Consider the following 122,729-nt stretch of genomic DNA (forward strand, 5'->3'; position numbering starts at 1 on the left):
GAGTGCATATTCATGGCTGCCAGATGGGAGAGGCGTGGGAAGAGGTGAGGGGATTAAGAAGCACAAATAGGTAGTTACAGAATAGCCGTGGGGATGTAAAGTACAGAACAGGAATGGAGTACCCAAAGAACTTGTATGCCTGACCTATATTTTGGACAATGGTGGGGGGATTTGCCTGAGGGAGTAGGGTGGATGCTGGGTGGAGGAGGGCAAAGGGGGAAATATTGGGACCACTGTAATAGCATAATCAATCAAATATGATTTTTGAAAGAGAAATGAAAGTTATTTCCTTTTGGCAGGAAGTCACGGAAGGCTTCCCAGAGGGGGTGGATTTGCAGCAGGGCTCTACAGATTGGGCGGAATTTGGATTTGGATACGGATACACAGAGAAGGGCAATGGGCATTCCAGATGCAGTGAACTGTGTGAGCGAAGGCAGGAAGGGGCAGAGGGGGGACTACCTGGCTGGATTTCAGCATGTGTGCAAGGGGCCAGGCTGGATAAGTAAGTCGTGGAAGGACTTCTAAGGGCGTTGACGACTCATCCCAAATAGGCTAAGTCAGAGATTCCTAAAACACCTCTCTCATGACTCCCTCTGAAACATTTAATGAGAACAAACACTTTTAATTATAGCGACACTCTTTCCCCTCTCCCCCCGTACAAAACCGTCAAGGCCTATGGCTCTGCCTCTAGGAAGAAGAGCACGGCGATGGGTTGGAGGTACAATCATGCACAAAAGATATTTTGTCCCGATCCTCCCAGCACGCACACAAAGGGTCCTTGAAGGCCATCTTTATATAGATGGGAAATTGAGGCTCTAGAAAGAGAGAGTATTCCCAAGGGCATCGGTGAATAGGGTCCCAATCACCTGACTTCTAGTTTCCCATCACACTCTATTGTCTCTGGGATCTCTGACTGGTCCACGTTCTTCCATCCCAAGACCACCTCTGGGCCTCTGGGGCCTCTACTCTGGGCTCTGGGCCTCTACTACTTTGTTCTCCGGCTGCGGCTGTCTCTTCCACTCTCCAGCGTTTCCCAAAGAGCAGTTGCACAGCTTGGCTTTAATGGGAAAGGTGGTCAAACTCTTCTGAGCAGCAGAAGGGCATGCGTGTTCAAGCACGCGTTGCCCTGTCTCAGCCCGTCCATCCTACATTAAACATTTATTAGCCTGCACTTGGGGAAACACCTTTAGTCTGAGAAGGCTAGGGCATCCAGTCCAGTCTCTGGAGGGGAAGGTACAGGCTTAAAAAGGGCTACTCACAAACGTGGACCGAAAGACAAGACCAAGCACACTGAGGCCCTGACTAAAGCAGGGAGGTCATGTCACCTAGATATTTCTGAGAGCAGTGGGGTAAACTGACTGGCTGTGGGGGTGAGGGTGTGGATAGAGCCTGGGATGAGCAGCCCAGGTGCGAGGGCCAATCACGTGTTCAGGTCTGCTCCCTCTCCCTCATGAGGGACTCCCCTGCCCCCCAAGCCCATGCTGTGCTGGAGCTGGGTCTGGTTGGTCTTCAGATGAAGATGTTGCGGAGCAGGAACATAGGGGTCCCTGAAGGATGCTTCACAGGAGCCTTAGAGCTCACTCAGGGATCTCCTGGGAGGATGGCAGAGGCATTCCCAGACAGAATGCCTCCTCCTTCCTGTCAGCCCCCGACGACCACCCGACCAGTGAGCTCTAGAAGTCCCAGTCGCTGGCTCTTCAAACACTCTCAGATGCACAAGACTCCTGAAAAAGTTGCCCTCCATCTGTGTTTTACGTTCCAGTAAAAGCGTTGGGTTCTTGTCCGGAGAAGCTTACCGAACACCAAGGAAGGTGCTTGTCTCCTGAAACTTTCCATCCACACATCCATAACATAGCTCAGCGCTCTGAACTTCTGGCCTGTACGTCTACCTGCCTGCTGCACGTCATCTGGATGTCCCAGAGCCATCTTAGGCTCCATGTGTCCCAAACGAATTCGTTTTCTTCCCTCCAACCCCAACTTCCAGGTCTTCTGTGTCCTCTTTGCAGAAAACGACAAAACTATCCATCCATTTACTCAAGCCAGACACTCAAGAGTTACCTGGGACGCCCTCTTTTCTCCTGTCTCTCATATCCAACTTCCATGCTGCCTAATCCAGGGGCAAATTCAGTGCTCCCGTCTCACGCAGCAGCTCAGCAGCATCCAAATCAAGTGTCCGCTCCTTCTGGAACACTCTCCTCTCTTCGTCTCCATAGCAACACACTCTGCCAATTTTCCTCCTGCCTCATCTGCCCCTTCTCCACTGCTCAGCCGCTAATTGTCACAGTACTCCAAGTCACGGTCTTGTCCCCCTACGTTCTCGTATTACTTATCCTTCTCCAGTTCCATGACTTGGAAGTGTAAATGCCTGAGACTACCAAATCTGGATCTCTCCTATCTCTCCTCTACAGCTTATAGGCTCAGAGCCCCAGGCAGTGTGGCTCCACTGGTCGGCGTGTCACCCCGTCCACCCGAAGGTTGCGGGGCCGTTCCCGGCCCTTGGGTATGGGTTTGATCCCTGGTCGGGGCAAGTAAGGGAGGCAACCAGTCGATGTTTCTCTCTCACGTCGATGTTTTCTTCTCTCTAAAATCAATAAAGATAGTTTGAAAACTTGTTTTCAATTTAAAGCTTAGGCTCATAAACACACCTGCCAACTGACATACCTCTTCAGTTTGCTTTGGCATGACTCAAACTCCTGAAGCCACATGTGTTCAGTCCTGCTCTTGATCTTCTTCGTCCCAGTATGAGTCATCTATCCACCAAACTGTTCAACACCCACATCCCGCAAACCATGCTTGATTCTACCGTTTCTCCCATCCCTCTATTCACACCAACAAAGCCTATGTCTAGATCTACCTCCAAAATATCTTCCCAATCGTCCACTTCTCTTCCCCTTTGCCCACCATCAGCCTGGTCCACGTCACCATCGTCTCGTGCCTGGACAACTGCACTAGCTCATCTCCCTCCTTCTATTCTTCCCCTCCTCCGGTTCACTCTCAACACGGCAGCCAGGCAGGCAGCTCATAAATACAAATTTTGATTATATGGCTCCCCGGCCTATAACCCTCCAAAGGGCTTCCATTATACTTCAAATTCCGAGTCAAATAAAATTCATGGCTATTGATCTAATCTGGCCTCTGTTCACGTCTCTAAAACCATATCCAACCACTCTCCCCCTTGCTCACTACATCCCTGCCATACCGCAATTCCCTTGTCTTTAGAGCATGCTAAACCTTTCCCGCTTTACGCATTGGTGTTCCCTCTACCTAGAACTCTAGTCCACTTCCGGAACACTCTCCTCTCTTCGCCTCCATAACAACACTCAGCCTAAATGTCACTTTCTCAACGACAAGTAACAGAAACACCAACTAAAAATCGCTTGACCAACGATGGGATTTATTAACTTATATAGCCAGAATCCTAAATGAGGGCATTTCTGGAACCTGTAAAAATAAGGGGCCCAGCAATATCATCAAGGATCCAGGTCTTTTCTATGTTGCTATCTACCAGTCTCAGCTGGTGGACTAGCTCTCCTCTCAATCCATTCCTCACATGCTAACATCAGAGGTAGAGACTTACTGGGTCCTTTTTTAGAAAAAATAGCCAAGAACCTTTCCCAAGTCTCTAACGGGCTTCCTGGATCTGCTCATTGTCAAGAACTGGGCCACGTGCTCACCCGCAAACCCACGGATGGCAGGGCAAAAGGGACAGTCACATGACCAAGCTAGTAGAGAAGGGTGTATCCCAGAATATAGTGATGGTTCTGCAAAGACGCAGGCGTGAAGTGGGCAGTTAGGTAGGTAACCAACAGTGCTTACCCACATCTTCCCTCGATCATGCAACCTAAAGTTGTCCCCACTTTTCATAATGTTTAAATACATTAAACTTTTTTTTCCTGGTACTTATCGCCAATTGAGACAATATAGTGTACGCCAAAGAGACTGTGAGGTCAAACTGCCTGAATTTGAAGCCTGGCTATCACTTCCCTAGCTGTTCAGTTAAATTACTCCCTGCCTCAGTTCCTTATGGGTAAAACGGAAACGAGGATGATGAAGATGATGATCGCATTACCTACTGATGGAAGGAGTAAATATGTTAAATGCTTAAAACAGCTACCGCGGTGTCACTTCCGTGGTGCCCAGCTGCATTCTGGAGACACTCTCGTAGCCTTATAATGCATTGCCCTTTCTTGCTTAAACCCTCCATTTCCGGCGTTTTCCACGGAGCGCCCGCCCCTTTCCCCGCCTCGTCATTTCGCTTTGGCGCCAACTGGCGCCTGTAAGTGAAGTGACGCGCCTGCGCTCTCCTCGACCTCTGCCCTTTGTCTCCTCCCCTGGTGGTATCGGGTGCAGTACAGACTCCTTTAAGATGCTTGGCCAAGGCCGAACAAATTTCAGACAGACGCCTAGGAGCGCACGCTTGGAACTTGCTCAAACTGGTCCAGGCCGCCTGAGGGGCGGACTATAGGAAACTCCAGAGAACTGATGGGCCTTTCCTGCGGCTCCGCCCCGGGAAGCAACGCTAACGCCCGTGATTGGTCAGAGGTTCTTGGAGGCGGGCTCCGGCGGTGGGCGGGCTTCTCCCGTGCAGGCGAGGCTGCCGCGCGGGTGGCGACATGTCCTCTGTGGGTAGTGAGCAGCGTGGGGACAGCGGGGGACAGGGCACTGGTGCTGCCGGCCTCTTCAGCTTCAGCCCGGAGCCCACGCTCGAAGACATGTAAGCCGACTCTGTCCAGTCTGGGCTGGGGAACTCGCCCCGCTTCTCCCTTTTTATCGGGGAGGTTCCCTCCGCTTGGTCGGGAAGGGCTGCAGCTGTCCCAGCTCTGCTGTCCGGCCCCGGGCGAACCTTCCAACCTCCTATACAAAACGGGGTTAGCAGTGCACACCTGAGGCAGGGGGAATGGTGACGCCCGGTGAATAATATTACAACTAGCCCTGAGAGGGAATACTGGGTCCATGCTGCTTCTGCCTCTGCCCTCCAGGAGTGGGAGGTAGAACGTGGCAAATGCAGCGAGAGGTGAGAGGCTCTTAATTTCTTGCTGGAGGAAACCAAGAAAGGCTTCTTAGGGACAGTGCCCGTGGACCTGCAAGGTCTCTGTAAGGCCATAGCACGTGGGTAGGCAGAGATAGGGGTATGTCTGGTGGAGGAAACTGCAGAAGCAGCCGCGGGAGATGGAATGGAAAGAGAGGGTGGTGTGAGGTTCCCATGCCGTTTAGGGTCTGCGTAGGCGCTTGGCTCTTTTAATAGTCGCATAGAAAGACATGACTTGTTTAAGGGCATCCAAGGAGTTAGTTACAGATTCCCGTTGGAAACTTATGTCCCTATTACATATCACTGAGGTGCGTGCATGGGCCTACACCTCTTCCCCCATCCCCTAACCCTGGGACCTTGCTCCCTCTCCCTCTCTCTCTTTCTAAAATCAACCAATCTATCCCCAGGTGAGAGTTAACAAAGGAATTTATTTATTTATTTATTTATTTGAGAGAGAGAGAGAGAATGAATTAGGGCAGGATAAGACCAGTGAGGAGGCTCGTGTAGATCAAGGGAGAGGTGGCGAGGCCTAAGCCAGTGAAGTCACCGTGGGGATGGAGAAATGAGGGCACGGAGATGTGTGTGTGGGAAGGCCGTTCATTTATTAAATTTATGAGCATCATCTGTATACTTGGTCTTCTAAAGTCTAGCGATGTGGCCTTCCAAAAGATACACATCATTCCCACCTTAGCAGTGCAAGATGGGCAGCAGACAAGCAAACTAACGCTAAAATCTCAGGCATTGTGATAGGTTCTCTGAGGAAAATAACCCGAGGTGGAGAGAAGGAAGGAAACGGAGTTGGCTTTTCTGAGGAGGAGAGATGTGAGCTGATACCCGAGTAACAATAGGGAGGAGCCCGCCACTGGGGAATTGGGGGTGGAGGGGGACCACGAGAAGTTCATTCAGGGAAAGAAGTACAAAGGCCCTGTGGCAGTTTGACCTGTTTGTGAGACAGAAAAAGCCAGAGTGACTTGTAGGTGGGGAGCTGGGGAAAGTAGTGGATAATGACAGTGGAAGAGGCAGGAGTCAGCTCATGCCGGACCTGGAGGGCACGGTCAGGAGTTCGGGTTTTATTCCAAGCACAGCTAGGGGATTTTAAGCAGAGGAGGGACAAAATGTAATTTGCACTTTTAAAAGCTGACGCTGGGCAAGGCTAGAAGATGGGTTAGCAGGCTTCCCCAGTGGTCCGGGTCTGAGGTTTAGGCTGGGGTGGCAGTAGCTTGGGCTGGAGAGAAGTAGAATTGGGTCTTTACGAGTGAAATGATGTGTTGGCAGCCCTTTGGCTTCGGTGAGGACACAGGTCTGGGTGAATCATATGTGGGTGTGTCTTCCCCACCCTGGCCCTACTCTGGCCCCCAGTGGGTTGAGTTGTCCTTGAAGGAAGTTTCTGGAGGTGGGAGTTCATTGCTGCGAGGACCGGGGTGCTCTGAGAGGCAGAGCCCTTCGTCCTAGTTAGCATGTGCGTGTCTGTGTGTTCCACCCCCAGTCAGTGGAAGCCTGATGAGGAGCCTGGCCCCCCAAGGAACAGGCAGCCTTTCAGGAGGAGCTGAGCGATGTCCTCATCTACCTGGTAGCACTAGCAGCCCGCTGCCGTGTGGGTCTGCCCCAAGTAGTGCTCTCCAAGATGGACACCAACCGGCGACGCTACCCGCCACATCTCTCCCGTGGCTCCTCCCGCAAATATACGGACTTGCCCCATGGGGCCACCTCTGAAGACCAGACTGTGGGGGCTACAGACCTTGCCTGTGAATCCTCAGGCCAGGCCTCAGCCTAGAACCATGGACCCAGGATCTGCAACTCAGCATGGCACCTGAGGAGCAGATGATGGCCTGGCCATGGAACCTCATTCTAGTCCTTTTCTAACGGATCGCTGGCCTGGGAGCCTGACTCCCTGAAGTCTGAGGCTCAGGAACCTCTGGAAGACAGACTCTTGGTACTCTTCTCTCTCAATAAAAGTTTTGTCTAGCAACTTCTGGATTCCTCCTGGGAAGGCTCTGTCTCAGCAGGTACTACAGGGGCACCAGGGTTGCCTCTGAGCCCACCTCCCATGTTCTCTACCATGCCTCCCACCTGCCGGGCAGAGATCTCATTTCTAGCAGGTCCCCTGTGGGATCTCCTGCACGTTTGTTCCCCTTTGGAGCCCCTAACAGAAGACTGGAGGCTGTAGGTAGCGGTAAGAGCCCAGATTTGGGAGCCAGGACGTCAGGGTTCAACACCATACTTGATACTTATCAGCTGGATGATGTTCATCGGCCTCTTCATCTAAAGTGAAAATAACAGTACCTACCTGACAGGGCTCTAAAGTTTAAGTCAGTTATTATTGCAAGTAGAGTGCTTAGGCCAGTGCCTGGCACACAGCAGGTACTTTGTAAGTTTGCAGTTTTCTGTCTCTTAGCTCAAAAACTCGGATGCCCACCGCAGGAAATGTCAACAGTTAAGGGAGGCCTAGGTCCAGGACTGAGTCTCAGGACCCAGCACAAAACAGGGTCAGGTCTTAGATGTGGAACAGAACAGGGCTTCCACTGCTCTTGGGCTTGGGCCTCTTGCCCCCACCCCTGCCCTCCCAGGACCAATTTCTCATTCCACCTCTACACAGAAAGATAGTGTTAGCTACGTGTATAATTCACGCGTTGTGTGACCTCAGGCACGCCACTTTCTTTTCTGAGATGCCCGCTTCCCTCAGGGTGGGGTAATGCTGGGGGAAAAGACCTTCACATTTTTCTTGCTGCCCTTATGAGCCTATTTCCACATTATTAAAATGAGGGATTCCCTTTAACGGCCTCATTCCTGTAGTGACTTCACCCTCTTAACCAGTGACATCTTTCTTACCACCTAAAACAGTCCAGATGGAACTGCTTCAGCTTTGTTTCAAACCCACCCTGCTTCTCCCTACTAGTGATAGCTGGAGCCTTATCCTTACTGGTTTTTCATTCCCTCTCCTTGGTCAATTATCTCCTCCCTCTCTATATACTCAACTTTTCTTCCTTTCCATTAGCATTCCCACCAGCAAGACTGGCATGCAGTTTCAGGAGCTGTATGAAATTCCCTCTGTCAGCCTTCATGACAAGCTTAATCTTGTCTCTTCACTACACAGAGCTCCATGACGTTCACTGGGAGCTCACCAAAGCTCTGCAAATGCGGTACCTGTTTGAACACAAAGCTGCTATATTTATAGGCATTTCCAGATTTTACATTATGAGAAGATACCCAAGGGAGGTGTGTGGGATGAGTATAGACACACAATTTCAGGAATTCTTTTTAGGCTTATAGCTACACTTTGTTCCGGGACAATCCACCTAAGTCATCTAAGCCTTAGGAAAACACCAACTTTCCTCTCCCCATCCACCTCATTCACTGGCACTGATAGATTGAGGATATAATACTTTATTTACTTACACGGGCTGAGAATTTGTAATGACAAGGACTGGGCAACGTTTCCAGGGGTCTGACAGCAGATTCACCAGTGTCACAGGCCCAAGCCCGCCTGCCATCACGCCCTTTCCTAGACCAGAGACTTGGAGTCATTGCCCATGTCAATTCAACACCTAGGAGTTGGGCCCTGGCCCCTCCCTAGCTGCAACCCATACCAACAAGATCTGCACTCAGCTACCCTCACACTCTGGGCAGCGTTCCGAGGCAGTGGTGGCTGTAGCTCCCGGGGGTAGCTTGAAGTCTCGGCCACAGCCAGCACAGATGTAGAGGCGGCGCCGCATGTGCGCGCGACGGTGCCGGATAAAGTGTGAACTGAGGCGGAAGCGCTGGCCGCATTCACCACAGGGGTAGGGCCGCTCGCCTGTGTGCGTGCGAGCATGCTCCGCCAGGTTAGAGCGGTGGCCAAAACGGCGTCCGCACACGGCACAACGGTGCGGCTTCTCTCCAGTGTGCACACGCCGGTGCTTGGCCAGCGCAGAGCTCTGCGCGAAGCGCGTACCACAGTCAGCACATGCGTATGGCCGCTCGCCTGTGTGCGTGCGTCGGTGGCGCGCCAGGCACGAACTGCCACCGAAAGCACGTCCGCAGTCCGGGCAAGCGTACGGCTTCTCGCCTGTGTGCACGCGCAGGTGCTGTGCGTAGTTGGAGCTCTGCGCGAAACGGCGACCGCAGTGCGTGCACAAATAAGGCTTCTCGCCTGTGTGGCGACGCCGGTGCTGCTGCAGGTTCGAGGCAGCCGAGAAGCGCTTGTCGCACTCGGGGCACTTGTAGGGCCGCTCGCCGGTGTGCGTGCGTATGTGTTTAGTCAGTGCTGACTTCTGTGAGAAGCGCTGGCCGCATTCAGTGCATGTGAACGGCCGCTCGCCTGTGTGTGTGCGGCCGTGTTTGGTCAGAGCCGACTTCTGAGAAAATCCCCGGCCACACTCGGTGCATGCGAAGGGTCGCTCGCCCGTGTGTGTGCGCGAATGCTTGGCTAACGTGGAGCGGCGTGCAAAAGCACGGCCGCAGTCTGGACAAGCATGTGGGCGCCCTGGGTCAGCAGACGGTGCTGGCGCCTCGATTGGTACCTGTGGAGAAAGGGCAGACAGCTCAGTCCTGACCCATAGGACTGAAAGCCAGGGCCCTGGGTATCTACAATGTCACCATGTGTAAAACAGGAAAACAAAGGTGTCTGTCCCATAAGATGGCTGTGCACATTAAATTACAGTCTGCATTAATGCACGTTATAATGTTCGGAATCATTCTAGCTATTCTTTATCAATTCAACAAATATTTACTAAAGGCATACAATCTGCCAAACTCCATTCTAGGCACTGGAGATTCAGTATTAAATTTTTTTATATTCCTCCTTTCAGGAAGAATGGATAAAGAGTACCGGTATTGGGAAATGCTTCAAATTTAAGTAAGGTTATGAACTACTGATGTAACATGAGCAAAGATCTAAAGGAGATGAGAAAGCAGGCTACAGAGGGAACAGCAAGACCCTGAGGTAGGAGTATTGCAAGTTAAGTTCCAGCGATGGCAAGAAAAAGTGCCTAGGGCGCAATGCATGAGGGGGAGAGAAATTCATGGGGTGCTCCTGGAGGGCATCTCTTAAGGCCTTGCAATAGGAATGAGATGGGGAACCATTAGAGGAGGTGTTAGAAGGTTTTGAGCAGGGACATAACCAGATCAGACTCATTTTAAAAGCTTCCACCAGGTTGCTGGGGTTGCAGAAAGGCAAGAAGGCAGAAGCAGGAGCCAGAGAGGAGGCTGCCGTCCTGCAGTCATCTGGCAAAAGAAAACAGTGGCTCCGACCCAGCTGACAGGTGAAAAGTGAAGGTGGTAAGAAGTGGTCTGCTTCTGAACATGTTCTTGCCATTTGAGAAAACAGATTTGAAAAACAGATTAGAGATGAGACATAAAGAAAAAGGGAGTCAAAATTACGCCAAGGATCTGAGTTCGGCAGACGCCAGGGTGGCTGAGGAAGAGCGAGTTGAAAGGTGAGACCCGTTTCAGATCACATCTGCAATTCTTGACAATCTGGAGCTCAGGAGAGGGGCCCAGGCTGGAGGTGTTGATTGGGAAGCCATCAGCCTATAGACGGTTTTGAAAGCCTTCAAACTGAATGAGATTACCCAGGGAATGGGCAGAGAGAACCTGGGGCAGTAAGATTAGCAGCAGCCAAAGAGGTGGGAGAGGATGGCGTCTTAGAAGCCAGGCCAGGAGCAAATCCAGGCTTTTAAATAAACTTTGAAGATCCAGCACCTACCATTTCTTAAGCTGTGAAGACAAGGGTGAAGCCCAAATACAATTCTGAGGCCTGAACTGAAAATGAGCCCCTTTCATGAAGTCTGGGCTTCTAGAGATAAAATCAGAAAAAGGAAAGAAGTGTTTCGTAAAAGGCAGGTGAAGGGAAAACGTAGTAACCATATTAACATTGTATTATGTTAACGTTTTGTGTTAGCAGCAGAAAGAACAGGAATACTGAGGGCATATTGCTCCCTCCCTAGGAAAGAGGGGGCTCATCCCTGCCAAGATGATGCTGAGTATCTTCCGTGGGCCAAGCAGTTAGGTACATTAATTCATGAACGAATAAATGCCTGGCACATATGAAGGACAAGACACTGTCAGCTTCTCCTCAGAGTAGTTATCACATTCTTATTTTATAGATAAGGAAACAGGTTGACAGAGGATGACAGCTGGGGAGCAGTTAACACCTCCACCCACCCTTAAGTTGTGAGGAGGGCAACTTCAGTCTTGAAGATCCTGCATAAAAAGGCTGTTGCTTTTTGGTAGCCAACTCAGAAGCTGGAACACCAGCTTTGGGAAATCAGTGACCAGCCAAGGGAACTCTACTTTAAACAGTACATATAATGATAGTAGTGATCCCGACATTACAGTGTAAGCTTCAACAATGCCATTTGATGTTTATTATTGTATTAAGTCTTCCTGTCACCCCCTTGAGTCAGGTGTTATCCTTTGATAATTAAGAAAACTGAGGCGTGCCCTGACTGGAGCAGCTCAGTTGCTTGGGCATCATGCTGCAAAGCGAAAGGCGGCCGGGTCAATTCCTGGTCGGGGCGCATGCCTGGGTTGCGGGCTGGTCTCCCGTAGCGGAATGTGCAACAGGCAACCGACAGGTGTTTCTCTCACACATCGATGTTTCTCTCCCTCTCTTACCCTTCCCCTTCCCCTCTAAGAATATATAAATAAAAATCCTTTAAAAAAAAAGAGAGAGAGAGAGAGGAAGGAAGGAAGGAAAAGGAAAGAAAGAAAACTGAGGCGCAGGGAGATTAAATCCCCAGAGCCAGTGGGAGTCAGGACGCTTAACTAGTAGTCTACCTTGTACTTCCCTGCACTTGCGCAGCCAAGATGTGACAGAAGGGCGGGCTCCAAGTCCCTGCTATCTCCAAGGAGGATTCAAAGTTAAAACTACAATTGATACTTTAAATCGAGACACCCTCCATAGCAGATTTGGCACAGTCCGAATTCAAGGTCACTCTTTCCTGTCATGCCAGGGTTGTGACACCTATTGGTTTTATTTCAACACGTCAGCACTTGTGGAGAGAACTTTCCTTATTATATCTACATTTGTTCTGGCCCCTTTTTCTTTGGCACCCTTCTCTGACATGACCTTGACCAGCCTGAGGACTTCCTCATGCTGGGTTCACTGGCTTAGGAAGAACTTCTTCACGCAAGTGTTCTTGGTACCTGCAGCTCCAGGAGGAGGGGCTTGGGGGCCCCAGGAAAAATCTTGGTAAGAGGGGCTGAGACTGGCTCATTTAGACGCCAGGCAAGGTGCTCCCTTCTCAGGCCTTGGTGAACCAAGGAAGGTGAGGTAGGCTAGGTGAGATACAATTACTGAACTTGAGCTATGCACACATCACAGGATGCAAGAGGGTCCCAAGCCTTCTGCAGGCACACTTTTCTCTCATTATAATCATTATGCACTTCTTTTCACAGATATCAGACAAACAACGGATCACAGGAAACCCACAGGTCCACCAGCATTATTGTTTGGATGAAGGTGGAGTTAACAAAAACAATGTGAATCTACCTGAAGAAGAGCAGTAAATAAATGAGCCCAGCGGGCAAGCGATTTACATGGCAACTGGCAACCACCAGACTAGGTGGTCATTAAAGGACTTCGCTTGTCTTAAATTCTACAAGTATTAGACTTAAAAATGAGAATAAGAGGTATCTGCACTACAACAAGAGGTTATCATGGGCGTACAACGTCGTCTAGTAATATGATAATCCAAGTATTTGAAGATAGTGATCTTCTCTTCCTGTGTAAGTTTGTTTTTTCCAACCAGAGCAAAGCTCCCAGCTTCCTCCTCAGCCACTGCTTTCCTGATTAATAGTTATAATTATAACTACCATTTATTGAGCACTCTACGTGCCAGGGAGTGTGCTACGTGCTTTTCACCCGTGTTCTCATTTTAAACTCTCACAATCCTTTGGGTTAGGTATCATTAGCTCCATTTTATAAATAAGTAACTACGGCGACCCCTGGCCCTACAGCTAATTGATGGCAGAAGCAGGGTCGGAACTGGAAGTCTGCCATTGTCCGAACACCTGTTCTTCCTCATGACGCAATTCTCTCACTTACAAGTTAGACGTCACCTACACAGCTTGTCTCCCTCACCTGGACTCTTTTCAGAATCCCCCTTCTGCTTAGTACAAAGTGTAAAATATGGTCCCTATCCTCTAGCTCCTTGCTACAGGAAGTGTGGTCCACAGACCAGCCTTATCAGCATCACTGGGAAATTTTTAGAATCTCAAGTCCCACCCCAGACCTGCTGAATCGAAATCTTCACTTTATGAGATTCCCAGGTGATTTCTATGCACGTTAACATTAAGACACAACCTAGAAGACAGTAGAGAAACTCCTGGAGAAAGCAGCTGCAAAAGGTGAAGAGGGTTTTACAGGCTGAAGGACCACACATGCCAAGTCTGAGCCTGGGACCAGAAACCTTTCTCAGCCATAGTTGTTCTCCAGCCGTCTGAAGCTGGGGCATGGGAAGGGTGTTGGGTGATGAAGTCAGTACATGAGGACAGGTGGCGTAGATCTTTGAATGCCAGGCTTAGGAGCCAGGACTTTATCCTGAGGGAAACAGAAAACCTAAGGTTTAAGGAGCTGGAGGGAGGGAGGCAGGGAGGGAGGGAGGACTGGATGTGCAGAGAGCCCTTTGAGAAAATCTTTGTATTCGTTAAAGAGATTGGCTTTCGATAGGCAATGAAAGAATGCTTCAGCCTCTGCGTAGAGCATAATTAAGGCCTGTCCTGGACAATGACTGGCCTTAGGACTGAGTGATAGCTAAGAGCTATAGGATGTCAGCACTGGGAGAAGCTTTTGGGATCAATGTTTTCAAAGAAACAGACTCAGGGAGACCACGCCGCAAGTTAGTCAGTTATCTTGTGGGCACAGTGCTGAGCTAAATGTTTATGGGGTGTGTGAGTAATCCTCATTTCCACCCTCCTCCTCCTCCAAATACAGTCACCCAGATGATACTTAGACTGGCTTTCAAAAATCTCACTTCCATTATCTCATTTTACAGAGAAAGCAAAGGCAAAGCTGATAAATGGTGTAGTTAGAATCTGAACCAATGCTTCTAACTGCTACATGTACCATTCACAGTCTGTCCCCACTTACATCTCATGACTAGCCATGCCCACCCTCCACCTTCTCATCCTTGGCTCCAGCCAGTGCGATCAAGGTTCCCAAATATCCCCTGCTTTCTGTCTTGTCTCCACTGCTGTCACTACCTCAGAGCAGCCTACCAGCCTTACATGGCCTGTTCTTCCCACAACAGACAATGAATCTTCAAAATAGAAAATCCAATGTCTTTCTTCAGTGTGTCAAGTTCCTACACTGGCTCTCAATGCCTTTAACTCTCGAGCCCCATCTCCTCTGAGCCTTTGCTTTTGTTGTTTCCTCCTCCTGGGAAGCCCTTCCCCTGCCTCCATTTGCCAAATCTCCGCTAAGCTTTCTCTGTAAAGCCTGCTGGGCTGCCTTGAGTTGGTTGCCCTCAGTCCTGTCTAGGCCTCCATGTTGGTTTTCCCTCGCATCCCCAGCCCCAGGATTCGGCCTAAAACGGCCTTTGATAAAAGCGAGTTGAAAAATCTCCAGAAGGATGACCTAGACCCAGGTCCTGAACTTTAGGGAGAAAATAGCAGCAAATATTTACAGTGTTTATTATTCGCCACACCCAGTTCTAACTCTTTACATGTATTAACTCATTTAATCCTCACAAACCCAAGAAGTGATGCTGTTATGGTTTTGCTTTTACAAATGAGGAAAGTGAGGCACAAAGAGGTTAAGAGACTTGCCCAAGGTCTTACAGCTGATAAATGATGGAGGTGGAAGTCCACCGTAAACTCTCGATTCTCAGTTCTTAACTTACAGGTAGAAGAAGGAAATGTGGAGATCCAATGGGCTAGAAGAGGCAGACTAAGCTAGGATGATGGGCCAAAGAGGCTTTAGGAAAACAGAACTAAACAGTTATTTTGACTGACTGCAAGAGGCCAAAGCAACTAGCCTCCTCCCTCTAGGGTCCACCACACCCACTATAAGGCAGCAGTACTTCCATCCCTGGAAACAGGCTCCTGTGCAGGAACTCATAGCCTGGGCTGCCAACCCTAACCCAGCCAGAGTTCTCCAGCTATAAGCAGGGCTGGGCTGGCTAAGCCTGAGAGTTCTGCAGGGTTCTTGGAATTGGTGGCAGTTAGTATATTGAATGGGGAAATCTCACTCATATTCTTATATTAAAACTCCTCTTGTAATTTTTTTTAAAAAACTCCTCTTTAGTCCTTTATCACCCTCAGTATAAAACCCAAATGTCCTACCTGACCTGCCACACACCCTAACCTCATCCATGCTACAGCATGACCCAACCACCTGCACTCACTTCTCCCAGTGCCCCACTCACTCCCTCAGCCACTGAAGGGCCCGTTTCTTCCACATGGAGTAGTCACCCATTTCACCGCTCACTCTCTCAGAGTAGCTATCTCTTCACTAACTTTGAGACCCTGGGCCCGTCACCCAGCTGTCTGGTTTCCTGGGCCTCAGTTTCCTCAAATGTAAAATAGAACAAATACTACCTGTGTTATAGAATTGGGTTGCTCAAAACAGTGTCTGGAGGAGACTTCCAGTCAAGATGGTGGCATAGGTAAACACGGTTTGCCTCCTTGCCCAAACACAACAAAATTACAACTAACCTATAGAGTAACCATCATCCAGAACCATCAGAAATCGACCTGTATGGAAGTCCTACCACTACAGAATTAAAGAAACAACATCAAGACTGGTAGGAAGGGTAGAGAAAAGGAATGGGCTGGTCTCACACCCATGTGTAGCAGATAAAAACTGGGAGCGAAATCTCAGAAAGGAGGAGTCCCAGCCCCACACCAAGCCACCCATCCCAGGGTTCTAGTGTCAGGAAAAGAAGTCTCCATATCTACTGACTGTAAAAACCAGCAGAGATTGAGGCTGTGGAAGTCAGAAACTTTTGGAGTCCCAGGCAGTTCCTCTTAAAGGGCCCACATAATACGGAGTTACTTGAACTCGCTCCATCTGAGCTCCCCAGTGGAACAGCAGGTTGAAAGGCATTGGACATATGGGGAGGAACTGAATTGTCCAGCACCCTCACGGAGCCCAGAAGTGGGAGCTATATCTGACACTCCATCAACCTGGTTCACACTGTTTGCCCCACCCTGGTGATTCCCTGCAACCTGGCCCCACCCAACTTTCAGGCCCACCCAAGCTGTCCAGGAGCTTCCCATATATAAACGGCTTGTCTTATACCATGTTTCAGATATTTTAAATTCTCTCAAACAAGTAGCATCTGGCTTTAGGGTGCCTGGCACATCCTGCTAACTTGCGCCAGTCCCAACACTAGCAGCAGGCAGGCTTGGTTCACACCATGGCCTCGCATGGGCACCTCGAAGGCCTGCACAAGTAGCAGCCATCTGCAGATCGCTCTGTAGCTTATGGCGTGTGATCCCAGAGAGAACATAGGCAATGGCTGACCTTGGACGTGACAATAATCAAGGCTCAACTACAAAAGGAAGATGTACACAGCCCACCTGGTGAGCACATCTTGAGTACCCAGCTTGAATAACAGGAGGGGCTGAGCCACTGAACCCTACAGGACACCTACTACATTAGGCTACACTATTAAGCAGCTCTACCTAATACACAGAAACAAACACAAGGAGGCTGCTAAAATGAGGACAAAAAAACATGACCCAAATGAAACAACAGAATAAAAATCCAGAAAAAGAGCTAAACAAAACAGAGACAAGCAAACTACTAGATGCAGAGTTCAAAACACTGATTATACAGATGCTCAAGGAACTTAGTAAGAACCTCTACAGTGTAAAAAAGATCCATCAGAAACAAAGTATACACTAACTGAAACAAAGAACAATTTAGAAGCTATCAACAATAGAATGGATAAAGCTGATAATAAAATCAGTGATTTGGAATATAAGGAAGCAAAAAACAACCTATTAGAACAGCAAGAAGAAAAAAAGAATCCAAAAAAATGAAGATAGTGTAAGGAGCCACTGGGACAACTTCAAGCATACCAATCTTTGCATCATGGGGATGCTGTAAGGAGAAGAGACAGGCAAGAAATTGGAAACCTATTTGAAAAAGTAATGACTGAAAACTTCCTAACTTAGTGAAGAAAATAGACATACAAGTCCAGGAAGAGCAGAGTCCCAAACAAGATGAACCCAAAGAGGCCCGCTCCAAGACACATCATAATTAAAATGCCAAAGGCTAAATAAGAGATCTTAAAAGCAGCAAGAGAAACACAGTTAGTTACCTACAAGGGTGCTCCCATAAGACTGCCAGCATATTTCTCAAAAGAAACTTTGCACCCTGGCTGGTGTGGTTCAGTGGATTGAGCACTGGCCTGCAAACCAAAGGGTCGCTGGTTCAATTCCCAGTCAGGGCACATGTCTGGGTTGTAGGTCAAGTCCCCAGTAAGGGGCGTGTGAGAGGCAATCACACATTGATGTTTCTCTCCCTCTCTTTCTCCATCCCTTCCCCTCTGTCTAAAAATCAAATCAATCAATAAATAAAATCTTAAAAAAAAAAGGAAGGAATCCCTACCAAGAAAGAAAGAAACAAACAAACAAACAAACAAACTTTGCAGGCTGCCCTGACCATCATGGCTCAGTTGGTCGAACTTTGTACTGCAAAGTGAAAAGTCACCATTTCAATTCCTGGTCATGGCACATGCCTGGATCAAGGCACATGCCTGGGTTGCAAGCCTGTTCCCCAGTGTAAGAGGCAACCAATGTTTCATCCATCAGTGTTTTTCTCCCTGTCTCTCTCGCTTCCCCTCTCTCTAAATATAAATGAAGGAAAAAAGAGAAACTTTGCAAGCTAGAAGACATTGGCAAGAAATATTAAAAGTGATGAAAAGCAAAGATTTACAACCCAGGCTACCCATTAAAGCTATCATTTAGAATTGAAGGACAGATAAAGAGCTTCCGAGACAAGAAATAGCTAAAGGAGTTCATCCCCACCAACCAGTATTATATAAAATGTTAAAGGGTCTTCTTTAAGAAGATGAAAAGTATGAACAATAAAATGGCAATAAATACATACCTACCAATAATTGACTCTAAAAAACAAAATAAAGAAACAACAGAAACAATCATAGATACAGAAAACGTTTTGATGGTTGCTCGATGGGAGGGGGTCAGGGAGGTGGGTGACACAATGAAGGGATTAAGAAGTACAAACTGCATCCTGGCTGGTTTGGCTCTGTGGACTGAGCGCTGACCTGGGAACTGAAAGGTCACAGGGTTCGATTCCCAGCCAGGGCACATGAATGAGTTGAGTCGTGGTTCAGGTTCCCAGTTAAAGGCATGCCAGAGGCAATCAATGCATGTTTCTCTGGCACATTGATGTTCCTCTTCCTCTCTCCCTTCCCCTCTCTCTAAAAATAAATAAAATCTAAAAAGAGAAAATTACTTAAAATATAAAAAATAAATATTTTTTAAAAAAGAAGTACAAATTGCTAGTTACAGAACAGTCATGGGGATGTAAAGTACAGCATAGGAAATAGAACAGCCAAAAAACATATATGTATGACCAAATGGACTTGGGCAATGAACCCGCGTGATGATTGCCTGAGGGAGTGAGGTGGGGGGGAGGGGAGTAACGGGGGAAAAATTGTAATAGCATAAACAATAAAATTTAATTTTTAAAAACATGGCAAAGACTTTTTAAAAAAACAGTGGAGAATAGTAAATGCTACTGTACCAAGAGTCAGAGGTTACTCTTGCCTAATCTGGCCCATCCCCCACCCCACACTACATTAAGTTCGCAGCTCCGGGGTTCCACCCTGGTGCCTGCACTCATCACACAGAACTGTAGCTGCGTGGTTACTTAGCAGTCTATCCCTGCTACACATCAGGCTCCATGGGGAACCAAGGATAACATTTACTCTCCAGCACCCAGCACAGAGCTTGGCACGGTAGGTGTGACATCTGCTTGATTGTCAGCATGGGCAGTGGGGCAGAAGGATGGGTTGCCAACCCTCAGATTCTAAATCTGAGATCTATGGAAAAATAGGGACAGGATCCCTGGTTTCTGTAGGTTGTAGACTGGAACCGAACCAGGTTAGGGGGAAACAGTGCCCCAGGGTTTGTGACACGTACCTCCTTGTTGTCCATAGGGATCTTGAGTTTCACCACTTCATACTTCTCCTCACCCTCATCCTCCTCACCCTTCACCAGCAGCACCATTTCCTCTTGCATCTCTTCCTTCTCCTCCGTCTGTGGTTCGCCAGGCATCTTGGTGTCCTGCGGGGGGGGCCGCTGGGTCAGCAGCTCAGGACCCGCCTCCCACCATGGCCCTGGCTAAGGCAAGGTGGTGAAGCCCTGCCTTCTTTAGCCCGACCCTGGTCTCTGGGTCTGGCCTTCTCCCCTCCCACCCCAGCTCGGCCCTAGGCACAAGCACTTCCCCAGGACCAGCTCTGAAGACACTGGTTCACCCCAGTCATCTCCGCATTTTAGACTCTGAGCAGTTCGAATCTTCAGTATCAGCGAGTCGCCACCCTCCCCGCGCTGAGTCACTCCCTGGCGCCTCGGTCGGCGGCCGAGAGCTCTAGGGTACCGGCTGGAGGCGGGATCGAGTGAGGAGCGCGTACTCGCCAGCCCAAGGCTCCGCGTTCGCGCAGCCCAAGGCTAGGGTTCCCAGTGGTTGGCCACTCGGTGAGACGGTGGTTCCGGGGGCGGGTCAGGGCCTCGGGAGCGGTCGGTCATTGGTCAGAAAAACTAGCCCCTCCCCTAGGGGAGGGATCCAGAGGACCCAGGCGTCCGTGCCGCATTGCCCATGGAGGGTGGAGGTCTCAGGCCCTGCGCCCTTCGTTGTACCCCAACTCCTAGGACCCCAGCCTGTTCCACCCCGACTTTCACGGTCCCCGTAGCCCGGTTGGAACCTACCTTCAAGGCTTGTCTCCGTGGCCGACTCGGAGGTCTCGGTCTCGGCCAAGCGCGTCCGCTCCGCCCAATCTAGGCCACGTGCGCTCCCGCCCTGGCCTGGGCCTCTCGCTGGCGCCCCGCCTGGAGGGCGGACCCTGTTGCCTCCTCACCTCTTCTCTTTCCTCCTTTGCCGTCTTTTCTCTTTTATTGGAGTCGCTTTTCTGGTTTCCTAGTCTCAGAGATAACTTGCTCTATGAATACATACTTACCAAATCAACAGCCACAAAAAGCCACCGTCTTGCGGTGGGCCTAGTAGGTGCAAGCGTTATGCAAAACGTTTCCACACTGTTGTCTTTAAATTTAAAACGTATTGGGGTAAAAGTATCACCACCCAAAATCTAGTCTCCTTCAGACACCATAGATTTGACCACGGTTATCCTCATCCTCTCACCCCTCTCCCATCTGTTGTCTGTATCTGAGTTTGCTGACCTTTTACGATCTGCACAGAGGTGGGTCCATTTTACAGATGGGCTCATTGAAGTTCTGTGAAGTAACGGATTTGCCTAAATTATACAGCATCCCTGACAAGCCAGCAGCCAGTGTGGAAAATTGGTAGCTCACAGACCAAATCCGGACCGCAGAAGTATCTTGTCTGACCCTCAAGGTGTTTTTACATTTAAAAATCAGCTTTAAAAAAGAGAGGTCTTTTACACATTTTTATTGCCAACATTCTAAAATTGGGATACTTCATGTAAAAACTTTATTTCCCGTTTCTTTTGAAAAAATACCTAGTTCTTCCATTTTATGAATGGGGAATTAAGAATCAGAGATGATGAGAGAAAAGAGAACTAACATTCAGTAAATGCTTAAAATCCCTACGTTGCCTCTTTACAACAACTCTGTGGGGATCAGTAATAGCATCTCCCTTTGATAACTGAGGGAAGTAAAGCTTGGAGACCTTAAGTAATTTGTCCTAAGTCAAATAGCTGGTAAGTAACAGGTTCCAAAGCTGGTGTTCTTTCTATTGCATCAAACTTTCTCTCACAAAGGAGGTTACGCAAGGAGTTTGGTAGCAGCACTGGGACTCAAGCCGGGGCTGCGGTCCTGAGAGTCTGGGACATAATTTGAATGTCGGGATTACACCTGGTCAAACTTCTGTTTTTTCCCCACAGCTGGGAAAAGGTGGCAAATGCCTGGATACTCAACACTCAAGATCCCCAAAGCCACTTGGACTGTGTTCATTCTCTCATCAAGTATTTATTGAGCCCTACTAAGTGCCCGGCCCCAGTCTAGGTACTGGAGATGCAGTAGTGAACAAAACAGACACAAATCTTCACTACTGTGGCCCTTCTAAGGTGTACAAAATGTGAGCTATATCCCTGGCCATATGGCTCAGTCGGTTGTGGTGTCATTCCATACACCAAAAAGGTTGTGGTTGTGGGTTTGGTCCCGGTCTGGGCGCCAATGGGAGGCAGCTGATCAATGCTTACATTGATGTTTCTTTCTCTCCCTTCCTTTCTCTCTAAAATCAACATATCCTGGGGGGAGGATTAAAAACATCCCCAAAATGTGAACAATAAGGAGGACAATTTCAGATACTGACAGGAATAAGAAGGAAACAGAGCAAGAAGATGCACTAGGGAGTGGTGTAATTGGGGACTTCTTTAACGTGGGCAGGGACGGCACCTCTGAGGAAATGATATCTGAGATGCTTTCAATGATGAGAAAACGTTAGCCATTTGCAACTTGGGAGGAAGTGTGTAGTTCTAAACAGAATTACGGAGTCCTTAAGGTAAGCATAAGCTTGGCATATTTGAGAAAAAGAAAAGGCTTGTGTGGCTGGAGTCAAGTAAGTTAGCGAGGGAAAATGTAGTGTAGGAGATGGAAGAGAGGTAGGCGGGGACCAAGTAATGGCTGGAACCCCACCTCTAACAAAAGGCAAGGCTTGCTTGCCCTGATTCAGAGAGTCAGGAGTCTCGGCTGAGAGGAGTGAAAGTTCCTAAAGGAAGCATGTTCTACTGTGGAAGGACTTGGGAACAGATTTTTTGAAAAGGAGGATGAGAACTCTACATCCATTTGCTTTACAAACATGTACAAATATCTACCTAGAACTGGAGCTAGTTCCCATTCTTGAGAATCGTAGAGTCTAGTAAAGAAGGTTGTGATAAAAATACATATGAATGTATATAAATAACTTTTATATATACATGCAAAGGATACCATAGATGTTCTGGCAGAATAGTGGGAAATGTGAATAAATCCCTTAAAGGGAGTTATATGAGGAGATAAATATGAAGGCTCTTCAAAGATGAATGGGAGTTTGCCAGATTGACAAGGAAGTAACAGCTCGTGAGATTACAAAGCTTTGTGAGGAGCACATCACGGTCCAAGGATATTTCATCATAGTACAGGGTCCAGCAGAAGTAACGCCACTGAGTGTGGTTGGTAGGGTACATGAATATCTCACATGAGATGGACAGAATTTGAACATTTCACCTAAAATGTCACATAATGTATTTGAGTGTGATATTGTTGTTACAGAATTAGATGCTTATGATTTTATAATAAAAGATTTAGTATAGAGTACCAGCTCATAAATAAGGGGCGTTATTTGTGCCAGACCTCTATATATTGAGGTTTATTGTGCGCCAGGCCCCTTTTATGATTGAGAGGTGAAAGTTGAATTTAGAAAAATCTATCTTATTCATTACGCTGCACCTGACTATTTGCCTTCAGCCTCACTAGAACTTCAATTCTTGGATCCACAGGGACTTGGTACATACCCTTCACTCTGCTTAGAACACTCCACCTCCCATCCTATCCCCATCTTCCTCCTTTCTTGCTTATTCCAAGTCACTCTCTACCACTTCTTTGGAGAGGCCTTTGCATCATGTAGGATTTTCTCCTGCATGTATGCTTCCTGCATAGTCCTTACGACACTTGAAATCACTTCTTCAGTGTCAATCTCCTGCGTAGAAACTGAGGGCAGACTTTGTCTTATTCCTCCTTCTATCCCCAGTAACCAGCACATACTGGGTACCCCTGTTGAGTGACTAATTATTCTCAAGGAAGTCTTGATGTGTTAAGTGCTCAGACAAAGGGAATTTCCAACTCAGGATGGAAGTTTGGGGAAGGTTTCTGGGATTAAGTAACGCTCTAGGTTTTTGACTGGAGAGATTAATGAAATAGTATGTATGGCAGGAGAGCATTGAAGGAAACCATGCAAGTGGAAGGCCTTGAATGCCAATCAAAGTGTTCCATTTTACAGAAGACATGCGAAGATACTGCAGGGTTTTTAATTGGGGTAGTGACATAGTCAGATATAATTTTGCAAAGTTCACTGCAGGCTTGCTTCAAGGCCAATTTGGTAAATAGGAAGATAAGGAAAACCAACAGAGAGGATGTTCCAAAGCCCCAGGCGGCCTCTATTTAGGCCTGTGAATGTGTGCGCCAGAACCTCCAAGAATCCCAGGCCTCAATGCAAAACTCTAAGCTTTTGAGTGTGTATAACAACTTGGCAGGGGGTCGGAAGACCACTAAGAAACTCACTGTTATTAGTTTCTAGGCAAGCCTGGCCAAAGGTCAAGGTCTCACCAGAGAGCTTCTGTCTAGGTACCATCCCCACAGGCAGGTTAGCTGAGATGCCCCACAAGAGAAGTTGCAAAGAAGTCTTGTAATTCATTTCTAGATGGGTGAACCGCCCTATTGTATTTTCCCCACCCCCGGCCAGTCATATCAAATCCTCTCACCCCTCTCTCCCTATGGGTGCCCTCCCTGGAAAAAGCTAGGAATTGGAGTTATGCCTCTAATGACACATGGTTCACTGGTAAAAGCATTTGCCTTTTCTAGGGGATAAAGAGGTATCCCTTTTGCCTTCTCTTTGCAATGTGCAGCCAAATGACCTGTTCTTTAACAAATAAAAAAGGGTCTCAGAGAGGTGGGGTTTCCTAGTAGGCAGAGCATCATTGTTGGGGCCTTCTGTGCCTATGCCAGAGCAGTTGGCCACACTTCTCCCCTGCTTGTATTGAACTTTATGTAAATGGCATCTTAGTTTATGTTATTCTGTAGCTTGCTTCTTAGTACAAACATTATTTTGATAGTATCCATATTGATTCTTAGACTTTTAATTCATTTTCATAAATAGTTTACTTATGTATACCCCATTATAGTTATTTTTTAAAGGAAGATAAATGGATTTATTTTTATAAAAATCTTTCCAAGATGTTATGTTTTGTGAATTTAAATTCCAGTTCCTATACCACATTAACAGTAAGGAGTGATAATAGGGTCCTCCATTTATTTTGAGTTTACCATCAGCCAGGAAATATGTTAGGTGCTTTACACACATTTTAAAATGAATTTTCATAATATTCCTATCTGGTATGTGTTATCTTCAGGCGACAGGATTTTTTATAGGCAATAGAAACTGAGGTTTCTAAAGGTTAGACAATTCGCCTAAGGTCAATTCTCCCACACCAACATTACATCTCAGTCTAATTCTAATGTACAAGTTCTTCCAATTCACTCCATGTCTTAATACTGTGTTGTGCATTAATAAAAACCAAGTATAATGATGTATTGGACTGGTAAAAAAGTTTGTTTGATTTTTTTCCATAAGATGGCTCTAGTAGTGCTTGGATGTCTTTAACTTCATTTGAAACAACTTTGTTAGATTGTAGTGTGACAGCTGTCATGTCAGTGTGCATTAAAAAAAACTTATTAATCCTGGCTGGTGTGTTTCAGTGGACTGGGTGCCAGCCTGTGAACCAAAGAGTCACTGGTTAGATTCCCAGTCAGGGCACATGCCTGAGTTCCTGGCCAGGTCCCCAGTGGGAGGCACTCAAGAAGCAACCACACATTGATGTTTCTCTCCCTCTTTTTCTTTTTTTAAAAAAGATTTTATTTATTTATTTTGAGAGAGAGGAAGGGAGGAAGAAAGAGAGGGAGAGAAATATTAATGTGTGGTTGCTTCTTGTGTGTCCCTTGCTGGGGAGCTGGCCCACAACCTAGGCATGTGCTCTGACTGGGAATCAAACCTGCAACTTTTTGGTTTGTGGGCTGGCATTCAATCCACTGAGCCATGCTAGCTAGGGCTATCCCTCTTTTTCTCTCCCTCTTCCCCTCTCTAAAAAACAAAATAAATAAAATTTTTTTTAAATAAAATATAAAAAGACATCATCAAAATTGGTGAATTTTTGTGTAGCCATTTTAATATTAAAGATGGAAGAAAATATACATTTGTGGCATATTATACTTTATTATTTTAAGAAAGGTAAAAATGCAACTGAAACAAAAAAAAAAAGATTTGTGCAGTATATGGAGAAGGTGCTGTGACTGATGGAACGTGTCTGTAGCACAGGAGCTCCAAGCCCAAACCGGGGAGCTGCTTAAGCATTCATGATATTCTGAAAAACAACCCACTTGCTGGACTAGCTGATGTGGACATGCCGCTCATTACTGATATTACAGGGGAGTGCACCTACAGCGGTGGATCGGTGCAAGAGAGACCACACCTCCTCTAGTCTGAGGCTAGTTATAAGGGATCCCACACAAAGGAGGCACATGTCCTATGCGTGACTCTCAACTATATTACCTAAGTGCGTGAAAGGTCGAGAAGCAGCCACAGGACAAGAAACTGTTTCCAAAAAGGGATGAGGAGGGAGTTACAATCCATTCCCAAAATAATACACATTTCTTCTGGTCAGTGGCCACCTGACCCGCCCTCAGTTATGGGAGGGGGAAGGGCCATGTCCATTGACCCCACAGTATCAAAAGTGGTTTGTGAAGTTTCATGCTGGAGATTTCTTGCTGGATGATGCTTCATGGTCAGGTAGACCAGCCGAAGTTGATAGTGATCAAATTGAGATATTAACTGATAACAATCAACGTTATACCACGTGGGAGAAAACCAACACACTCAGAATGTCCAAATAAATAAAGCTATTGGTGAAAATGAAAAATGTGTCTTTTATTTTACAGAAAAAACCATTTGGACTATTTGACCAACCCAATACTATAAGATTTATAAATAGCTCCTGTATTTTTTATATTTTTAATTATGTTAAAATACACATGGCATATACCATGGCTGGTGTGGCTCAGTGGTTAGATTTGGTCAGGACACGTGCCTGGTTTGCTGGCCAGGTCCCTGGTTGGGAGTGTATGAGAGGCAATTCGATCGATGGTTCTCTCCCTCTTTTTCTCCCTCCCTTCCAAAAAAAAAAAGTCTTTAAAAAAATGCATGACATAAAACTTACCATCTTAACCATTTTTAACTATACAGTTCAGTAGTGTTAAGAACATTCCCATTGTTGTGCAATCCATCTCCAGCGCTCTTACATTCTTGTACATAGGTCTTGGGACACATGCGCCAGATTTCCTCTAGGGTATGTCCTATAGGTAGAACTGGTGAATCATTCCACCTATGGGAACCTTTATCAGTTAAGGCCAAACTCTTTTCCAAGATGGTTGCATCAATTTATACTCACATAAGCAGCTCCTTTTTTAAAAAAGTATGTAATACCTTCAAATGTTTTAAAATGTTCTTATTCAAGTACCAAATGTCTAAGGAACAAAAAGGCAACACAATGAAAAATCTCCCATCCCCTAACCACTTCACTCTGTTCTCAGAAGCAATCAATATTACCAGTTTCTGGTGATTACCTTTCCAGAAACATATTGTTGCATACAGTCCCCCTTTTACAACAAATACCATCTTTCTATACATACTGTTCTGAAGCTTCCTTATTTTTCCTAACACACACCACAGACAGTATAACCTGGTGGTTGCTGGAGCAGATTGAATTCATAATGATTATACTGCCTCACAATAAACTGCCCATAAACTTGAAGGTGATTTAATCACTCTGTGCCTTATATACCTTATTTCTAAGGAATGGAAAGAATCCTAACTCAAAAGGTTTTATGAGAATTAAATTAGCTAATATATGTGACGCATTAGAACTGTGCCTATTAGAACTGTAACTATTATCAATATAACTCCATCAATGTTTTCTACCATTGCTTGGTAGCTTACTATGTCAATGTATCACAATTTATTTTAGTCATAATGGATAAACATTTAAGTTGTTTCCAGTATGTGGACATTACAAACAGCACAGCAATAATAATATATCATTTCCCACTCAATCTGTAGGATAAAGTCCTAGAATTGGAACGGCTGGATCAAATATATTAAATGCAGTTATACTTTTTATTAAGATTTTATTTATTTCTAGAAAGAAGGGAAGGAAGGGAGAAAGAGAGGGAGAGAAACATGGATGTGAGAGAGATACATTGATTTGTTGCCTCTTGCATGCCCCGACTGGGGACCGGACCAGCAACCAAGCCATGTCCACTAACTGGGAATGGTATCAGCAACCTTTGGATCCCGAGGTCATTCAATCCACTGAGCCATATGAGCCAGGGCAAAATGCGTTTATAATTTCAATAGATATTGGCAAGCTACCCTTCATGGATACATCATAGATTCTCAAATATATTAAATTATAGAGATACAAACTTCAGAATTGAAGAGACTTGATGAGCTACTTTGTTGACCCAATGAGTCAGCCGATATCAGGAGAAGGAAAGTGACTTACACAAACACTTAGTGGTGGGAACAGCACCAGAACATGTGCAGGTGTCTGGAGTTCTAAAATTCGTTAAAGCCCTTTTAAACATTTCTTATTTTGATGCTACAGTTTCCTTATCTAATTCCTTATTATACTTTCCGATTTTTTCCAGTGGCTATCTTCTTACCCTGGATTGATCATGTGCGCTGTCAAGTGACCCTTGGACACTTCTCGCCGGCTAGAGGTTCGGCAGGCTATCGATCTTCCCTCATCCTTCAAAATGCTGTACTTGGTAGACCGCCTCTAGGGGAGCCGAGCTCCGTCAGCCACACACGCACCCGCCCGCCCGCCTACCCCGCCAGGAGGTCATTCAAATCACAACACGCGGAGCAAACCAAAACACTCGCTCGGTAATCCAGCGGGGACCAACCTTCGCAAATTGGTGGGCGGTTGGTCTGGAATACGTTAAGTCTTTTAGACCAAAGGAAGCCCGCCTCGCTGTGGCAAAGTTGTTATTGGATGAAACGGCTGTCAATCACCAGGGGACTAAACTCGGGAGGCTGTCGGTTGCTCACCCGGGAAGACCCGGACGGGCTGGCGCGCCCTCAGTTCCGCGAAGCGCGTGGGTTGCAAGCTCTGCGGTAACATCTGCTACTCGGTACTAACTGGAGTAGAAAATAGAAGGGACCTCTCCTCCTCTCCCCTCCTTGCCCGGCAGGCGTAATGGCAGAAACCGCAGCGACGGGTGCCAGCGGGGAGACGATGGCGGCGGCGGCGGCGGCGGCGGCGGCAGGCTCCGCGGGATCCGCGAGCCTGTCTTTGGGTCGCGGCTTCGCGAGCTACCGGCCCTTCGAGCCCCAGGCGTTGGGCCTCAGCCCGAGCTGGCGGCTGACCGGCTTCTCCGGCATGAAGGGCTGAGGCTGCAAGGTCCCCCAGGAGACGCTGCTCAAACTCCTGGCGGGACTGACGCGGCCGGACGTGCGGTCCCCGCTGGGCGGCGGACTGGTGGGAGGCCATGAAGAGGCGGCGCAGGAAGCCGGCCTGCCGGTCATGGCGGAGTCCAGCCCAACTTCTCCAGCCCTGGGCATTGGGATGGACTCCTGCGTCATACCCCTGAGGCACGGAGGCCTGTCACTGGTGCAGACCACGGACTTCTTTTACCCCTTGGTGGAAGATCCCTACATGATGGGACGCATAGCTTGTGCCAATGTGCTGAGTGACCTCTATGCCATGGGCATTACTGAATGTGACAACATGTTAATGTTACTCAGCGTCAGCCAGAATATGACTGAGGAGGAACGAGAAAAGATAACCCCACTCATGATCCAAGGCTTTCGTGATGCCGCCGAGGAAGGAGGGACTGCAGTGACCGGTGGACAAACTGTGGTAAACCCTTGGATTATCGTGGGTGGGGTTGCCACTGTGGTGTGTCAGCCAAATGAATTCATAATGCCTGACAGTGCAGTTGTTGGCGATGTGCTCGTGTTAACCAAACCCTTAGGAACCCAAGTAGCTGTGAATGCCCACCAGTGGCTGGATAATCCTGAGAGATGGAGTAAGATAAAGATGGTGGTCTCCAAGGAAGAGGTAGAGCTGGCCTATCAGGAAGCCATGTTCAATATGGCTACCCTGAACAGGACTGCTGCTGGGTTAATGCACACGTTTAATGCCCATGCAGCCACGGATATCACAGGCTTTGGCATTCTGGGACACTCTCAGAACCTTGCGAAACAACAAAGAAATGAGGTTTCTTTTGTCATTCATAATCTGCCAATCATTGCCAAGATGGCTGCCATCAGCAAGGCCAGCGGGCGCTTTGGGCTCCTTCAAGGAACCTCAGCAGAAACTTCTGGGGGATTACTGATTTGCTTGCCGCGGGAACAGGCTGCTCGCTTTTGCTCTGAAATCAAATCTTCCAAGTATGGGGAGGGTCACCAAGCATGGATCGTCGGCATTGTGGAAAAGGGAAGCCGGACGGCCCGGATCATTGACAAACCTCGAGTTATTGAGGTCCTGCCTCGTGGGACCACTGCTGCGGCTCTTGCTCCCGACAGCTCCGGTGCCTCTTCTGAGCCCAGCTTGTGAGGTGGAATAGCAGAAGTGGTTTGGACCTTGGAACCTTTGTGCGCAATCATGGATGATTCTCAAGAGCTGATTTTAGGAACAAATATCCAAAGAAGGCCGCCGGCGTGTCAGTTCCGCAGTTGCCCTTTCCAGGTGATTTGAATCAGCGCATCGTCAACTGCACGTCCCAAGGCCGGAAGTAGCGTTTTGGACTTCCGGGGGAGGTTTGTTCAATTTTTGCTTGGAAGAGGAGCAGAAAGACCTGTCTCCTCTTTCCAAGGGCAAAGTGAGGTTATTCCAGTTTGAGGGAATTGCAAGGGGAAAAGAAAAATCGGAAGCAAATAAATTTGGATTAATGCTGTTGATAAATATAAATTGTAAAGAAAGATCTTATCATGCAGTGTCAAATTCTTAATTAGGTATTTCTGAAGTACTGTCTCTTTCCTGCTCCGGACAAGAATTGAGCAGCTTGTCCGATGACTGGGAAAGGAGGACCTGCAGCCATCTGACTTGGGCTCTGTTAATGACGTCTCTCCCTCTAAACCCCTTTAAGGACTGGGAGAGGCAGAGGTAGCCCCAGAGCCCAGGCCTTGGTGGTCATTAAGATGTTAAGTTTTGTGCTGAAAATTCCTGGTGATTTAACTAATAAAGTGATTTCTAGTGAAATAAATAAAAAGGACTTTGTTGAGAATTCTTCTGGCTAATGTTTGGATCCTTGGAATTCTGAATCTTTTACAGTCTTACAAAACTGAATCAATTGGTACATTTAGAGTCTGGCAAAATAGGGAGTTTTCTCATGTTTTCTCCAATCCTGGACGAGGGGATTTGACACCCAGATCTAGGTTTGCATCTTCCCCCTGAGTTGACAGCAAGGGACTCAACAGGCCTAAGAAACCCCAAGACTAGAAGGTGGGAGGGGAAATGGCAAAAGTGTCAGTAGTTCATGGAAAATGAAAAGTAGGTGGAAGAGGGGTAAGTGACTTAGCAGAAGAGAGGAAGCCAAAGCATTGGTGTATTTGCGCTGAGGAATACTAACAGGAAATGAGGAGATATGCCCCAGAGGTACTAAGCGAGGTGGGATCAAGGGTAGGGGTAAAAAGATACTGGTTGAAAGTTTAAACAGGGTAATTAGATCTTTCAAGTTCTCAAGCTTCTCATGCATTCAGACAGCCAGAAGACTGCTCCTCACCTTGGCAAATAAAGGGGAGGTTTCTTTCCTGGAAAAATGTGAATTAAAAAAAAAAAACACTGCAAAATCAGGGATACCAGGCACAGCAGAGGACAGGGGGCCTGACCAAAAACGATAAAAACTGGAAAATGAGGACACAAAGCCCTTCCTCAGCTCTTAAAAACACACACTACTCCTGGAGAAAACGAGCGTGCCCCCCACCCCCGCCGAAAGACCTATAAATAAAAACATTTAAGGAGCACCCAGTCAGAATCCCAGTATGCGGAACCTCCCAGTTGAAAAGCTTCACTCAACCACATTCTTCTTCATGCCTAGTTCTAAAAACGAGCAGTCATTTGAGGCAAGCTCCAACTTGAAGGAAGACAAAGCTAACAGAAAAATTCAGGAAAGGGACAATAAGGGAGTGGGGGGAAAATAGAAGCCAAAGAGAAAGTATTTATAAAAAGAAAATAACAAAGCGCTTAGAATGTCAAAATATAGCTAAGATTTTAAAATTCATTAGGAGACTGAGAAGATAAAGTTGAGGAAATATACCAGGAAGTACAACCAAAAAAAAAAAAAAAAAAAGATACACAATAGAAGAAGAAGAAATATGAAAATCAGAGGTGAGCCAGGATGTTCAACATCTAAGAGGAATTCCAGGAAGAAGTAATAAAGCAGATGGAAGAAAGAAAATTATCAAAGACCAATACAAGAAAGTTCTATAAAATTCAAAAGCTGTGTCACATACCTCTTGATTCCCAGATGATGAGCAAAAAAGACACTAATTTTATTATTAAATTTAAAATGCTAGGAATAAAGAGACTGTAGTAATAATAATAATAATAATAATACAAGGTTTTATATAGTGCATGCTCTTTGCCAGGCACCGTCCTAAGTATTTAATATGCATCAACTCATTTAAAGTTCCAACAACCGGCATTTGCCGGGTAGCCCAGTTGGTTCCAGCATCGTCTCCGAATCGCCAAGTCTGCAGGTTCAATCCCCGGCCTGGCCACATACAAAAATCAACCAATGAGTGCATAAATAAGTGGAACAACAAATCAATGTCTCCCTCTGTCTCTCTCCCCCGGTCCCTCTTTCTCTCTTTCTACAGATCAATGAAAAAAGTTCCAACAACCCCACTTTGAAAATAAGGAAGCTGAGGTGCAGAGAGATTAAGAAATTTGCCCAAGGTCACACAGGCAGTCTTCTAGGCAGTCCGACTCCAGGGTCCATGCTTCTAATCACCGTGCTCTCCTAAAGTCTTCTGGGGAGAGGGCAAGATCACATACAAAGGCCTGCAGATAAAAATGGTATCAGACTTCTCAACAGCAAATTGTAAGCTAAAAGCCAATGAAGGAATGCCTTCAAAATTCTGAGAGTAATTTATTTTCTATGTATAGTTCTATACCTACCCACGTTTTTAAAAAGTGTAAAATAAAGATATTTATAGACATGTTAGGAATAAAGGTGGTTTCATCCCATGCACTCTTTCTCAAGAAGCCACTGGACGATGTACTCCAGCAAAACAAGGGGGCAAACCAGGAAAGCAAAAAACATGGGGTTCAGGAAATCCAACTCGGCAGAGAAAGGTAAAGCAGGTATCAAGGTACCGCAGGCCTGGAGGACAACAGTCCACACTGGAACAGGAGCCTGGGAGGCTTCCGTAAAAGGAAAGTGGCGCAGATACAATACTGATGCATTTAATTTTGTGAAAAGTTGTATTGGATGGTGAATGGAAGATTTAAACAGAATTAGTGGTAATTATGCAGAAAACAAGTGAGTCCTAGAGCAAATTAAGCCTGTAACATCAGTGGAGGCAAAAATGACAAAATCGAATCTGTCCTACTGCGGGCACATCGTGAGAAGGCAGGGTTCTTTGGAAAAGGCAATAATGCTGGGAAAAATAGAAGGCAGCAGAAAGAGAGATGCTGGACTGACTCAGTAAAAGACGCCATGGCATGAGTCTACAGGACCTGAGCAGGGCTGCTGGGGGCAGGACATTACGGACATCCCTCATGCAAGTCAGGAGTTGGAGCTGAACCAATGGCATCTAACAACAGTATAGAAAACTAGCCAATGACAGAAAGAAAAAAAAAAAAAAGAATGAGGCAGATTGACTCCACCCAAAAAGCAACCTTGTACAACAAATTAAACATAATCACAGACACCTAGAACAGTGTCTGGTCCATAGTTTGTGTTCAGAATGTACTGAATGAATGAATGACTAAGGGAGGTACACATTTGGGGATCCTAGCACCCCCTCTTTCCACTTTCTCCTTGCTCTCGTTGTCTCCTGGCAGTAGGGGCTGATACCACCAATCTCTTAAGACAAGGCTTTGGAGAAGAAATTTGGACCTTGGTTCTGGTTGTCCACTTACACAGCTCTCTAACTGGTTCATTCTCTAGCTTGGGGTGGGTAGTAGAAAGGGGAGGAAAATGATTGAGACTTCCCTGGCCTGGACTCTCTTAGTAAACTTGGAAAGGGTGAGGGGTTGGAGTCCTGACTGGTGTCGCTCAGTGGATTGAGTGCCGGCCTGCAACCTAAAGGGTGGCCAGTTCAGTTCCCGGTCGGGGTGCACGCCTGGGTTGCTGGCCAGGTCCCCAGTAGGGGGCGCGTGGGAGGCAACCACACATTGAAGTTGTTCTCCCTCCCTTCCCCTCTCTCTAAAAGTCAATCAATCACCAATGAATGAAAGGGTGAGGGGTTGAGAGCAAGGAAGGCATCCAACTTTTCCTTGGGGAGGGGCTGGGCATCAAAATCAAGGCAGCAGCACGGTGGGTGGAAATTAGGAAGGAATCACAGGTACAAACAGAGGTGAGGAAGGCGATGAAGGAAAAGGAAGTGGAGGAAAAGAAAAGGGAGCCAAAGGAACAAAAGAAAAAGGGGAGTTGGAGCTTGAGGAAGACGAAGAGAAGGGACAGAAAGGCAGAAGAAATGGCAGTGAGTAGGTAACCTCAGCACAGAGCAAGCATGTGTGGGTGGTGATGAGCTGCAGCCTATGCCTTTCTACCGAATCTCGACAAGTCTCTGAGTCTCGGCCTTCCCGTCCATAAACGCAGGCACAGCCATACCCGCCTATGGCAGGGAAGTCAGGGAGTAGATCCCATGGGACATGCTTCTACAATTAGTATTTATTTGATCTGGTCAAGTACCAGGCTCTGGGGAAACAAAAGCCTGACAGAGCTTCTGTCCTCCGGGAGACACACTGTAGGGGAAGATCTAGAAGAGGGACACGAGTCACCCCCAAAGTAAGGTGAAAAGTGGTAGAGTCATGAGAGGAGAGTGGATGAAGTGCTATAGAAAACTAAATTGGTGGTCAGTGGTCCCAGCCAGTCCTTGCAGCTGACTGGCCTGGGTAAATCCCTCCCATTGACCTGGCAACAGCAACCAAGGCCCAACCAGAAGAGGGGAGTGTACTCAGCCCACATGAAAGGCGATCCTCAAGTACCCCGCTTAGGTCATAAGGGGAGGCTGTGCCACTGGATTGCTCTACCCCACACTGAAGGGCAGATGAGGAGCTTGCCAGACAAGAAAAAGACGAAAGGGGTTCATCATCTCCAAACCATTATTATTTGAAACTTTCAAAGGACTTACTTAAGAAAAAGGAGATCAAAACTACAAACAATAAAATGACAACAAATACACATCTATCAACAACTGAATCTGAAATACAGACTAAGTTAACAAGAAGAACGGAGACAGAATCATGGATACAGAGTGCATATTCATGGCTGCCAGATGGGAGAGGCGTGGGAAGAGGTGAGGGGATTAAGAAGCACAAATAGGTAGTTACAGAATAGCCGTGGGGATGTAAAGTACAGAACAGGAATGGAGTACCCAAAGAACTTGTATGCCTGACCTATATTTTGGACAATGGTGGGGGGATTTGCCTGAGGGAGTAGGGTGGATGCTGGGTGGAGGAGGGCAAAGGGGGGAAATATTGGGACCACTGTAATAGCATAATCAATCAAATATGATTTTTGAAAGAGAAATGAAAGTTATTTCCTTTTGGCAGGAAGTCACGGAAGGCTTCCCAGAGGGGGTGGATTTGCAGCAGGGCTCTACAGATTGGGCGGAATTTGGATTTGGATACGGATACACAGAGAAGGGCAATGGGCATTCCAGATGCAGTGAACTGTGTGAGCTAAGGCAGGAAGGGGCAGAGGGGGGCACTACCTGGCTGGATTTCAGCATGTGTGCAAGGGGCCAGGCTGGATAAGTAAGTCGTGGAAGGACTTCTAAGGGCGTTGACGACTCATCCCAAATAGGCTAAGTCAGAGATTCCTAAAACACCTCTCTCATGACTCCCTCTGAAACATTTAATGAGAACAAACACTTTTAATTATAGCGACACTCTTTCCCCCCTGCCCCCGTACAAAACCGTCAAGGCCTATGGCTCTGCCTCCAGGAAGAAGAGCACGGCGATGGGTTGGAGGTACAATCATGCACAAAATATATTTTGTCCCGATCCTCCCAGCACGCACACAAAGGGTCCTTGAAGGCCATCTTTATATAGATGGGAAATTGAGGCTCTAGAAAGAGAGAGTATTCCCAAGGGCATCGGTGAATAGGGTCCCAATCACCTGACTTCTAGTTTCCCATCACACTCTATTGTCTCTGGGATCTCTGACTGGTCCACGTTCTTCCATCCCAAGACCACCTCTGGGCCTCTGGGGCCTCTACTCTGGGCTCTGGGCCTCTACTACTTTGTTCTCCAGCTGCGGCTGTCTCTTCCACTCTCCAGCGTTTCCCAAAGAGCAGTTGCACAGCTTGGCTTTAATGGGAAAGGTGGTCAAACTCTTCTGAGCAGCAGAAGGGCATGCGTGTTCAAGCACGCGTTGCCCTGTCTCAGCCCGTCCATCCTACATTAAACATTTATTAGCCTGCACTTGGGGAAACACCTTTAGTCTGAGAAGGCTAGGGCATCCAGTCCAGTCTCTGGAGGGGAAGGTACAGGCTTAAAAAGGGCTACTCACAAACGTGGACCGGAAGACAAGACCAAGCACACTGAGGCCCTGACTAAAGCAGGGAGGTCATGTCACCTAGATATTTCTGAGAGCAGTGGGGTAAACTGACTGGCTGTGGGGGTGAGGGTGTGGATAGAGCCTGGGATGAGCAGCCCAGGTGCAAGGGCCAATCACGTGTTCAGGTCTGCTCCCTCTCCCTCATGAGGGACTCCCCTGCCCCCCAAGCCCATGCTGTGCTGGAGCTGGGTCTGGTTGGTCTTCAGATGAAGATGTTGCGGAGCAGGAACATAGGGGTCCCTGAAGGATGCTTCACAGGAGCCTTAGAGCTCACTCAGGGATCTCCTGGGAGGATGGCAGAGGCATTCCCAGACAGAATGCCTCCTCCTTCCTGTCAGCCCCCGACGACCACCCGACCAGTGAGCTCTAGAAGTCCCAGTCGCTGGCTCTTCAAACACTCTCAGATGCACAAGACTCCTGAAAAAGTTGCCCTCCATCTGTGTTTTATGTTCCAGTAAAAGCGTTGGGTTCTTGTCCGGAGAAGCTTACCGAACACCAAGGAAGGTGCTTGTCTCCTGAAACTTTCCATCCACACATCCATAACATAGCTCAGCGCTCTGAACTTCTGGCCTGTACGTCTACCTGCCTGCTGCACGTCATCTGGATGTCCCAGAGCCATCTTAGGCTCCATGTGTCCCAAACGAATTCGTTTTCTTCCCTCCAACCCCAACTTCCAGGTCTTCTGTGTCCTCTTTGCAGAAAACGACAAAACTATCCATCCATTTACTCAAGCCAGACACTCAAGAGTTACCTGGGACGCCCTCTTTTCTCCTGTCTCTCATATCCAACTTCCATGCTGCCTAATCCAGGGGCAAATTCAGTGCTCCCGTCTCACGCAGCAGCTCAGCAGCAGCCAAATCAAGTGTCCGCTCCTCCCGGAACACTCTCCTCTCTTCGTCTCCATAGCAACACACTCTGCCAATTTTCTTCCTGCCTCATCTGCCCCTTCTCCACTGCTCAGCCGCTAATTGTCGCAGTACTCCAAGTCATGGTCTTGTCCCCCTACGTTCTCGTATTACTTATCCTTCTCCAGTTCCATGACTTGGAAGTGTAAATGCCTGAGACTACCAAATCTGGATCTCTCCTATCTCTCCTCTACAGCTTATAGGCTCAGAGCCCCAGGCAGTGTGGCTCCACTGGTCGGCGTGTCACCCCGTCCACCCGAAGGTTGCGGGGCCGTTCCCGGCCCTTGGGTATGGGTTTGATCCCTGGTCGGGGCAAGTAAGGGAGGCAACCAGTCGATGTTTCTCTCTCACGTCGATGTTTTCTTCTCTCTAAAATCAATAAAGATAGTTTGAAAACTTGTTTTCAATTTAAAGCTTAGGCTCATAAACACACCTGCCAACTGACATACCTCTTCAGTTTGCTTTGGCATGACTCAAACTCCTGAAGCCACATGTGTTCAGTCCTGCTCTTGATCTTCTTCGTCCCAGTATGAGTCATCTATCCACCAAACTGTTCAACACCCACATCCCGCAAACCATGCTTGATTCTACCGTTTCTCCCATCCCTCTATTCACACCAACAAAGCCTATGTCTAGATCTACCTCCAAAATATCTTCCCAATCGTCCACTTCTCTTCCCCTTTGCCCACCATCAGCCTGGTCCACGTCACCATCGTCTCGTGCCTGGACAACTGCACTAGCTCATCTCCCTCCTTCTATTCTTCCCCTCCTCCGGTTCACTCTCAACACGGCAGCCAGGCAGGCAGCTCATAAATACAAATTTTGATTATATGGCTCCCTGGCCTATAACCCTCCAAAGGGCTTCCATTATACTTCAAATTCCGAGTCAAATAAAATTCATGGCTATTGATCTAATCTGGCCTCTGTTCACGTCTCTAAAACCATATCCAACCACTCTCCCCCTTGCTCACTACATCCCTGCCATACCGCAATTCCCTTGTCTTTAGAGCATGCTAAACCTTTCCCGCTTTACGCATTGGTGTTCCCTCTACCTAGAACTCTAGTCCACTTCCGGAACACTCTCCTCTCTTCGCCTCCATAACAACACTCAGCCTAAATGTCACTTTCTCAACGACAAGTAACAGAAATACCAACTAAAAATCGCTTGACCAACGATGGGATTTATTAACTTATATAGCCAGAATCCTAAATGAGGGCATTTCTGGAACCTGTAAAAATAAGGGGCCCAGCAATATCATCAAGGATCCAGGTCTTTTCTATGTTGCTATCTACCAGTCTCAGCTGGTGGACTAGCTCTCCTCTCAATCCATTCCTCACATGCTAACATCAGAGGTAGAGACTTACTGGGTCCTTTTTTTAGAAAAAATAGCCAAGAACCTTTCCCAAGTCTCTAACGGGCTTCCTGGATCTGCTCATTGTCAAGAACTGGGCCACGTGCTCACCCGCAAACCCACGGATGGCAGGGCAAAAGGGACAGTCACATGACCAAGCTAGTAGAGAAGGGTGTATCCCAGAATATAGTGATGGTTCTGCAAAGACGCAGGCGTGAAGTGGGCAGTTAGGTAGGTAACCAACAGTGCTTACCCACATCTTCCCTCGATCATGCAACCTAAAGTTGTCCCCACTTTTCATAATGTTTAAATACATTAAACTTTTTTTCCCTGGTACTTATCGCCAGTTGAGACAATATAGTGTACGCCAAAGAGACTGTGAGGTCAAACTGCCTGAATTTGAAGCCTGGCTATCACTTCACTAGCTGTTCAGTTAAATTACTCCCTGCCTCAGTTCCTTATGGGTAAAACGGAAACGAGGATGATGAAGATGATGATCGCATTACCTACTGATGGAAGGAGTAAATATGTTAAATGCTTAAAACAGCTACCGCGGTGTCACTTCCGTGGTGCCCAGCTGCATTCTGGAGACACTCTCGTAGCCTTATAATGCATTGCCCTTTCTTGCTTAAACCCTCCATTTCCGGCGTTTTCCACGGAGCGCCCGCCCCTTTCCCCGCCTCGTCATTTCGCTTTGGCGCCAACTGGCGCCTGTAAGTGAAGTGACGCGCCTGCGCTCTCCTCGACCTCTGCCCTTTGTCTCCTCCCCTGGTGGTATCGGGTGCAGTACAGACTCCTTTAAGATGCTTGGCCAAGGCCGAACAAATTTCAGACAGACGCCTAGGAGCGCACGCTTGGAACTTGCTCAAACTGGTCCAGGCCGCCTGAGGGGCGGACTATAGGAAACTCCAGAGAACTGATGGGCCTTTCCTGCGGCTCCGCCCCGGGAAGCAACGCTAACGCCCGTGATTGGTCAGAGGTTCTTGGAGGCGGGCTCGGCGGTGGGCGGGCTTCTCCCGTGCAGGCGAGGCTGCCGCGCGGGTGGCGACATGTCGTCTGTGGGTAGTGAGCAGCGTGGGGACAGCGGGGGACAGGGCACTGGTGCTGCCGGCCTCTTCAGCTTCAGCCCGGAGCCCACGCTCGAGGACATGTAAGCCGACTTTGTCCAGTCTGGGCTGGGGAACTCGCCCCGCTTCTCCCTTTTTATCGGGGAGGTTCCCTCCGCTTGGTCGGGAAGGGCTGCAGCTGTCCCAGCTCTGCTGTCCGGCCCCGGGCGAACCTTCTAACCTCCTATACAGAACGGGGTTAGCAGTGCACACCTGAGGCAGGGGAAATGGTGACGCCCGGTGAATAATATTACAACTAGCCCTGAGAGGGAATACTGGATCCATGCTGCTTCTGCCTCTGCCCTCCAGGAGTGGGAGGTAGAACGTGGCAAATGCAGCGAGAGGTGAGAGGCTCTTAATTTCTTGCTGGAGGAAACCAACAAAGGCTTCTTAGGGACAGTGCCCGTGGGCCTGCAAGGTCTCTGTAAGGCATAGCACGTGGGTAGGCAGAGATAGGGGTATGTCTGGTGGAGGAAACTGCAGAAGCAGCCGCGGGAGATGGAATGGAAAGAGGGTGTTGTGAGGTTCCCATGCCGTTTAGGGTCTGCGTAGGCGCTTGGCTCTTTTAATAGTCGCATAGAAAAGACATGACTTGTTTAAGGGCATCCAAGGAGTTAGTTACAGATTCCCGTTGGAAACTTATGTCCCTATTACATATCACTGAGATGCGTGCACGGGCCTGCACCTCTTCGCCCCTCTCCTAACCTTGGGACCTGTGCTTCCACCCTTTTTTCCTACACCAGCCGCCGCCTCCATGCGGAATTTGCTGCTGAAAGAGACTGGGACCAGTTCCACAAGCCTCGGAACCTCCTCCTGGCCTTGGTTGGGGAAGTAGGGGAGTTGGCAGAGCTCTTGTGAGTAAATGAAAGTGTTCCTGGAAGAGTCTTGATGTTGTGCGGGTGGGGAGATTTATTTGACCGTCAAATATCCATGTATTCAATTCCCCTTCTCACTGCAAGGGTCTCATCTTGCTGCTGGGGATACAGAGATGTTCCCTGCCCTCTAGGGGGCACCCAGCCTCCTAGGAGAGAAAACAGCAAGGCAGATCCAGGTCTAAGAAGGGGCTAGTGGCAACCTCCTGTTACCCTGCCTCTAGGGTGGAATGGGAGGTATTCTATAGAATAGGGGTCCCAAACGCCAGGGTCGTGGGCGGGTTCGGAACTGGGCTGGTGCGGCGGGCAAAGAAGCGAACCGGTCGTTGGTGCCAAAAAAGTTGAGGTCGCTGGTGCCAAAAACGTTGGGGACCGTTGCTACAGAAGACCTGCCTGTCGCCTTCCCGGCAGGAGGGGGCTACATGTGCACAGGTAATGAAGTGGGAAAGGGCAAGTTAAATTCAGGAAGAACCTGAGCCTCTATTAGTGTAAGCTCCTCAAGGAAGAGCAAGGAGTTTATACCTTGTTTCATTCTCTGGTGTCTTCCAAGTGCCCGGCACACACAACAGACATAGATGATAGATATCTGTTGAATAATTGATAGGGCTCTGGAGGAGGTGGGATAGGAACCGAGAACTATAAAATTGGGGTTAGGAATTGATGGAGTTTGGATGGAAGACCTAAACAGATTTGAGTGGTAGAAAGATCACTGTGCCTGCACGGTGGATCAGGTGCCCAGAAGAATGAGGGCAGGGGAAGCCCTGGCCAGGTTGCTCAGTTGGTTGGAACGTGGTCCTGTGAACCAAAAGATTGAGGGTTTTATTCCCTGTCAGGGCATGTGCAGGGGTGGGTTGATGTTTCTCCCTCTCCCTCTCTCTTTTTCTAAAATCAATCACTGTATCCCCAGGTGAGAATTAACAAAGGAATTTATTTATTTATTTATTTATTTATTTATTTATTTATTTAAGAGAGAGAGAGAATTAGGGCAGGATAAGACCAGTGAGGAGGCTCGTGTAGATCAAGGCAGAGGTGGCGAGGCCTAAGCCAGTGAAGTCACCGTGGGGATGGAGAAATGAGGGCACGGAGATGTGTGTGAGGGAAGGCCGTTCATTTATTAGATTTATGAGCATCATCTGTATACTTGGTCTTCTAAAGTCTAGCGATATGGCCTTCCAAAAGATACACATCATTCCCACCTTAGCAGTGCAAGATGGGCAGCAGACAAGCAAACTAACGCTAAAATCTCAGGCATTGTGATAGGTTCTCTGAGGAAAATAACCCGAGGTGGAGAGAAGGAAGGAAACGGAGTTGGCTTTTCTGAGGAGGAGAGATGTGAGCTGAGACCTGAGTAACAATAGGGAGGAGCCCGCCACTGGGAAATTGGGGGTGGAGGGGGACCACGGGAAGTTCATTCAGGGAAAGAAGTACAAAGGCCCTGTGGCAGTTTGACCTGTTTGTGAGACAGAAAAAGCCAGAGTGACTTGTAGGTGGGGAGCTGGGGAAAGTAGTGGATAATGACAGTGGAAGAGGCAGGAGTCAGCTCATGCCAGACCTGGAGGGCACGGTCAGGAGTTCAGGTTTTATTCCAAGCACAGCTAGGGGATTTTAAGCAGAGGAGGGACAAAATGTAATTTGCACTTTTAAAAGCTGACGCTGGGCAAGGCTAGAAGATGGGTTAGCAGGCTTCCCCAGTGGTCCGGGTCTGAGGTTTAGGCTGGGGTGGCAGTGGCTTGGGCTGGAGAGAAGTAGAATTGGGTCTTTACGAGTGAAATGATGTGTTGGCAGCCCTTTGGCTTCGGTGAGGACACAGGTCTGGGTGAATCATATGTGGGTGTGTCTTCCCCACCCTGGCCCTACTCTGGCCCCCAGTGGGTTGAGTTGTCCTTGAAGGAAGTTTCTGGAGGTGGGAGTTCATTGCTGCGAGGACCGGGGTGCTCTGAGAGGCAGAGCCCTTCGTCCTAGTTAGCATGTGCGTGTCTGTGTGTTCCACCCCCAGTCAGTGGAAGCCTGATGAGGAGCCTGGCCCGCAAGCCTGGCCCCCCAAGGAACGGGCAGCCCTTCAGGAGGAGCTGAGCGATGTCCTCATCTACCTGGTAGCACTAGCAGCCCGCTGCCGTGTGGATCTGCCCCAAGCAGTGCTCTCCAAGATGGACACCAACCGGCGACGCTACCCGCCACATCTCTCCCGTGGCTCCTCCCGCAAATATACGGACTTGCCCCATGGGGCCACCTCTGAAGACCAGACTGTGGGGGCTACAGACCTTGCCTGTGAATCCTCAGGCCAGGCCTCAGCCTAGAACCATGGACCCAGGATCTGCAACTCAGCATGGCACCTGAGGAGCAGATGATGGCCTGGCCATGGAACCTCATTCTAGTCCTTTTCTAACGATCGCTGGCCTGGGAGCCTGACTCCCTGAAGTCTGAGGCTCAGGAACCTCTGGAAGACAGACTCTTGGTACTCTTCTCTCTCAATAAAAGTTTTGTCTAGCAACTTCTGGATTCCTCCTGGGAAGGCTCTGTCTCAGCAGGTACTACAGGGGCACCAGGGTTGCCTCTGAGCCCAGCTCCCATGTTCTCTACCATGCCTCCCACCTGCCGGGCAGAGATCTCATTTCTAGCAGGTCCCCTGTGGGATCTCCTGCACGTTTGTTCCCCTTTGGAGCCCCTAACAGAAGACTGGAGGCTGTAGGTAGCGGTAAGAGCCCAGATTTGGGAGCCAGGACGTCAGGGTTCAACGCCATACTTGATACTTATCAGCTGGATGATGTTCATCGGCCTCTTCATCTAAAGTGAAAATAACAGTACCTACCTGACAGGGCTCTAAAGTTTAAGTCAGTTATTATTGCAAGTAGAGTGCTTAGGCCAGTGCCTGGCACACAGCAGGTACTTTGTAAGTTTGCAGTTTTCTATCTCTTAGCTCAAAACACTCAGAGGCCCGCCGCAGGAAATGTCAACAGTTAAGGGAGGCCTAGGTCCAGGACTGAGTCTCAGGACCCAGCACAAAACAGGGTCAGGTCTTAGATGTGGAACAGAACAGGGCTTCCACTGCTCTTGGGCTTGGGCCTCTTGCCCCCACCCCTGCCCTCCCAGGACCAATTTCTCATTCCACCTCTACACGGAAATAGTGTTAGCTACGTGTATAATTCACCTGTTGTGTGACCTCAGGCACGCCACTTTCTTTTCTGAGATGCCCGCTTCCCTCAGGGTGGGGTAATGCTGGGGGAAAAGACCTTCACATTTTTCTTGCTGCCCTTATGAGCCTATTTCCACATTATTAAAATGAGGGATTCCCTTTAACGGCCTCATTCCTGTAGTGACTTCACCCTCTTAACCAGTGACCTCTTTCTTACCACCTAAAACAGTCCAGATGGAACTGCTTCAGCTTTGTTTCCAAACCCACCCTGCTTCTCCCTACTAGTGATAGCTGGAGCCTTATCCTTACTGGTTTGATTTCATTCCCTCTCCTTGATCAATTATCTCCTCCCCCCTCTATATACTCAACTTCCTTTCCGTTAGCCTTCCCACCAGCACAAAAATTGAGTCTCCTCCCTAAAACTTTCACCAGCTATTTCCCTCATACTTTTCACAGCCAAGGTTCATGAAAAGGGTTGTCTACACCCACACACTTTGCTTCCTCATCCTCCCATTTATACTCTAACCCACTCAAGGCTGGCTTTTCTCCCTATCCTTCCAGTGAACTGCTCCTGACTTCGGCAAACTCCTACAAACAATTGGCACCCAAGTAGAGCCTGAGTGTGCTGAATATTCCCGGTGAAACACTTTCCTCTAGATTTTCCTAATGAGACACTTCTGGTTTCCTTTCTACTTCTGGCTGGTCATGTTTTTCTTAGGTACCCTCTTCTTAATGAGACATGTTGTCCAGACCTGATATTCCCAAGCTGTTATTTCCAGTCACCTCCCTTCCACATTTACCTCACATCCAACATGTCCTGACTGGGTGTGACAATTCCTCCACTTCAACCATCCTCATCTTGTACCATCTCAGTGACACTACCTGCCGTCATCCAAGCTAAGAAATGAAGTCAGCCCCATGTCTGTCCTGTCCAAAATTCTACCTCAGTATGTCCACTCCATCGCTCCCCTCTCATTCTTCATGGCTTCTTTGCTGCCTTCAATCCTTTCACCCAGTTTATAAGATCCCTAGTGGTTTATCTCCTGCCAGTCTCCTTGGTTTTTGTCCCTGTGTTCCACCAGTAGCTGTCTACAAGCTGTAGGAAGTCCGGCATGCAATTTTAGGGACTCTCTAGTTCCTCAACCCCATCTCTTTATTGGCCTTTAACACCACTTAAAATTACCTGTGAGAAGAACCTCTCTAAAGTTCAGGACTGCATTAAAGACCTAACCAATAACTAACCTTCCCCAGGAAAGCTCCAGTAAGAATGGACTGCAAATGCCTCTTGTCCCTGTCTGTCCACTGGCTGTCAGGTATTTACTCATAAGCAGAAAAGGAGGTAAGATTTACTTTGGGATGTTGAGCATGAAAATTAGCTAATAATAATGAAGCACTTGAAACTGTAAACATACTGCTGTAAAGTACTATTGTCTGTCCACTACACACAGAGTTCCATGATGTCATGGTATTTCACCAACACTCTGAGTGTAGTGCCTGTTTGATCACAACTGTGCTATATTTGTGGACCATTCCATATATGACCACACACACAAAAGCGGTACTGGAACCCTTTTGGGTTTATAGCCCCGCTTGGTTCCATGACAATTCACCTAAGTCGGCCAGCCTGGGGAAATCCCCAACTTTGCTCCTTCCCCCACCCACCTCATTCACAGGCATGGGTTGGGTGAGGATATAATACTTCATTTACTAACATGGGCTGAGGATTTGTAGTGAGAAGAAGTGGGCACGGTTTGCAGGGATCCGCATGTCTCCAACGTCCAGCAAGGCCTGCCATTCCACCCTCTCCAAGACCAGAGTGGCGGGGAGTAGTCACCCAGGTTAACTGCCCCTAAGGGTTGCAACCCTCGGAGTCGGAACAGGAACACGGGCACGCTGGGCACTGGCACCCCATGGGAACAGGACCTCAAAGGCGCTCAGCTACTCTCGCACTCTGGGCAGCGTTCCGTGGCAGTGCCGGCTGTAGCTCCCGGGGGTAGCTTGAAGTCTCGGCCACAGCCAGCACAGATGTAGAGGCGGCGCCGCATGTGCGCGCGACGGTGCCGGATAAAGTGTGAACTGAGGCGGAATCGCCGGCCGCATTCACCACAGGGGTAGGGCCGCTCGCCTGTGTGCGTGCGGGCATGCTCCGCCAGGTTAGAGCGGTGGCCAAAACGGCGTCCGCACACGGCACAACGGTGCGGCTTCTCTCCAGTGTGCACACGCCGGTGCTTGGCCAGCGCAGAGCTCTGCGCGAAGCGCGTACCACAGTCAGCGCATGCGTATGGCCGCTCGCCCGTGTGCGTGCGTCGGTGGCGCGCCAGGCACGAACTGCCACCAAAAGCACGTCCGCAGTCTGGGCAAGCGTACGGCTTCTCGCCTGTGTGCACGCGCAGGTGCTGTGCGTAGTTGGAGCTCTGCGCGAAACGGCGACCGCAGTGAGTGCATAAGTAAGGCTTCTCGCCAGTGTGGCGCCGCCGGTGTTGCCGCAGGTTCGAGGCAGCCGAGAAGCGCTTGTCGCACTCGGGGCACTTGTAGGGCCGTTCGCCGGTGTGCGTGCGGCGGTGTTTTGTCAGAGCCGATTTCTGAGAAAATCCCCGGCCACACTCGGTGCATGCGAAGGGTCGCTCGCCCGTGTGTGTGCGCGAATGCTTGGCTAACGTGGAGCGGCGTGCAAAAGCACGGCCGCAGTCTGGGCACGCGTGTGGGCGTGCTGGATCGGCAGATGGCGCTGGGGCCTCGATCGGGACCTATAGGGAGAGGGGGGGATAGATTAGTTCTGACCCATACGCTTGAGAGCCAGGGACCTGATTATCTGCAAGCTGTAATGTTCCTTCGCCATGTATAAAAGGAAAGCAAGGGTGTCTCCCTCATAGGACGGCTGTGCGCATTAAATTACATTTTGTATTAACGCACATGTCACAGTGCTCGGCGTCATTATAGCTATTCTTTATTAATTCAACAAATATTTACTAAAGGCATACAATGTGCCAGACTCCATTCTAGGCACTGGAGATTCACTATTAAATTTTTTTATATTCCTCCTTTCGGGAAGAATGGATAAAGAGCACCGGTATTGGGAAATGCTTCAAATTTAAGTAAGGTTATGAACTACTGATGTAACATGAGCAAAGATCTAAAGGAGATGAGAAAGCAGGCTACAGAGGGAACAGCAAGACCCTGAGGTAGGAGTATTGCAAGTTAAGTTCCAGCGATGGCAAGAAAAAGTGCCTAGGGCGCAATGCATGAGGGGGAGAGAAATTCATGGGGTGCTCCTGGAGGGCATCTCTTAAGGCCTTGCAATAGGAATGAGATGGGGAACCATTAGAGGAGGTGTTAGAAGGTTTTGAGCAGGGACATAACCAGATCAGACTCATTTTAAAAGCTTCCACCAGGTTGCTGGGGTTGCAGAAAGGCAAGAAGGCAGAAGCAGGAGCCAGAGAGGAGGCTGCCGTCCTGCAGTCATCTGGCAAAAGAAAACAGTGGCTCAGACCCAGGTGACAGGTGAAAAGTGAAGGTGGTAAGAAGTGGTCTGCTTCTGAACATGTTCTTGCCATTTGAGAAAACAGATTTGAAAAACAGATTAGAGATGAGACATAAAGAAAAAGGGAGTCAAAATTACGCCAAGGATCTGAGTTCGGCAGACGCCAGGGTGGCTGAGGAAGAGCGAGTTGAAAGGTGAGACCCGTTTCAGATCACATCTGCAATTCTTGACAATCTGGAGCTCAGGAGAGGGGCCCAGGCTGGAGGTATTGATTGGGAAGCCATCAGCCTATAGACGGTTTTGAAAGCCTTCAAACTGAATGAGATTACCCAGGGAATGAGCAGAGAGAACATGGGGCAGTAAGATTAGCAGCAGCCAAAGAGGTGGGAGAGGATGGCGTCTTAGAAGCCAGGCCAGGAGCAAATCCAGGCTTTTAAATAAACTTTGAAGATCCAGCACCTACCATTTCTTAAGCTGTGAAGAAGACAAGGGTGAAGCCCAAATACAATTCTGAGGCCTGAACTAAAAATGAGCCCCTTTCATGACGTCTGGGCTTCTACAGATAAAATCAGAAAAAGGAAAGAAGTGTTTCGTAAAAGGCAGGTGAAGGGAAAACGTAGTAACCATATTAACATTGTATTATGTTAACGTTTTGTGTTAGCAGCAGAAAGAACAGGAATACTGAGGGCATATTGCTCCCTCCCTAGGAAAGAGGGGGCTCATCCCTGCCAAGATGATGCTGAGTATCTTCCGTGGGCCAAGCAGTTAGGTACATTAATTCATGAACGAATAAATGCCTGGCACATATGAAGGACAAGACACTGTCAGCTTCTCCTCAGAGTAGTTATCACATTCTTATTTTATAGATAAGGAAACAGGTTGACAGAGGATGACAGCTGGGGAGCAGTTAACACCTCCCCCGCCCCTTAAGTTGCGAGGAGGGCTACTTCAGCCTTGAAGATCCTGCATAAAAAGGCTGTTGCTTTTTGGTAGCCAACTCAGAAGCTGGAACACCAGCTTTGGGAAATCAGTGACCAGCCAAGGGAACTCTACTTTAAACAGTACATATAATGATAGTAGTGATCCCGACATTACAGTGTAAGCTTCAACAATGCCATTTGATGTTTATTATTGTATTAAGTCTTCCTGTCACCCCCTTGAGTCAGGTGTTATCCTTTGATAATTAAGAAAACTGAGGCGTGCCCTGACTGGAGCAGCTCAGTTGCTTGGGCATCATGCTGCAAAGCGAAAGGCGGCCGGGTCAATTCCTGGTCGGGGAGCATGCCTGGGTTGCGGGCCCGGTCTCCCGTAGCGGAATGTGCAACAGGCAACCGACAGGTGTTTCTCTCACACATCGATGTTTCTCTCCCTCTCTTTCCCTTCCCCTTCCCCTCTAAGAATATATAAATAAAAATCCTTTAAAAAAAAAAAGAGAGAGAGAGAGAGGAAGGAAGGAAGGAAAAGGAAAGAAAGAAAACTGAGGCGCAGGGAGATTAAATCCCCAGAGCCAGTGGGAGTCAGGACGCTTAACTAGTAGTCTACCTTGTACTTCCCTGCACTTGCGCAGCCAAGATGTGACAGAAGGGCGGGCTCCAAGTCCCTGCTACTCTCCAAGGAGGATTCAAAGTTAAAACTACAATTGATACTTTAAATCGAGACACCCTCCATAGCAGATTTGGCACAGTCCGAATTCAAGGTCACTCTTTCCTGTCATGCTGGGTTTTGACACCTATTGGTTTTATTTCAACACGTCAGCCCTTGTGGAGAGAACTTTCCTTATTATATCTACATTTGTTCTGGCCCCTTTTTCTTTGGCACCCTTCTCTGACATGACCTTGACCAGCCTGAGGACTTCCTCATGCTGGGTTCACTGGCTTAGGAAGAACTTCTTCACGCAAGTGTTCTTGGTACCTGCAGCTCCAGGAGGAGGGGCTTGGGGGCCCCAGGAAAAATCTTGGTAAGAGGGGCTGAGACTGGCTCATTTAGACGCCAGGCAAGGTGCTCCCTTCTCAGGCCTTGGTGAACCACGGAAGGTGAGGTAGGCTAGGTGAGATACAATTACTGAACTTGAGCTATGCACACATCACAGGATGCAAGAGGGTCCCAAGCCTTCTGCAGGCACACTTTTCTCTCATTATAATCATTATGCACTTCTTTTCACAGATATCAGGCAAACAACGGATCACAGGAAACCCACAGGTCCACCAGCATTATTGTTTGGATGAAGCTGGAGTTAAGAAAAACAATGTGAATCTACCTGAAGAAGAGCAGTAAATAAATGAGCCCAGCGGGCAAGCGATTTACATGGCAACTGGCAACCACCAGACTAGGTGGTCATTAAAGGACTTCGCTTGTCTTAAATTCTACAAGTATTAGACTTAAAAATGAGAATAAGAGGTATCTGCACTACAACAAGAGGTTATCATGGGCGTACAACGTCGTCTAGTAATATGATAATCCAAGTATTTGAAGATAGTGATCTTCTCTTCCTGTGTAAGTTTGTTTTTTCCAACCAGAGCAAAGCTCCCAGCTTCCTCCTCAGCCACTGCTTTCCTGATTAATAGTTATAATTATAACTACCATTTATTGAGCACTCTACGTGCCAGGGAGTGTGCTACGTGCTTTTCACCCGTGTTCTCATTTTAAACTCTCACAATCCTTTGGGTTAGGTATCATTAGCTCCATTTTATAAATAAGTAACTACGGCGACCCCCGGCCCTACAGCTAATTGATGGCAGAAGCAGGGTCGGAACTGGAAGTCTGCCATTGTCCGAACACCTGTTCTTCCTCATGACGCAATTCTCTCACTTACAAGTTAGACGTCACCTACACAGCTTGTCTCCCTCACCTGGACTCTTTTCAGAATCCCCCTTCTGCTTAGTACAAAGTGTAAAATATGGTCCCTATCCTCTAGCTCCTTGCTACAGGAAGTGTGGTCCACAGACCAGCCTTATCAGCATCACTGGGAAATTTTTAGAATCTCAAGTCCCACCCCAGACCTGCTGAATCGAAATCTTCACTTTATGAGATTCCCAGGTGATTTCTATGCACGTTAACATTAAGACACAACCTAGAAGACAGTAGAGAAACTCCTGGAGAAAGCAGCTGCAAAAGGTGAAGAGGGTTTTACAGGCTGAAGGACCACACATGCCAAGTCTGAGCCTGGGACCAGAAACCTTTCTCAGCCATAGTTGTTCTCCAGCCGTCTGAAGCTGGGGCATGGGAAGGGTGTTGGGTGATGAAGTCAGTACATGAGGACAGGTGGCGTAGATCTTTGAATGCCAGGCTTAGGAGCCAGGACTTTATCCTGAGGGAAACAGAAAACCTAAGGTTTAAGGAGCTGGAGGGAGGGAGGCAGGGAGGGAGGGAGGACTGGGTGTGCAGAGAGCCCTTTGAGAAAATCTTTGTATTCGTTAAAGAGATTGGCTTTCGATAGGCAATGAAAGAATGCTTCAGCCTCTGCGTAGAGCATAATTAAGGCCTGTCCTGGACAATGACTGGCCTTAGGACTGAGTGATAGCTAAGAGCTATAGGATGTCAGCACTGGGAGAAGCTTTTGGGATCAATGTTTTCATAGAAACAGACTCAGGGAGACCACGCCGCAAGTTAGTGAGTTATCTTGTGGGCACAGTGCTGAGCTAAATGTTTATGGGGTGTGTGAGTAATCCTCATTTCCACCCTCCTCCTCCAAATACAGTCACCCAGATGATACTTAGACTGGCTTTCAAAAATCTCACTTCCATTATCTCATTTTACAGAGAAAGCAAAGGCAAAGCTGATAAATGGTGTAGTTAGAATCTGAACCAATGCTTCTAACTGCTACATGTACCATTCACAGTCTGTCCCCACTTACATCTCATGACTAGCCATGCCCACCCTCCACCTTCTCATCCTTGGCTCCAGCCAGTGCGATCAAGGTTCCCAAATATCCCCTGCTTTCTGTCTTGTCTCCACTGCTGTCACTACCTCAGAGCAGCCTACCAGCCTTACATGGCCTGTTCTTCCCACAACAGACAATGAATCTTCTAAATAGAAAATCCAATGTCTTTCTTCAGTGTGTCAAGTTCCTACACTGGCTCTCAATGCCTTTAACTCTCGAGCCCCATCTCCTCTGAGCCTTTGCTTTTGTTGTTTCCTCCTCCTGGGAAGCCCTTCCCCTGCCTCCATTTGCCAAATCTCCGCTAAGCTTTCTCTGTAAAGCCTGCTGGGCTGCCTTGAGTTGGTTGCCCTCAGTCCTGTCTAGGCCTCCATGTTGGTTTTCCCTCGCATCCCCAGCCCCAGGATTCGGCCTAAAACGGCCTTTGATAAAAGCGAGTTGAAAAATCTCCAGAAGGATGACCTAGACCCAGGTCCTGAACTTTAGGGAGAAAATAGCAGCAAATATTTACAGTGTTTATTATTCGCCACACCCAGTTCTAACTCTTTACACGTATTAACTCATTTAATCCTCACAAACCCAAGAAGTGATGCTGTTATGGTTTTGCTTTTACAAATGAGGAAAGTGAGGCACAAAGAGGTTAAGAGACTTGCCCAAGGTCATATAGCTGATAAGTGATAGAGGCAGAAGTCCACTGTAAGCTTTGGAGTCTGAGAGGTTTTTTATTTTTTAAGATTTATTTATTTTTATAGTAAGGCGAAGGGAGGGCGAAAGAGAGGGGGAGACACATTAATCGGTTGCCTCCACAGAGAGGACTCAACCCACAACCCAGGCACTGCCCGACATGGATTCTATCCCTGGAATGTTTGTTTGGTAGGAGGATGCCCAACCGATCCACACTGGTAAAGATGGTGTCTGAGTTCTTATAGGAGGAAGGGGGAAATCAGGAGATCCACAAGATCAGAAAAGTCAGACTAAGCGAGGATGATGGGCCAATCAGGCCTAAGGAAAACAGAACTAGATAGATCTGTTTTATTGGAAGCAGCCAAAGCAGCAAAGCACCTCCGCCTAGTGTCAATCCCACCCACTAGGGGGCAGAAGAACTTTCTTTCCCCGAGATCTGGCTCCTCTGCAGGAAGAAATCAAAGCCCAGCCCCAGACACCTGGCCCAGCTAGAGTTCTCCAACTATAAGCAGAGTTGCACTGGCTGGGGTTGGGAATTCCGGAAGATTCTGGGAAGTGGTGGCAGTTCGGGTCTTTTTCATGTTTTTTATCCTCACCCAAGAACATTTCCCTATCCCGCCCCCCACCCGCCCCCATTGCTTTTAGAGAGTGTAAGAGAGAAAGAGAAACATGGATGCAGCCTTCTTGCACACGCCCCCGACCAGGGATGGAACCTGGCAACCTGGATGTGTACCTTGGCAGGGAATCGAATGTGCAACCTTTGATCCAGAGGACTATGCTCCAACCAACTGAACCACAAGGGCCGGGGCAGCAGTTAGGGTCTTGAATGGGGAAACCTAACTCATATTCTGATGCTTAATTTTTTTTTTTAAACTCCTCTCTTTAAACCTTTGTCACCCTCAGGATAAAGCTCAAATATCCTACCTAAATGGCCACACACCCTAACCTCATCCATGCTACAGCATGACCCAATCACCTGCTCTCACTTCTCCCAGTGCCCCACTCACCCCCTCAGCCACTCAAGGGCCCATTTCTTCCGCCTGGAGTAGTCACCCATTTCACTCCTCACTCTCACTGGTCTCAGATAAGTCATCTCTTCACTAACTTTGAGACCCTGGGCTAGTCACCAAACTGTTCAGTTTCCTGGTCCTCAGTTTCCTCACCTGTAAAATGGAACAAATACTACCTATGTTATAGAACTAAAGTGCTTAAAATAGTGCCTGGAAAATAGTAAATGCTACCAAAGGTCGGAAGTCACTGTTGCCTAACCTGCCCCCGTACCTACCCAAGTCTGCATTAAGTTCCCAGCTCTAAGCATCCACCAGGTGCCTGCACCCATCACACAGAATTGTAGCTGTGTGGCTACTTAGTAGTGTATCCCTGCTACACATCAGGCTCCATGGGGAACTAAGGATAACATTTACTCTCCAGCACCCAGCACAGAGCCTAGGGCAGTTAGTGTGACATCTGTTTGATGTCAGTATCGGCTGTGCTGCAGAAAGACTAGATCTCAGATTCTAGATCTGAGATTCATAGAAAAGTAAGGACAGGATGCCTGGCTTCTGTAGGCTGGAGACCGGACCTAAACCAGGTTAGAGACAACGGGCCCCAGAATGGCACGTACCTCCTTGTTGTCCATGGGGATCTTGAGTTTCACCACTTCATACTTCTCCTCACCCTCATCTTCCTCACCCTTCACCAGCAGGACCATCTCCTCTTGCATCTCTTCTTCCTCTTCCTCTGTCTGTTGTTCTCCTGGCATCTTGGTGTCCTGGGGCGGACAGCTGAGTCAGAAGCTCAGGACCCGCCCCCCATCCTGGCCCTGGCCCAGGCAAGGCAGCGCGGCCCTGGCTTCTCTAGCCCGACCCTGGTCTCTGGGTCTGGCCTTCTCCCCTCCCACCGCAGCTTGGCCCTAGGAACCAGCATTTCCCTGGGACCAGCTCTGAGGACACTCCTTCACCCTACTTATCCCGGCATTTAAGACCGTGACCAGTTCGAATCTCTAGTCCCGGGGATTCACCACCCTCCCCGCTCTCAGTCACTCCCCCGCGCCCGGGTCAGCGGCTCTGAACTCTAGGGTACCGGCTGGAGGCGGGATCGGGGCGGAGACCCAGGGGACTGCGCACTCACCAGCCACAAATTCCGCGCTCGCGCTCGCGCTCGCGCTCGCGCAGCCCCAGGCCAGGTTCAGGGCGGTAAGGGTATCCAGTAAGACCCCAGTTCTGGGGGCGGGGCGGCCTCGAGAGCGCCCGGTCATTGGTCAGAACACCTAACCCCGCCCCTAAGGGAGGGACCCAGAGGATCCAGTTGTCCAGCCCGACTGCCCCTGGAGGATGGGAAACTGAGAGCCAGGGATTCCCGCTGTCCCTCAATGCACAGGACACATGGCCGCTCCACCCCGTTTTCAAGGTCCTCGCAGTCCAGTTGTAACCTATCTTCAAGGCTTGTCTCCTGAGGCCCGGTGGGAGGTCTCGGCTGCAGCCAAGCGCGTCCGCTCCGCCCAAACTAGGCCATGTGCGCTCCAGCCCTGGCCTGGGCCTCTCACTGGCGCCCCGCCTGGAGGGCGGACCCGGTTGCCTCCTCACTTCTTCGCTTTCCTCCAGTGCTGTCTTTCCTCCTTTACCGGCGTCGCTTTTCTGGTCTTCTGGTCTCTGGGATATCTTGCTTCTTGAATACATACTTACCAAATCTACAGCCACAGAAAAGCTGCCGCTAACCTGTCGTGTATTGTGCCTACTATGCGCCAGCTAAGCCCTTCAGAGACTTCACTTTTTTTTTTATGATTTTATTATTTATTTTTATCCCTGGCTGGTGTGACTCGTGGATTAAGTGCCAGCCTGTGAGCCAAAGGGTCGCAGGTTTGATTCCCACTCACAGCACAAACGTGGGATGCGGGCCAGGTCCCGGTGCGGGGCGCGCCAGAGGCAACCAATGTATCCCGTATTTCGATGTTTCTCTCCCTGTCCTTCGTCTCTCTAAAAATTATTTTTTAAAAAGATTTTATTTATTTTTAGAGAGAGAGAGAGAACTTAGATGTGTGGTTCGGTCTCACATATGCTCCTGTTGGGACTGTGGACAGGCCCCAGAACAGGCATGTGTGATGAGCAGAACCGAATTGGTGACCTTTTTCTCTCCTGGATGACGCTCAACAAACTGAACAATAACGATTGTGACCCACCTAATGTCTTTTTAAAATTAAATGTATTGGTCGTTGGCTGGTGTGGCTCAGTGGATTGACTGCTGACCTGCGAACAAGGAGATCTCCCGCTTTGTTCCCAGTGAGTGCACATGCTGGGTTATAGGCTAGGTCCCCACGTGTGAGAGGCAATGGATCCATTAATCTCTCACACATGGATGTTTCTGTCCCTCTTTCCCTCCCTTCCCCTCTCTCTAAAAATAAATAAATAAAATCTTTTAGCTCCTGGCTGGTGTGGCTCAGTGGATTGAGTGCCGGCCTGCAAACCAAAGGGTCACTGGTTTGATCCCCAGTCAGGGCACATGCCTGGGTTGCAGGCCAGCTCCCCAGTACGGGGCTTGTGAGAGGCAACCACACATTGATTTTTCTCTCCCTCTCTCCCTTACTCTGTCTAAAAATAAATAAATAAAATCTTTTTAAAAAAAATAATGTATTGGGGTAAAAGTATCACCACCCAAAATCTAGTCTCCTTCAGACACCATAGATTTGACCACGGTTATCCTCGTCCTTCCACCCCATTCCCATCTGTTGTCTGTATCTGAGTTTGCTGATCTCTTATGATCTGCACAGAGGTGGGTCCATTTTACAGATGGGCTCATTGAAGTTCTGGGAAGTAACGGATTTGCCTAAATTATACAGCATCCCTGACAAGCCAGCAGCCAGTGTGGAAAATTGGTAGCTCACAGACCAAATCCGGACCGCAGAAGTATCTTGTCTGACCCTCAGGGTGTTTTTACATTTAAAAATCAGCTTTAAAAAAGAGAGGTCTTTTACACATTTTTATTGCCAACATTCTAAAATTGGGATACTTCATGTAAAAACTTTATTTCCCGTTTCTTTTGAAAAAAATACCTAATTCTTCCATTTTATGAATGGGGAATTAAGAATCAGAGATGATGAGAGAAAAGAGGACTAACATTCAGTAAATGCTTAAAATCCCTACGTTGCCTCTTTACAACAACTCTGTGGGGATCAGTAATAGCATCTCCCTTTGATAACTGAGGGAAGTAAAGCTTGGAGACCTTAAGTAATTTGTCCTAAGTCAAATAGCTGGTAAGTAACAGGTTCCAAAGCTGGTGTTCTTTCTATTGCATCAAACTTTCTCTCACAAAGGAGGTTACGCAAGGAGTTTGGTAGCAGCACTGGGACTCAAGCCGGAGCTGCGGTCCTGAGAGTCTGGGACATAATTTGAATGTCGGGATTACACCTGGTCAAACTTCTGTTTTTTCCCCACAGCTGGGAAAAGGTGGCAAATGCCTGGATACTCAACACTCAAGATCCCCAAAGCCACTTGGACTGTGTTCATTCTCTCAAGTATTTATTGAGCCCTACTAAGTGCCCGGCCCCAGTCTAGGTACTGGAGATGCAGTAGTGAACAAAACAGACACAAATCTTCACTACTGTGGCCCTTCTAAGGTGTACAAAATGTGAGCTACATCCCTGGCCATATGGCTCAGTCGGTTGTGGTGTCATTCCATACACCAAAAAGGTTGTGGTTGTGGGTTTGGTCCCGGTCTGGGCGCCAATGGGAGGCAGCTGATCAATGCTTACATTGATGTTTCTTTCTCTCCCTTCCTTTCTCTCTAAAATCAACATATCCTGGGGGGAGGATTAAAAACATCCCCAAAATGTGAACAATAAGGAGGACAATTTCAGATACTGACAGGAATAAGAAGGAAACAGAGCAAGAAGATGCACTAGGGAGTGGTGTAATTGGGGACTTCTTTAACGTGGGCAGGGACAGCACCTCTGAGGAAATGATATCTGAGATGCTTTCAATGATGAGAAAACGTTAGCCATTTGCAACTTGGGAGGAAGTGTGTAGTTCTAAACAGAACTACGGAGTCCTTAAGGTAAGGATAAGCTTGGCATATTTGAGAAAAAGAAAAGGCCTGTGTGGCTGGAGTCAAGTAAGTTAGCAGGGGAAAATGTGTAGGAGATGGAAGAGAGGTAGGCGGGGACCAAGTAATGGCTGGAACCCCACCTCTAACAAAAGGCAAGGCTTGCTTGCCCTGATTCAGAGAGTCAGTGAGGAGTCTCGGCTGAGAGGAGTGAAAGTTCCTAAAGGAAGCATGTTCTACTGTGGAAGGACTTGGGAACAGATTTTTTGAAAAGGAGGATGAGAACTCTACATCCATTTGCTTTACAAACATGTACAAATATCTACCTAGAACTGGAGCTAGTTCCCATTCTTGAGAATCTTAGATTCTAGTAAAGAAGATTGTGATAAAAAAATACATATGAGTATCCCAGCCAAGATAGAGGAATAGGTAGGTACACTTTGCCTCCTTGCACTACCAAAAGAAGGACAACAGCAAATTTAAAAACAAAAAACAACCAGAAATGCAAGAAAATGGAACTGTGTGGAAGCCCAACAGCCAAGGAGTGAAAGAAGAAATATTCATCCAGACCAGTAGGAGGGGTGGAGACAGGCAGCTGGGGTGGAGAGGACACATGGTAAGGCAGCAGCTGGAGGACTGGGTGGGCAACTCGGTGGCTGGCAGACTGGGCGGTCCCACATTTGTATGGAGGAACCACTGGGGAGCAAGACACACCTGGCAACCCAGGGTTCCTGAGCCATAAAAGAAAGCCTCAGAACCTCTGGCTGTAAAAATCTGTGGGCATTGCGGCAGTAGCAAAAAGTCCCAGCCTCACAGCAGAGTTCATTGGAGAGATCCACAGGGTCCCAGAACATACACAAACCCATCCATATGGGAATCAGCAAGAGAGAGGCCCAATTTGCTTGTAGGTAGTGGGGGAAGTGACTGAAAGTGGGGCAAGAGCTGAGCAAGCGGTATTGTTCCCTCTCAGACCCCTACCCCACATACAGCACCACAATGCAGCAATGTAGGTTGCCCGGTCCTGGCAAATACCTAAGGCTCTGCCCCTTTCAACATAATACGAGTGCCGAAACAAAGAAATATGGCCCAAATGAAAGAACAGATCAAATCTCCAGAAAAAATACAGCTAAGCGATGAAAAGATAGCCAACCTACCACATGCAGAGTTCAAAATACTGGTAATCAAGATGCTCACAGAAATGGTTGAGTATGGGAGCAAAATAGAGGAAAAAGTGAAGGCTATGCAAAGTGAAATAAACAAAAATATACAGGGAACCAATAGTGAAGGGAAGGAAACCGGGACTCAAATCAATGATTTGAAGCAAAAGGAAGACATAAACATTCAACCAGAACAGAATGAAGAAAGAACTCAAAAAAATAAGGAGAGGCTTAGGAACCTCTGGGACAACTTTAAACGTCCCAACATCCTAATCATAGGGGTGCCATAAGGAGAAGAGGAAGAGCAAGAAATTGAAAACTTACTTGAAAAAATAATGAAGGAAACTTCCCCAATCTGGCAAAGGCAATAGACATTCAGGAGATCCAGGAATCTCAGAGAGCCCCAAAGGAGTAGGACTCAAGGAAGCACACACCAAGGCACATCCTAATTAAGTTATCCAAAGCAGCAATCTTCAAAACAAGAGAAAAGGAGACAGTTACCTACAAAGGAGTTCCCATAAGACTATCAGCTGATTTCTCAAAAGAAACCTTGCAGGCAAGAAGGGGCAGGCAAGAAGTTTTCAAAGTCACGAAAAGCAAGGACCTACATCAAAGATTTCTCTGTCCAGAAAAGCTATCATTTAGAATGGAAGGGTAGATAAAGTGCTTTCCAGATAAGGTCACATTAAAGGAGTTTACCATCACCAAGCCCTTATTATATGAAATGTTAAAGGGATTTACCTAAGAAAATGAAGATCAAAACTGTGAACAATAAAATGACAACAAACTCACAACTATCAACAACTGAACCTAAAAAAACAAAAACAAAAGTAAGCAAACAACTAGAACAGGAACAAAATCACAGAAATCACATGCGGTCACATGTAGGGTTATGAGTGAGGAGGGGCTGGGGCAAGAATAGGGGAAAGGTACAGGGAATAAGAAGCATAAATGGTAGGTGTAAAATAGACAGGAGGAGGTTAAGAATATTGTAGGAAATGGAGAAACCAAAGAACTTATATGTATGACCCATGGACATGAACTAATGGAGGGCGCAGAATGCTGGTGGGAAGGGTGTTGCAGGGCGGAGAGGGACAAAGGGTAGGAAAAAAATGAAACAACTGTAATAGCATAATCAATAAAATACACTTTAAAAATACATATGAGTATATATAATTATATATACATGCAGAAGAAACCATAGGTATTCTGACTGAATAGTGGGGAAAGTGAGTAACTCCCTTGAAGGGAGTGGATATTGGGTATAGGCTTCACTGAGGAGATAAATGTGAAGGACCTTCAAAGGTGGGTGGGAATTTGCTAGATTGACAAGGAGGTAGCAGCTTGTGAGATTATAATATTTTGTGAGGAGCACATTATGGTCCAAGGACATTTCACCAAAGTATTTAGTGAGGCCTACTGTGTGCCAGGCCCCTTTTAGCACTGGGAGGTGAAAGTCGAATTTAGAAAAATCTATCTTACTCATTACTCTGCACTTGACTATTTGCCTTCAGCCTCACTAGAACTTCAATTCTTGAACCCACAGGGATTTGGTACATACCCTTCACTCTGCTTAGAACACTCCACCTCCCATCCTATCCCCATCTTCCTCCTTTCTTGCTTATTCCAAGTCACTCTCTACCACTTCTTTGGAGAGGCCTTTGCATCATGTAGGATTTTCTCCTGCATGTGTGCTTCCTGCATAGTCCTTACGACACTTGAAATCACTTCTTCAGTGTCAATCTCCTGCATAGAAACTGAGGGCAGACTTTGTCTTATTCCTCCTTCTATCCCCAGTAACCAGCACATACTGGGTACCCCTGTTGAGTGACTAATTATTCTCCAGGAAGTCTTGATGTGTTAAGTGCTCAGACAAAGGGGATTCCAACTCAGGATGGAAGTTCGGGGAAGGCTTCTGGGAGGAGGTAATGCTCTAGGTTTTTGGAATGGAGAGGTTAATCAAGTAGTGTGTGAGGTGGGGGAACATTCACTTAAAGGAAAGAGCATTTAAGAGGCACAGGGCCGAAACCACACTAGCGAAAGGCCTTGAATGCCAACTAAGGAGTTTTCATTTTACAGAAAATATCACTGGCTGGTGTGGCTCAGTGGTTTGAGCATTGGCCTGAGAGCTGGAAGGCCAAAAGGCCGCCTGTTGGATTCCCAGTAAGGGCACACACCTCACACATGAATGTTTTTCTCTTTCTCCTGGCTCTTCTCCTCTCTGTAAAAACAAATAAATAAAATATTTTTTTTAATTTATTTTTAGAGAGAGGGGAAAGGAGGGAGAAAGAAAGGGAGAGAAACATCAATGTGTGGTTGCCTCTCCTGTGGCCCCTACTGGGGTCCTGGCCCACAACACAGGCATGTGAACTGGGAATTGAACCCGTACCCTTTGGTTCACAGGCTGGCCCTCAATCCACTGAGCCACACCAGCCAGGGCTACGTAAATAAAATCTTTAAAAAAAAAAAAAAAAGTGAAGTTATGGCAGGGGTTTTAATTAGGGTAGTGGCATAGTCAGATGTAATTTCGCAAAGTTCGCTGCAGGCTTGCTTCAAGGCCAATCTGGTAAGGAGGGGAGACAAGGAGAATGAACCAGCAGAGAGGATGTTCCAAAGCCCTGAATGGCCTCCATTAGGCCTATGGTTGTTTGTGCCAAAGCCTCCAAGAACCACAGGCCTGAATGCAAAACTCTAAGCTTTTGAGTGTGTATAACAACGTGGCAGGGGGTGGGAGGACCACTAGGAAACTCACTGTTACTGGTTTCTAGGCAAGCCTGGCCAAAGGTCAAGGTCTCACCAGAGAGCTTCTGTCTCGGTACCATTCCCTCAGGCAGGTTAGCTGAGACGCCCCACCAGACAAGTTGCAAAGAAGTCTTGTACTTTTTCATTTCTAGATGGGTGAACCGTCCTATTCTATTTCCCCCCCGGCCAGTCATATCAGATCCTCTCACCCCTCTCTCCCTATGGGTGCCCTCTCTGGAAAAAGCTAGGAATTGGAGTTATGCCTCTAATGACACATGGTTCACTGGTAAGTGCATTTGTCTTTTCCAGGGAAAAAAGAGGTATCCCCTTTGCCTTTCCTTTGCCTTCCCTTTGTGATGTGCTGCCAAATGACCTGTTTCTTGACAAATAAAAAAGGGTCTCAGAGAGGTGGGGTTTTCCAGTAGTCAGAGCATCATTGTCAGGGCCTGCTTGTACCAGAGAGGCTTGTTGCCATAGCAATGGTACTCACTGAACACCCCCACCCCCTGGTGTCTGTGGATTTTCCTTTTAAGGGTGGCACTGGATGGTGTGGTGTGTGTGGCGCATGTAGGCATGAAAAACTCAGGTCTGTGGGACATGCTAACAGAGCTGGTGGATGTTTAACCACATGTAGGAGACAAAAATCAGCTGACTAAGCCAAATTGTTTGACTAGTGCAAAGAGGGCAAGGGACCCACACAAGTTTACAGGGGGCTGGGTGATTTCATCTTGGTGACTATTCTATTGGCGTTGGAAGTGGGGCTGTTTTACAGATGGAGAGAAAAGCATTTTACCAGCCCACATGGGAGAAAGTTTATTTGAGCGGAAGGCTGCCCCTGTGTCCCATCTCTGTGGTTTTACCATGGGAAAATTCTAACTGTGCCTTCAGCAAGGTCAACACAAAGACCATTGTCTATAGTACCTATTTCATGTTAAAACTTAGTCCTTTGGAGCCTGCAGGCAGCTGCTAAACGATCTCAGTTTACATCCAGGTAGCTTAGTACTGTTCTGGGCTGTGCTGCTGAACCCAGGGTCCCACCTGGAGCCTGCATTTAATTAATTAATTGATTGATTGATTATTTTTCATTATTCTCACCCAAAGGCATTTCTTCATTGCTTTTAGAGAGAGAGGGAGAGAAACAGCAATTCAAGAGAGAAACATAGATTGGCCGCTTCCTGCACACTCTCGGACTAGGGATCATATACCCCCAGACTGACAACCAGGGATTGAACCTGCAGCCTAGGTATGTGTCCTGACCAGGAATCAAACCCGCAAACTTTTTGTTACAGGGCAATGCTCCAACCAACTGAGCCACACCAGCCAGGGCTGGAGCCTGAGTTTAGAGGCCCCTAGGGCCACATGGTTATGGACAGAGAAGGCAAGGAAGTACAGGACAAGTATAGGTTTGGGGTGGGGTGCGGGGGTGCACAGTGCTTCTTTGTTCCCCTGGGATTATATCATTGCAATGTCTTGGAATGATCAGGAGTGTTTTTATTTAAAGTCTCACCTGAGGATATTTTTACTGATTTTAGAGGGAGAGGGAGAGAGTGAGAGAGAAGCTTTGATGCGCAAGAGAAACATTGATCAGTTGGCTCCTGTATGCGCCCTGACCGGGGATAAAACCTGCAACCTAGGTACATGCCCTGGCTAGGGATCAAACCCACAAACTTTCGGTGTATGGGACAACACTCCAACAATCTGAGCCAAACCGCCAGGGCACCAGTGTTTTTTTGTTTTTTTTAAATAGCCAATTGGCCCTGGCTGGTGTGGCTCAGTGGATGGAGAGCCAGCCTGTGAACCAAAGGGTCATTGGTTCAGTTGCCAGTGTAGGGCACAAGCCTGGGTTGTGGGCCAGGTCCCCATCAGGGAGACATGTGAAATGCAACCACACCTTGATGTTTCTTTCCATATCTTTCTCCCTCTTTCCCCCCTCTAAAAAGAAATCTTTTAAAAAAACAAATAAAATAAAATAACCAGTCAACTTCCCAAGTTTTTGCTGGCTTATAATGGGCCCACCCTCTACTTTTTCCTGGCTTATAATGGGCCCACCCTCTACTTAGACTGACAGGCTACTATGGTCAAGCACTTCCCATTGCACCATTTTGACTTCTATTGTGTGCTCACCTTCCCCTGCTTCCCCCTCCCAAAACCAGGTGCTGGAGGTATGAATAGAGGGGTGTTAATCCTCAGGGGCAGGCAATGCTGTGACCCCCTGCAGTGTGGGAAACTGTAGCTTTCTGGTGAGGCCAGCAAGCTTATGTTCCCTGGTTAATGATTAAGCTCAATGTCTAATTCCCATTGTTCCCTTTCTTATGTTACCTACAGTAACACTTCAACACCTTTTTCACCCTTCACCATGTATATATATATATACACAGAGACAGGAGCCCAAGCCTCAGACAAGAAGCAGTTTATTGGCAAGGAGACACATGGTGTGGCTGTCTAGCCTTGGAGCTTCCTTGGCTTCTCCTTACTTCAGCCCTGCTCTCCCACTTTATCTCTGCTGATGTCCACCGGAAGGACCTGGGCTTGGCATGCAGAGCAGAGTGCCTTCTACTGTCTCTGGTCTATTCTGCCAGTGTCCACATGTCAGGGTGGGTTGGGGTCCTCCAAGGCAGGTAGGTTTAGCCTCTGACCAAGAGTTCCCTTCCTGGCTAAGACCATGTCCAATGGCCTGAGGCTGGGTACTGCCTGCAGTACATCAACACGCTCATCAGAAGGATCGCGATACCCCTGCCTAATTCTGCCACCCTAAATTCCAAGTTTTGTTGCAGCTCATAAGGGTCAAGCAAACCATGGTTCAGGATGCTGGTCTTCCAGGGCAAGGTTGGAAGGGATCAATTCTTAACAGGTTAAGAGGCAGCAGGAACTTAGGGTTCTTTAAAGGGCCTCAGGCTAAGGCCAGTTTATTAAACCAACAAGTATTTATCGAGTGCCTAGTGTGTACTAGGCAGTGTTCTAGAAGCTGGGGGTATAGACCACACTGGCAAGGCTCTTACTGAGTCCAGCTGAACAGTTTCCTGAGCTTCAAGGTCATTGTCTCCAATCTCCATCTATTCACTCCTTTCTCCCATTTCTTCCCCTCCCACCTGCTTTCCTTCTCCCTCCCACCACCTCCCAGGCCCTTTCTTCTCTGCTTAGGCAAGAAACCATCCCTTTGATTTCCTGGGCCTCCACCCTCCCTCTATCCCATCATTCCAGTCCTGCTGGTGGCTCCTCCTTGAGGGACCTTGCCAGAACATCCCCCGTTCCAAAGGGCCTCAGGACCAGGTGCCCACGCTGGTGCTTGATACGGGCAGAGCTGTCACCAAAACCTTTGCCACACTCTGCACACTTGTATGGCTTCTCCCCAGTGTGTGTACGCCTGTGTTTGACTAGATCTGAGCTGCGGGGGAACTCCTTCCCACAGAAACTACACACATGGGGCTGGCTGAGTCCAGAGGGCTGGGCCCGGACTCGGGGTCGAGGGGCCATGGGTGCTAGACCTGGGGAGTTATGTGGCCTCAGGAGAGTGGATGGTGGTAGTGGCCGAACCTGTTCACCACGGTGGGTGCGGAGGTGTTTGACTCGGGCTGAGCTATCAGCAAAACCTTTGCCGCATTCAGGGCAGAGGTAGGGTTTCTCCCCCGTGTGCACACGATGGTGTTTTACCAGGTCCGAGCTTCGGCGGAAGCCCTTGCCACACTCAGGGCACTTGTGGGGCTTGTCACCTGTTAGTGGTGGGGGTGGCTCCCCAGCCTGTGGCTCCAAGCCAGCCAGGCCAAAAGGCCCATCACCTGAGTGTGAAGGGCTTCGAGGTGTTAGTGGGGGGCTGGTACCAAGAGGAGGTGGGGGTGGGCTTGAGCGTGGGGGTGGGCTGGGGATCAGGGGAGCCAGGGGGTAGCCTGGGAAGCTGAAGTCCTGGGGTTCCATGTGAGTCAGGCGGTGGCGGAGAAGGGTGGAGCTGAGGCTGAAGGTGCAGTCACATTCCGGGCAGGCATGTGGCCTCTCGCCACTGTGGGTACGGAGGTGCTTGACTCTGGCAGAGCTGTCAGCAAAGCCCTTGCCACACTCAGGGCAGAGATAGGGCTTCTCTCCTGTGTGTACCCGCAGGTGCTTCACCAGGTCTGAGCCCCGGGCAAATTCCTTTCCACACACATCACAGCCAAAAGGTTTGGGCCCCAGGTGACTACGCTGGTGGCTCAGAAGGCTGCAGCTGAGCACAAATCTTTTACCACAATCAGTGCAAATATATGGTTTGTCCTGGGCTTTTGGACCCTGTGCAGCTGCTGTGGCTGCTTGAGATGGCTGCCGCCCAGGCACCATGGGCCGAGGGGGCTGCTCCCCACGGTGTGTCCGCTGGTGCTTTATGCGGGCAGAACTATCACCAAAGCCCTTGCCACAGATGCCACACTTGTAGGGCTTCTCACCCGTGTGTGTCCGCTGGTGTTTCACCAAGTCAGAACTCTGCCGGAAGCTCTTGCCACATTCACCGCAGATAGTGGGGCGCTCACCAGCAGGGATCCTGGACCGAGGAATCTTTGGGGGGCCCTGGGCCGTCAGTCGAGCTCTGTAGGGCTTTTCACCACTATGAGTTCGCTGATGTTTGATACGGGCAGAGCTATCCCCAAAGCCCTTGCCGCAGACCCCACACTTGTAGGGTTTCTCCCCTGTGTGTGTCCGCTGATGTTTCACCAGATCCGACATCTGCCGAAAGCTCTTGCCACATTCGCCACACACAGCAGCCCGATCACTAGCCTGGCCCCAGCGTGATTCTCCCAGGAGCCTGGGGCCTCTGTCTCGAGCCTGAGGTTTTCCTGGTCCCTCTCTCTGGACCCACAAGTCATCCCATGTCTGGATGCCTTGGGGTTTGAGGGAGGCATTTCCTATTTCATGACCTGAGGCCAAATCTTCCTCTTCCTTGAATGCCAAGTCATCCTCCTGTGGGGTATGTTCAAACTCATCCGTCTGAGACATCTCCACCTGCTCACCTTCTAGACCTGGGAAAAGAAAAGGGAGTTGTAGACCTGCCCTTTGACTCAGCTTGTCTTCCACTGCAACCTCCCCAGAGGCTTCCTTGACAATTTGTGGTTACAAGGATCTCTCTCTTCCCTGAACTTCTAAAGAACTTACTATTGTCTGAACCTCTCATTAACGACAGTAATTTCCTTTTACCCTGCCCCTAATATGTGCCAATCACTGAACTAAGAATTACTGAACACTTATAAACTATCCTATGAGGTAACACCATTACTATCCCCATTTGGAGACTCAAAGAACTTAAGTCATTTGTTCAAGGTTATAAAGTAGCAAAGCCAGGTTTCTAACTCAGGTCTGTCTGATCCCCAAGTCCCTGTTAACTACTACATTATATTATCTCTATTAGAAAAACCTGGTATTTGCTAATATAAACCTGGTATTTTTATATTAGCCTATGCTGAATTTATTACTTCAGTCATCCTGTGTTTACTTGAGAGGCCTCGGATACACACCTATCTCCCAAGATGCTTAGGGTTGGTAGGAGAGATAAGGTAAAGCAAAAATAATGGTACACGTGGGCTCAGAATAACTGTGCTGTCGCACAAGAGAGAGAAAATGAGGATATAGGAACGGGCTTTCACAGCAAGGAAAAAAGTAAACCATGGAGAGGACTGCAGTATAAAGCTGGAAAGGGATGTTGGGACTAGGGGCTGAACTGAACGCTAGGCTAAGCCTCTTAATTACAGGGCAGAAGGGAGCTAGGGAGGGGAGACCAGATTAGATCTAGACTAGGATCAATGTGGCTGCAGAGTGCATTACTGGAAAGAAGAGGGATGAGGGAAGGCTGTTGCAACTGGCTGATGAGGCATAATGAGGCCTGAAGTAGGGCAGAGGCAGTGAGGACGTTGTTGGGGAGGAGGACAGAGTCCTTGAGATGATTCCCCTCCTGGCCTGGTGCAGAGAAACGGACTCCCCGCTCGATTATTGTTCTCCTCCCCCCTCCTGGAAGTACAGTTCATTACCGATTTTTCTAGGGCCCAGCATCGCAGTCCTCACCCCGCTATTACCTGCGCAAGGCAGTGCATCGCCGCGGATCTCACCTATTCGGGCGCCTCTCAGCTGCTCCCTTTCCTCCCGGCCATGGAGATCTGGATCCCAGGGCTCCACCGCGCGCTCCATTGCCGGCACGCCGCCCTGAGTAAAGGGACGGACACACAATCCCCCGGTCACACAGCCAGATGCGGCCCGCGCCCTGCCCCCTCTGCGGGCTGGCGTGAGCACCGGGCAGCATCTGGATCCAAGGTGCAGGGCGCGGCTCCCAGTGCCCCCACCCCCTCGGCTCGCGCCCCTGCACCTGCTGCTCCTTCCGGCACGCAGCCACCCCTCACCTCCCGGCCGCCTCCGGCTCCGCCACCCCGGTGCTCTCCGGGGCTCCTCGGCGAGGCTTGGGTGCCCGAGCCACCGACGGCTCTAGGAGGCGATCTCCGCGTTCAGCCCGGGGTAGGAGGGGGGCTCTGCCCCAGGCGTCCCGAGGGCTGCCGCCGTGGGCGGGGACGGGAAGCGGAAGAGCTGGGCCGCACCGAGCCGCTCTAGGACCTGGTGGAGCTGCACGCCTTTAGGAGCCGACCCGTCCGCCTCAGCTCGGTGGCTGGCGGGTGGCCGCTTGCCACGGAGAGGGCTACTCTAAGCCGAGGATGGTGGCGCGAACTCAGTGGTATTAACCGTGTGCCTCCTGGGCTGGAGCGGGGTGATGAGGTCCGAAAACTGTTCCTAGTTGTCGCTGTGTCGGGCCACCCGCGCCGACCTGTGGGCTCAGCTGACAACGCCAACCCGACCCGGAGAGACAAAGAGACCTAAAGATGGTCCCAGGGAAGGGGTGGGGGGAAAGACCGAGGCAGACAAAGGGCGGCGGAGACCTCAGACGGGGCGGAGGCGGGGCTCTGAGACGCAGGAAACAAAGCAGGGCCAGACTGAGACTCTTGAAACAAAGCGGAGCTGGTCAGAGAAGCTGAGGGCCGGGGTAGAGGATGGGGGATGGGCTTGGGGTGTAGGATAGACCGAGGTAGGAGAAAAGGTTACAGATGGATGCTAATAGGACGTCCCTGGGGAGAGGCGGGCAGATGGATTCAGACCTGGAGCCCAGAACGGAGACCCTGAGCCATAGACTCAAAATCTTAACCTTAGAGCATTGAGTCAGAGAAGACGCAAAGGCTGAGAGAGACCAAGAGACAGTGGCAAACCAAAATAACCCGAGCTACCAGAGACAGAGATGTAGAAACGGGCAAGAGATAGATAAAAAGTCATTGAAGCCGAGTCAGAGGGCTGCAAGAAAAGGCCAGCAGCCTGGAGAGAAACAGGGCTAGAGGCTGAGGAACAAAGACAGTGAAACAAGCAGAGGCACAAAGAGGCCACGGGGAGACTAGGGAACGAGTTGACAGCCCTGCAGCAACCAAGCCGGGAAAGGCTGGAACATGAATCCCTGTTTCCCAGCTTGGTGGGGCCCTGGCTGGAGCTGTGTTCCAGGGGACCAGGGGCATGATCCCCAGTATCTGTACTCTGGGCCAGCTTGCCTTTGGGAAAGAGGAACGTCTTGATGTTTCTGCAGTCCAAATGATGATGGGGAAAGGTAACTAAATATTAATTCACATTTATTAGCAGTTCCGTGCTAAGCCAAGAGTTTGGGATAAAGAGATGAAACACACGTAAGATTTGCCCTTGGGTGCTACCAGTTTAACAGGACAAATACAAATCGTGAAAAAGAACTGTAAGGTGTGAGTTACTGGCACCCGTAGTGGGAGAGCAGGAAGAGTTCTAATCTATGGAAATGAGTCTGCTTGATTCTGTGTGCCTGGTATGCACGGATGTTAGAAACAAGGACCACAAATCAATCAACACATACTTACGGATCACAAACTAATGTCTAGACACTGTCCAGGCCTTGGAAATACAAAGAAACTCCTCAGGGAGTTCTCAGCCTATTAGAGTATGGAAATGTGCATATGATCTTACAGATCCTATTCTCAAAGGAGTGTACTTGAGAGAGAGAGAGAGAGAGAGAGAGAGAGATACGTAAAGTTTAGTGTCTGTGGATGTATCTTTAAGGTCATTTGTTTATGTTTCATTCCTGGCCGTGTCATTTACTACTGTTTGACCTTGGGGAGGTTACTTCTGTTTCCTGAACAATAAAATGGGAATAATAATGCCTAATTTGATTATTTGTTAATCTTTTTAAAAATTGATTTTAGAGGAAGGGAGAGAGAGTGAAACATCAATTTGTTGTTCCATCTATTTATGTATTCATTGGTTCATTCTTGTTATGTGCCCTGACCAGGGATCAAACCTGCAATCTCGGCATATGGGGTCAATGCTCTACCCAACTAAGCTACCCAGCCAGGGTCCATAATACCTAACTTGAATGGTTGAGGATTCATATGTGTAAAACACTTTGTAAAAAATATCAGCTATTTCTCTTTCGGCTGGAATAACCAAGGAATATGTGGCATATTTGAGGTGATACTTCAAGGACAGCTAAGATTTCAAAGTCCAGAGTCTAGCAGAAGTGAGGGCTGAATGAAGAACCCCAGACAGAGGAAATAAAGAGAACAGTGGCCCACGTACTAACTGAAAACTATGTGCTTCTTAGAAGCTTGAGATCCATAGACCATTAAGACCTAGACTCAAAGAGGGAAGTAGAGAATAGTCTTATTGTAATGTGTCATGAATTTACATAATAGGAAAACACTGGAGGCTAAAGATAGTATGGTAACTTTATTCATTTGCACAACAAACATTTTTCCGGAGGTCCAACATGTGCCAGGCACCTGTGCTGGCAAAAAGGTAAGGAGGTACAAAATGGCAAATAGCCAGCCCTTTGTGGAGAAATCTTCCCCCCAAAGCTGACTAGCCCACATGCCATACTCACTTGCAGAGGTAGCTTTCTTCCTTTGTTTTGTTTTGTTAAGATTTTATTTATTTAGAGAGAGGAAGGCAGGGAGAAAGAGAGGGAAAGAAACATCAATTGGATGCCTCTAGCACACGTCCCACCTGGGGACCAGGCCCACAGCTCAGGCATGTGCCCTGACCGGGAATTGAACTGGTGATTTTTTGCTTTCCAGGATGACGCACAACCAACTGAGCCACATTGGCCAGGGCAGAGCTAGCTTCGACTTTGAGAGACAAAGTCTGGAGTTTTTAGGGTTGAACATGAACTCACGTTGAAAGATACAAAAGCCCCTCCAGGAATGCTTGCTGGGGCCATAGGTAGCTGTGAAAACATGGCAAGATAAAAACCAATCCAGAAGAGTATTAAATGGAAAAACTGCTGTTCACCATGTATTGCCACAGCTCAAGATGGGGACTTCCTTTCTTTAAACAAGCCCCAGACCTTATAACATGAATGACTGGGCATGATTTGCTGAAGTTAAAACATATAAATGGAATATTGTGTCAGTATTAATTCATGTCATCTACAGTTGACACAAAGACGAGCCAAGCGCTTTTTCTACAGAGCAGTTTGTTAAATACAAATGTCTTAAATATGTGACTTCCTTTGATTCAGTAATTCCTTTTGTAGGAATTAGGCCCAAGTAAATGGTTGGACAAGTACACAATGATATTACCACAGAGATGTTCATCCCAGCTCAACATTGTTTATCATAGTGAAGAATGGAAACCAACCTAAATACTAAGCATCTATAAAAACAATAATGTAGTCCTGGCTGGTATGGCTCAGTGGATTGAACGCCAGCCTGCGAACCAAAAGTTTGTGAATTCAATTCCCAGTCAAGGCACATGCCTGGGTTGCTGGCCAGCTCCCCAGTTGGGGGTGTGCAAGAGGCAATTGATTGATGTATCTTTTGCACATTGATGTTTTTATTCTCTTCCTCCCTTCCCCTCTCTCCACAAGTAAATAAAGAAAAACTTTAAAAAAAATAATGTAGATGTGTATTTATTGTCATAGAAAGATGTACAGAACATATAAAGTGAAAAAAAAAGGTTTCCAAACAAAGTTACAGTATGATCCTAGTTTTGTAAATATATGAGGGGAAACCCCCCCAAAAAATGGAATTTATTTACAAAAAACTTGTGTATTTATTATTACATGTTTAAGCTTCAGTCACCTCCAATGTACTCTCCATTTGATTCAATACACCTATTGAGACTTTTTTCCACTGCTCAAAACAGTTTTTGACCTCACCCATTTTGATGCCTTTTAGTGCTTCTGCCTTTGTTTGTTTCACCTCTTCCACATCAGTAAAACGTTCCCCTCTGAGGACTTTTTTCATCTGGGATAACAAAAAAAACAGTTGCTAGGGGTGAGATCGGGTGAATAGGGAGTGTGGGGCACAGGGGCGGGGGGTCATGCGGTTTTTGGTCAAAACCTGCTGAACACTCTTAAGTGATGTGGGCAGGTGCGCTCATAAATCGCCCATCATGAAATGGGCAAAGCGTTAAAAGTCTTCAAAAAAAAAAGTCACTGAAGTTGAACACAGCCTCTCACAACAATGTCAACTGGCACACTGATAAAGGTGGGTTTCTGGGAAACTCATTTAGCGAAGGAAGCCTGTACTACAAGGGACCGGCCCTCCAGAAGATAATTCCAGGTTTTTTTGGGTCCCCCCCCCTCATATATTTATTAATATGTATAGGCATATGAGAAAAATCTAGAATGAGAAAAACCAAAGTGGGGTTATATCATGGTAGTGATATTAGATGTAAATTTTTCTAATCCATTTGTGTCTTTTCTTTTTCTGTGAGAATATGTGTTGGTTATATAATAAACAAGTGAATACTTGTATACATGTTATCCTCTCAAAGGTTGTTGAATAACTCAGGGAAGAGCTGATCAGAGACTAAACCCAGGGCAGGGGCAATAGGGTAGAGGGTATAGAGAGAAGGGGACCAATTTTTCTGATTGATAGGAAGGACCTGGAAACCACTTGGATATATCTTCTGGAGAGCAAGCGGGGACGAGGAGACCAGTTTTAACTAAGACAGTAGGGCTGCTCAGCCTGATGAGCAGGAGGAAGTGTTGTGGAGTGGGAAGGGGTATTATCCCCTCCCTTGGCTTGAAAGACTCTGTTTATCCTCTTACAATACTTCAGCATCAATGCGTTCACACTTACTTTTGGTTGTCTCTGTCTCCCCAGAGGACTGTAACCCTGAGTGATTCACTCTGGATCCTCAGCAACTAACGTGCAAGGGCCGTCACTAGATTTGAGCTGGTGGCACTATCACACCCCTCAGCTCATATAATAGCAATGACTAGCATTCTGGGTAAGCTCATCTCATCTGCCAGGCACAGTACCAAAATCTTTTTGTGTATTAGACTATGTAGTCTTCATCATGACCCTATTATGTAGAATTTATTAATAGTGCAATTTAACATATTAAGAAACTAAGTCACAGAGAGGTTAAAGTAAAATGCCCATGGTCACACAGCCAGTAAGATGACAGAGCTCTTAATGTTGCTATAACCAGATGAAGTTTGCACAACTCCTGTGAGTTCAGTGTGGCAGAAGTTTCCAATCCCATTTGATAAATGAGGAAAGTAGGGCCCAGAAAGGTGACTTTTCCCCAAGGCTACATGAAGGGAACGATACTAGAAATGAGGTTGAAGTAAGGGTAAGATATATACATGACAGCATGGATAAATTTTTTTAAATCCTCACCCAAGGATATTTTTATTGATTTTAGAGAGAGAGGGGAAGGGGGAGAGAGAGAAAGAGAAGCATCGATGTGAGAGAGAAACATCAATTGGTTGTCCCCCATACATGCCCCAGTTGAACCCACAACCTAGCTGTGTGCCCTGACTGGGGACTGAACCGACAACTTTTGGGTGTACAGGACAGCATTCCAACCAACTGAAAAAACTGGCCAGGGCAACGTGGGTAAGTCTTAGAAAATAGTGCTAATGAAAAAATGAACAGAAATATATATATTCATAGGTATATATTCATATACATATAAAATGATTTGTATAAACATGTACTGTATACTATACACTTTTCAAAATTCATATACAAACTGAAAAAAAAATTACACATTAAGTTCATTAGAGTGAAGAGGGGAAAGGAGTGAGCTATGAGGCCGTATTAATCTGCTCAGGCTGCCATAACATAATACTACAGATTGAATCTCAAACAGACATTTATTTTTCATGCTTTTGGAGATTGGAAGTCCAAATTCAAGGGGGCCAGCAGGGTTGGTGTTGGTGAGGACTCTCTTCTTAGGTTGCAAACAGCTGTTCTCACTATGTCCTCACGTGGCCGTTCCTCTCTGCAGAGGGAGATTTCTGGTATCTCTTTTTCTTATGACTCCAGACTTATTGGATCAGGACCCCACTCTTATGGCCTCATATCACCTTAATCGCCTCCTTAAAGGCCCTATCTCTAAATACGGTCACATTCGGAATTAGGGTTTCAACACATAAATTTGGGGGAAACTCAAGTCAGTCCATTACATGGGCTAAAAGGGAAATAATAAATCCACAAGAAGTGGAGAAAGAAAGTAGGATGGGAGTAGTAGGCATGATCCAGATCAAGCAGGCCCTTCTAAGCTGTAGTAAGGAGACGAGCTTTAAAGGCTCAGAGTGGTCACTAAGTTCACAAACGCTAAGGCCAATTTGTATGTAACTATTGACTCCAAAGTTGATGTCATCCGAAACTATTCTGAGTCCTGATAACAAAGTGGAATGTGTGTATTTCATTTTACCATTAGGAAAGTGGAGGTCAGAGAGGCCAAGTGCCTTGCCCAAGATCACATAGTAGGTGGAAGTTCTTTCCGACTTCAAAGCAAGGCTCCTTTTACATGTTCTACAGCCTCCCAGCCTTTGGCCCTAACTTCATTTATTAATTCTTTTATGCGTGCATTCATCTAGTATACTATTTATTGGCACCTTCTTTGTGCTACACTCTGTGTAAGACTCTGGGGATATAGAAATTAGGAAAACATGGTCCCTGTGCTTAGAAAGCTCAGTCATGAATAGAATAGACATCCAGGTAAGCAAATGTGGTCATTGGAGGGGCATGTTAAAGGTGCTGGGAAGTCCAAAGGATAGAAAATGATTTTGGCTGGGGTAGTTGGGGAAGATTTCAGAGGCCAAAGAGTCCTTTGAATCAAAACCTTGAAGGATGAAGAGTTCATCTGGTGCAAAAGAAGGAAAAGCTCAATATGGGCAGAGTCAAGGATGTGGGCACTTGCTAAGGGTGAGTGAGTAATGGGGTAATGGGGCTGGATGGGGAAGGCTTGGGCTACCAGGTCAGAAGCTGGACTTGATTCAGAGGTCACTGGGGGACCCCAGAAGGGTTTCAAGCAGGGGAACACCTTAGCCAGGATTCTAAGGAAGTTCTCTTTGGCTGTGTTGTCCAAAGACTTGATGTCTTTTAAAGAATCCATTGCACTAAGCCCTGGCTGGTGTGGCTCAGTGGGCTGAGCACTAGCCTGTGAACCAAAGAGTCGTCAGAATCAGTTCGATCCCCAGTCAGGGCACATGCCTGGGTTGCAGGCCCGGTCCCTAGTGAGGGGCACATGAGAGGCAACCACACATCGATGTTTTTCTCCCTCTCTTTCTCCCTTCCTTTCCCCTCTCTCTAAAAATAAATAAATAAAATCTTTTAAAAAAATCCATTGTGTGAGTTGGCAAGAAAAACTGATGGCCCCTCGCACCTCCAATCCCATTTTTGGCTTTTGATCCACTCAGACCTAGGATTTTTTTTTTTTTAACCATCCCTGTCAAAGCCTCTCACAGCTAGAGAGACCATCCTCCTTCCTTCCTCTCTGCCATCACCCCACCTCCCACCAGAGTGACAATTGGACTTGGGAGAAATGTATGCAAGGAGCAGAAGGGTTGAAGAATACTAGAGGGATAACAGGCAAAGGGATCCAGATGGTGAGGACCCCAGGTGTTCTTGGTCTTAGCTTTCCTCAGGCAAGTTAAAGCATCTCAGCTTCCTACATTGTCCGCCCCCTTGTTTGCTGCACTCAACTTCCTGCCCCACCAGAGGAAGTGGGGAGAGACAGCAGGTGCGGCAACAGCTAGCGGGGCCATGGTAAGTCCTTCTGCCTAAGAATCTAGGCATCTCTACCCCAAGTCCCCAAGCCTCAGGGTAGCCAGGCCTAGGTCAACCCATAGTAATCTGACTTCTCCTAGTCCCTGAGATCAGGTTATACTGATGGCCCCATCTGCCATGCCCAGCAACCTTATATTGTTTACCCTCCACCAACAGGATAAGGAGTACGTGGGTTTTGCAGCCCTCCCCAACCAGCTGCACCGCAAGTCCATCAAGAAGGGGTTTGACTTCACACTCATGGTGGCAGGTCTGAGTGTTCTGGAGAGGGGACTGGTGGTGAGTCCTCAAAAGACCCTGGCTGTCCCCTCACTTGACTAATTGGGCCTGGTCTGTCCACAGGGGAGTCAGGTCTGGGGAAATCCACGCTCATCAACAGTCTGTTTCTCACCAACCTCTATGAGGATCGGCAACTGCCAGAGGCCGGTGGTAAGACCCATCTCCTCCTCTCCAAGTACTCTCTTCCCTTCCTAGATCTTCAGGCTACACTCTGTTCCTTTCCATCTGGGTCTCCAATGACTTTCTGGGGGACTCAGGCAGCTTACCGTTCTTCTCTGAGAAGGTTTCCTCCCCTGAAAAAAATAGGTGGGGACAACTGTGATACTGAGAAAGGAATTTAGTCCTGCCTCAGACCCTAACCCAGTTTCCCAATCTCTCCGCATCTCCATAGCTCGCTTGACACAAACGCTGACTATTGAGCGTCGGGGTGTGGAGATCGAAGAGGGGGGTATTAAGGTGAAGCTGACTCTGGTGGACACGCCTGGCTTTGGGGACTCAGTGGATTGCTCAGACTGGTGAGGAGTGGGGGAGGGAATGAGGGATAGGCTCCCAAAATGGCTACTCTGTGGAGACTGAGGGGTCAGTTACAGGGCGGATGTACAATGGCCTCCCACCCACCCTGACCCAAATGTGGGGGGTCTGTTTCTGATGGCCCTGTGGCCCAGAGTGCCCTGTGCTTTCCGACATCTCACTTATGATCCTGCCAGTTTCCTAATTTCTTTGGTTGGAGACAAAGGAACTACTTCCCACCCCCACAGTCCTGGCTAGCCTTGCCTCCTTCCCCATCACGTGGCCTCTGATCTCTGACCACAAGCTCTCTCCTCTCTCTCACCCCAGCTGGCTGCCTGTGGTACAATTCATTGAGGAACAATTCGAGCAGTATCTTAGGGATGAGAGTGGCCTGAACCGGAAGAACATCCAGGATTCCCGTGTCCACTGCTGCCTCTACTTCATCTCACCCTTTGGCCGGGGGTCTGAGGGACACCCTGGGGGTTGGGGCATTTGGGGAGGGTTTGGGGGGTGTCTTTGTACCTTGAGACCAAACGCTGACCAATCCCTGGGTGCAGGCTCCGGCCTCTAGATGTGGCCTTTCTCCGGGCGGTGCACGAGAAGGTCAATATCATCCCAGTCATTGGCAAAGCAGATGCCCTGATGCCTAGGGAAACCCAGGCCCTCAAGCAGAAGGTTTGTGGTGACTCCTGATCTTTGACCCTACATGAAGCCAAAAGTGATGAGTAAACCTAAACTCAGCTTTGACTCCTTTGATCTTTGGGTGGACTTCTTGGAGCATGATGTGTAATGCTACATTATTAAAGAAAGTTTATTTTTCCCCAAAGTAATTTATTTAATTGAACTTATTGGGGTGACATTATTAAAATTATGTAGGTTTCAGGTATGCAAGTCTATAGGACATCATCTGTATATTGCGTTGTGTGTTTACCACCTCAAATCAAATCTCTTTCCACTACCCTTTAATCCCACCTTTACCTTCTCCTATCGCCTCCCATGCCCTAGAGAAAGTTTCTGAGGAATGTGGGTAGTAAGCTGCCTGAGGGAGCTCTCTGGAGGCTCAAAATAGAATCCCTGGGCCCGATGCTTAGCTAAGGCCTATCGGAGGGTAGGGGCATAGAATGATGACAGTGTCTTCAGAGTCCTCTCCTGCTGTTTCTGCTTATGCCTCTGTCTCCTCATATTTTGGTATCCACCTCATCTTAGAATCTTTCCAGGCCTCTGCCTTGGCTGTGAGGGTATCTTTGTTTCACTTTTTTACCATCTGTCTGTCTCATTATCACTAAGATCTTGTTTTTGGTCATCCTGCACGTTCATTTCTCACCATCTGTCTTTCATGTCTTCCTGTCTCTGACTACCCGGTAGATGTATATGAACCTGTCTCTGGCCATGCAATGTCTGTTGCTCAGCCTCTGCGATACTGTCTTTATACCTTGCTTTCTCCTAGATCCGGGACCAGCTGAAGGAGGAGGAGATCAACATCTACCAGTTCCCTGATTGTGATTCTGATGAGGATGAAGACTTCAAGAGGCAGGATGCAGAGATGAAGGTGCAGAGGCAAGGGAGGAAGGGGCAGAGAAGCAGGGGAGGAGGGTGTGGAGGTGGAAGCTGAGAAAGAGGTTTCTGCCCTGGAGGTGATCCCTGACTACTGCCCTCTAGGAAAGCATCCCTTTCGCAGTTGTTGGTTCATGTGAGGTAGTGAGGGACAGCGGGACCCGACCAGTGAGGGGACGCCAGTACCCTTGGGGTACCGTGGAAGGTGAGTAAGGCTGGGCTCGCGTTCTGAGGCCAGCAGGGAAACGAGGCCACCTCCAAGTCAGCTGCACCTAACGTGTGATAATGGGGCAAGCTCTCATCTTGGAGGCTCTTGGAGCCAAAGGAGAGGTCCTTGAGCAGCAGGGCGCGGACCCTCCCCTAGAGCGGGGGCAGGACTGCGGGAAGACGCGACCCAGCTCCCTGAGGCACGCGCGGTCCGTCCCCCAGTGGAGAATCCACATCACTGCGATTTCCTGAACCTACGACGGATGCTGGTGCAGACACACCTGCAGGACCTGAAGGAAGTGACACACGATCTGCTTTACGAGGGCTACCGGGCCCGCTGCCTACAGAGCCTGGCCCGACCTGGGTCGCGCGATCGAGCCGGCCGTAGGTGAGGGCGGAGTTGACTCCTAGGTGCTTCCAAAGTCTCGCCCTCACGACATCCTGACCTTACCTTCGCCCTCCAGACCGCTCCCCCTGTCTTTCACCACCCGCCTTGTTTTCAGCCCTAACCTCAAGAACGAGGGCACTCCTCCTAGAGTCCAGCCTCGTAGCAGGCCGTGACTTGTGGTCGTGACCCACACAACCACAGGTCCCGCCCTTGATTCTTGTTTCTTTTCCCCACCCCCTAGTAAGCTTTCACGCCGAAGCGCCACAGAGATCCCGCTGCCCATGCTGCCTCTGGCTGAGACAGAGAAGTTAATCCGCGAGAAAGACGAAGAGGTGAGCAAACACCTCGCACCCCACTGCCCCCTCCCTTCGAAAAAGTCCCTCTCTGGCCTCGCCCAGCTCCACCCCCTGCAATCTTGCTCCGCACAGCTGCGTCGCATGCAAGAGATGCTGGAGAAGATGCAGGCCCAGATGCAGCAGAGCCACGCTCAGGGCGAGCAGCCGGACGCTCTCTGAGGCCCCCGCCGGGGTATAGTTTTACCTTGGCTCCGCCTTAGGTCCATGTCTTGTCCAATCCCCGAGGCCCTGGTTGCCCTGGCGCCTAATCCCAAAGCCTGCTGTTGCATAGGGTTCTTCGGCTAAGAGGTTCTCCCAATCCCAGAGTTAATAGCCCCGCCTTTGGCCCCGCCTCCGCTCCCCCTGCCCTCCCCTTCGGAAGCCCGGAGCTTCCAGCCCAGCCCCTGACCACCTGACCACCCCGTCCCAGGCCCTCTACGCTGGAACCGTGTCTTCTATAAAAACTGTTTCCTGAGGCAAGCGTCTTCTTTTTTCTCCGAGTGGGAATAAGCGGCGGGTATTGCGGCATGCAGCCTTCCCATTCGGGCCTTCATTCATTTGTTGGGCACTCGCTTTGTATCAACAGTGTTTCATCCCACCCTCCCACCTGAGTCCCCTCAGAATAACACACTGAAGGCGCCGGGGATAAGAAACAAAGACCAGTTAAATTTTATTAGGACTTGGGGTGGGGGTCGGACTGGCAGCAAGGCGATGACTAGCAGAGGCCTAAAAGGGTCCTCTACTCCTGGTCCTTGGCGTCGCCATGCGTGATGACGTAGCAGATATTCTTATAGTCTACGTTGCCACCCACGTCGGGAGGGAAGGCTGCCCACATGTTCTTAATCTGGGGGAAGATCGCCAGACTGGGTCTCCTACCGGTTCCTTAGTCTCCCCTCCCCCATCCTCCCCTGCTCCCGGACCCCTCCCCCACTCACCTCTTCCTGGGAGAAGCGATCACACTGGGTGGTAAGTAGCTCCTCCAGACTGGAGAGAGGTGAGAATGGGAGGAGTTGAGATTAGGCCTTGTAAACTCTTTCAACTCCCACCTCATTCTTGTTGCTATTCCCAGTTTTGCCTTGAAAACCAGGGTCTTTCTAGATCCCTCCAGTGATCTTCCGAATATTCAAGCACAAAAAAGACTTCCTGGCTTTTGCCCTTCTACCCATATGTGCTGTGAAAATTTAATCCTAATCCACAGTCCTCATTTCTCCCTTATCCCTGGCAGTGCTAACCCTTGGTAGCAAGTTAAGAAGTCTTTCTGTGGGTGAGCAGCTGGAGGGGATCACTTACAACTGCTTCTTAATAGTTCCCTTCCCCTCAGGGTCCAGGACTTTGAAGGCTCCAGTGATCACATCCTCAGGGTCAGCACCTGGGGTCAGAGGGCACATGGAACTGAAGGATCCCTGAAAGGTCTGCCCCTAAAAGGTCCAGGAACGGGCAGCTGGGCGCTCGGACCCAGGACACTTCATTCACCTTTGAGCTTCTCCCCAAACATGGTGAGGAAGACAGTGAAGTTGATGGGACCGCTGGCTTCCTTCATCATGTCATCCAACTCCTCATTCTTCACATTGAGGCGCCCTGGAGTGGGGTGGGGGAAGGATGGGCTAGAGTGGGGTCCTGGGACCAGACGGTAATGCTTCTCATAAATTCAGGTCGTCACACCCATTTTTCATGTGGGTAAACTGAGGCCCAGGGTGGAGCCAGCAGGGCTGGCTCCCAAAGCTGTGGAATTCTCTGGACTCTACAGCCTTGGATATTTACAGGTAGGGTGGGATTTACCCATGGCTGCAAAGGTGTCCCGTAGGTCTTCCTTGTCGATGATGCCATCACGGTTCTGGTCAATTACTGTGAAGGCCTGTGGAGGGCAGGAGGAGTTAGGTTCCCCATGGCCAGGCTTTAGCATCCTTACTCCTGGCAGATCATTCTGGCCCCCAGCCAGCTGTCCTCTTACATGCCAAGAAGGGAGGGGAGTAAGGAATTCTAAACCCTCTTCCTCCCACTAAAACAGGTGCACATTCTGGGCCATGGGTGTGGGGGGGAAGGGCAGCAGGGGTGTGCCTTTGGTCAGCCTTCAGTCTCCCTTCTTCCTTCACTCACCTCCTTGAACTCCTGGATCTGAGTCTGGTCAAACATTGAGAAGACATTGGAGCTTCCACCCTCTGCTGCCCTTCTCTTGGCCTTCTTGGGTGCCTGGGGGGTGAGGGTTGGGCAAAGAGACTCATGGGCCAGATCCTACTATTCTCTGGAGGCAATGGATTAGATTTAGGGTTCTTTAAGTCTATTCTTGAAAGCAACTCATCTGGCTCTAGGCTTCCCTCTCTTTATGGCTTCTTTGCTGAGGGTGTTTGCTTGGGTTACATCCCCGAATTCCTATCTTTAGCCCCTGAGTCCCACCCCTCCATCCTACCCAGTAAGTAGAAGGTTCCTCCTCTTAGTTCCCTGAGCCTGCTTCCCCCTAAGTCCCAGACTTCCTGTATGACCCTGATTCACTCATTCATTCTATGTGAAACTACTTTCTCATCTATAAAATGGGAGTGGGAACTTTTGCCTGCCTGATGCCAAAGGATTTCAGGAAGATGGAGTGCAGGAAGGTATGGAGCATGCTTTGAGAGGGACTGGGCTCCTGTGAGTGGAGTGTCCGAGTGAATTATCCTTGGTTGGGTCCTTTGGGCCAACGTTCTGTATACTCCCTATTAGTGATACTGAGAGAGAGAGGGTTCATCTTTTTTCACCTCAGTGGACTGGGAACTAGCTACCCTCTTTCAAAGGGCGAGGCTGCCCTGAAGTCTGAGGGATCTGGGCAAGGGCTGGGGGATTCTTACCATGTCTTCAGTCTCCTCGGGGAAAGGCTTGAAAGTAGCAGAGAGTCAGCCTGTGCAGTCCCTCTGGGGTTATATAGTCCTGCCCCCAGGAGCCCTTAACATACCAAGGTAACCTTAGCCCTGTGGGTGCCCACCCCAGATACCAAAATAGCCTGGCTCAGGACCTTTCCTTTCTTGGAGGGCCTGCAGCAGCTGGAGTCCAGGGAGAGAGGGAGGAGGGAGTGAGTCTTGGGATGCATGTCTCACTGGGATCTGGGCAGGAAGGGATGAACTTTGTCTCAAAAGGAGGCTGAAATGTTTCAGAGTTCAGAGAGGGGCCAAGCTAGGGCACAGTGCTCAGAGAGTTGAACCAAGCCCCTCTACCCTGAATGGGGTGGGGAAACCCAGTAAATTTATTGAGCACCTATAATGTGTCAGGTGCCGTGCTATGCTAATGGGTGCACTTTAGCAAACACAACCTTCCTCCCATTTGGATTTCACAGTCAAGTGTGGGTATGTGTAGGGGTAGTGCCAGAGTTTAAAGGTGGGAGAGAGCCATCTGGGGAACCTGAAAGATCAGGAAAGTCATCCCATCCCCTTCAAAGAGAGGGAGGATTTTGTGAGGAAAGATGCAGAGCATGGATTCACTAAGTATGAAGAGACCAGACAGCTTAGGGCAGAGAACTACTGTCATCTTGGGCTTTGCGCTTCAACTTCCTGGGCCTTGTTTCCCCTTCTATAAAATGAGATGTAAGTCTCATCTCACAGAACTTGTGGATATGAACACTACTTGGAAATAGTTTAGTGAAATATAATAATAATTATTACTTAGGCCCTGTCTTGGTAGATCTCACAGTTCAGTCATGGAGACAGGATAAATAAAGAAAATTACATAAAAGTAGAGGGCACAGCAGCCCTGTCAAGCAGCATGGGAATGACTTATAAAGACCAACAGAAGTGAGTCAGGTGAATGTGGAGGAGCAGGTGTGCTAAGCAGAAGGCATGGATGAGCAAAAGCCTAGAGAAACGAAATATCAGAAGTGTTCAGGCTGCCAGCATTGTGATGGGGTATGAGCAGAAGATGCAAGGGGCTTAAACTGCTTTAACACTGGAGGGCCTTTGATGCCAGGCTGAGAGCTGAGACCTTGGAAGCCTCGGATAGGTTTGAAACAGGAGGAGAACATGGTCTAGTGTGAGTCTATAATCATTTCTTTGGATACTGGTGTGAAAGTTAGAACTCAGAGGGAGTCAGAGACACCAAGAAGGAAACTAGTCAGTCACCTCCTCTTGGTTGACTGAAATGGTGAGTGGCTTCTCTCTCCATTCTGGGCAAGAACCAGCTTGGCCGACTGTGTGACTTTGAGGTACTTTCTCCCACCCCGCTAGGCCTCAGTGCCCCAGTCCTATCCATATGGTAGAGGTCAGGGGCAATGGTGGCTGAGGAAGCTCTGAGGCCCAAGGTTGGCAGTGACACCTCCTCTTGCTCTCTCTAGGACCTTATGTCCTGAGCAAGGTGCCTCCTCCCCTCTCTCTCCTCCAGCCTCATGCCAATGCCTCTAAGACATTTTCTTTTCTGGGCACTGGGGCCCAGCCACCTGTTGTCTCTAAGAAGAGCGAAGGAACCACCCTAAACTTAGCAGCTGCCCTTGGCCTCCTGAACTGGCCCCTCCCTGCCTTGTTTGACAGCTGTCTCACCTTATAAGGTTACTATGGGGGTCCAGGCCCAGGGAAGAGCCCACTTATTACTGGGTTCTGGGAGAAGAGGAGAACTCCAAAGACAGAAATGGGGGAACTGTTCAGAGAGCCTGAGTCAACTGGAAAGGGGGGGGTGGACTTGAGAAAGAGATCAGGAATGGTATATCTCAGACACGGAACGGGAGTTCACAGAGTCTGGGTCTGAGGAGCTTCAGAGAACTCAGACACCAAGAAGGAACTGGGGAGTTAGGCCTGACTGAAATTTCAAGATGGTGGACTCTTTATGGAAATTGGCATCCTCTAACCTTGGGGCTCAGGGTAAGGGAGTCAGAGAGAGAAGGGTCTCAGAAAGTCAGGACTTTGTGTTTGTGGTCTAGGATAGGCTGTGCACTCATAAGATTGGGGTCTGGTTTCTTAGCAGAAAATGGGGAACATGGAGAAGTGTGGCAATGAGGGGATAGGAGTTGATTGAAGGGTCTTGATCTCTAAAAGAATAAGAACACAGATACGGGATTTCAAGGTATTGGGAATTCATGGTTTGGCGTCTGGGATCCCCACTAGAATGGGACACACTCAAAGGATGAGGTATGAGTAGCTAGAGCCTGGATTCTGGGAAGAAGCTCACATAGAGGGGTTTGGGACTTGGAATCCCTGCAGGAAAAGGCGGATTCGGAGAGATGGGTCACTTAGATCATTTGGGAGCTCTGGTTATAGTTGCCGGGGCTTGAAGTGTTGAGATGGGTTGAGGGCCTGGAAGAGAGTCAGAGACAGTGGAGGTGGAGAGCACTGGATCAGGGCACTCGTTCTACGTTAGAACTCAGGGTCTTAACATATCACCAGAGTGGGGGTGGGGATCGGTAGCTGGATGGAGAATGGGGGCCCAGAAAGGACTCAAGCAGGGCAGCATGGCAGTCTTATTGGCTAAGGGCTTCACTAATGCCCCCGGCCCCCGTCTCTTCTCCGCGATGTCCCCAGCTGTCACCCATCTCCTGCGCTTGTCTCCGGTTGTCACAGATATCCCTGGGCTGGCACCGCCTGCCGGCAGCAACCTTTGGGTATTGCCATTGGCTGAAACAGCGATCTATTTTACCCCCCTGTTGCTGAAGTGAGAGCATGCGCTTATTGGCTGATGAGGCAAATTAACTGCAAATTTAGCCCGTCCCCCTCCCGCCTCCCCAGCTGTCATTCCTTCTGACCTTCTTCGGAGACCTGAAGAATTCCTCGGTTATTCCCATTGACTGAGGATGCTGTCTGTCACCGCCCAAATAGTCGTCACTGTCTGTCAATTTGACCTCCTCCTGTTCCCCTTTTCATTGGCTGACTTTTTACCGTACCCATTTGCCAGGCCCCTTTCTTCTAGCGTAGTACCCGCCTCCTCCTGCGGGCATTCACCCTTCCGCCATTGTTATTGGCCAGGAGGTTCAGCTTCCTGCTTTTCTATTAGTTACTCCCTTCATCCCGCCTACTCCTCCATTTACTCGCCCTCTCATTGCTCTTGTGCGTTTCCTCAATTTCCTCTTCCCACCTCCAACCTCACCCACCCTTCCTACGATTGGCAGAAGCCCAGTTCCCTCTCTCCTATTATTCGTCCAAGCCCTCTAACGAGGCGGGAGCAAAAAAGAAGCGCGATGGGATGGCCCGCGCGCAGGCGTGAAAGGCCGAAAAGCTGGCAGCCTAGCCGGCACCGAGGCTTGTGCGCAGGCGCAAAGTCGGCCGCTTGCCCGAAGCAGGAGGGAGGGGGCGGCGGCGAGAGAGCTCTAGGGGTGAGAAGACGAGAGCGAGACCCGGGCGCCAGGCCCCCCCGGATCCCAGCACCGCTTCCGCGTGCCCAGTGGCAGCCTGTGAGCTGCCCCCGCCCCTGGCGCGCGCCGGGCCGCGCCCTTCACCTCCCCTACCTCGGCTGGCGGCGCGGAGCGGCCTGAGGGGCGGTGCCCTCTGTGGCCGTCCGGGCCGGGGTTGGGGGGATGTGAGGGGCGGCCCGCAGCCATGGAGACGGGCCCGGCGCCCCTTGTGGCCCCGCCGCGCCGTCATGGCGCTCCCCAGGCCCCCTCGCCGCCACCCCGCGGCTCCCGGGCCGGGCCCGTCGTGGTGGTGGCTCCGGGGCCGCCAGTGACCACGGCCACCTCAGCCCCGGTCACCCTGGTGGCCCCCGGGGAGGCGCGGCCCGCCTGGGTATCCGGGCCGACTCAGACGTCGGCCCTGGGCCCGGCCCCGACGGTCACGGGCAGCACGGTGGTGGTGCTAACTCTGGAGGCCTCATCCGAAGCGCACGTCTCTCCCGGCCCAGAGCCCCTGGTGCCCACGGCAGTAGTAGAAGACGAGACGTCGATGGCTCTGGCGCTAGGGACAGACTCTTCTAAGACGGAGGAGAGTGGAACCTCACCCGCTTCTGGACCAGGTACCTCCACCGGGACCTCCACGAGGACCCCTTCCAGAGCGGCTCCTGGAGCCCTGACCGCCAAACCCCCGCTTGCCCCCAAGCCGGGAGCCACAGCGGCTTCAGGAGTGACTGCAGCGATTGCAGCAATGAGAGCAGGACAGGTGACAGGTGGACATGGAGCTGCAGTAGCAACATCAGCATCAACAAGACAGGTTCCAGAGGACCCTTCAGGGTCTGGCACAGGCCCTTCAGGGACTGGTGAGGCTCTGGTGGCTGTTGTGACGGTGACCCCTGCTCCAGAGCCTACTGAAAACTCTCAGGACTTAGGCTCCACGTCCAGCCTGGGACCTGGCATTTCTGGGCCTCGAGGGCAGGCCCCGGACACTCTGAGCTGCTTGGACTCTGTGAGCCTCATGTCTGGGACCTTGGAGTCCTTGGCGGATGATGTGAGCTCAATCGGCTCAGACTCGGAGATAAATGGGCTGGCCCTGCGGAAGACGGACAAGTATGGCTTCCTTGGGGGCAGCCAGTATTCTGGCAGCCTGTAAGTACCCAGTGGGCACCCAATGGGATTGCTTTAGGGAAGCGGAGGTTTGGGGAGGGGAAAAAAACCATCTTGTCCAGACTGGCAGCCCAGCCTCAAGACTCAGGAGTGATTAGCGGGAGTGTGGGATACTTGGTGATTCCTCTCATGCCCTAGAGCACCCTGAAGTTTCTACATACTCACATGTTTGTGAGTTTTAGAGCAGGTGTCAGGAGTTGTGGGTCTGAGTCTAAGCCTTGCCTTTGGTGTGTTGTGTGCCCTTGAGCTAGTGTCTTCCCCATTTCTGTGCCTGTTTCTTCTGTGAAGTGAAAGGTTGAGTGAGATGATATCTAAGGTTGTCCCAGCTCCTTGACATGAAATTCCAGCTTTGAGCCAGATATTTTAGAGGGTTTGCTGGACAGGGGTCCTGGTAGAAATCTTTGGTTCCATAATGGGAAAGAGTCTGGGAGTGAGGAAGCCACCTTGCCCTCCTCATAGCCCTAGGTCTGATGGGGTGGGGTGACTCTGAAGGCCAGACCCCTCTGTGAAACAGAAAAGAGCAGTCTTGTGTTTTCAGTGAGGGAAAGGGGGTGGGGAAGGCCTCTTCCCCAGTTCCTCATCTCCCCAACCCAGCTTACTCTTTCCTAGTTCCCTCCAGGGGCCTGAGTCACTCCTGAGGTGGGGGTGTGATCACCTTTGACTTCTTCCTTCTCTCACATTTGAGCTTGTCCATTGTTCCTGTGCCCCTGTAACCTGCTGGTCAGTTCAGCATCACCTGAGCACCCAGGTGACAGGCTCTGTTCAGGATATTAAGGATAAAATAGTCATTTCAAGATGATCATCATCTGGAGGAAGAAACATACTTAAACACTTGGTTTCAGTCTATGTTAGGTTTGGCTTAGAGATCATCACAGGATTTTATAAGCACCTAGGGAAGGGATCATTTGCCCAGTCTGGGAATCCAGCTGAAGCTGATCTAGATCTTGGAGAATGAGTAGTATTTAGTCATGGCTGAACCTATTGGGGTTGGTGGGGGACCTGCCTGGTGTTGGGAGAAGCCCTGTATTCTAGGCCATATTCTAGGCAGGGTTTATAATCCAACAAAATAATCAGAAAACCTTTGAGCAACAACATTCATGGTCCTATGAGGGGAAGGCAACTGAAATCTGAACCTGATGTTTTCCCAGAATGTGTGGTTGTACCTAGTTTACAGATGAAGAAGCAGTTGAGTGATTTGCCTTACTAACATAATCTAGATCTGTGTGACCAGTGGTTCTCTCCTCAATACCATGCTGCCCTAAGAACTTGGATTGAACTGGATTTTAGTGAGCCCCACTTCTGTGCCAGGCAGTGTGCTGGGTGGTATTTCTCTGCTTTGTAGTTTTGTCCCTCTAAAATCTATCTTCCATACTGGAGGAATCTATTGCGGTGAGGCTGACAGGGCCCCATGTACCTTAAAAACTTTTAGTGGCTCCCCACTGGCCAAAGTATAAAGTTCAAGTGCTTTAGCCTGCACATAGGCTTCTTACTATCTGGCTCTGCCAGCCTATCTCGTCTTTTCTCCCACCACTCCTCACCATGCACTTAGTGCTGTGGTCCTGTTGAACCGATTCATATTTAGGTTAGGGATGCCTTTCTCCTCCTTTTCCTGCTAAGTTCTACTCAGTCTTTTGTGGCTTGCCCCCAGATGTCCCCTCCTCCAGGAAGCCTTCCCTGATACTCACTTTCCCTACTCCAATCGCATTTTATACACCGTATTGTAATTATTCCCCTTGGTTTCTTGTGACATTCTTGAGGGCAGGAAACCTTTTTTACTCATCCTGGCCTTTAGTAGAGTTTGGAACTGACTTAAAGAGATTAATGAGAGAATTTCTCTCTGTTTAAGGAGCTTCTGGGACAAAAGAAAGTCATATTTAGTGAGCTCTTCCGTTTAACCATCCTTTATATATAGTTTCTTAATAGTCTTCTCATAACTTTGTGATGTAGGTGGTGACATCCCTTTATACAGATGAGGAAGAGACTCAGGTTATCACTTGCCAAGACACCCCAACTTCCAAGGGACATAACTGGGATTTGAGCTCAGGTCTGTCTGGAAATCCAAGCTCTTTGTTCCATTCCACTCACCTCCTGGTACTGGCTCCTACAAGTAACTGTTTCATGACTGATGGGGCATCTTGAATGTGAAGCTCTGACAGAACAGTGGGCAAACAGTGTAAGGAAAGCTTTATTTGCCGGGGAATCTGGGATGATTTCAGGGAGGAGGAGGTAAAGGGAGTTGCAGATGGCCCAAGGGATTTCAAGAGTCTGACAGGAGAAAACTCAGTTGCTTCTAAGGAGACAGAGAAGTATATTTGTTCTATATTTTGTTTTATGGATAATAATTGGTAATACTGTACCCCTGCTATATGTTCTCATATAAACTCTCAGGTAGATACTGTTTTTCTCTCCATCTTACAAATGAGAAAATTGGGGCTCAGAGGTATTAAGTGACTTGTCCAAGGTGACACAATGAATAAGTGGTAAAGCTAGAACTTGGATCTAGGTCTAATGCAAAGTATGGTTTTAAATACAAACTGGTATACTCTCCAGAATGTATGTATGATGTATGATGAACTTACATACATCAGAAGTGGCATTTAAACACACTTCTGTATACAGATCCAACATGAGAACACAATGTCTGTGCAGAGATTCCTTCCAAAGGGAAGAAGTCCTTTAGGTTTGGTTAACTAAGGGCTTAGATAGCCAAGTTGCCAGACATCCTAATGTTTAGCAGCTCACAAAATACTTCTATGTCCAGTGTCTCATTTGAGTCTTGGGAGGTGGCTTTGCCTCATTTCCCCTAGCAATCCAGGTTTTATACTACTGCTACTGACCCCTTCCATGCTCCCCCCCCCCCCCCCCCCCATCCTGCAGAGAGAGCTCCATTCCTGTGGATGTGGCTCGGCAGCGGGAGCTCAAATGGCTGGAGATGTTCAGTAACTGGGATAAGTGGCTGTCACGGCGTTTCCAGAAGGTTGGAGAAGGCTAAGTAGTGGGCAGGGCAGTGGACAAGGGGTGGGGGTAGGGTGAGCCCCTGTGCTCTGGGGAAGCCCCCAGGAACATGATAGTACCTGCTCTCTGGACCATGTTGGGGAGAGCTGGTACTTGGGCCTGCGGGGGAGGAGTAGCTTTAAAGATAGAAAGCCAAGCCAGGTCTAGTGGTGTCAAGCCTATGGATATGGGAGGGGTGTCCCAAGGAACCTGAGGACAGCTGGGGAAAACTTGGAAGCTGGGCCAGCTCCTGAAGCTGTCCCCCTGCCTGCCACACTGCCTTAGGTGAAGCTGCGTTGCCGGAAGGGGATCCCCTCATCCCTCAGAGCCAAGGCCTGGCAGTATCTGTCCAATAGCAAGGAACTCCTGGAGCAGAACCCGGGCAAGTTTGAGGTGTGTCCAGGGTATGGGGACATGTGATACTGGGTGAAGGATATCATCAGCACTTCTAGGTCCTGAGGTAATTGCTGCTGTCCCACTGCAGGAGCTGGAACGGGCTCCTGGGGACCCCAAGTGGCTGGACGTGATTGAGAAGGACCTGCACCGCCAATTCCCTTTCCATGAGATGTTTGCTGCTCGAGGGGGACATGGGTAAAGTACCTGACTATGTGGGTCTGTTAGCAAACATTTGTTGAAGGCTCCAGATGGATATAGGACTGGGTTGAAAGCAGTTCATGCTCTCCAGGACTTCTAGAAGACTGGTCCTTCATGGATTGAGTGTCAAGCCATATTGAAGGAAGTGTCTTGGGAAGAAGACTCTGACATGGGGGTGGGAGAGGGAGGTACATCAAGGGCTGGCTCATGGCATTTGAGCTGGGTTTTGAAGGATAGATGGGAACAGAGCAGGGGACAAGTTTTTCCTGCCTGGGTGGTTATGTAAGCTGTGTTTGGGCAGCAGAGGTGCATAGAACTGAGGCTGGAAAAGCAGTTTAGGGCCAAGGCACTTGAATTTTTGTTTTCTATCCCAGGCTTCCTAAGATGTATACATACTGCTACCCAGTAATATGCAAGATGATCTTAGGTGGTTCTCAGACAGGGATTTTTATCAATAAGTTCATCCTTTCAGAAAGTTAATGAGCGTGTACTATCTGCTAAGCACTATTCTAGTCACAGATGATAGCAGGGAACAGAGACAAAAAACTCCTACCGTCATTGGGCTTATTATATTTTAGTGGGGCTAGACAATAAGATGAAGGAAAGCGTGTAGTATGTGAAGTAAATGATCGTAAGTACTGAAGAGAAGTTTAAAGCTAGAAAGGGGAATAGAGAATGTGAATGGAGATTGGGGTTATAAGTGACCAGGTCTGACTTGTGTTTTAAAAGGATCATCCTGGCTGCGGGGCTGAGCATAGCCTATAAGGAAACAAGGGCAAAAGCAGAGAGACCAGTTAGGAGACTATTTCTGTATTCCAGAAGAGACATTGATAGATGAAGATGGTAGCAGTGAAACTATGGGGAGAAGTGGTTGATTCTGGCTATATTTTGAAGGTAGAACCAAAAGGATTTGCCAGTCTATTAGATGTGGAAGGTAAGGAGAGAGGGGAGGAGTTATAGATGACTCTCAAGGTTTTTGGCCTGAGAAACCAGAATGGAATCACTATATACTGATATGGTTGGGGAAAACTGGGGGAAAAGTAGGCTCTGGGAGTATATCAGGAACTCAGTTTTAAAATATGTAGTTTGAAATGCTTATTAGACATCCAGATGAAGATGTCAAGTGGATTAGATGTACAATATATACAACTATGGATTTAGGGGACAGGTTTAAACTGGAAATTGAAGAGCTGTCAGCCTCTAGATGACTAAATCTCACCCATGGGACTAGATGAAGTTGACAAGGCAGCAAGCGTATATATGAAAGGAAGTGCAGAGATTGAGCCCTGCAGCTCCAGTGTTTGAATAGGAACTACTGAGACCTGGACCAGCAAAGGGTACTGGAAGGAGAAGCTGGAGAGGTAGAAGGAAAACCAGGTGTGTGAGATTCCTGTAAGCAAAGTGGAGAGGGGTTTCAGGTTCAGCTGTATGGAATTTTGCTGACGGACCAAGTAATGTCAAGCTGCAGATTGACCTCTGGACTTAGCACTGTTGGAGGTCTTTGGTGACTTTGATTAAAAAACAGTTGTGGAGTACAGGGGGTTAATAAAGCCTCACTGGAGAAAGGGAGGAATGAAACTGAAGACAGTGAGTCTATATCATGGTGCCTTTTCAGTGAATAGGTAAGGAAAGAAACAATGCAGTATTTGGTGGGGAACGTGGAGTCAGGATGGGTTAAGAGACTTACTTTAAACTAAAGGAAATAATGGATGTTACTATGCCAATGGGAATGATATAGTAGAAAGAGAAAAACTGATGACGCAGGAGAGATGGGGAGGTTGCTGAAGATGTATAGGCAAAAGGCGATGGGATTCAGTCCCAAGTAGAAAGGCTGTGCTTGGCTGGGACATAGACGGTTCACCTGTAGTACCAGGGGAGATGGCAAGGCACAGAAACAGACAGGTATTAGGTAAAACAAGTAGTATATCAAAACTGTCATTTCATGGATGCTATTGCAAAGTGGAGAATAATAGTAGGGGCGGTATGCAGATAAAGCGTAAGTGAAGATCACACTTCAGTGATTGGGAAATGCTACTGTAAGCAGTGGTCAGGAGTATGTGTGTGGCCAGATGCAGGGACAGAACCTGGGAGATCATTACTTTTTCCTGGTTAACTGAGCTGTGAAGGCTGTGGAGGTGGAGAGAAGGATTGAAATTTAAGTTACAGTGTTGATAGGACTTGGTGATTAGCCATGGGGAGTGAAGGAAGGCTTTCTGGTTTTTTTGATGTGGGGCTGAGTGGATGGAATTCCAAGACACAGTGATGGGGAGCCCTCAAGGGAGAGGAGCAGGGCTAAGGCAGAGATTTTATTCTTTTGGATGCAGAGACAAGAGAGGTCTGAGCTGGCTTCCCAAGCCTTCACTAAAAACCAGGGCCCATTGGACATGCTGGGGGTGGAAGGCATGATGAAATCTGTGAGACAGATTAGTGTGCTCTCCCCTGGAGAGCTCCTCCTCTGGGGTGATAAAAGCATTCAGACAGTGCTAGAGGAAGACTGAAGCTATGAATATTGAAAGCTTCCTCAAGAAGATGACCTTGAATGTTTATGGGATGCTGGCAGATGGAGGAAGGAGAGCAAGTACAGACTGCCAGGGAGTGGTAGGTAGCATGTGGGCGGTGCAGGCAATGGTGAAATTCTGCAGCTTGGAATGCTTTGATTGTGGTCTGAGCCTTTGGTTTAAGCTTGATAGGCTGGACTAGGAAGGGGGATGGAGGTGTGCGGTAGTAAAGCTCTGAGGTTAATCTGGAATTAGATTTAGGAGGGGTCTGGGCTAGGACGGGTGGCAGGGCAGGTTTAGTTTGGGTCAGACAGCTCCCAATTCTTGCGATTGCCCTCATGGTCTTTCCTGCTACCCACAGGCAACAGGACCTGTATCGAATCCTTAAGGCCTACACTATCTACCGGCCCGACGAGGGCTACTGCCAGGCCCAGGCCCCAGTGGCCGCAGTGCTGCTCATGCACATGCCTGCTGAGGTCAGCATACTCTGGTTCTGGTTGGGGAGGAGATGGGAGGATCTTGGCCTACAGTGGTGATGGGGGAGCTTTCTGCTTTGTTGCTCAGGCCCCATCCCTTCCTCCTTGTTCTTACCCTTCTCAGCAAGCCTTTTGGTGCCTGGTGCAGATCTGCGACAAGTATCTCCCTGGTTACTACAGTGCAGGGCTGGTGAGTGTCCGGAGGGTTGGTATAATAGGGCTGTGACTGTTCCCCAAGGCTGCAGGGAGGTCCTTGTCCTGCCCCACCCTCTGCCCTTTTGTCCCTTTGCTCTGGGCCTGTCCCACTGAGGTGAAGATCCCCTGCTTGATCTAGTTCTACATCAAGGGGCCACAGCAGGCCTTTTCTCATGGCTCACCTCACCTCTAGGAGGCCATTCAGCTGGATGGAGAAATCTTTTTTGCACTGTTGCGCCGGGCCTCCCCACTGGCACACCGGCACCTGCGGCGGCAGCGCATTGACCCTGTGCTCTACATGACAGAATGGTTTATGTGCATCTTTGCCCGCACCCTGCCCTGGGCTTCGGTGCTGCGTGTCTGGGATATGTTCTTCTGTGAAGGTATACCTGTAGCAATTCAGGCCATGAGGGGGCTGGGGTTTTCACGCTGCCTGCCAGGTGGTGGTCTGCTGATAGAAGGTGCTTGTTGGGGTCTGGGGGCTGGAAACTGAGGCCTGGTCTTGGCTCTGCCACCAACCCAGAGCCTGTCCTCCCTCCTAGGAACCTTAAACCCGTGGCAGCTCATTTCCCTTCTTAAGGCCTCAGTTTCCTCATCTGTAAGGTTGGCAGTGGACAAGGATGGGAGCTGTGAGTCCCTCTTAAATTGGACAGGCTGAGATCCCAGGCATGGTCACTCGTGCTGTCTTTTATCTGATAATGCAGGCGTAAAGATCATTTTCCGTGTGGCCCTGGTGTTGCTGAAGCACACACTGGGCTCAGTGGAGAAGCTGCGCTCCTGCCAGGGCATGTATGAAACCATGGAGCAGCTGCGCAACCTGCCCCAGCAGTGCATGCAGGAGGACTTCCTGGTGCATGAGGTAGGCCCTGGCCTTGGCAAACTCCACACCTACTTCAAGTCATCCCCACCTCATCTGCCCTCTGGTACCTATTTCTTCTCCATCTAGGTGACTAACCTCCCAGTGACAGAAGCACTGATTGAGCGAGAGAACACGGCCCAGCTCAAGAAGTGGAGGGAGACCCGGGGGGAACTACAGTATCGGCCCTCACGGAGACTGCACGGCTCCCGGGCCATCCATGAGGAACGCCGGCGACAGCAGCCACCTCTTGGCCCCTCCTCTAGCCTTCTTAGCCTCTCTAGCCTCAAGAGCCGAGGCTCCCTAGCAGCTGGAGGGGCCCCATCTCCACCCCTTCCTTCCCACAGGGCCACTGCTGGGCCTGTCCCAGGGCCTGTGGTCACTGCTGAGGGACTGCATCCATCCCTTCCTTCACCTACTGGTAACAGCACCCCACTAGGTCCCGGCAAGGAGACCCGGAAGCAGGAGAAGGAACGGCAGAAACAGGAAAAGGAACGTGAGAAGGAGCGACAGAAACAGGAGAAAGAGCGGGAGAAGCGGGAGAAGGAGCGGCAGAAGTGGGAAAAGGAGCAGGAGAAGGAACGACAGAAGCAGGAGAAGGAGCAGCAGAAGCAGGAGAAGAAGGCCCAAGGCAGGAAGCTTTCGCTGCGTCGAAAGGCAGATGGGCCCCCACCCCCCCAGGATGGTGGGGATAGGTCCTCAGCCTCTGAGGCCCGGCAGGATGCTTATTTCTGACCTCTACCCTGGGCCTGGACTTCATGGCCCCCCTCTTTTTCCTTCAGCCAAGAGCAGGCCCCTCAGCAGGCTGTCCCTCTTTCTGAGGAAAGTGGCTTGATTCCCGTCTCCTTGCCAGCTGCAGTCCCTACACAGCCAGGACAGTCAGAGCGCATGGGGCAGCTGCATTTCTCTGAGGCAGCTGTTGAACAAGTTTGGAGTTAGGCCCAGCTGGGGTCTGTCACTCCTGCCCCAGTTCCCTTTGAAGTCCCCAGGTGCTGTCCTGATTGGCCTTTTGTCACCACAGGGTGACTTGGCAATGGGAATCAGCAGTTTTCAGATTCTTACACTCCAGTTGCTCCTGTTACCCATGAAGTGGAGCTGGGTTTTGTTTTTGTTTTTTCTCTTCAGTCCTGCCTGCCTCCCCCAGTTCCTGGCTGGGGGCCAAGGCCCTCCTTGCTTGACTTCTGGATATTTCTGTTGTAATTATGTACAAAGGACCTGGTTGGCCCAGGGTAGGGGTGTTCGTTCTATCTTCTGTCCGTTCTCTTTCCACAATGTTCTTGCACTCTAGTTTATTTAAGGGGACATGCACTGGAACAGGAAATGTCCCCCATTTCCTCACCGACCACCCTCCTGCTCTCCTTATTGACCTACCTTCCTCTATTCTGAGGCCTCCCTGGCTTTGCCTCATCAGGACTCCCATGTTTCATCTTGTTCCCTTCTAAGCCTCCAGCCCCCTATCTGGGAAAAGGGTCTTTTTTTTTTTTTTTTTTTTTGAGTTCCAGGGGGTGGAACCCAATGTTTACATTCTCTTCTGTATCTGCCCCCACCCCGTGCAGCGCTTTGAGAAACCAGAAAAGAACCCACTATTGTACCTGGGACTGTCTCCTGCCTTGTTATTTCATGAGGGGGGTTGGAATAAGGACTATAGAGCGAGGGAGGGTGCCATGAGGGAGCCAGATCTATCAAAGCAGTGGGCTGGTTTTGACAGGTATCTCTTGGCCTTTGGTTCCATCTTAATTGTTCATCAACAAACGGTGGTTGAGCTCCTGCTCCACCTTTGCTTGGGATCTGCTGCCTACATTATCACTGGCTTCCTGAAACTCTTCTGTGTATCATCTGCAGCGTCTGAATCTCCTTCCCAAAGTACTCATGGAAACTGGAGAGGGACGGAGGGTGGCTAGAAAGCCACAGTCCGGGGATGGGGTGAGCTGGGCTCTTGGACAGCTACCTGGCATAGCTGCTGGTACTGGGCCTCTTGCGGTGGGGTGGGTGGGTAGTAGCGCAGCCAGCTGATTCCAGAGTCCACAGCTAAACTCCCAGATCCTGGTTTTCTGCTACCAGCTTGTAGGCCCACTGCCTTGGGGATCAGAATGGTAAAGGAATAGGGTTTTGTGGCCCCAAGGCATGGCTCCACCTGGCAGCCCTCCAAAAGGATGAGGCCTAAGGTGTGCGGTCTGCCTGCTCCTTGTAGGAGAGGAGGGTCCCTGGGGAGGATGAATCAGTGGTACTGGTAGCTGGTAATTAGGGCGCAGCTCTTTCCCTTAGCAAGATGCCCTCCTGGTTTGGAACCAGTGTTCTGTACCCACAGAAGAAAATGAGCATGGACTTTGAATGCAGTTTCATGTTAGTACAATCTAGAGGAAACACTGAGGGCAGGAGAGAGGGGTGGTCCATCTTTACCCTGGCGACCCCCCCCCCATGTGGATCTCCTTAAGTTCCAGTAGGCTCTCACTGGGTACAGCCTTAGCCTAGTGGGTTTCAGACTTGGAGAGTCCTAAAGAGGTAGCAGTGCTGTCCCCACAATCCTGAGAACCACTTCTCCCACTTCCCACTCCAGCTCAGCCTCTTAGGCCAGACTACAGAACCTGGGCAGGCGCCACTAGGCTGGGGCCCTGCTTGCTAAGAGAGGGGCTTTATTCTGCAGCTGTGGTTAGAAAGGCTCTGGTGCCCTTCTCCAGGCCAACTGAAATCAGGGCACAAGGGGCTCTGGCCTGGGTACTGGGCACTGGGTGCCACTGCAGCCTCCCCTTTGATGGCCCTTTCCACCTCAGAAATCAGGAACTCGCTCTGGGGTACAGGGGTAGGGTAAATGACTTCCCCTAGGTCCTAAAGGGAGCTGGGTTCGTAAGTGCTCCGAAGCCCTCAGGGGGCCACCAGACCGACAGTCAGGAGAGCCCGGCCTGCCCTCTGGGAGAAGGGCGAGACTGTACCTCGGACTATGAGAGGGCAGACGACTGGGCGCTGAGAGTGGGAAAATAGGACTTCCAATAAGATGGAGGGGCGCAGAGCCCCTTGGGGAAAGGTGACGCAACCTTGGGAAGGGCAACTAGGGCAGGAGCCCACTGGCCCTACTCGGATTTTGCTCTCCACCATGACCCTGGGCGTCTCTTAAAAGTAGAGTGTGCTCCACTTTCTCCCCAGAGATTATTGTGAGAGGGAATCAAAACCACTCCGTGCCATCCCTCCCTCCTCCGATGAGGGTCCAAATGTTTACTTATCCCCTCTTCTCGCCCTAGTCACTCACGTCACTCCTGGGAAGGGACAGGGGTGTTTTCCCAGGATTATCACAGACTCCCGCCCGCTCCTTCAGAAAGTCCTCTGAGAGTGAAGCCACTTCCGGCCTTTCCTGGCGCTTTCCGCAGTTCCCTTCCGGTGATGGCGGCCTTGTGCCCCGGATGTAACCCTGGTAAAAGCAGCTCCTCTTTCCTTTTGCAGCTTTTCCTGGGTTCTTAGGTGAGCGTGCGCCAGTGGGACTGCTCGAATCTCTGTGGGTCTGTCGCTTTCTATAGTTTGTACACATAGCCCGGGACAGTTGGGGGTCACCCGCGGAGTTGGGAGTGCAGGCCCAGGGAGGAGCAGGGCGGCCAGGACGGGAAGTTCTGGGTCCGCGGGGGTCTCATGGGGTCTGAGGGAGCTGGGGGTGGAGCAGCAGGTATCAGCCCACGGACCTAGTGGCCCCAGGACTTCGGGGGCTGGAAATGGGAGTGGTCATTGGGGGAAGCCCGTCTCCTTTTGTCAAGGGTGGGGGTGCCTATGGGAGCTCTTCTGCGCATCCACTTCTCAGACCCTGCTCCAGTAACCTGTGGATGCCTAATCAGGCCCCGGGGGCCTCTTGGCTCCCAACTCCTCTTTCGGTCCCTTATTCTGTGTTCCTTCCCCTCACAAACTGGATCTAGTATGTACCTGGGGAAATGTTTGTTGAGCTGGGGGCCCTCTCGCGGTGAGTATCCTTCTCGCCCAGTTCCCTTAGTCTGCACCCTTTTTCTCAGCCTAGTTTGGGGAAGACCCTTCTGTCCAGTCATGCCAAAGAGGAAAGTGACCTTCCAAGGCGTGGGAAATGAAGATGATGAGGATGAAATCAGTGTCCCCACGAAGAAGGTGAGGAGGCCAGACTCCTACATTCTGGGAAGGAGTGAGGGGGAGAAAAAAGGAACTAGAAGCCAGAAGAGGGAAAAAGCTTTGAGAACAAAGAAAGGGTAGAAAGGGCTGGTTTTCCATGTTCTCTGAGAAATAGGTTTGGAGGATTTTCAGTTTGAGTCCACATCTTAGAGCATTTTGAGGAATAGTGTGGGTACTAAGAAAAAAAAATTAATACTTTACATTTCACCTAAGTTCTTCTAGCTGAGCCAGTAGTCAAATCAGTAGAGACAAATTAATAGAGGAAAATCAAATTTTAAAACATGTTTGTGGGAAATTCACATAAGTATGAAAATTCCAAGGACTGTGAGGCAACATTAGGTTTATGTGACATTTTGGACAAAGGAGTAAAGGTGGGGAATAGGGTCTTAGATTTCAGAAGTGAAAATCAGCAATTTACAGTTGAGGAAGAGCAGAACATACATGGCAGGCAAATTCTTACTAGGCGACCCAAGAAACAATGAGACAGAAGGGATATATATCTAAAAGCCTCTTGCGTAAAGTCCTTTAATTTACCATACTTAGACTGAGGTGAACATCCTAAGATTTCCTTCCAATAGTAGATTTTTTTGTCTGAATCTCTTGGGCAGGAAAGGGGGGGTGGGTCAAAGGTTCTTTCTGAGTCTTGTTTCTTTTACTTATTTTTATTTTTTATTTATTCACTTACAGAGAAAGGGAAAGGGAGGGAGAAAGAGGGAGAGGAACATCAGTGTGTGAGAGATACATCAGTCAGTTGCCTCTCACAAGCTCCCAACCAGCCCCGCCACCCGGGCATGTGCCCTGACTGGGAATTGAACTGGCGACCTTTCAGTTTGCAGGCTGGCACTCAATCTATTGAGCCTCACCAGCCAGAGAAAGTCTTGTTTCTTAATAAACAGCTTAAAATTAATATTCCAAAAAGGCAGCTTCAGGGTGGCAAAACTTGGTTCCCTTCAGTAAACAGTAACCTGCATCTGTGGACTGTCTGGCTCCTGCTCACAGCTGGTGGACCCTGTGGCTGGGGCAGGAGGTCCTGGAAGCCGTTTCAAAGGCAAACATTCTTTGGACAGCGATGAGGATGATGATGATGAGGGGTCCAGCAAATATGACATCCTGGCTTCAGAGGATGTGGAAGGTGAGCTATACCTAAGAGTTGACTCTACTGGGGGAACAGACAGGTTTCTGGGACTGTGGGCAAAGGAGGCGCCTTTCTTTTTTTATTTCATTTTTTTTGGCATGCCTAGCATGGATGCATGTGTCTTTGGTGCAGGTCAGGAAGCAGCCACACTCCCCAGTGAAGGAGGTGTGCGTATTACACCCTTCAACCTACAGGAAGAGATGGAAGAAGGCCACTTTGATGCAGATGGCAACTACTTCCTGAACCGGGATGCTCAGATCCGAGACAGCTGGCTGGACAACATTGACTGGGTATTGCTCAGGGGCTGTCTTGGCTGGGGCCTGGAGGCGGCAAGTGCTTGGGCCCTGCTGATAGTTTGTAGGAAATAACCCCTGAATTTTCATATTACAGGTGAAGATCAGGGAGCGGCCACCTGATCAGCACTCACGGTCAGACTCAGAGGAGGAGGACAGCCTGGGCCAGACACCAATGAGTGCCCAAGCCCTCCTTGAGGGCCTTCTGGAACTCCTGTTGCCAAGAGAGACAGTGGCTGGGGCACTGAGGCGTCTGGGGGCCAGAGGAGGGGGCAAAGGAGGTAGCAAGGGACCTGGACGGCCCAGTTCCCCCCAGCGCTTGGACCGCCTGTCCGGCTTGGCTGACCAGATGGTGGCTCGGGGCAACCTTGGCGTTTATCAGGAGACAAGAGAACGGTTGGCCATGCAGCTGAAGGGGTTGGGGCGCCGGACCCAGGGACCCTCTGACCCTATACCCCAGCCTTCTCTGGACATGTTTGCTGAGGAAGTAGCAAAGGGAGAATTGGAGACCCCAACCCCTGTCCAGAGAGGAGGTAAGATTTAAGGGCAGAGGAGGGGTGTTGTGTTGTGGGCAGGAGCAGGACACTTGAGGCCCAAATGGCTTTTCTTGTTATTTTAGAAGCAGAGTTGCCAGGAGATGGTCTGGAGGATGTGATGTGGGAATATAAGTGGGAGAACACAGGGGATGCTGAGCTATACGGGCCCTTCACCAGCACCCAGATGCAGGTAAGCCCCTTTCTGCCTCTTTTCTTTCCTCCCAGCCCTTACCCCATCAGTCCTCCTCCAGTTCTGCCCTCTCTTCCTGCAGACCTGGGTGAATGAAGGCTACTTCCCTGATGGTGTTTACTGCCGGAAGCTGGATCCCCCTGGTGGACAGTTCTACAACTCCAAACGTATTGACTTTGACCTCTACACCTGAGACTTCTGAGGGCCAATTTGATGGCTCCTTCTTGTCTGGACTCTCTGGAGGGAGCCCCAGCTGCCTCTGGCAGTAAGGATATTGGGGGCCACTTTTCAGTCAGCTTTCCTTTCCCAATAAAAGCCTTTAGTTGTGTATTAGGTCCTTGGCTGTGCTGATGGCCAGAAGCCAGGGACCTCCTCAGCCCCTTTGGATTTGCCTCTGTCCTTGAGTGTTTCCTTATGAAGTTCCTCTTTGGGAGTCTCTGGTCCTTTGAACCATCTCATCTTTGTTTACCACTGCTAGGGGCAGAGCCACGGCTGCTCACCATCTAAAAATCCTTTCAGTCAAACCTCATTCTCCAGTACTGGGGGTTCCTGTTTTGCTATTCTTAAGTCTTTGGCTTTTAGGGCCTTTGAGTATCTGTTTTTGCAGCCAGTACAGCATAGAGCCCCAGAAGTGGAGATTTTAGGCTTTGAAGGCTGGGGCATCTGTTGAATGTGAGCCAGAAGCTTGATATTCACTGTCTCCCCACTGTCTCGGGCTCTTTCGGTGAAGTGAAGACTCGGCATTGGTACTTGAAGGACCGACCAATCAAGGCCATCTGGGGCAACTATGCATTGAACAGGCACTAAGAAGGGTATTCCCTCACTGGAGGTTACACAGTGAATCAGAGGGCTGGCCCAGACAGACCCAATGGGCTCCTTTTCCAGGCCTTTCTTGGTACTGGGTCTTTTCTGCCTGGTGTTTGAGGCCCTAAAGCTTACATTTCCTGGGCTCTCACTGTGTGCCTAGCACAGGGCTAGTGCTTTGAGAAAACTGAGGTAACTGGGCTGGTCTCCTCCCAGGAATTCAGCTGGGGCCGGGGTGAGCGAGTGGTGAGGAGGCAGGCAGACAGGTATGATTGTATAGCCTGGAGCTGACACTACCACCACATGCTAGTGCTGCCTTAGGCCTCTTCTTAACTTGCACCAAGTTAGGTGGTTCCTCCATTTTTCCACATTGGGTCTCCATTGGAATCGCACGAGGAGCTGTAAAATACTCCTTAGAGAAACTGAATGATTGGTCTAGGTAGTGCCCACGAGGTTGGGTCTTATAAAAACCCCCAGGTGTTTGCAATGTGTGGCCAGGTGGAGAGCCATAGGGCCTGACTTCCATGACTATGTTTATACATGGGGAGGGGCCAGTTCCTAGATCCTGCCGTTGCAGCATTGCTGCTCGTGTGTGGTCAGGGCTCTGGTGGAGTTTGTCATTTAAAGGAGAGCTGAGCTCCAGAGCCGAGGGACACCTGAGAGCCCCAGGGTGCACGGAACCAGGCCAGGAACTAGAGAAGATGGGTGGAAAGGGTGGGATTACCTGATGTTCTAGTGAGGACTCCAACTTCTGTAATAGACCCACTCTAGTGCTAAATGAGACCTAGTTTTCATTGACTCCAAGATGCCTTTGGTTGTAAGGTTTACTTTGTGTTGTTATGAAACAAAACCCTACCTATATGTCATCGATTAAAAGGAGCATCCTGAGTTCAGAAACGTTCAGAAGTAAAAAGCAGTATCTTAACACCAATGAAATAGAGTGTTCACCTTTATATTCCCCAGTGACTAAATCATGGGGGCCACTTAGTGTTTGGTGAGTAAATGGAAGCCAAGGGACAGCTCCCCTGGATGTCCCACAGGCACCTTGGACCCCACCTATCCAGAGCTGACCTCTCCTTCCCCTCACAGCCTGTTCCCGTGTTCACCTCCCTGATGACACTGTGTGGGCAGAATAATGGCCCTCCAAAGATGTCCACATCTTCAACCTCAGAACCCATGAATATGTGATCTTACATGGCAAATGGGTTTTGGGGTGGTTTTGGGGGTTTTTTTGCAGAAATTATTAATGATTTTGAGATAGGGAAATCATCATGGGTGGGCCCAATGTAATCACAAGGGTCCTATAAAGTGAAAGAGGGAATCAGGAGGGTCAGAGAGGCAGGTGAAGATGTTACACTGTTGCTGGCTTTGAAGATGGAAAAGCCATGTGCCAAGGAATACAGTGGCCTGAGGAGCAAGAAAAGGCAAGAAAAATGGATTTTACCCTGCCTCCACAAAGAAATGCAGCCATATTGATAGGCCTTTAGCCCAGTGAAAGTTATTTTGGACTTTTGATGGCTAGCTCTCTAAGATAATAAAATGTGTTGTTTTGGTTTTAGCCATCAAGTTTGTGGTCATTTCTTACAGCCTCAATAGGAACTAACCCACACCCCATCCAGCTGAATGCCTTTCCCCTCTCATGAATGTTGCTAAGTTCTCTGCGGCCATGTCTCTTCTAAGCCCCTATCAACACATTACTCCCTTGCTTTTTTTTTTTAACCGTAAGTTTTTAAATAAGATTTTTATAGGTAGTTTTGTAGATTTACAAAAAATTTACAATAGTACAGAGGGTACTCAGTTTCCTCTATTAACATCTTTCAGAGGCATATTTGTTACAACTAACAAACCAACATTACTATTTTTAACAATTTTTGAGATATCCACCCATTTAAAGTGTACAATGCAGTGGTTTTTAGTCTGTTCACAGTGTTGCACAATTATCCCTAAAGTCTAATTTTAGAACATTTTTGCATGCCATAAGAGCAGTTAACACCCATTAACAGTTCCCCTCACTCCTCGGTGCCCCTGACCCTCCATCCTTTGGCAACCACTAATTTTCTTCCTCTTTGTGTAGATTTGTCTATTCTGGACATTTCATATAAATGGAGGCATAATACATGGTCTTTCGTGTTTTATGTGTCTGCTTCTTGCACTTAGCGTATTTTCAAGACTAACATTACAGTACTTTATTTTTTATTGTTGAATAATACTTCATTGTATGGATGTATGGTAATTACTACTACTAACTAAACTTCACACTTTATTTGGATTTTAATTCTAATTTTTCCCTAATGTCCGTTACCTGTTTCAAAATCCCTTCTAGAATACCACATTACATTTAGTTGTCATGCCTCTTTAGCTTCCTCTGCTCTGACAGTTCCTCAGACTTGTTTTTGCTGACCTTGAGAGTTTTGAGGAGTGCTGGTTAGGTATTTTGTAATATATTCCTAAATTTTGGGCTTGTCTTGTGTTTTTCTCATGATTAGATTTGGGTTATGGGTTTTGGGGAGGAAGAACCTGGGGATGAAGTTCCCTATCTTTTACTGAAAACCTTTAATGATTCCACATAGCCCTCAGGGTAAAGTTCACAAGCCTGAAGCTTTCTAAGAGGTCTTCTGTGGCCTGGCTGGAAACAGCAGCTCCAGTTCCATGTCTGCCTTTGTTTCCCTTGTCCCTTCTCTTCCCTCTACTCCAGGCTCCAGCCTGCTCCTACAACAGAGCAGGTAATTCCATTTCTCCAGGCTGAGCCAGTGATGCATTTCTCTTGTATCTGGGAAAAAGCAATTAACATATCAGTTGTGACTTAGCGCTAGGCCTCCTTTTCTTAAAGGCCTCCTAACCCCCACTCCTCACTTCCCTTGTGGCTCACTATTCTACTGTTTCCAGCAGCATGGATGCCTGACACAGCACCTAGTGCAGTTTCACCTGCTCTGTCTCCACCAGTGAGCCTGAGACAGGGGATCAGTGGTGATGAATGCATAGGGAGTGAGCCAGTTCTTTCCTGGTTCTGTGTGTCAGGGGGTCGACTCCCTTTTGAGCCAGGTCAGAGAGTGGGGGCTTGTGGGGCTGTTTGTCTTTGCCTCCCCCAAAAGGATGAGGTGTGACCTGGGTGTGTGGTGTACAGGTGCCTAGACTCTTTCACCTGCCATAATATTTTCAAGGTTCACCCATGTGGCAGCATGTGTTACTACTCCTTTTCTTTTTAAAGCTGAATACTATTCTATTGTATAGATATACTACATTTTGTTTACCCATTCATCAGTTGATGGACATGTAGGTTGTTTCTGCTTTGGGGCAGTTATAAATAATGCGTTGTGAAGAAGTTTTTGCACGTGTATAAATGTTTATGTTTTCAATTCTTTTGGGTATATACCTAAGAGTGGACTTGTTGGATCATACGGTTATGGCCATGTGGTTAAAAACATTAGTATTTTTGCCCTGATATGAAAGATTGCCAGTTCAGTTCTCAGGGCACATGCCTGGGTTGTGGGTTCAGTCCCTGTCTGGGAGGCAACTGATCAATGTTTCTCTCACATTGATGCGTCTCTCCCTCTCTTCCGCCCTCCCTTCCCCTCTCTCTAAAAATAAATAAAAATTAAAAATAAAATAAAATGTAGTATTCTGAGGAACAGCCGAACTTTTTCAAAGTGGCTGCACCATTACATGTTGCCATCTGCAGTGTATGAGGATTAAACATTGTGCCTTTTTTTCCTTTTACTTAAATTTATTTATTGAAAACACAGTAGATAGGATGCCAGTACCACCTGTCATAAATAAAAGGTAGCCGATAAAAATATACCATTAAAACAAAACAGGGCTATAAAAGTCTGGAAACTTTTTCCACCTGCCCTAAGCCCAAGACCTGTTCCCTAGAAACAGGGGAAGACAGCACAGGTTCCAGAGGCACAAGAACATATTAGCACCCAACTTGAGACTGTCTTCTTGGCATAAAAGGATTTTGGAAGAGAATGGAAAGGGAATCCCTTTTTTGGGGGGGGAGGGGCTTAGTGCTTAACGCAGGCCCAATTCTACCTAAAAACATCTCAACGGAATGCAGGTGTGCACCCCATACATTTGGAACGCTGTATTAGCGACTCCCTCTGCATCAGGCTTAATACAGCAGGGAGACAATGCTTTCCGAGCACACCTTCAAGGTACCACTAGATCCCTTCCCCATGTGCCTGCTTTAACACCAAGGCCTAGCAACTACCTCTGCCCTGCACCAGGCTGCTCCCACCCCTGCCTCTTGTAGCAGAGGTTCCTGTTGATTCGGGACATCAGGTAAACGAGTCCTGCCAGCAGAAGTCCACGCATGCTGAGCAGCATGAGCAGGGAGAGGAGCAGGATGGAGGTCGTAGTGTGGTTGGTTGCCAAGATGCCACTGCGGAAAGCCCATGTTCACCAGCTGCCGTTTGAGGTCTGTGGGGGGCCACTTTGAGTGGTACTGGAAACTAGCCCCATGCAAGCTGGGGCCTGGGAAAGGACCTGTAAGTCTTGGCCGGAACACCGGTAATGCCAGAGGCAAGCAAGACCCGATAATAATTCTGGGGAAATCAGAGTCAGAAGTAAATTACACTCCTTGAAACATGCTCTGTTTCTCCCTCAAGCTCTGTTAACCAGCTCAAGGCTGGGAAAGAAATTTATAAAACTCCTGGACCCAAATCCCACCTGGCACCATAATGTTTGCTCAATTCTGTCCCTAAGCAGTTCGGTGTATTCCTGCCATTATCATCTTTAAATAACATCTATTCTCTGTAAGCGTAAACTACTGATATAATTAGATTACCTATATATTCCTGCTTCCTATCCCCCACCTGCAACCCTCTCAAAAAAAGCCATTGAGCACAGGGGCTCAGGGCATTCTCCACTAGAGGGAATCACCTTCCCCTTTCCTTGACAGACAGTTGGTATCTAGAATGACTAATTTCATCCTCGGTGAATCCAAGGACTCAGTGGGACTGAGTCCCCCACAGAAGTCAGCAAAGGGGGACTGAGCAGGACCCAGCTTGCCCACCCCCTTTGGAAGGCCAGGAACCCTAGGGGGGCACCATGGCCCCTACTGAGAAAGTTCTGTCGAGGGATGCTACTTCGTGGCAGAAGAGTAGTCCTCCTGCAGGGCCGTCGTCCTGGGCGATTTCCCCATTGGCTAAGATCCGCACCGTCCTCCCAAGAGCCCTGGGTCCCTTTCCTCAGACCACAGAAGGGCTGAAGGGGCAGTTCCCAGGCCTCAGTGGCTTCCAGTTGCTGCGGCTCCTCGGTGATTTCCTAAACATTGTGTCTCAAATGCTTGTTAGAATAGCTGAGGATCAATGACAGCTTAAACTAGATCCCCAAATATGTAAACTCGATAGCAGTGCCTTGGTTCAGAGGGTTGTGGGGACACGTACCAGTTAATTCCAGCAGGAAACAGAATCCAACTCAGATGGTTCTAGAGCAGTGCTATCCAACAGAACCTTCTGTAATGATTGCAATTTCTGCACTAGTTAAATTCTCTAAATATCTTAAATTCCAGCCATGGGTCAAATTAGATTGATAGAATCTTACACAGACTACTTACTATAAAGGAGTACAATAAGATCTGAATTACGACCTGGAGTATTTTTTTGTTTGTTTGTGTGTTTTGATTTTGAGAGTACGTTGATGAAAGCCGGGGACAGTGAAGGGCTTAGGATAGAAGAAGCAACAGGAGAAAGCCTAGGGGGGGCTGCTTTGGCTTTCTAGGAACATTATGGGAAAGAAGTGAGTCAAGGCGGGGCTGCTGTCAGCTCACTGGAAAATCAGAGAAAGGGGGACCTTGGGGACAGGTTCAGGGGTTTAGCTGGAACGAGCTGCTGCTGCCTATTGCTCCCCTGGTTGCAAGTCTTGTGAGGACCCTTGGAGTTTAGTAGATGCCCACCTGTAGGGGAAGGAGAGGGAGATGGAAAAGGCATGGGCATGCTCCTGGGAGGAAGAGCACGCCAGGACCTGGTTTTGAATCCTGATCTACCTCTTACGAGCTGGGTGACCTTAGGAAGTCTCTGAGCCACTGTGGCTCTCTCTGTAATTGGAGTAGTATTCTTATCAGCACCGGTCCTCTTCTCTTAATCAACACTCACTTTCAAGGTAAACTCATCTAGACTCATGGCTTTAAACACCATCCAAATGCTGATGTCCCTCAAATTTACATCTTGAAATCTCTACTTGGGTGTCTAATAGGCATCTTACATTTAGCATGTCCCCAGATGAACTCTATATTCTCTCCCAAACCTTCTCCACCCCTAGCCATCCCATATCAAGAAACAACAATTCAGTTCTTACGGTTGGTCAGGCCAAAGACCTTGGTGTTTTCCACAAACCTCTCTCTCACACTCACATATTCCATGTGTTAGAAAAACAAAACAAAACAACAAAACTCTGTGTTGGTTCTACCTCAAAAGATATTCTGCAGGCAACCACTTCTCTCCAAATCTCTGATCATCCTGGTGCAGGCCCAGTCATCTCTCACCTGGTCGGCTGCAGGAGCCCCCTCACTGACCTTTCTGCTCCCACATTTGTCCCCACAGCCTGCCTTCCCTGTAGCATCCAGAAGGGGCCTTTTCAAAGGCAAAGCCTTCCAGCATCTCTCCATTGACTCAGAGCAAAAGTCCTCAAGATCCCCTCAAAGGGTTTGGTTCTGTTTCTTCTGTGACCTCCCCTTCCTACCCGCTCACTGTCATGTGCCTTGCTCCAGCCTCACTGGCCTCCTTGGGGGTTTCCGTAACATGACAAGTATGATCCGATTTTAGGGCCTTTGGCGTGGCTTTGCCCTCCAATGGAATCCCCTTCTGCGGGGATTGCATGGTTGGTTCCTTCATGTCATGTCCCTCAGGTTTCTGCCCAGATGTCACTTTCTCAGAGAGCCCTTCCTGTAGAAATGAGAATTCCCCATACCACCTTTTCTGCTTTATGTTCCTCCATGATACCTATCATTATATATTCATGCAGAGTGTCTCATTTTGGGAAAAGGTCACCTCCAGGAGGACAGATGACTGGCACTTTATTTGGTTCATTTTTTAATCATCTGCCTGACACATGGTTAGTGTTCAACAAGATCTGTTGTATAAATGAACAAATCAAATAACCCTGTGAGGTAAATCTGTTATTCTCATTTTACTTATTTTTTAAAAATGTTTTATGTGTTTCTTTCTAGAGAGAGAAGAAGGGAGGGAGTAAGAGAGGGAGAGAAACATCAATCAGTTGCCTCTTGCATGTGTCCCAGGGACCGGAGATCAAACCTGTGACCCAGGTATGGGCCCTGACTGGGAATAGAACTGGTGACCTTTCACTTTGCAGGATGATGCCCAGTCAACTGGGCCACACAGGTCAGGGCTTTTAGTCTCATTTTAAAGGTCAGGGAAACTGAAACTCAGAAATGTGCCCAAGAGCACACAGTGCAAGACTGGTGGAGTTGCCTTCAGTCTAGTCTGTTCAGTGTAGTAAGGGACGCCCAGGCCCTTTCTCCTGACTGATGAATTGCCCATTGGCCATTACATCCACGACATCAACTGGTATGAAGTATATTCTTGTATGAAAATCAATTTTAGAAGTGAGTGCCAAGAAAACACTGACTCCTTTATAACTAAGAGAACTCAGCATGCAAATCGTTCTTTTTGGGGTCAGCCCCAGGAAGCTCAGTCAAATGTGAAGTCTAATGTGAAGTTGGTCACTCTATTAGCCCTTTCTTAAGCTTGAATTTTTTTCTCTCATTCTTATCATCTATGTTCTTCGTTGTTGCTGTTGTTGTTAAGATTTTATTTATTTTTTTAGGGAGAGGAGAAGGTAGAGAGAAAGAGAGGGAGAGAAACACTGATGTGTGAGAGAAACATCAGTTAGTTGCCCCTCACATGCCCCCAACTAACTGGGGACCTGGCCTGGAACCCAGGCATGCACCCTACTGAGAATTGAACCTGCAACCTTTGGGATCACAGGCCAGTACTCAACCCACTGAGGCACACCAGCCAAAGCTATCTTCTTTGTTTTTTAATTGAGATATAATTGACATACAGTTTATTGGTTTCAATTATACAAAATAGTGACTTGATATTTGTCTATATTGTGGAATGATTGCCACAATAAGTCTGGTTAACGTCCATTACCATGTGGTTACAGTTTTTTTTCTTGTGATGAGAACTTTTAGGATCTACTCTCTTAGCAACTTTCAAATAAATATACAATACAGAATTGTTAACTATAGTCACTATGCTGCATATTACATTACCAAGACTGACTTATTTTATTATTGGAAGTTTGTACCTTTTGACCCCCTTCACTGATTTGGCTCACCCCACCTTTGGCAGCCACCAATCTCTTCTCTGTATCAATGAGTTCAGTTTTTTGTTTTGTTTGTTTTTTTAGATTCCACATATAAGTGAGATCATACAGTATATTTTTTTCTCTGACATATATCACTTAGCATAATGCCCTCAAGATCCATCCATGTTATTGTAAATGTTCCTTTTGTGGCCAAACAATATTTCATTGTATGTATATATGCACCATATTTTCTTTATTCATTGATCCATTGAGGGACACTTGGGTTGCTTCCATATCTTGGCTACTGCAAATAATGCTGCAATAAAAACGAGGGTACAGATATCTTTTCAAATTAGTCTTTTTATTTCCTTTAGATAAGTACCCAGGAATTTATTTAAATTCCTGGGTCATCAGGTAGTTCTAGTTTTAATTTTTTGAGGAAATTCCATACTGTTTTTCATAATGGCTGCACCAATTTACATTTTCACCAACAATGTACATGGCTTCCATTTTCTCCACCTCCTCACCAACACTTGTTATCTCTTGTCTTTTTGATAACAGCACTGCTAATACATGTGAGGTGATATATCATGATGGTTTTGATTTGCATTTCCCTGATGATTAGTGATGTTGAGCACTTTTTTTCATGTACCTCTTAGCCATCTGTATGTCTTCTTTGGGAAAATGTCAGTTCATATCCTCTGCTCATTTTGAATTCAATTGTTTGTTTCTTTGTTATTGAATTGTATGAGCTGTTTATATATTTTGGATATTAACACCTTACCAGGTATATGATTTAAAAGTATTTTCTCTCATTTTTAGATTGCCTTTTTATCTTGTTGATGGTTTCCTTTGCCAAGCAGAAGCTTTTAATTTGATGTAGTCACACTTATTTATTTTTGCTTTTATTGCCTTTGCTTTTGGTGTCAAATCCAACAAGCTTCACCAAGACTGATGTCAAGGAGTTTACCCCCTATGTTTTGTTCAAAGAGTTTTATGATCTCTGGTCTTATATCCAAGTATTTAACCCATTTTGAGTTGATTTTTGTGTATGGTTTAAGATTCAGGTCCATTTTTATTTCTTATGTGGCTGTCCAGTTTTTCCAACACCATTTAGTAAAGAGACTATCTTTTCCCCATTTGTATATTCTGACTTCTTTGTCATAAGTTAATTAACTGTATATATGTCAATTACTTCTAGGCTCTCTCTTCTGTTCCATTGGTCTATGTGTCTGTTTTTATGCCTACACTATACTGTTTTGATTACTACAGCTTTGAAATATAGTTTGAAATCAGAAAGCACAATGCCTTCATCCTTGTTCTTCTTTCTGAAGATTGTTTTAGCTATTTGGAATCTTTTATGTTTCCATACAATATTAAGATGGCTAGTACTATTTCTGTGAAAAATGCTATTGGATTTTTAATTGAATCTGTAGATTGCATTGAACAGTATGGATATTTAAAAAAAAAATTTTAAAGATTTTATTTATTTATTTTTAGACAGAGGGGAAGAGAGAGAGAAAGAGAGGGAGAGAAACATCATGCACAGTTGCATTTCACATGCCCCCTGCTGGGGACCTGGCCTGCAACCCAGGCATGTGCCCTACACTGGGAATCAAACCAGCGACCCTTTGGTTCACAGGCCAGCGCACAATCCACTGAGCCATACCGGCTAGGGCAGTATGGACATTTTAACAATATTAATTTTTTCAATTCATAAGCATGAGATATCTTCCCATTTGTGTCATCTTCAATTTCTTTCATCAATGTCTTGAAGTTTTCAGTGTATGGGTTTTTCACCTTCTTTGTTAAATTTATTCCTAGATATTTTATTTTTTTAATTCAATTTATTGGGGGTGGGGTAATGTAAATTTTGGTTGTACAACCTTATAACACAGTATCTGTATATGCTATTGTGTGCTCACCACCCAAAGCCTAGTCACCGTCCATCACCATGTATTTGACTGCCTTTATGTTCTTTGTCCATCTCTCCTTCCCCTCTGGTAACCACCATTATTATATCATCTGTATCTATGAGTTTGTTTGTCCGTTTGTTGTTTTTTTGTTTTACAACCCACATATAAATGAAATCATATGGTTCTTGTCTTTTTCATCTGACTTATTTCACTTAGCATGATACTCTAAAGATCCATTCATATTACAAATGGCAATATTTCATCTTTGTTTTTTATTTCTGAGTAGTATTCCACTGTATATGTGTACCACATCTTCTTTATCCAATCATCTGTCAAAGGACGCTTAGGTTGTTTTATTCTTTTTGATTAAATTGCAAATGGGACTGTTTTCTTAATTTCTCTTTTTGATGGTTTGTTGTTAATATATAGAAATGCAGCTAATTTTTGTTATTGATTTTGTATCCTGCAACTTTACTGAATTCATTTATTATTTCTAATACCTTTTGGTGGTCTTTAAGATTTTCCATGTGTAATATCATATACTCTGGAAATAGAGACAGTTTTACTTCTTTCTTTCCAATTCGGATGCCTTTTATTTCTTTTTCTTTGTTAATTGCTCTGGCTAGGACTTTTATCACTATGTTGAATAAAAATAGTGAGAATGGGCATCCTTATCTTATTCATCATCTTAGAGGAAAAGCTTTTAGTTTTTCACTTATTGATTTGATGTTAGCTGTGGGCTTTTCATATATGTCCTTTATTACACTGAGGTATGTTCCCTCTATACCCACTTTATAGAGAGGGTTTTTTAAAAATCATAAATGGATGTTAATTTTTGTCAATGCTTTTTATGCATCTACTGAGATAATATAATATTTATTCTTTGTTTAGGCAATGTGGTATATCACATTGATTGATTTGTGGATATTGAAATATCACTGGAATGAATCTCACTTGATAATGGTGTATGATCCTTTTAATGTATTGTTGAATTCAGTTTGTTAATATTTTGTTAAGAATTTTTGCATCCAAGTCCACCAGGGATATTGGCCTGTAATTTTCTCTTCTTGCAATATTCTTATCTGATTTGGATAACAGGGTAATGCTGGCCTTGTAAAATGAGTTTGGAAGTGTTCACTCTTCTATTTTTTTTGGAAGTGTTTGAGAAAGATTGGTATTAATTCTTTAAATTTGGGTAGAACTCACCAGTGAAGGCATCTAGTTCAGGACTTTTGTTTTTTGGGAGGTTTTTGGTTACTGATTCAATCTGCTTATGAGTAGTTGGTCTATTCAGATTTTCTGTTTTTTCATGGCTCAGTCTTGGTAGGTTGTAGGTTTCTAGGAATTTATCTGCTTCTTATAGGTAGTCAAATTTGTTGGCATATAATTGCTCAAAGTAATCTCTCATGATCCTTTGTATTTCTGTGATATCAGTTGTTTTGTCCCATCTTTTATTTCTGACTTCATCTACATTTTTTGCACTCAAAGTTAATCATAAATGGCAGCTTTGGGTTTGCGATATACTTGGGTATGGGTCTTCTATCATTGGGCAGGTTCTAGATGGGCTTTTCAGTCTGAAAATCATACTTTTCAGCTGAGTGAAAATTATTTCTCTGGTAATTGTGTTATGTTATTTCTCAGATAATTATCCTCTTTCCATTTATTTCAGTTCTCTTCTTGGCACGGCTCTCCTGGGTCTCTTGGATTGATTGCTGTGTAGATTGTTTCTGTACCTAGGGCTTCTCACTGTTTACCAAAGTTCAATGATCCTTTTATCCTTCCTTTCACTGGGAACATGGCTGAGCTACATTTCCCACCCTCCCTTGCAGTTAAGCATGGTCGCTGACAAAATTTTCAGCATCAAAATGTGATGGAATTGACGTTTAGGACTTCTAGTCTTAGGCTAAGAAGATGGGCAAGGGGTGTTTCCACAATGCTCCCTTTTTCTTCCTCCTAGTTAGAACTCAAGAGAGCAGATTTATCCATGCCCTAGTGAGTGAGAGAACAATGACAAGGAAGGGACCTGGGTGCCTGAATGATGTGAGATGGACATGTTCCGTTAAAGAAAAACAAGCTACTTTGTTCTTTAGACCACCACATTATTGGGTCTCTGTTACTGCATCATAGATTTACTTGAAATAATGGAGACTATACATTGTCTCTCATATTCTCTGCCCTACCTCCTACTTTTTTGGGGGTTCAATTTTCTGGGGATAGTTCCTTTATTTTATATTCCAACCATTTTATTCATCCAATATTACAATTTTAATCTGTAAGAATTCAGTCTTGTATTCTAAATATTTCTTTTCATAGCATCCTGTTCTTATTTTAAGGAAGCATTTTCTCAAATTTCTCTAAGACCATCAGATTTTTCTCATTCTTTTTCTTTACATAACTTCTTTTTTTCCCACAAGTATTATTTTTCATTTTGTTTACATACTTAGGATGTTGGCTATACATAACTGAAGGCCCAGCCTATACAAAGAACACTGAAGGGCACAGGCGGGATTCAGGGCCTGCCGGTCCAGCTTTCGCAGTGCCTCAAGGATCCCATGCTCTCTGTCTCTCTCCTCTGCTGCCCACAGCGTTGTCATCATCCTAGGCCTGGTTACTCTCAGGGTTGGAGGATATGTCCTTAATCATGTCTGGGGGGAGAGAGAAGCCACTGCTTCTGGTTTTCTTTTGAAAGTACGAAAGAACTTTTTAAAAAGCCTCTCTTTTTTTGCATCTCCATGTCTGGAATTAGGTCACATGCCCTACCCTGACCCAATCATGGGCAAGGGTGGGCAATTGCTTTAGATTAATCAGACTTTCTCCTGGAGCTGAAGGATCAGTGTCCCTGACTTGCATGGAAGGTGGGCCTCTGAACAACAAACTGTTCCGTTCGAAAGGTGGGAGGCAGAATGGGTGATGGAGTTGGTTTATCTCGGTGCTTTTCTTTCGCCTTGTAGGGTTTCTCTGAATGTCTGGTATCTCTCCAAAGTTCATTCATACTTCAGGATGAGCTAACAAAAAGCTAATTGGGGCCCCACAGAGAACCTGGGGAACATGCAACTTTGCCAGCAGCAATTTGGTCAGAATGACAATTTTGTCAAAAATGAGTTTTGCTTCAATGATTTTTTTTGAAGATGGAAATTGGGGATCTTTGTGCAGTGTTACGAACATTTTTGTTGATTTTTTTGGAATTAAACATTTTTTTAACCTCCTATTACTTTGCAGCCAATTATTCTTACTTTTCTTTTTGCAGTAGCAAAATGTTGAAATAACCTAAATGTCCAGAATGCAATGGTTTCCTTCCTTCCTCCCTTTCTCCTTCCCTCCCTCCCTCTCTCCTTCTCTTTCCCTTCTTCCCTCCCTCCCTCTCTCCTTCTTAGGTTAGTTCAGTAAAAAAAAAAAGAACAGTGTATGTAATAAAATTTAATTTAATGAAATACACACACGTGTTAAGACAGACATTGTTACGAATGTTTATCTGCTGGTGGCAGTATGGAGCCTTTTCATTTTACGCTCTCCGGGCTGTTGGAGAGGCAATTGGCTATGGCCCTGAGCATCCCTGCGCACTCCTGCTGGTATACGGAGAGTGCAAAGTCCTGGCCACTCTGTATCCAGGCCACTTCTCAGGTTTTTGTTTACAGTGAATAAGTATAAGGGAAAAGTAAATCCTCCCTTCAGGATAAAGAGCAGGCTTCCTTACCACCTGCTTGAAAAGAGGGAAATTCCTCAGCTGTGGGGCAAGCCCCTTTGTGTCACCCCTGTGGGACTTGGCAAGGGGAGCTGATGAAAACATAATGCTTGGACTGCTTGCTGTTTGGTGACTACTGAATTCCTGTGTCTCTGACCCAGGAGTCTCACGTCTTTGTGTCGATTTCACTGATTAGCTTGTGAGTGTGGTAGGATCCCAGGGCCTGGTGTTGGCCTGTTTCAGTCATCTGTCATGCACAATATGAAAATCAGTTTAGGTTTTTGTAAAAGAAAGGAAAAAAACAAAACCACACACATAGCAAAGTCAAAGCTTTTACATTAGGGGGAAGTCAGAAAACAGCAACCATCCAAAGAAGAAAATAAAGAACTTCCTACTCATACTTATCCTGAGAAACTTGGTTAATATCTCAGTAGATATCTTTCCAGACTTTTTTTCATCTAGATTCCCACATCTTTATTAATCTTCTACAATAATAAATATTGTTGTAGAAGATTAATACACAGTACTTAGAAGATTAATTGTTGTAGAAGATTCGTACGCAGTGCATAAGATATGCAGTGGTTAGTAACGGCTTGATTTAGTGAAGCACCCACAAGTGGGGCCGTTTTGGTGACCCCTCCCCCCTAGCTTCTTGGGATGTTGTCAAGAGCTCACCAGGGATCCATGCAGCTTGCAAAGGTTTTCTTTGCCCCCAGGAGAGTTGGCGGCTTCCCCTTGCCTTGTACTTTCTGGGAGCTCTTAGGCCAGTGCCACCACCTTGGGTTCTGGCCTAATAGCCTGAGGACCAGAAATGCAGAAGAAACCACCCTCCCCTCTCATTTCTTCCTCTGCACCCCTAGTTGTCAAGTGCTCACGTTCCCATCACCCTGGACCTGACCCCCTTCCCTATTCCTCCTTCACCTCTTGCCATCCCATTTCCCAGCTAATACCCAGGGATCCCCATTCCAGATTCTTTGCCTCCACATCAGCTAAGACCCCAGAGCCTCTGGCACCATCTCAGACCCCAGAAAGAGCAAGTGATGCTGCTCTTAACACATGGCAGCTGTGGGAACAGGGCGGGTGGGGCAGGATGCTGGGGTGGGGTGGGTGGAGCCAGGGCCACTTCCTTTCCCCTTGGGGCCCTGCCTGCGCAGTCCTGCCCCAGCTTCAGGAGTTGGAGCAGCTTGGCCCAAGCCCTGTGCCCTTATCAAGTGAGCTGGTAAGGGGGTGTGACGTGGTGGGACAGGGGTCTCAGCAGGCCTGGGAACGTGCCTGTGGCTCATAAAAACTCTGATAGATGGTAGGAAAAGAGGATCAGAAGCCGTGGGGGCTGAGGAGGGTCAGGGAAGGCCAGGAGGGGTGGCCATTGCTGGAGTACGTGCTGCCAAGGCCTGGGGTGGAGAGGGGGGCGCTAAGGGGTAGGGTTGATAGGGAGCTGCCACCATCTGTTCCCTTGTTATTTCTGATAATAGTAAAAAAAAAAAAAAGGGTGGGAAAAGCCGTTAAACCACAGGTTAGGCCTTGCAGTTGGCAGGGAAGTGGGCAGGAGGGAAGGGCCTGGCCAGGCCCTACCACAGCTCCTTATGTGTTCCATTTCTCCAACCTCCTCGCCCTCAGGTCCCAACTCCTGCTCATGCCTGTTGTCATGGAAATGACCCTGCTTCTCCTCTTCTTTGGGGGTTTCTGGGCCCAAGAGGTGAACCCTCAGTCTCTGGAGGTGTCTACACCCATAAACGCTCCTTTTTCTTCGGTCCCACCTACTACCCTTGAGGTCACAAACCTTAACTCAGTGTCCTCCGATTATACAACAACAAGGATCCCTGAGAAAAATGACAGCACCGGGCACCAGATCATCCCACCTTCCTCGACTCCGACTCCTATAGTCAATGAGGTGTCTTCTCCTGAGACTCCCATTTCTGTCAGTGATGGCCTCTCTATAGCTGAGCCAACAATCTCCCATGAAGCTTCCACCGAGAAGTCATCAATGTCGCAGGAAATCTCTAATGTAACCAGTAACCCTACTCCACCAGCAATGAGTACTCTGGGATTTCACATCATGTCTGGCGGAACCATGGCAACTAGCAATCTGGAGACCTCCAGTGGGACCAGTGGACCACCTGTCTCCACAGCAACTAGCTCTGAGGAAAGCTCTACTGGGACCAGTGGACCCCCTGTCACCATGGCTACTAGCTCTCTGAAGACCTCCAATGGGACCAGTGAACCCCTTGTCACCATGGCAACTAGCTCTCAGGAAAGCTCTACTGGGACCAGTGGACCCCTTGTCACCATGGCAACTAGCTCTCAGGAAAGCTCCAAAGGGACCAGTGGACCCCTTGTCACCATGGCAACTAGCTCTCAGGACAGCTCCAATGGGACCAGTGGACTCCCTGTCACAGTGGCAACTAGCTCTCTGGAGACTTCCAAGGGGACCAGTGGCTCCCCCATCTCTGGGGTAAAAATAGCCATCATGACTACCCCAAAGACCTCCACAAACACAGGCAGTGGACTCTCCTCAAATTCAGATCAGAGGACAAAAAACACCCTGCTGGTGGCTGTGCTCATGGCTCTTCTGGTGGGCATTGTCCTCCTGGCACTACTCATGCTGTGGCGCCAGCGGCAGAAGCGGAGGACAGGCGCCCTGACACTAAACGGAGGTGGAAAGCGCAATGGGGTGGTAGACGCCTGGGCTGGGCCCGCCCAAGTGTCTGATGAGGGGGCTGTGATAACTACAGCAGGAGTGTCTGGTGGTGACAAGGACTCTGGGATCCCAGAGGGGGAGGGTCCTGGCCATCGGCCCACACTCACCACTTTCTTTGGTAGACGGAAGTCTCGCCAGGCCTCCGTGGCACTGGAGGAGCTAAAGGCTGTGCCAGCCGCCAGCCTAATGGAGGAGGAAGAGCCACTGGTGGGCAGTGAGAATGGGGATGTGGAGGCCCCTGCTTCTGATGGACTGGAAGCGGGAGATGTGGAGGTCCCTTAGTGCTTGTGAATGCAAGACTGGAGGTGGGAATCATTTCTAGCTTTCGTCACCTTCCCTCCTATCATCACTTCCAACCTCATCATCACCTCGCATTTTCACCCAACGTCCTCACTCTGAATCCTCATCCAGCTTCTTAACCCTGGAACTTGCAGCTTCTGCAACCAACACCCACACCAGCACTGCCACCCAGCCCCCGAACCCAGCCCCAAGGCCAGGGCCTGCAGCCCCTGAAGGCTTGAAGACGGAATGAATAAAACTTCCTCATCAACCCCTACTTCTCTCCATCAGCCCTTTTCTCCACACTTTTTGTCCTTGAAACCAGATGCCGAGTCTCCAGAAGGCCAAATTTCCTTGACCTATGATTGCTCAGAGGATTCTTCCAGAACATCAGAACCTGGGAGGAAGGAAATGACAAGCTAGCAAACTCCCATCTAGGATTACTCTGGAAAGCGCCTTGGCCCCATAGATTAGGACAGTCACTGGGTCATGCCGTGGAACTCCTTTAGCTCTAGGCCCCAGTGCTCTGTGCAGGGCCAGCCTGGAGTGGTGTCACCTAGCTGTGCTCTCAAGTGTGCTTCTGACAGCACATGGACTCTAGGCTGGCTTTTATCCCAAGCCTCCAAACTCTCCCCCAACTATGGACTGAGGCAGCCAAAGCCTTCAGCTATTACTCCTCCAGAGGACAGAGGTGAGGACAGTTTCTGGGCAGGTGTAGTTCTCAGAGCCCCAGGACCCTTGTGGGTGTGTACCCATGGATGTGGTTTGTGTGCAAGAGGCAAGGAGTTGGTGGCTTGTGATGGGTAGAGGTGAGTACAGAGGGCATGAGGGAGGGGGCAGGAAGGGTATCGGAAGCTGAGGACAGGCCACCCTGAAGAACTGCTGGAAACATCTGTGCCCTCATCTCTGTTCAAATGGGGTGGAGGTAGATGTAACTCTGTGGCCCAATAAAAGAAAGCTGGGCTTGATAGAAAGACTGCATTTGTGGCCTGAGTGTGGTTCTTCAGTTTAGCCGCTACATTCCTTCCTCACAGCCTCCCTGGCACAGGAGATAGGGAGATAGGAGACCTGGTAGCCGTGTCTTGGTGAAACTCCGCTGGTACATGTTTAGCATGTTTGTCTGTTTCAAGCTCCTTCCCTTCTCTGGTCTGAGTCAGTGAGCGTGAGCTAAATGAGGACTTAAGCCAGGGTGGCAGAACCAGGGGCTTCCCCTTTTGCTCTGGCACAGACAGGAGGAGACCAGACCCAGGTGGCTGTCTCTGAGGCCAGCCCAGGCCAGAGCACAGGGTGCCACGTGGGGCCAGAAGCAGTTGGTATTTGCCCAGGGCAAAGAGGAAATTTGCAAAGAGGAAGTTGTTGAGCCGCAGGGTGCAGAGGCTGAGAGGAGACAAACTGACCTACAAAGAGAGAGGCAGATGGGAACTGTATGAGTGTGACTGCCATGTGGCATGAACTGGGGGACGGGCAAGAGATGGGGAAAAGGCCCCGGTGAGTCAGGTCATGAGGTAGGAAAGAGACGGGGCGCAAAGTGGACAATGATCCACCTGGCCACCGCAGGCCTGTGTCTGGCCTGTGGGGATGGGCTGAGCCGGGGTGGAAGTCCAGCCTTCACCGTGCAGGCTGGGCACCCACGACGCTGTGCCTGGGCGCCTTTTTCTACTTCTTAGAAGGCATTGTTTGGACTAACTGTAGCCCCAGAACAGCAGAAGTGAGTTCCAAAAGTCCCTTAGGGGTACACCACAGTTGTCTTAGATTTATCAAACCAAGTGCCCCAATTACACGTTTAGATAATATTTTCACTGAACTCAGGGGCCATCAGCTCCGCCCTGCTCGTTTGGTGCAGACAGTCATTTTCTGAACCAATTCTAGTTTCTGCGTCCTGGGTGAATCCTGCAGGAAATGTGGTGGGGGTGGGAAAGGAACCAGATAGGGCTCTTCTCAGCCCAGAAAACATCAAAACATGTGAAAAGTTTTCAAATAAAAGCACAAAAACATTTTTACGAGTGTACCAAAAAAGGTAGTGACACACTTCTCCTGGGGGAAGGTTAGGAGGCGTCCTCAGCGTGTTTCACAGCGCCTTTGTCATACCCGCGGCCATTTTCCTGGGGGCTCTTGTGCCAGCATGTGTTAAGACTTCTGTAAATATTCATTCGAATGAATGAATGAAGATGACTCCTCAGAGATTTTGAAGGCTAGGAAGGATTTCGCCAGGCCAGGAAGGGGTAGGGCACTCTCAGCAGGTGCAAAGGCACCCTGAGGAAGTGTGAGCAGTTCGACATGGATTCTTTTTCTAAGCGTCATGGAACAGATGTCTTTCAATTTTCTAGCAGAGGAAAAAAGCAAAGGGTGTGTAGATACTGTAAGACCAAAAAGGAAAAAAAGGAGAGAAACAATAAGAAAATTTAAAATATAGCAGTAGGAGAGGACCAAATATATCAATTATAAAAATAATTGTAAATGGCTTAGTACACCTATCATAGATGCTAAAAATGTTTTCAAAACCTATGTAATGACTTTGGAAAATGTCTACAATATAATGTTAAGTGGGTATGTACAGTAACTGTGGTTATCTGTAAAATAATAGGTTTGTGGGTGATTTTTATTTTGTTTGTACTTTTCTATATTTTCCAAAATTTATACAATAAATATCAATGCCTTTTACAGTTACAAAAAACATAAACAAATAAGTGTTCACGGGGCAGGATAGGGGTTTGAAGAGCGCTGTGGGGGATGAGGTTGGAAAGGCAGGGTGGGGCTGCGCTAAGCAGAGCTTGAGTTCTCCTGTGGTCTCAGAGCAGTGGCAAAGTTAAACCTTAAGCCAGTTTTACTCCTCTGTTTGGGGCCTCAGCATGTGGTAAATACAGGTATCTCCCGCTTCTGGAAAGTCACTTTCATTTGCCACTTCACTTTTATAAGAGACCTATGCTAGGACCTGTTTTCATTAAATGAAAGAAATGAAAAGAGGAGAAAAAAGTAGTCAGCATTGGGTTTGCAGCCAGGGGTTACAGGGGCAGTGTGCACCCCTGCCCCCCCGCTCCAGCAGCGAGAGAGGCACTGCTTTTACTCTATGTTAGTGTCATTTTAGGTTTTCTGTATGATTTGGCAGGTTATTTTTGGGTTCTGGGAACGCCCCCTAATTTTTCCGGATACATGAATGGTAATTACTTCATCGCATTATCCCATTTTGGCTGAGGGAAGGTTTCCTAGGAGGAGACTCTACTTTGGGATAGCAGGGGAACCTGTGCCATGATTCCGCAAAGCAGTAGCATCACTGCCAGGCCTCGCTCTCCCTCCCTCCGTCCTCGCGCCCCGGTGCCAAGTCCAGCTGACACTTCTTCCACAGCCCCTGGGACCCCTCCCTTCTCTCCAGGCCCCATCATACCCTGCCTGCTCCTGCTGAGACTTCCCTTTTGGTTTCCTGACCCAAATCCCTTCCACCCGCTGCCTGTGGCCGTCCCAGGGACACTTCTAAAAGGCCACTCTGTCCAGAATTTCCCTGCACTCTCTAAGGCTGTCAGGATAGAGCCTGTCTTTCTTAGCACGGGTATAATCCCCTCCCAGACCTGGCCCTGCTTTGGCAGGGTCAGTCCTGAGCCCCAGCGCTGCAGCCCGCCTTCCTCATCAAATTCCTTGAGGCCAGCTCCCCAAACATGCCGTGCGCTTTTCCTGGGAGGAGAGGGTAATTAAAAATGTTGAAAAAATTCTTGTCCAGACAGTTAAATAATATTTTCTCTCTTTTGCAAAAGTTAATTACCACCACATTCTAGTTTCTTAAATAATAGGATTCACACGCACACGATCATATACAGTGTATTATCCTTTGTCTTATACATTAAAAAAGATGTTTCTATTTTTCATCTCCAAAGTGCACATTAAGGTCATGATTACAAATAAAGCTTTGTCATCCAAAATGAAAATTCCAAATGGAAGAGGATCTGGGTGGGGGATGTCTCAAGAAATCTATTAACTCACTTTTGCAGACACGGGGCTTCAATGCGTGGTTTTAAAGACATTTCATTTCTGAAAATGGACATTTACAACCAATTTTCTTCTGACCCTTGGCCCCTGGCAGGCAGAACCTGTGGAGGGTGGGCTACCTGGGGGCTTCCGGCAGAAGTGACCCTCATCAGCGCTGAGCACTCCAGCCCTTTCCAACTCTAAGAGGGAATTGGTTGGGAAGCCTACACAAAGGGTCTTGCCCTGGGGAGGCTGGGGGTAGAGACACTGGACAAAATACACTGTCTCCAAAATACAGTCTACTTGCTACCAACAGTGAGCTGCAAGTGGGTGCCCGTGTGCCTCAGCCCCATAGGGTGCTCAGCACCTGCCTGCCCAGGTTGTGGCATCAGGACAGCCTAGCTAGACCATGGCCCAGATTTCAGGAGGTGTCAGCCATGGAGAAAGCCACACATTCGGTCCTGCATTTGTGTTTACTCAGCCCGAAGCCAGCCCACCCCCAGCTTGCCCCACGGCACACACACTTGACTTTCCGCCAAACTCCTCCTCAGCTGTCTTGAGAGTCAGTTCAAATGTCACTGCTGTTTCTTTTTTTCTCGAAAGATTTTATTTATTTATTTTTAGAGGGGAAGGGAGGGAGAGAGAAGGAGAGAAACATGGATGTTCGAGAGAAACATCAATTGGTTGCCTCTTGCATGCACCCAGCTGGGGACCTCGCCTGTAACCCAGGCATGAGCCCTGACCAGGAGTGAAACCAGTGATCTTTTGCTTTGCAGGATGACACCTAACCCACTGAGCCACACCAGTCAGGGTGTCATATAGTTTGAAAACTAAGTTTTCAAAGCCACCCTTGCTACCTCCCCCCAAAATAGACATAATATTTCTCCTCCACTCTTACAATACCTCGTGTGACAGCACAAACAACGTGGGCTGTAATTATGTGAAAGTGTCCTTCACCTGTCCAAGTCCCCATGACATCTCTGTGGCTTCAGAGACCAGGGCCTGTCACATGATAGCTAACTGATATGTATTTAGTGAATGGAGGGATTGCATGCATTAGTGGATGAACAAACGATGGTTTTTAAGTAAACATGTGGTAAGATCAGATCTTTTTGCTTTTTTTAAAGATTTTATTTATCTATTTTTAGGGAGAGGGGAAGGGAGGGAGAGAGGGAGAGAAACATCGATGTGAGAGAGAAACTTTGATGGGTTGTCTCTTGTACAGGGTCCGACCAGGGACGAAACCTGAAACCCAGGTGCGTGCCCTGACCAGGAATCAAAATGGCAACCTTTCGCTCTGCGGGACGACACCCAACCAAGCCACACCAGTCAGGGTCAGATCTGTCTTTTGAATGAACCTGGCATCCAGGAGGATGGGCTGAAGGCTGTGAGGCCCCAAGATGAGGGCGTTATGGTGGCGTGAGTTAGATATAGTGGGAGTGTGCCTTTAGGTGAAAGAAGTCAGGTCCGAAATATATTTATTCAGAGAATAGAGTTTAGGGCTATTTGGCTGTTCAGATGATGGGGGAAGAATGAGGTTAGACTTCAGGGTTTCTATCTTGGGAGACTGAAGTGCTGATATCATTAGGTAGAAATGCGGAGAGGTGAGGGCATTTTAGCGGAAAACATAATGAGTTCATTTTTAGAAGTGTTAAGAGGAATGTTTAGAGATGGTTAGAAATAAAGATCTGGATCTTGGGAGGGATATCAGAGTGAAAGATATGGGTTTAAGAGTCATCTGATTTTATTTTATTTTTAAAAGATTTTATTTATTTACTTTTAGAGAGAAGGGAAGGGAGAGAGAGAGAGAGAGAGAGAGAGAGAAGCATTGATGTGCAGTGATTGTTGCCTCTCACATGCTCCAACCGGGGCCTGGCCTGCAACCCAGGCATGAAAAATCATCCGATTCTATATATATATAAATAAAATAAATATTTTTTGAGTCATCTTATTTTAGATAGCTATTTAAAGGATGGTGTATGCATAGATAGAGAAATGCATAAACTATAGCATTCACTGTGTAGAATGAGAAAAGGAGAGAGCTATGGAGAGAATCTTAGTGTGTCAGTCAGGGCAGGCTAACTACTGTAGCGAACAACCCCAAAACTCAGGGGTATAACTCAAGAGAAGTTTTTTCCTTGCTTATGTAACAGTTTGATACCGGCATTTGGAGAGTGACCTTCCATGAGGCCATTCAGGGACCCTGGCTCCTTCCACTTTGTGGCTCTGTCATTCCTGGGGAGGAGAGAGGGGTGGGGGACCACGGGAAGACTTTTATGGGCCAGGTCTGGAAGTGGCACATATCACTTTTGCTCACATTCCATGGGGCAGAATTCAGTCACGTGGTGGCCTCATGCAAAAGAGGCTGGGAAATGTAGTTTAGTTGTGTGCCCAGGAGGAAAAGAGAAACTGTCCCATCACACT

The 122,729-nt window shown here is 48.2% G+C and overlaps 10 protein-coding genes across 19 annotated transcripts; 6 read left to right on the forward strand and 4 right to left on the reverse strand.

Annotated features, from left to right (window-relative positions):
• The first annotated feature begins 4,280 nt into the window (after positions 1-4,280).
• DCTPP1 (dCTP pyrophosphatase 1) lies at positions 4,281-42,454 on the forward strand. Of its 2 annotated transcripts, none has more exons than XM_054582692.1 (3): positions 4,281-4,714; positions 39,835-39,945; positions 41,960-42,454. In XM_054582692.1, exons 1-3 carry the CDS (start codon positions 4,614-4,616, stop codon positions 42,258-42,260), a joined length of 513 nt encoding a protein of 170 aa, XP_054438667.1. In that variant the 5' UTR covers positions 4,281-4,613; the 3' UTR covers positions 42,261-42,454. The 2 variants fall into 2 exon arrangements, with proteins under 2 accessions (XP_054438667.1, XP_054438666.1); XM_054582691.1 differs by lacking the exon at positions 4,281-4,714 and adding an exon at positions 38,999-39,135.
• LOC129078043 (zinc finger protein 771-like) lies at positions 8,398-19,952 on the reverse strand. Of its 3 annotated transcripts, none has more exons than XM_054582686.1 (3): positions 19,913-19,952; positions 19,127-19,270; positions 8,398-9,528 (listed from the first exon to the last, which is right to left on the reverse strand). In XM_054582686.1, the coding sequence occupies exons 2-3, from the start codon at positions 19,259-19,261 to the stop codon at positions 8,632-8,634; spliced, it is 1,032 nt and encodes a 343-aa protein (XP_054438661.1). In that variant the 5' UTR covers positions 19,262-19,270; positions 19,913-19,952; the 3' UTR covers positions 8,398-8,631. The 3 variants fall into 3 exon arrangements, with proteins under 3 accessions (XP_054438661.1, XP_054438662.1, XP_054438660.1); XM_054582687.1 differs by lacking the exon at positions 19,913-19,952 and adding an exon at positions 19,584-19,639; XM_054582685.1 differs by lacking the exon at positions 19,913-19,952 and adding an exon at positions 19,462-19,575.
• On the forward strand, positions 27,656-30,233 carry LOC129078041 (selenide, water dikinase 2-like). Its single transcript, XM_054582683.1, has one exon. It carries the CDS (start codon positions 28,189-28,191, stop codon positions 29,548-29,550), a length of 1,362 nt encoding a protein of 453 aa, XP_054438658.1. The 5' UTR covers positions 27,656-28,188; the 3' UTR covers positions 29,551-30,233.
• Positions 42,455-44,516: 2,062 nt separating the features above from the next.
• LOC129078044 (zinc finger protein 771) lies at positions 44,517-53,321 on the reverse strand. 3 transcript variants are annotated; one of them, XM_054582688.1, is made up of 3 exons: positions 53,269-53,321; positions 52,763-52,909; positions 44,517-45,843 (listed from the first exon to the last, which is right to left on the reverse strand). In XM_054582688.1, the coding sequence occupies exons 2-3, from the start codon at positions 52,898-52,900 to the stop codon at positions 45,031-45,033; spliced, it is 951 nt and encodes a 316-aa protein (XP_054438663.1). In that variant the 5' UTR covers positions 52,901-52,909; positions 53,269-53,321; the 3' UTR covers positions 44,517-45,030. The 3 variants fall into 3 exon arrangements, with proteins under 3 accessions (XP_054438663.1, XP_054438664.1, XP_054438665.1); XM_054582689.1 differs by lacking the exon at positions 53,269-53,321 and adding an exon at positions 47,041-47,133 and having other exon boundaries at positions 52,763-52,839; XM_054582690.1 differs by lacking the exons at positions 52,763-52,909; positions 53,269-53,321 and adding an exon at positions 47,041-47,235.
• Positions 53,322-62,486: 9,165 nt separating this feature from the next.
• ZNF48 (zinc finger protein 48) lies at positions 62,487-66,570 on the reverse strand. 2 transcript variants are annotated; one of them, XM_054582682.1, is made up of 3 exons: positions 66,422-66,570; positions 66,134-66,227; positions 62,487-65,053 (listed from the first exon to the last, which is right to left on the reverse strand). In XM_054582682.1, the coding sequence occupies exons 2-3, from the start codon at positions 66,210-66,212 to the stop codon at positions 63,267-63,269; spliced, it is 1,866 nt and encodes a 621-aa protein (XP_054438657.1). In that variant the 5' UTR covers positions 66,213-66,227; positions 66,422-66,570; the 3' UTR covers positions 62,487-63,266. The 2 variants fall into 2 exon arrangements, with proteins under 2 accessions (XP_054438657.1, XP_054438656.1); XM_054582681.1 differs by having other exon boundaries at positions 66,101-66,227.
• Positions 66,571-73,986: 7,416 nt separating this feature from the next.
• Positions 73,987-77,554, forward strand: SEPTIN1 (septin 1). The gene is made up of 11 exons (XM_054582694.1): positions 73,987-74,083; positions 74,261-74,351; positions 74,444-74,530; positions 74,772-74,895; positions 75,218-75,352; positions 75,448-75,565; positions 76,338-76,439; positions 76,550-76,649; positions 76,874-77,039; positions 77,281-77,371; positions 77,468-77,554. The coding sequence occupies exons 1-11, from the start codon at positions 74,081-74,083 to the stop codon at positions 77,552-77,554; spliced, it is 1,104 nt and encodes a 367-aa protein (XP_054438669.1). The 5' UTR covers positions 73,987-74,080.
• Positions 77,555-78,020: 466 nt separating this feature from the next.
• Positions 78,021-80,284, reverse strand: MYL11 (myosin light chain 11). Its single transcript, XM_054582693.1, has 7 exons — positions 80,197-80,284; positions 79,472-79,564; positions 79,154-79,229; positions 78,848-78,952; positions 78,665-78,743; positions 78,310-78,358; positions 78,021-78,218 (listed from the first exon to the last, which is right to left on the reverse strand). The coding sequence occupies exons 1-7, from the start codon at positions 80,197-80,199 to the stop codon at positions 78,114-78,116; spliced, it is 510 nt and encodes a 169-aa protein (XP_054438668.1). The 5' UTR covers positions 80,200-80,284; the 3' UTR covers positions 78,021-78,113.
• Positions 80,285-83,565: 3,281 nt separating this feature from the next.
• Positions 83,566-94,040, forward strand: TBC1D10B (TBC1 domain family member 10B). 2 transcript variants are annotated; one of them, XM_054582695.1, is made up of 9 exons: positions 83,566-84,794; positions 87,690-87,789; positions 88,092-88,199; positions 88,291-88,397; positions 91,260-91,374; positions 91,499-91,564; positions 91,763-91,952; positions 92,274-92,428; positions 92,516-94,040. In XM_054582695.1, exons 1-9 carry the CDS (start codon positions 83,857-83,859, stop codon positions 93,158-93,160), a joined length of 2,424 nt encoding a protein of 807 aa, XP_054438670.1. In that variant the 5' UTR covers positions 83,566-83,856; the 3' UTR covers positions 93,161-94,040. The 2 variants fall into 2 exon arrangements, with proteins under 2 accessions (XP_054438670.1, XP_054438671.1); XM_054582696.1 differs by having other exon boundaries at positions 91,766-91,952.
• A 1,734-nt stretch (positions 94,041-95,774) lies between these two features.
• On the forward strand, positions 95,775-100,438 carry CD2BP2 (CD2 cytoplasmic tail binding protein 2). Of its 3 annotated transcripts, none has more exons than XM_054582697.1 (7): positions 95,775-95,878; positions 96,415-96,523; positions 97,544-97,676; positions 97,812-97,969; positions 98,070-98,505; positions 98,592-98,698; positions 98,781-100,438. In XM_054582697.1, the coding sequence occupies exons 2-7, from the start codon at positions 96,446-96,448 to the stop codon at positions 98,889-98,891; spliced, it is 1,023 nt and encodes a 340-aa protein (XP_054438672.1). In that variant the 5' UTR covers positions 95,775-95,878; positions 96,415-96,445; the 3' UTR covers positions 98,892-100,438. The 3 variants fall into 3 exon arrangements, with proteins under 3 accessions (XP_054438672.1, XP_054438673.1, XP_054438674.1); XM_054582698.1 differs by having other exon boundaries at positions 96,420-96,523; XM_054582699.1 differs by having other exon boundaries at positions 95,864-95,916; positions 96,420-96,523.
• A 14,080-nt stretch (positions 100,439-114,518) lies between these two features.
• Positions 114,519-117,166, forward strand: SPN (sialophorin). Its single transcript, XM_054582802.1, has 2 exons — positions 114,519-114,590; positions 114,989-117,166. Exon 2 carries the CDS (start codon positions 115,005-115,007, stop codon positions 116,349-116,351), a length of 1,347 nt encoding a protein of 448 aa, XP_054438777.1. The 5' UTR covers positions 114,519-114,590; positions 114,989-115,004; the 3' UTR covers positions 116,352-117,166.
• The last annotated feature ends 5,563 nt before the right edge of the window (positions 117,167-122,729 follow it).

This window comes from Pteronotus mesoamericanus, unplaced genomic scaffold (genome assembly GCF_021234165.1).
Source record: "Pteronotus mesoamericanus isolate MK-2021 breed Mesoamerican mustached bat unplaced genomic scaffold, CSHL_Meso_final contig_72, whole genome shotgun sequence".
NCBI lineage: Eukaryota > Metazoa > Chordata > Mammalia > Chiroptera > Mormoopidae > Pteronotus > Pteronotus mesoamericanus.

Coding starts and splice junctions, on each gene's coding strand:
- DCTPP1 (XM_054582692.1), top strand. CDS start 4,614: ATGTCCTCTGTGGGTAGTGAGCAGCGTGGGGACAGCGGGGGACAGGGC. Junction 4,715..39,834: donor GAGCCCACGCTCGAAGACAT/GTAAGCCGACTC, acceptor TTCCTACACCAG/CCGCCGCCTCCATGCGGAAT. Junction 39,946..41,959: donor GGGGAGTTGGCAGAGCTCTT/GTGAGTAAATGA, acceptor TTCCACCCCCAG/TCAGTGGAAGCCTGATGAGG.
- LOC129078043 (XM_054582685.1), bottom strand. Junction 9,529..19,126: donor TCCCTATGGACAACAAGGAG/GTACGTGTCACA, acceptor CTTTCTCCACAG/GTACCAATCGAGGCGCCAGC.
- LOC129078044 (XM_054582688.1), bottom strand. CDS start 52,900: ATGCCAGGAGAACAACAGACAGAGGAAGAGGAAGAAGAGATGCAAGAG. Junction 45,844..52,762: donor TCCCCATGGACAACAAGGAG/GTACGTGCCATT, acceptor CTCTCCCTATAG/GTCCCGATCGAGGCCCCAGC.
- ZNF48 (XM_054582681.1), bottom strand. CDS start 66,212: ATGGAGCGCGCGGTGGAGCCCTGGGATCCAGATCTCCATGGCCGGGAG. Junction 65,054..66,100: donor CGATGCACTGCCTTGCGCAG/GTAATAGCGGGG, acceptor TTCTTTTCCCAG/GTCTAGAAGGTGAGCAGGTG.
- SEPTIN1 (XM_054582694.1), top strand. Junction 74,352..74,443: donor CTTCACACTCATGGTGGCAG/GTCTGAGTGTTC, acceptor GTCTGTCCACAG/GGGAGTCAGGTCTGGGGAAA. Junction 76,650..76,873: donor CCCTTGGGGTACCGTGGAAG/GTGAGTAAGGCT, acceptor TCCGTCCCCCAG/TGGAGAATCCACATCACTGC.
- MYL11 (XM_054582693.1), bottom strand. Junction 78,953..79,153: donor GGACACCTTTGCAGCCATGG/GTAAATCCCACC, acceptor ACCCCACTCCAG/GGCGCCTCAATGTGAAGAAT. Junction 78,359..78,664: donor GGAACTATTAAGAAGCAGTT/GTAAGTGATCCC, acceptor ACCTCTCTCCAG/TCTGGAGGAGCTACTTACCA.
- TBC1D10B (XM_054582695.1), top strand. CDS start 83,857: ATGGAGACGGGCCCGGCGCCCCTTGTGGCCCCGCCGCGCCGTCATGGC. Junction 84,795..87,689: donor AGCCAGTATTCTGGCAGCCT/GTAAGTACCCAG, acceptor CCCATCCTGCAG/AGAGAGCTCCATTCCTGTGG. Junction 91,565..91,762: donor GTTACTACAGTGCAGGGCTG/GTGAGTGTCCGG, acceptor CCTCACCTCTAG/GAGGCCATTCAGCTGGATGG.
- CD2BP2 (XM_054582697.1), top strand. CDS start 96,446: ATGCCAAAGAGGAAAGTGACCTTCCAAGGCGTGGGAAATGAAGATGAT. Junction 96,524..97,543: donor TCAGTGTCCCCACGAAGAAG/GTGAGGAGGCCA, acceptor TCCTGCTCACAG/CTGGTGGACCCTGTGGCTGG. Junction 97,970..98,069: donor GGCTGGACAACATTGACTGG/GTATTGCTCAGG, acceptor TTCATATTACAG/GTGAAGATCAGGGAGCGGCC.
- SPN (XM_054582802.1), top strand. CDS start 115,005: ATGCCTGTTGTCATGGAAATGACCCTGCTTCTCCTCTTCTTTGGGGGT.